This window comes from Hyperoodon ampullatus, assembly GCF_949752795.1.
Source record: "Hyperoodon ampullatus genome assembly, chromosome: 11".
NCBI lineage: Eukaryota > Metazoa > Chordata > Mammalia > Artiodactyla > Ziphiidae > Hyperoodon > Hyperoodon ampullatus.
This window is the reverse complement of record NC_136924.1, coordinates 27,965,591-28,094,976: the sequence shown is the minus strand read 5'-3', so window position 1 is coordinate 28,094,976 and position 129,386 is coordinate 27,965,591. Positions and strand designations below refer to the sequence as shown.

The 129,386-nt window shown below is 37.7% G+C and overlaps 1 protein-coding gene and 1 pseudogene across 2 annotated transcripts; one reads left to right on the top strand and one right to left on the bottom strand.

Annotated features, from left to right (window-relative positions):
- Positions 1-20,345: 20,345 nt before the first annotated feature.
- On the top strand, positions 20,346-127,916 carry SLC41A2 (solute carrier family 41 member 2; the record flags this gene model as incomplete). The annotated part of the gene is made up of 10 exons (XM_079714386.1): positions 20,346-20,957; positions 40,438-40,545; positions 55,201-55,272; positions 58,751-58,895; positions 62,101-62,247; positions 74,010-74,157; positions 79,279-79,358; positions 92,519-92,650; positions 93,679-93,827; positions 127,731-127,916. The coding sequence occupies exons 1-10, from the start codon at positions 20,403-20,405 to the stop codon at positions 127,914-127,916; spliced, it is 1,722 nt and encodes a 573-aa protein (XP_079570512.1). The 5' UTR covers positions 20,346-20,402.
- LOC307059949 (large ribosomal subunit protein uL23-like) lies at positions 121,450-122,404 on the bottom strand (annotated as a pseudogene). Its single transcript has 2 exons — positions 121,922-122,404; positions 121,450-121,811 (listed from the first exon to the last, which is right to left on the bottom strand). The product of its transcript is annotated as a large ribosomal subunit protein uL23-like (transcript).
- Positions 127,917-129,386: the final 1,470 nt, after the last annotated feature.

Below are 129,386 nucleotides of genomic sequence, written 5' to 3'. Positions count from 1 at the left end.
TAAACTTTGCATTCCTTGGCCCAGTGTTACGGGTATTCCAAAGTCTGGTTCTAGTCTCTTCTAAAGAATATTTCTATTTTTGGTACTGGAACTTCTCATTTCATAAAGATTCGTGGTTTGCCAAAGTGCCTTTGCACCAAGAGGGAAAGATCTATGAGAGAAGGCCTTGCTTCTGTCTTGTTCACATTGAACGTCTGGCGTTTAGCATGGTGCCCCATGCCCAGTAGGGACTAGGCAAATCTTTGCTGATAGGGTCTAAATACCCTGACTATTAGAACTGTTACATAGTAGTAGAAGTGACCTTGATGTTTCTAGCAATCCTTGCTTTTGGAAAAAGAAAAAGGTTTTTTGTTGTTGTTGTTTTAATTTTTATTAATTTTTTTTTTTTTTGGCTCTGTTGGGTCTTCGTTGCTGTGCGTGGGCTTTCTCTAGTTGCGGTGAGTGGGGGCTACTCTTCGTTGCGGTGCGCAGGCTTCTCATTGTGGTGGTTTCTCTTGTTGTGGAGCACAGGCTCTAGGCGTGCAGGCTTCAGTAGTTGTGGTACATGGGCTCAGTAGTTGTGGCTTGTGGGCTCTAGAGCGCAGGCTCAGTAGTTGTGGTGCACGGGCTTAGTTGCTCCGCGGCATGTGGGATCTTCCAGACCAGGGCTCGAACCCGTGTCCCCCACATTGGCAGGTGGATTGCTAACCACTGTGCCACCAGGGAAGCCAGAAAAAGGTTTTATTAGAAATTCTTTTTGCCCAGTTGGATTCATTAGTGATAGAACTCCATTCACTTATTTAACAAAAAGTTAATTTAACAAAAAGGACTTTTGTTATACTAAAACAGTAGTAGAGATAAGAAAAAGAACAACAGACTTTCTGACTCTGGGGTTTCTGCTTTCAAGAAGTACAGAACATTGCAGGCTGTTCACAGGAGGAGGCAGTCGGGCAACCATTTATATTTTGTTTGAACAGATAGGCATTCTCTGAGCACTCACCAAAAGGCAGTTTTATAAAGATGGCTGGGGACAAAGTGAATACATTGATTAAGATGTATCAATCATCTGCAGCCAATCCAGCCGACTGTGCTCTTTTCCCCACAGGGGCCTGGTGCGCAATGGCTGCAAACAGCAGCCTCCTCAGTAGTGTATGCAGCCTGTTGCCTGTATAGGTTGCCCTAAGGGACCTCGGAGACAGCCCTTTCCAGTGGACATTAATGACTGGCATGCTGTCCCCAATCTAGGCTCCAGACAGGTATGCGTGGTGCCTTTGGAAAGCCCCAGGGCACAGTGGTCAGGGTCCACATTGGCCACGTCATGATGTCCATCTGCACCAAGCTACAGAACAAGGAACATGTGATTGAGGCCCACAGCAGGGCCAAGTTCAAGTTCCCTGGCCGCCAGAAGATCCACATCTGCAAGAAGTGGGGATTTACTAAGTTTAATGCGGACAAATTTGAAAACATGGTGGCAGAAAAGCGGCTTATCCCGGATGGCTGTGGGGTCGAATACATCCCTCGTCGTGGCCCCCTGGACAGACGGCGGGCCCTGCGCTCGCGAGAGCCTTGGCGCTGTCCCCTCCTTACTCACGCCCACCAATAAATCCTACTTCCTTGTCCAAGAAAAAAAAAATGTATCAATCATATGAGCTTAATGGAGAGGCAACAGAGAATAGATTTTGATCTTAGAAGTAAAAATAGAACATCCATATACCCAACAGAACTTACAATTAAGAATTTAATGATGTCAGTTTGTTGCCAGAGAATGATTGTACTGTCACAGTACTGTGACTTCACAGAATTGGATCGTGAAACCCAACTGTGAAGGAAAATTGTTTCAGTGTATGGTTTTGATAAGTGGCAAGAGAAGTTATGAAAAATTCATGAAAGATAGAGAGACTTCAAGTTCTGTTTCAGATTTCCCTTTAATACATTTTTTTTTTTTTTTTTTTTTTTTTTTTTTTTGCGGTACGCGGGCCTCTCACTGTTGTGGCCTCTCCCGTTGCGGAGCACAGGCTCCGGACGCGCAGGCTCAGCGGCCATGGCTCACGGGCCCAGCCGCTCCGCGGCATATGGGATCCTCCCAGACCGGGACACGAACCCGTATCCCCTGCATCGGCAGGCGGACTCTCAACCACTGCGCCACCAGGGAGGCCCTAATACATTTTTTGAGGTATGGAAACTTTGCTAATTAGTTTTGTAAATTAGATTTTATATATCTTAAACATGCATGCTAGGATCAAATCTTGCTACTATAGGATGGCTTTTTAAATTTATTTATTTATTTATTTATGGCTGTGTTGGTTCTTGGTTGCTGCACACGGACTTTCTCTAGTTGCAGTGAGCGGGGCTACTCTTCGTTGCGGTGCTCAGGCTTCTCATTGCGGTGGCTTCTCTTGTTGCAGAGCACGGGCTCTAGGCACGCGGGCTTCAGTACTTGTGGCTCACAGGCTCTAGAGCGTAGGCTCAGTAATTGTGGCGGCCAGACTTAGTTGCTCTGCGGCATGTGGGATCTTCCCCGACCAAGGCCTGAACCTGTGTCCCCTGCATCGGCAGGTGGATTCTTAATGACTGCACCACCAGGGAAGTCCCTATGGGATGACTTTTTAAAAATACTAATTGAATTTTATACTTTTATGTTCTAGAGAGTCCTATTTTAAGCAGTGTATTATAGAACTTAAATGGAAACCATTAACTTGTATAAATTTATCCTAAGAAAATCATTCTAAATACGAGAAAGTCTTATGCACAAAGATGTTCATTTTCATTGCAATATAATTTAGTCAAGAAAATATCCTGCTATAAGGAAATGATTCATTAAAATGTGGCAATTCTCTTGAAGAAATTTAACCATTAAAAATGCTTTTTTAGATCAATGGTATCTTATTTCTTTTTAAATTAAAAAGTAAAAAGTGCTCAATATAAGCAAAAGTTCAAATAATATTAAAAAATGCAGGATTTAAAAAGTGAAAATAGTATTTCAAGTCCTTCCTTACCCTGCTCTCTCAACCTAGGCCAACCCAGTTCTCCAGAAGTCAGTGCTCTGAGCACTTTGGTATCTGTCCTTCCAGACCTTTTTCTAACCCAGTGGTTTTCAAACTGTGCTCCAAAGAGGGGCTTTGGGGGCTTCTCAATTAGGTAAGATGGGGACTGAGTGGGGCTTCAACCGGTACTGCTTTGCTTTTACCTGTTTTCTATATTGGGGTTTCGAGTAGGGTTTAATTTAAACAAAGCATTCCCCTGCATTAAAAATAAATGTTCAAAAACAGTTGGCCTAATTCAGAAAATGAAGTCCTAACCCCGCAGTCAGGAATTCCAGATCTTCCAGTTTACTGTTTTTTTGCTGCTTGGTGATACGGATCTTCTACTCAGACCTGCCTATCCATTTCCCCAGCAGTCGTTTGCCTGGTTGCCAGCCACCTCATAAGGACGTACTTCCCCTTCTTTTTCTCCATCTCTCTAAATGTTGTTATTTAAGGTTCAGCTCGTCAATGTTTCGTTCACTCCTTCTTTCAACATTTTTAGTGGACACCACCTACATTTTGACTAATACTGAGTGGGGGATATGCAGAAGTTTGTATCAAAAGCTCACAGACTAGTAAAGAGCAACCTTCATGTAAATAAGTGCAATTATGTATTATAAAACAAGAGCGTAGGGCTTCCCTGGTGGCGCAGTGGTTGAGAGTCCGCCTGCCGATGCAGGGGGCATGGGTTCGTGCCCCGGTCCGGGAAGACCCCACATGCTGCAGAGCGGCTGGGCCCGTGAGCCATGGCCGCTGAGCCTGCGCGTCCGGAGCCTGTGCTCTGCAACGGGAGAGGCCACAACAGTGAGAGGCCCACATACCACAAAAAAAAAAAAAAAAAAAAAAAAAACAAGAGCGTTTGAGGGGCAGATACTAAAGATATAAGTGATCTCTTCCTTCTACACTACCTTATATGGCACTTATAAAAAGGGCAATTTATGGTATGGTTACATTTCTGGGTCTTCAGTAAATAATTGCTCATTTATTTATTAACAGAAGATAATGCAGAAGATAATTCACCTGTGAATTAGGGGGTGAGACTTGGGAGGGAGCTGTTTTCATTCTTGAGCAATCAACTGTGTTCAAAAATAACTTGAATCCAACCTGCTAGATTCTGGTGTAGGCATGGAGTTGGGAGAGAGCACTGAAGGACTTGTTCTGTAATCCTCGTCTCTGTGGCCCCTCACACTGGTGTACAGGGAATGCCTGTCATTTCTGCTTTATCATTAACTGGTAAGAAAGTTGTGAATTTGAGTCCTGTGTCTTTATTTTACTGACTTTATAACTTGAGCATATTACTTAACCTCTCTGAGACTCAGTTTCCTGAACTGTAGTGTATGAACATGTCTACCTCCTAGGTTTTCAGAAAAGATTATACAAGTACATACAAACAAAATCTATTCTTTTTGCTTTCAGTGGTTTTGATGTTCTGTAGAATGGGTGATTGTTCTCCTTTCTTTGGGGTTTAAGTTTTTAAATATTTGGGAGGACTTAAGGATTAGACTCTAGTTCTTTTTTTTTTTTTTGGTCACACCACATGGCTTGCAGGATCTTAGTTCCCCGACCAAGTATCAAACCCATGCCCCCTGCATTGGAAGCATGGAGCCCTAACCAGTGGACCTCCAGGGAATTCCCTAGACTTCAGTTCTTTGAAGAAGTGGGTTTTTTTAATTCTGAGAGTGGCTTTTTGATAAGCTTTTCATATTCCTGGTAAGGTATGAATAAACAATATAGGAAAGTAATAAGGCCAAAGAACATTTAGTGGGGAAATAAATCTTTTTCATTATTAACCAGTGTATTCTCCTGGGATATAAAGCAGCCTGTTATATCTATGATCAAGAAAGCAAAATTAATAGGTAGGCTCAGAGTCCAAAGCCTGGCCTATTTTCTTCATTTTATCTGCCACTTTCCTCTATCTTTTACATAACAAACAGTAAAGAATTTTTATGGTAATGTTCTAGTACTCTTTGGAAAAAAAAAAAGTCAGAGAACTCTTGTCTGTCATTTCTGGATTATAGGTTTCAGAATAACCCCAGGCAAACTCATGATGGATTCTATGTAATATTTCTCGTTCTGGTTGAGCAGACTTAGTTCTCTAGTCTAGAATAAACCTTACAGTAATGGTTTAAGGTAGTCTGTTTTATTTTTAAATTGTAAAAATGTTATTTAGATATCTTTTTAAAAGTAAAAAAGTACATTATATATGATATTTAAATTTAACAACAGTATTAGAGCTACTTCCTATTCCAGCTTTCATCTTCTTTTTTCCTTTTAAAACATTGTGGTTTCCTGAAGACCTGTGTTGTTCAGTATATATAGGTACCATTTGTTCTGTGTATATACTGGTCATTATAGATATACAGTATTTTATAGCATGCTGACAGTTTAATGAAAAATAGGATGAGTTCAGTGTATACAATGTAAATATTAAACTTCAGTTTATTTTTTAAAGAAGGTAGGAACAAAACAGTTGATCTGAAAATTATAAGGTAGGGGTTTAATACAGCAATGTATAATATTTTTGTGATTCTGTGGTCTAGTCTGTTCCTTAGTAAAGGGAGAAAGAGGTGGAAAGTAGATTTTGAGCCTTTTACAAAAATGTATAATAATGAATAATGATGATGGTAACTAGCTAATATTTACTGAAGGCTCGATACACTGTTCTAAGCACCTTACATGTATTAAGTCATTTAATTCTCACAGTAACCCAATGGAGGAGATATTTTTTCATGAGGAAACTAAAGTATAGAGGCATATGTCCCATAGCTAGTGAAAGTCAGAATTTAAGCCAAAGCAGTTTGACTTTAGAACCTAGCCTCTAAACTACTGTCAATATCATTAGTGTGTTGACATTTAATTCTTTGGAAGAATTTAATTTTCACGTTTAATTCTTCTTCACATTTAATTTTTTGGAAGCAAATTGTCGCTTTTAATTGAAGTGTGGAGATTTGCTGAATAAGTCACTTGAAATTCCCCTGTAAAACCACTCAATGCAAATCATGTTATCGATTTATTCATATAATGAAAACATTGCATATATCTCGGGAAGCTTTGTACAGTTTCAAACATAGCATAAAGCATTTACCAGTGATTCCACATGAATAATACAACTTTGAACAAGCAGTTAATATTCTCCGTTTCAAAATGTGTTTGACTGAAATCTGTGTGCTCAAGTCTGGGATTTTGATTGTGCGTAGATTTTATCATCTGAGTTTAAACTCATATAATTCCTTGGAACAAAACCTATTCTTTTCTCAATCCCTGGGGGCAGTACTTAATAGACAATGTAAGCATGTGTTTGAGCATTAGCAAGGGGGCACCAAAAGAGAGAAAAAAATTTAAATAATTCAATATTTTGTAATTCTTTTCAGTTTTTTTAATATATATATTTCAGATTATTTTCCATTATGGGTTATTACAAGATATTGAATATAGTTCCCTGTGCTAAACAGTAAATCCTGTTGCTTATCTCTTTTATGTACAGTGGTTTGTACCTGTTAATCCCATACTTCTAATTTATCCCTTCCCCTCCCTCCCTTTCCCCTTTGGTAACCATAAGTTTGTTTTCTATGTCTGTGAGTCTGTTTCTGTTTTGTATATAGATTCATTTGTATTATTTTTTAAGATTCCACATATAAGTGATATAATATTTGTCTTTCTCTGTCTGACTTACTTCACTCAGTATGATAATCTCTAGGTCCGTCCATGTTGCTGCAAATGACAATATTTCATTTGTTTTTATGGCTGAGTAATATTCCATTGTGTATATATACCACTTTTTTATCCATTCATCTGTCAGTGGACATTTAGATTGTTTCCATGTCTTGGCTCTTGTAAATAGTGCTGCTGTGAACACTGAGGTGAACTAGAGTTTTCCTATTTTCTGGATATATGCTCAGGAGTGGTATTCCTGGGTCATATGGTGGTTCTGTTTTTAGGTTTTTTTTGTTTTTTTTTTTTAAAGAAGACGTTGGGGGTAGGAGTTTATTAATTAATTTATTTATTTTTGCTGTGTTGGGTCTTCGTTTCTGTGCGAGGGCTATCTCTAGTTGTGGCAAGCGGGGGCCACTCTTCATCGCGGTGCGCGGGCCTCTCACTGTCGCGGCCTCTCTTGTTGCGGAGCACAGGCTCCAGACGCGCAGGCTCAGTAGTTGTGGCTCACGGGCCCAGCCGCTCCGCGGCATATGGGATCCTCCCAGACCAGGGCTCGAACCTGTGTCCCCTGCATTGGCAGGCAGACTCTCAACCACTGCGCCACCAGGGAAGCCCGTGTTTTTAGTTTTTTAAAGGAACCTCCATAGTGTTTTCCATAGTGGCTGCACCAATTTACATTCCCACAAAAAAACACTGTAGGAGGGCTCCCTTTTCTCCACACCCTCTCCAGCCTTTATTATTTGTAGACTTTTTGGTGATGGCCGTTCTGACCAGTGTGAAATGATACCTCATTGTGGTTTTGATTTGCATTTCTCTAATATGTTGTTGAGCATCTTTTCATGTGCCTGTTGGCCATCTGTTAATGTTTTGTGACTTTTAAAGGAACAATGAAATAGTCTTTCTAGGAAAAGTTGTACCTTGCTGTGACTCTTATTTTGTTTGGAGTTATCATTTTGAATTATATGTCATGGCTCATGGGGGAGACACACTGTAGACTTGATGGCAGCCTGGCCCTGCCTTGGAACTTGGTGGCACAGATGCAGTTATTTATTCATGATCATCTAACAGTATAAAATATAAATGAAATAATTGCTGTGAATACAGCGGAATGTTAGTTTTCTGGAAGTGTTTAGGATGTATTAATTAAAGGAATGTTGCCTTTTAGTTGTGTTCCTACTAGGAAACTGTGGATGGGGAGAAGTAAGAAAGAAGAAATTTTAGAGCCCCTGGGAGTTTTAGAAAGAGGAAATTTTAAGTAGCCATTAAAAATAACTTTGTAGGATACTGATAAGACACTCTTTTTTGATATTTTATGAAACGCAAAAAGCAGGATGCCGAACTGTATGTAATATAAACCAATTTTTGTTTTAAACATAGATATAGAAAAAATATATCAACAATAGAGTTATCATATGCACTAATATATCATCAGTGATTATCTCTGGATGGTGGGTTTCCAGAATAAACAACTTTGTTTGTCCTTGGCCTTTATTTATTTGTTTATTTTGCATTGAACACATATCGCTTCTGTGAAAAATAGAAAAACAATAAAAGAGAACTCTATGCCAGTGGATGTTAGAAGCACCATTTCCAAATGAGCTGGGAAAGAAAGGTAGTCAGGATATTTTTATGAGCAAAGGCCAGTATGTGGCAACTAAGTTGTTTTGGGGTGGTTTTGAGGGTAGTTTTAGTTTGAACTTCAAGTTGGACTTAGAGCCCTTGGGCTCTTTTTTTTTTTTTTTTTTTTAAACTGGTATTTGAATTAAAAAGTACGCAGCTCTGACCAAAGGGTAGAGGAGAGACTTGATTGCAGACAGTAAAGATACTGAAAGAGTTAGATCATTGTTTCAGTTTGATGCCAAAATAGTTGAGTAACGTAACACTGTGTACCTGTGGTTCACCTAATCTAATAGAGCCTCTTGCTGTGAGTTTGTGCACTTGGCCTGCCTTCACAGCTCTGTGTACCAGGGAGCAGTATTGAGGGAAAGTACAGTTTGGGAACGGGGAAGATCGGTGTCATCTCCCTGGTGGTGCCATTGTGAAGGTGTCCCAGCGAGGGAAGGTGATGGTAGGCCACCACCTGGGGAAGACCTCACTCGGTTTGGGAGCTGTCCTGTTCCATCACCTAGTAGAAGGTAGTGTAATTCTATGTGGCCTGCTCAGCAGGGTGTAGCGTGCTGCTTCACCTCAGGGATAGGGGAGGGAGAAGGGCCCCTGGAGGGGGAGAATGGCTCTGAGTAAATATTTGGAATGGTATCACCATGAAAATTATGGGGCACTCTTGGTCTTCAGATGTAGAAGAAAAATGTTAACCTTACACGTGGCAAATCATTTTTCCCTTTTCCTTTTCTTAGAAAGAAGATTTTTACTTTGACACATGGTTATCCATTCTGCACTTTACAATTCTTTAAGATTTTATATTCAGTTTTCACTTTAATTGTACGAAGAATAAAGTGTATATTTTAAGTTGGCCCTAGAAGTGTGTTTGCGTTTTAAAAATGGAATTCTCGGGCTTCCCTGGTGGCGCAGTGGTTGAGAGTCCGCCTGCCGATGCAGGGGACACGGGTTCGTGCCCCGGTCTGGGAGGATCCCACGTGCCGCGGAGCGGCTGGGCCCGTGAGCCATGGCCACTGAGCCTGTGCTCCGGAGCCTGTGCTCCGCAAGGGGAGAGGCCACAACAGTGAGAGGCCCGCCTACCGCAAAAAAAAAAAAAAAAAAAAAAAAAAAAAAAAAAAAAATGGAATTCTCTTTAAGAGTATAAAGATGTATTAATTCTAAAAGTATGAAAGTATACTTTTTGGTGAGTTCTGGGTAATAATTTGTCTTCATTTGAAATGCTGAACTCCAGTTACCTAGTCTCTAAATTTAGTTATTTCAGATTTATAAGTGCCAGGGAAAACCAGTAAGGAAATGTATTATTTATGTTTTATTCTCATGTACACTACCTTTTACACAAAGGTGTTGAGTCACTTTATAAAAAATAACATTTACAAGAAATATTGGGTTTTAAAAAAGTTATGAAACCAGTACCAGAGAAAATAAAACTAGGAGTGTAACATTAAGATGAATAAATTGATCGTAGATGTGAATTTCAGATGTAGCTGTAAGTTTCCTTGTTGCTGAAGTAAAATAAAAGGGTGGCTCAATCTTCATTAAAGAAAAAGAAAAAGACCAGTTTTCAGTAGCAGGGCTTTCTGTAGCTATAATTTCTAAGTAAAGTTTCATGTGACTTTATCTAGGGTGATTGATAAGGTGGTGATGTTCTCAGCAGTAGTTTGCAGGAAATTAAGGAATGTCAGTTGCAAGTTAATTGCAAGAGAGTGGTTAAGTAGCTTTTTTGAATAAGGTACATGTAAGAAATGTTTTAAAATGGGAGAAATATACTTTTTTGTTGTTTAAAAGCAGTTTCTCGGCTTCAAAACAGAGTTCTCTGATTTAGCTCCTTTGCTACCAACTATTCACCGAGTTGCTTAAAACAGTAGTACTAAGTGATATTTCTGGTCATTGTTTACTACCTGTATTATCAAACTGTATTGGTATTAATCTAATCAGAATCTAGTTAAATGATTGGTTTTTTTTTTTTCACTTTTCAGTTGATTTGATAGGGGGTAAATATAATCAAAGTTCATTCTACCAACTATCAGTCAGTGCACTTGGTAGAATGAACTGTACTTTGTTTATGCAGTACACTTAGTTCTTTGGACACACACTATATTTATTCTGTCAACATTTTCTCAATAAGCAGAAATGGTTCAACTGCGGATTTTGTTTTAGTTGATTCATTGGCTTGTCTTCGGTGTATCCTTCTTCCAAATAAAGCATTCTTTTTAAAAAATTATTTTTTTAAGTGGGGTTGAGGGTTGTGATTCTGAAAATTAATCAGTTGTCTGGTTCTGGTTTTCTTTGAAACATTATTTGAGATGTATTGAGGATTTATTATACCAAAGATTTATTATACACACTGATTCTTTCTCTGGGCTCAAACAAATTCTTTACAAATGTTTGGCTGTCTTTTAGGCCTATAGAAACTTTAGGATTGATAAATTTTATGATGTTACTCTTTTCTATCAGTGGGCAGTCTTAGAAATGAGTGATTGTTTTATGGAGTCCTTTAGCTTTGGGATATCAGGAGCTGAATCATGCCCATGATTTCTCAAGCTTCTGTGTTTGTTAGAGAATATCAGGACTACCAAATCAAGAAAGCTTGACATCACTACCTGTTACCTAAATGAAACCTGTGTGAGTGCTTGAATTCAGTTTAATTAGACAGTTTCCAGTTTAAGCCAAAAAGTCAGCATTTTTTTTTTTCTAGGAGCTAACTCTATGCATTTCAACCAAAGCAAAAAAAGGAGGGGGGAGGTACGTTGATTCCACTTTAGAGGTGAGCCTTTTAATCGGGGAGGACAGTATTTGTGAGGTAGCAGGGTTTTTTTGTTGTTGTTGTTGTTGTTTTTGCGGTACGCCGGCCTCTCGCTGTTGTGGCCTCTCCCGTTGCGGAGCACAGGCTCCGGACGCGCAGGCTCAGCGGCCATGGCTCACGGGCCCAGCTGCTCCACGGCATGTGGGATCCTCCCGGACCGGGGCACGAACCTGTGTCCCCTGCATCGGCAGGCGGACTCTCAACCACTGCGCCACCAGGGAAGCCCTGAGGTAGCAGTTTTTATATTTCAGTTTCCAGGTACTTTTTTTGGCTGCCTCACATTATGTGGGATCTTAGTTCCCAGTTACCCGACCAGGAATTGAACCTGTGCCCCCTGCATTGGAAGTGCGGAGCCGTAACCACTGGGCTGCCTGGGAATTCCCTTCCAAGTACTTTTAAATGACCTGAACAATGATCAAAATCGTGGTATGTGTATTGCTATAACTCAGCTGTTGTTTGGACCAGTTTGAGACTTAACAGCATATGGAGTTTGCAGAATAGTTACTGACTGGACTCATCTTCATTCTTTAGAATTGTTGCCTTGGGATAGTTCCTTTTCCTTAGTTAACTACAGGAAATGAGCAAAAGAGGTCCATACATTTTTTTTTCTAGTTATACATTCTTAACTGGATATCGAATTATACCTCTGGCAAGCAGCAGTAGTACATTTGGAATTCTGGAGATTTCTTTTACAGTGCCATATTGATTTTTAACTTTTGAGGGTCAAGTGATGTATCAGATATCATCGGAGACACAAGATGTCATCTTTGCTGTGTAAGAACTGGCAGTGGGAGACCAAATGGACACCTTTCATTTAAAAAAAATTTTTTTTAAACTGTACCTGAGGAAGGTTGCTAACTGTTTTGGGCATTTAATTTTGACTGTTTTTTTCCTCTCTGTACCCTTAACCCTGCATTAATTTGGGTAGATTTCTTTGAGGTGGTAAGTTTTATTGTGACCTTTTGAACGAGGTGAAAGTTTCTGGACATTAGGAAGAATTTGGTAGAAAGTGTAGAGGTGGGAAAGCTGAATAAAGGAAATTTGATTGAATAGAGGAAGCTTAGAGAAGAGTAAGAGGTAGTAATTTAGCTGACTTAGGAAATCTAGTAGAAGGCAATGCGTCAGTATGAAACAATTAGGAAAAATAAACAATGTAGGCATCCCCGTGGAGAACAGTGAAATCAAAGGGTTAAAAATGAGAAATGGTTTTAGTCATAGCTGTAGGACTATCTCAAATGGGGAAGAGAGTTCTTCAGTGTGATTTAGTAGTCAAGGTCTGTGATCCCCATGAATGGGACTAGGGTGACTTCATGGTTCTGATGCATTCTCAAGGGAGAAGCGTTTGTCAGTGAGGTCATGGCAGGACAGCAGAACGTGGCGTCAAAGTGAACATGAGAAAACCAAAGGGGTGATTAGTTAAGAGCTGTTTGGGATATGTGCTGAGAAGAGTGATTTGTTGGTCAATTCTTCAGGAAAAGGGAGTTTGGGATGAGGAATGGGGAAGCTGAGGAGTTCAGATGTGAGACTGCAATCTAAAAGGCCACTGAGACTTTTAAAAATAGTTTTTGCTTAAATGGAAAGAGCTAATCATTGAAATCAGTGAGGATTTATGTTTACACAAGTTTCATTCTTTTTTTTTTTTTTTTTTTTTTTTTTTTTTTTTTTGCGGTACGCGGGCCTCTCACTGTTGTGGCCTCTCCCGTTGCGGAGCACAGGCTCTGACACGCAGGCCCAGGGGCCATGGCTCACGGGCCCAGCCGCTCTGCGGCATGTGGGATATACCCGGACCAGGGCACGAACCCATGTCCCCTGCATTGGCAGGCGGACTATCAACCACTGCGCCACCAGGGAAGCCCAAGTTTCATTCTTTAAATGAACGTAGTGGAAGAAAACTGAGCGGCCGTAAAGGCAGCCTGCGGTTTGAGTGCTGTAAAAAGCAAATTACATAGACATAATCCTTCTGTGTGAACCTGCTATTCAGTTAAACAATTAAGTACTTACTGGATATTATTAAAAACAATGTACCAAAATTTTTTATAAAACAAGAAAATAATTTGTGCAATATAGGCTAAGGTCTAGCTAGTTTTGGCTGGCATGACCACTCTGAAATCTGATTTAACTGACTGCATAACACATCCTGTTTGGTGACTATCTACATCTTCATAACAAACAGAAACAGAAGACGTATATTCAGAGGAAATGAAAGAAGCAGAATGGGGACTTCCCTGGTGGCGCAGTGGTTAAGAATCCACCTGCCAATGCAGGGGACACGGGTTGAGCCCTGGGCCGGGAGATCCCACATGCTGCGGAGCAACTAAGCCCGTGCGCCACAACTACTGAGCCTGCGCTCTAGAGCCCGTGAGCCACAACTACTGAGCCCATGTGCCACAACTACTGAAGCCCGCGCGCCTAGAGCCCATACTCCACAAGAGAAGTCACCGCAATGAGAAGCCGACGCACCGCAATGAAGAGTAGCCCCCACTCACCACAACTAGAGAAAGCCTACGTGCAGCAAAGAAGACCCAGTGCAGCCAAAAATAAATAAATTAATTTAAAAAAAGCAGAATGCACACTTGCAGAGTGGTGAAACTAAGAATACACAGTAACCATAAGCTGCCTTGACTTCTAGGTTATTTTGTGTGTGTGTGTATGTGTGTGATAGTGCTGTGGTTTTATGTGTGCTTATGCAAATGTAAAATACCCCCCCAACAAGTTTTGAGATTTTCGGCTAAATGCGATAATCTTTTTGTTGTTGTTATGGGAAGATAACAAAGTGTTAAACTTCCATTTATTGCCTCTCTTAGTAATGAGGCGTGACTTAGGCCTGCTAACTCACAGCTCTGATGAATTTTTCAAGTGTATTATTTAACCTTTGCAATGGAACAGAATGCCTCTTCCAGCACGATAGGCAGATTTTCTCCGAGATACTGATTTAGTAAATCAACACACATACAATACAATTCTTTTTCTTCTAAAAACAAGTAATTTTAGCATTAATGTTTTTTTGTTTTTGTAACTACAGTTGAATTCATCAGGATTGTTTTGTATTAGTTTGTTTTCCTTTAAGTCAGTGGTTCCCTGACACAGGTCTATAGATTAATGCTGGCCCATGACAAAGCTTTCACAGGGAGCATGAAGTGAGTTCTTGATAAATCTAAATGTGCTCAATGGAAAGGCTTTTAGTCCAAGATTTTGTCCTTTCTGCATTTTTATTTTTAAAGGAAGATCATTTTTAAATTGGTAAAATTTGGGGGGAAATTTGGTTAATGAGATCTGAATGTTTGGAAAACGCTGTTTTCAAACTCTTTAACCATAGACGGAATCCTTATGTGCTCATATATCAGAGAGATTCTCTTAAACTAAACTAGTTGGGAATCTGTGGGTCAGATTCTTCTTTAAAATATTTACTTTTTTGGTTAGCTTTTGTTAGATCATGCTGTGGAGGTAAACAATTCCGAACTCTCAGTGGCTTTCATCAGCAAAGCTTTCTTTCTCGTGTTGCATGTTGCTTGTAGGTTGCTGCAGCTCTGTGTGTTATCTTTGTCCCAGGACCCAGTCTGAAGAAGCAGCACTTCCCTAGGACATGTCATTCCCATGTCAGATGGAAAAGAAGCCATAGGTGAACTATTTCTGTTTGTAGATGTTGCTGCCATCATGAGTCAGATGCCCAAACCTGATGTCAGTGGACGTGAGGCAGTATAATCCTCCCATAGTCCCTGCAGGTAACATGGCAACAGGTGGAGAAAACAATCCTCCTATAGGAGGGGAGCAATAAATGGGAGTAAGAAAATCTGTCACAATATCACTCGTGTGACGGAAGCACTCATGTGATGTAATGAAAATGTTTAAAAAACAATAATAAACACGTATCTACTACCAAGCTTAAAAAATATAACCACTACTTCTGGAGCTCCCTGTGTGCTTTTGTACTACTTCCCCAAATGTAACCATTCTCTTGAAATTGGTGCTTGCTTATCATCCCCTTCTTCATATATTCCATTGTGTGACTCTCCCGCCATTTGTCTTTTTTCTTGAGTTAATTCCAGTTTTGTTGCTAGTGTGAAAATATTGCTAAGGATATTCTTTTATGTGTCTCCTGGTGTACAAAGCAAGAGTTGCTTCAGGGTATGTACTTAGGTGTGGAATTGCTGGAATGTGGGGCATATGCCTCTTCAGTTTTAGTAGATAATACCAAATTGTTTTCCAACATGGTTGTACAGTGTACACTTGCACTAGTGGTGTTGTATGTGTTACCAGTTCTCATGTCTTTGTTCACATTTGGAAGTCTGACAACATCTAATTTTTAGTCTAATGGGTGTAAATCAGATTCTTTTTTGACTGTTCAGGCAAGTGCTTCTCAAACTTCCATGTGTACATAAATCACTTGGAGATGCTATTAAAAGCACAGGTTGTGATTCAGTAGGTTGGGTTATGCTTGGGAGCTGAGATCCTGCATTTCTCATAACTACCCAGGTGATACCAGTGCTGCTGCACCGTGGACCATACTTTGAGTAACAAGGGTTTAAGGCACTCAAATAGACTTGCCCCTGTGTTGGCTCTTCATAACACCTAAAGAATCTTTGGAACAAAATTGCTACATAACAGCATCTGATATAGCCGCTCAATCTAGGGTTTTTGAATCATGCCTGATATTTTTACTGACCTTACATGAGCACTACAGATAATACTTTTTTTTTCAGGTAGCAATTTGGAAAAAGAAAAACCCAAGCCACAATGTTAATCACTGTACTTGTTTTACCTGCTGCAGATGCTTTTTTTTTTTTTTTTTTGGAAACTTCTGTTTTGTGCAAACATTGGCCATTAGGAAATAAAGTAGTGGATTCCTTTTTCCTAGAGATTGCTTGCTTTATAACTTACAAAGAGAATTGAGAATTTTTTTTTTTTTTTTTTTTTTTTTTTTCGCGGTACACGGGCCTCTCACTGTTGTGGCCTCTCCCGTTGCGGAGCACAGGCTCCGGATGCCCAGGCTCAGCAGCCATGGCTCACGGGCCCAGCCGCTCGGCGGCATGTGGGATCCTCCCGGACCGGGGCACGAACCAGTGTCCCCTGCATCGGCAGGCGGACTCTCAACCACTGCGCCACCAGGGAAGCCCGAGAATTGAGAATTTAAACCTAAGCAAACTTAAACTTTTAAACCTAAACTTTTAAAGACACTGTTTATTTTCAGCTATGTTGGTACTAGATTAAAATAACCTATTATGTAGCTAAAGAGTAACCCATAAATATCTCCACGGGTATTCTTTAACTTAAAGCACCTAAAACCAGGGGAAACTTTGCCCAGTTCTATTCACTTATTTTTTAAATTTTTAGTTGTTTTTACTCATTCATGGATGAATAACAATATAGAGCAACCCAACCAACTTTTTATTTAGTGACATATGTGTACATTACCTATTTTAAATCAACCACAAAGTATTTTGATTGTAACCATTATTCAATGAGTTTCTAAGTGATTTCTTTAAAGGAAGAAAATTTAAGGAGTCTTTAAGGGAGATAATAGACCTTGTCAATATGCAAGCATTAGAATAACTGATCACTCATTAACTGGATAAAATGAAGGATAAATAAAAATAAACACATTTTCCTCAGTGCAAGATGGTGGTATGTGGTCTGTGGCATGCACTGGTAGCAAGGTAATTCCTAGTACTTCCAAATTGCATTATTTAAAAAACAGATGTTAGGACAGAAACACCACTCAGACTAGCTTAAGCAGTGGAGATTTCTTGGCCCATATAATTGGGAAGAACAGGGATGGAACGGGCTTTAAATAAATGAGATAGACATTCTCATCATGATGTCAGAACCCTCTCATCATCTCCTAGCTCTGATTCTCTGTTTCTGTGGATCCTTTTCTAACATAGATGAGCTTTCCTCCAAGTGTTAGTGGTGGTGGTGGTGGTAGTGGTGGTAGAGGGAGCTTTTTGAGGAGGAAGACAGAGTGACAGCTTCAGAATTATTTCATTGCAAAAGGAAGTGAGAAAACACCCTTCCAGAGGCCTTCCCCTTTGAAGTAGCCCTGTAAGTCATTCACTCTTTGCTCTATCAACTGTTTCCTTCACTGCCTTTACCACAAATTATTTATTTATTTGCTCACCTGATTTTTGTTCCTCCCCACTACAAGGAAAAATCCTTGAAGCAAGAACAGTGCCTCTTTTGTGAATGGGGCAACCTCAGGATCTAGTAGCCATTCAGGAAATAATAAGCCAACAAATATGTGAAATTCCAGGGTAGGACTCAGGTCTGCTCCAGGCACTTGTCGTTATGTGGTCTGGATGGGAGGGGACTGTGATCACTAGGCCTACCAGAACCTCATGGAACAGGGCAAGTGTGGTTTTACGTGGGAGATGGAAATACCATGAGCTGAAAAATTGGGGAAACATGCTGAGGAAACAACAATAAAAATGTGTTTTTTTGTTTGTTTGTTTTATGCTCTTTAAGCGTAGTTTACCATTTCACCCAACTGCCCAGTCTTGTTTTATAAGGTTGTGCAGACCCTGCAGTGCCTGAGGTGCTTGGCTGAGGGGATGGAGGGGGGCTGAAATCCAGCCGGAGACTCCATTCTTGTGGCTTCCTTTTTCCAGGAGGTACTGTTTTAAATTTACCCAAAGGCTCTATCTGGTCTCTGTACACAGTGGCCGTGTGTACAGAATATCCACCTCTCCATCTAACCTTCTAAAGAAAGAATACTAGGGGCAAAAGTAAAAGCTGGATGGATGTGTCTTTGCATCTGGATCCTGCTGGCCAACTCAGTGCAGACTATGTGCTTAACCAGGTCCTGCAAATACTCTAAGAGAGATGACTTGTTTGGGGAAATTCCTCTTTTTTTAACCTTCTCCTCACTCCATTTTCCTATTTAGTGTTAGCTGGTCAATTTTCCTGAGCATGCTTTTTGAGCTGAATGGTGACTGAATGGTGATATACATACTGTCATCTTCCTTTATTGTTTATCTACATTCCGCTGCATTTCCATTTTGATTATCCCTATAATTCTGCTTCAAGGGGAAGAAGAAATTGCCTATATCCATCACTGGCCCTTCAGACTTGTCTTAAAGCTTTATCTCTTTGAAGTTTGTTCTGGTTTTTTTTTGATTAGAGATCTCTCTGGGGCAGTGAAATGCTCACTACTTAAAAAGAGGTGATGGGCTTTCCTGGTGGCGCAGTGGTTGAGGGTGCGCCTGCCGATGCAGGGGACACAGGTTCGTGCCCTGGTCCGGGAAAATCCCATGTGCCGCGGAGCGGCTGGGCCCGTGAGCCATGGCCACTGGGCCTGCGCATCCAGAGCCTGTGCTTCACAACGGGAGGGGCCACAACAGTGAGAGGCCCGCGTACCACAAAAAATAAATAAATAAATAAAATAAAAAATAAAAAGAGGTGAATTGGTTGAAGGAACAGAAACCCATTCAATCTGACTCATGTAAGGCTGCTGGCAATCTGATAAGTTCCAGACATACAGCTGAGCCCTTCTTACGTGGAAAGTTCTCAGGCAGCTGTTCTGGCTTTCTTCCTCTTTGTGGACTGCTTGGGCTCTTCTTTGCTTCACTCTGGACATTGTTTCCATTCCTTTGATTTTCTTTAAACACTGCCTTTGTCTGCATACTGATCAGCCTGCAAGTGGCAAAAATGGCAACTAGTACTTAATCTCACTGGATTCTCTGCAGGTCCACAGGATGTCTGTACTGTAATCACTTGGGGAGCTTAAAAAAAAAAAAAGGGTTTATATGCCTCAAACATATTCTGAGTCAGTAGGTCCAGAGTCCTAGAAATCTATATTTTAAGAATATTCCCCAGCAGGAATTCCCAGACCCCTCCATAATCACAAGAGGGAAGAAAGGAAAGTGAGTGAATGATGAAATAGATGAACCAGATCCTAGTATCCACTTGTCCCCAACATAGCCCCTTTTCTTTTTCCCTTTGCCATTCCTTGTTATTGATCTTCCTATCCAAGGAGAGGAGATCGATATTCTAAGAAACTGAAAACAAATATCGAAGAATAGAATGGTTTTCATTAAAAGCAGCAGTATTGTAGCAACAATTCTTAGCCTAGCTTGGTGGGTGGGCAGTCCAGTTAGGCAGTGGGCCATCTATCCCTTATCAAATCAGAGCCAATTTGTTGATCTTGGATGCTCTTACAAATGTAAGACAGGGCTGGGCATTCCTGAGAAACACCTGAGGCCTTAGACCCACCCACCCTAATAACTTTGAAAACCTACGTGGTGGCAGCTGTCCCAAGAGTCAGACTCTCTATCTGGGCAGGTGATGTAGGACCTCACAACTTCAGTGCCTGTCACTCTCAAACCAGCTTACACAATGTGTCTGTGTCTTTAGTTCAGGATCTTTAGAGAGAATCTTGTCCATAACCGGCCAATCAGGAGCATACTCTGGGATTAAGGGTCAGAGCTGACTTTGAGAAGGGCAATAAGTAATAAGTGCATTGCAAGCTTTCTTTTGGTTGGCTTGCAAAATAGGATTAAGTGAATATTTGTAATCCCTTTTCATTTTGGTTATTTCTTAGGTAACAGAGGGATTATATTCCTAAATCAACTATAATGAATTTTTTGTATGTCAGAAACTACAAATATGACATCAGCCTAATTTTACATGTGAAGTAAATGCCATGTACACTATTTAGGATATTTATCAAATAATTTCATGGCAAACATTATCATCGTTTCTTCATATTTTAATAACAAATTGTATATTATATTAAGTTGTAAATAAAGTAACACGGATTATTATTTAATATGTTTAAAATATAATGTCATATACTTTACCTTTGTTGTGCCTGCATATGTAAAGGGTTGTAGCAATTTGATTCTGAGACCTCAGTATAAGTAATGGAAGCCATTACTTTATTTAATAACTTTGTCTATTGTAGAATTTCAGAGACATTTGAAGACTTTACATGGGTATTAATTACATAAAGTATGCAAAGATAAACATTTTTAACCAAGATAGAACACACAAAAAAGCTGTATACTACATTTCTGTGTACAAAGCAGTTATGTGTTAAGCCCAAAGGTATAATGTCAGTACATTAGGGTTGGTTTAAGAACATGTGTTATTTTATACCTTTAATTATGAAGTATCAAAATAGTTAATCTGACTTTTAAAAATTGTTTTATCTTATTTTTCCAGATCCAATCCCTCTGTGGATCTTCTAAACATCTTCTGTTAGTGGAAACATTGTTTTCTACACAATGAAGTCAACATCTTAATTTAAACCAGCATTCATGTGGTTCTGATTCATCTGCTATGGTTCATGAAGCTTGAGATCTAAGGCGTACAGGGTCTTTTGCGATGACAATATGACTAATAGTAAAGGAAGATCTATTACTAACAGAACAAGTGGTGGTCCAAGTAGTGGAGGAGGTTTTGTGGACTGGACTTTAAGTTTAAATACAATTCAATCTGATAAGTTTTTAAGCTTACTGTTGAGTATGGTTCCGGTAATTTACCAGAAAAACCAGGAAGACAGGCACAAAAAAGGAAACAGCATTTGGCAAGATGGGTTATCAACTGCAGCACAAACTTTTAGTAATAGATCTGAACAACACATGGAATATCACAGTTTCTCAGAGCCATCTTTTCATGGCAACAGTGGGCACACGCCATCAAGCTGTAGCCAAAAGTATGATGACTACACCAACTACAATTATTGTGATGGAAGGGAGGCTTCAGAAACTACGGCCATGTTACAAGATGAAGATGTATCTAGAGATGGTGATGAAGATGTCATTGTGGAAGCAAACCAGAAATTACCAAAGGAGTCCAGTGGTGTCATGGCACTGCAAATACTTGTGCCATTTTTGTTAGCTGGCTTTGGAACAGTCTCAGCTGGCATGGTTTTGGATATAGTCCAGGTGAGTTTTCATCTTTGTTTAACTTCACTGTCTTTGTTGTTTAAAGTGCTTTGTGTTGGTTGCTAATCTCAAACATTATATTTAGATTTAATTTATCCCTTAGTTAAAATGAACTGATGCTGACTTTGGTGAAGAATCTGCTATTTCTGTTTTTTTGTTTGTTTTCCTTTAGAAGTTCTAAGAGAATTGTCTCATTCTGACCATAAAGTAACTTTTCATAAAATATTAAATAGTAAAGTAATCCCAAATTGGGTAAATCAGCTAAATGAATAACTCAATAAATGTTATATTTAAATACATCCTTATTTTAAAAATAAAAATTAATATATGCTCATTAAAATGAATTCAGACAATGCAGAGGATTAAATAAAAGATAAGTCTTTCCTATTCCTCATCTCCAAACCAAAACTCTCTTCACCTCCAGAGGTTACCATTGTTAAGAGTTTGCTGTATATACTTGCAGACTTTTTTCTATGCTTATATACATGCATATGTGCAGAGTCTTTTTTCAAAAATAAAAATGAAATGCTAGGGCTTCCCTGGTGGCGCAGTGGTTGAGAGTCCGCCTGCCTGATGCAGGGGACACCGGTTCGTGTCCTGGTCTGGGAAGATCCCACATGCCGCGGAGCAGCTGGGCCCGTGAGCCATGGCCGCTGAGCCTGCGCATCCGGAGCCTGTGCTCCGCAACAGGAGAGGCCGCAACAGTGAGAGGCCCACGTACCACAAAAAAAAAAAAAAGAAAAAGAAAAAAATGCTATATATATTTTTCTGCAGTTTATTTGCATTGCTTATTAATGTATCTTGGACATCTTTCCAAATTAGTAACAAAGATATTCAGCATTTTAAAAAGAGTGCTTGATATTTCCATTGTATATATATACCAAAATTTACTTATTCATTCTCCCATGCTGGTGCTATAACAAATATCCTTATAAATTTATCTATACACTCATACTAATTTTTTCATAGGATAGATTTTAAAAATGGGATTGCTGGGTATTAGGGCAGCTAATTAGGGCAGCTGTGTTTAAAATTTTATAGGTATTGTCAAATTGCCTTTCAAAAAGTTTGTACCAATTTGTAGTCCTGCCATCAGTATATAAGTATTTTTATCTATCCATACCCTTATCAACATTGGATATTCTTGATCTTTTTCATTTTTGCCAATTGATAGGAAAATGTTATCATATTTTAATTAACATTCTTTAATTATTATTAATGCCTTAGGATCTTTTCATGTGTTTAATGGCCATTCTTACCTTTTCTATGAATATTTCTTATATACTGTTTTGTATCTTTTATCCATTTAAAAAATGGGTACATTACTTATTGACTTGTAGGAGTTCTTAATGTAGTATTATATAAAATTACAAAATTACCTATTATATAATTACCTTTCTAAAGCAGTAAATTGTTAAAAGGTGGCATTCTGTTACTATCAGTTTTCATTCATCAGTCAGAGAAAGCTTGGCTCTGGAAAAGGGTTAGAAACATTATCCTCATGTGCCTTTGTCTTTCATTGTTCGCTCCCTAAAAGAAACCTCAGGTTATCTGTGACTCTAAGACACTTTTAAACAGATAACATTTTTATCTAAATGGAAAACGTACATAAATAGAAACATAATTTTTCCACCATCAGATGGAGAAAAGATATGAAAAGATATACTGTGTTAAGTATATTGAATTTTTGAATAGACTGTAATACTCTAGGGAGACCAAACCTATCTGTCCACTTGAAATATAATTGTTTCAAATTATTACCATAGCATCATAGCTGCTAAAATGAATATGCTGTTTTGGGTTGACTTTTTTTCTTCATATACCAGTTATTCTGAAGAAACACTCAACATTTAGCTATAGGATGATAACATCTATAGGAAAAATATGTTAGAGTATAGACTGTTAAGCAGAATATTTACGTAGTTCATTATGTACCTTCCTCTGGTGCATGTTCACTTATTTCTTGATGCTATTTGAGAGAAGAGCACATGTGTAATTGGGAAAAGTTCCTTTTATGATTTTATGAACTTTAATACTGCTAGCCCTAAGGACTTTATAGTGTTAAACTTCAGTGTTAAAAGTCATAAAGACATAATGTAAATGTTTTGAAAGATTTCATTTGAATGAGGTTTTTAAAACTTTTAAATTGTGAAATTTAAAACATACAGGGTGAAAACAAACAGCTCAGTGAAAACAAAAACATACAGCTCAGTGAATTTTCATGACACGAACAACCAGATAACCATCACCTGGGTCAAGAAATAGACTCTTACCTATACTTCATTAGTCTTCATTAGTGCTCCCTTCCAATAGCTTCCTTTTTTTCTCCATCACCAAAGATAATCAATAGTCTGATTTTTTTAAATAATCTGATTTTTATAAGAACTTTTTTGTCTTTATAAGCATGTATTATTAAGCACCACTGCTTGGTTTTACTTAATTCTTTTCAAAAATTATCCAGTGGAAGTATAGAGTATATATTCTTTTATGTTTGGGTTTTTTTGGTCAATATTACGTAAGTTTTAGGAAACTGTTGTTCATTTATTTTTATTGCTGTGTTGTAATCCAGTGTATAAATACATCACAATTTATCCATTCTACTATTTTTTTAAAATCCATTCTACTATTTTTTTAATCCATTCTACTGTTGATGGACATTGGGCCTAATGGTGTTTCCAGGCTCTTGCTGTACATGTGCATGCATTTCTCTTGGGTATATATGTAGAAATGGAATCTCTAGGTCTTAGAATATGCAGATATTTAAATGTAGCATTTGTCAAATGGTTTTCCAAAGTGGCTGTACCAATTTACAGACGAATATAGCAGTATATGAGAGGTCTAGTGCTCTATATTATTATTTATACAAGGTATTAGAAGTCTTTTTAATTTTAGAAATTCTGGCATATGTGGGGTGGCATCTCATGGAGGTTTTAATTGGGATATTCCTGATGACTAATGATGTTTACTGACCATTTGGATATCATTGGTGAAGTTTCTTTGCCCATTTTCTTATTTGATTGTTTATCTTTGTCTTATTGATTTATAGGAGTTATTTGCATATTCTGGATGTAAGCCTTTTAGTTATATGTATCACAAAATTTTTTCCCCTCTGTGGCCTGCTTTTTTTTTTTTTTTTTTTAAGAATGAACGTAATTTTTATCACATGTCATTTTTTTTTTAATTAATTAATTTTATTTATTTATGGCTGTGTTGGGTCTTCGTTTCTGCGCGAGGGCTTTCTCCAGTTGTGGCGAGCAGGGGCCACTCTTCATCGCGGTGCGCAGGCCTCTCACTATCGTGCCCTCTCCCGCTGCGGAGCACAGGCTCCAGACGCGCAGGCTCAGTAATTGTGGCTCACGGGCCCAGTTGCCCCGCGGCACGTGGGATCCTCCCAGACCAGGGCGCGAACCCGCATCCCCTTCATTGGCAGGCAGACTCCCAACCACTGCGCCACCAGGGAAGCCCCTGTGGCCTGCTTTTTTACTCTCAGTTATGTGTTTGGATGAGCAGAAGTTCTTAATTTTTATACAGTCTCCCTTTCCCTACTTTTCTATGGTCTGTGCTTTTTGTCTCCTGTTTAAGAAATCTTTCCATACCCTGTGAATTAAGATATTCTCTTATAATGGCTCCTTGAAGCTTTGTTTTGCCTTTTACATTTAGATCATTCCCTACCGGGAGTCAGTTTTTGTACAGAGTGTGAGTTAGAGGTTATATTTTTTCCTTTTCACATGGATTTCCAATTGTCTCTGCACTGTTATATAACCAAAATATTTGTTATAAATATAAATATTTGGCCATTTATGTGTAGGTCAACTTCTGGGCTCTCAATTCTGTTCCTTTGGTGTATTTATGTCTCTTGTCGTGAATGCCACACCATCATCATTACTCTAGTTTATAAATCTTGATATCTAGTAGAGAACGTTCTCTCTTTATTCTTCCTGAAGAGTGCTTTGGTTATTCTTTTCCCTTTGCATTTCTATGTATGTTTTAGTATAAAAGCTTGTCAGTTTTCAAAAAAAGTAGTAGCGATTGTGATTCAGATATAATAAGGGGGAGAATTGACTCTACATTGTTTAGTCTTCCAACACAGGTACATGGAATAATAGCCTCAATTTATTTAGGTCATCTTTAATTCCCCTCATTGATGTTTTACAATTTCTGAACACAGGTCTTTTACATTTTTAGTTGGGTTCGTTCTAGTTATTTTGCTTCATATATCCCAGACTCAGAGCTAAAGAAGCCGGCAACCAAGAAATGCCAACAAGGGCAGACAAAACAAAACAAAACCAACAAAAGCCTGCTCTTTGTAGCTGAAGGACTAGGAAAGGGACACCCTAGCAAGACAAAACAGTTTTAGACAATAACTGTTCTACTCTAGCCAAACACTACAGAAAAAACCGAGGCCTCACCCACATCCACATTAGCAAAGGCCCAGCAGGGAGCCTGGAGGGCATTCTGCTAAGTGAAATAAGCCAGACAGAGAAAGACAAATATTGCATTGTATCACTTACATGTGGAATCTTAAAAAAAAAAAATCAAACTCATAAACAGAGTAGAATGGTGGTTGCCAGGGCCTGAGGGGGTGAGGGGAATGGGGAGAAGTTGGTGAAAGGGTACAAACTTTCAGTTACAAGGTAAGTATGCTCTGAGAATCTAATGTACGGCATGGTGACTGTAGTTGATAATACTGTATTGTATACTCGATATTTGCTAAGAGAGTAACTCTTAAGTATTCTCACCAAAAAAAAAAAAAAAAAAAGTAACTCTGTGAGGTGATAGATATGTTAATCAACTTGTTGGTGGAATTCCTTTCATAATGTATATGTATATCAGGTCATCATACTGTACCCTTAAAATATATTACAATTCTATTTTTCAATTATACCTCAGTAAAGCTTAGAAAAAATGAGCAAAATATACCGAAAGCAAGCAGAAGAAAGGAAATAATAAATATAAAAGCAAAAATCAATGAAACTGAAAGCAGGAAAACAGTAGAAAAAAGTCAGTGGAACTAACTTCTGGTTCTTTGAAAAGATCAATAAATCTGACAATTTGTAGCAAGACTGACAATGAAAAATAAAAGAGAGAAGACATAAATTACCAAGATCAGAATGAAATAGGGGATATCACTACAGATCCTGTAGACATCAAGAGGATAGTAAAGAAGTACTACAAACAACTCTGCACATGTAAATTTTACAACTTAAAGTGGGCCACTTCCTCAAAAAGCACAATTATCACAATCCACCCGAAATGAAGTGGATAATTTGAATAGCTCTATACTTATTAAGGAAATTGAATTCATAATTTTTAAAACTCCCAAAAAAGAAATCTTCAGACACAGATAGTTGAACCTGAAAATTCTACCAAATGTTTAAAGCAGAGTTAACACTAATTCTACACAAGCTTTTCTGGAAAATAGCAGAGGAGGGAACACTTACTAATTCATTTTAAGAAGCTGGTATTACCCAGATACCAAACCAAAGACAATGCAAAAAACAAACCAAAAAAACTACAGACCAATACTTCTTCTGAATATAGACCAAAAAAATCCTTAACAAACATTGGCAAATAGAATTTAGCAACGTATAAAATGAATTATACACCATGAAAAATGAGGTTTATTCCAGGGATGCAAGTCTTGTTCACTATTTGAAAATCAATATAATTCACCATATTAACAGGCTAAAGAAAAAAATCACATGACCACATCAAATGATACAGAAAAAGCATTTGACAAAATTCAACACCCATTCATGATTTTAAAAAGTCAATTAATAGGAATAGAGTGGAACTTCCTCAACATTATACTTAATTTAATGATGAAATACCAAATGTGGTTTTCCCCTAAGATCAGGTTCAAGGCAAGGATGTCCACACTCATTACCTTTATTCAACATAGTGCAATAAGTCAAGAAAAGGAAATAAAAGACATACAGATTGGAAAGGATGAGATAAAACTGTTCCTATTTGCAGATGACATGATTGTCTACTTAGAAAATCCCAAGGAATCTACCAAAACCAAAACAAAAACAAAAAACAACTCCAAGAACTGATAAATGAGTTCAGTAAGGCCCAGGATACACAATACATACAAAAAATAAATTTTATTTCTAGCAATGAGTATGTGGACATTGAAATTAAAAATACAATAACATTTACTCAAAAAACAAACACCTAGATGTAAATCTTAGAAAACACATAAAGGATTTTTATGCTGAAAGCTACAAAACACTGATGAAAGTAATCAAGGAAGATCTAAATAAATGGAGAGACTTGCCATATTCATGGCTTAGAAGACTCAACATAATAAAGATGTCAGTTCTCCCCAAACTGATATACATGTTTAACAGAACTTTAAAAATCTCCACGAGATTTTTTAATAGAATAAATAATATTAATATGTATATGCAAAGGGAAAGAAAATAGAATTTTCTTTTTAAAAATCAAAGTGGGAAGGATCAGTCTGCTTGATTCCAAGCTTATTAAAATGACCACAGTAATCAAGACTGTGGTATTTGGTGGAGGGATAGACACGCTTAAACTTGACACCAAAAGCATGATCCATAAAATGAAAAATGGATAAATTGGACTTTATCAAATAAAAATTTTGTTCTGTGAATGACCTTGTTGAAAGGATGAAAAGCCAAGTTATAGAGAGAAAGAAATTATTTGCAAACCACACATCTGGCAAAAGGCTAGAATAAATAACTCTCAAAAACTCAACATTTTAACAAAAACAGCCCAGTTAGAAAATAGGCCAAAAAAAAAAAAAAAAAAAGCATAGAGACGTTTCACAGAAGAATATGTACAGATGGCAAATAAACTTGAAAAGATATTTAGTATCTTTAGCCATTAGAGGAACGCAAATGAAAACCACAATGAAATACCACTGTGTACCTATCAGAATGATTATAATAAAAAATAGTGGTAGTATCAAATGCTACTGAGCATGTAGACAAATGGTATCACTCATATATTGCTGTTGGGAATTTAAAATGACAGAGCCGCTCTGGAAAACACTTTCACAGTTTCTTTAAAAAAAATAAAACCTAAACATTAACTATCATACAACCTAGGTATTGCATTCCTGGGCATTTATTCCAGAGAATGAAGACTTATGCTAACACAACTCCTATATGTGAATGTTTACAGCAGCCTTATTCATAATAGCCCAGAACTGGGATACACCCCAGAAGTCCTTCAAAAGTCAAATGGTTTAACAAACTCTGATAAATCCATATGATGGAATGCCACTCAGCAACAAAAAGGAATGAACTGTTGACACATGCAACAATCTAGATGAATCTCCAGAGAATTATGCTGAGTGAAAAAAGCAAATCTCAAAAGGTTATACATATTATATTCATTTATAAAACTTCTTGAATCAACATTTTATGGAAATGGAGAACAGATTCGCAGTTGCCAGGGATTAAGAAGGGGCTGGGAGTGGAGAAAAGTAGACGTGGCTATAAAAGGGCAACAGGAGGAATCCTTGTGGTGATGGAAATGTTCTGTATCTTGACTATATCAATATCAATATCCTGGTTGTGAGATTGTCCTAGAGTTTTGCGAGATATTAGCATTGGGGGAAACTGGATAAAGGATACATGGGATCTCTCTATTATTTTTAATAACCACAAGTGAATGTATAATTATTTCAAAAAGTTTAATGAAAAACATTATGTATCTGGTAAAGCATATTTAAGCTGTATGAAACAATATATAATTGAGACAGAAGTCTCCTTTTTTTTTTTAACATCTTTACTGGAGTATAATTGCTTTACAATGGTGTGTTAGTTTCTGCTTTATAACAAAGTGAATCAGTTATACATATACATATGTTCCCATATCTCTTCCCTCTTGCATCTCCCTCCTTCCCACTCTCCCTATCCCACCCCTCTAGGTGGTCACAAAGAACCGAGCTGATATCCCTGTGCTATGTGGCTGCTTCCCACTAGCTATCTATTTTACGTTTGGTAGTGTATATATGTCCATGCCACTCTCTCACTTTGTCACAGCTTACCCTTCCCCCTCCCCTTATCCTCAAGTCCATTCTCTAGTAGGTCTGTGTCTTTATTCCCGTCCTGCCCCTAGGTTCTTCATGACCTTTTTTCTTTTTTTCTTAGAGTCGATATATATGTGTTAGCATACGGTATTTGTTTTTCTCTTTCTGACTGACTTCACTCTGTATGACAGACTCTAGGTCCATCCACCTCACTACAAATAACTCAATTTCGTTTCTTTTTATGGCTGAGTAATATTCCATTGTATATATGTGCCACATCTTCTTTATCCATTCATCTGTTGATGGACACTTACGTTGCTTCCATGTCCTGGCTACTGTAAATAGAGCTGCAATGAACATTTTGGTACATGACTCTTTTTGAATTATGGTTTTCTCAGGGTATATGCCCAGTAGTGGGATTGCTGTGTCGTATGGTAGTTCTATTTTTAGTTTTTTAGGGAACCTCCATACTGTTCTCCATAGTGGCTGTATCAATTTACATTCCCACCAACAGTGCAAGAGGGTTCCCTTTTCTCCCCACCCTCTCCAGCATTTATTGTTTGTTGATTTTTTGATGATGGCCATTCTGACCGGTGTGAGATGATATCTCATTGTAGGGTTTTTTGTTGTTGTTGTTGTTGTTGTTGTTGTTGTTTTGCTGTATGCGGGCCTCTCACTGTTGTGGCTTCTCCAGTTGCGGAGCACAGGCTCCGGACGCACAGGCTCCGGACGGACAGGCTCAGCAGCCATGACTCATGGGCCTAGCCGCTCCACGGCATGTGGGATCTTCCCGGATCAGGACACGAACCCATGTCCCCTGCATCGGCAGGCGGACTCTCAACCACTGTGCCACCAGGGAAGCCCCTCATTGTAGTTTTGATTTGCATTTCTCTAATGGTTAGTGATGTTGAGCATCCTTTCATGTGTTTGTTGGCAATCTGTATATCTTCTTTGGAGAAATGTCTATTTAGGTCTTCTGCCCATTTTTGGATTGGGTTGTTTGTTTTTTTGATATTGAACTGCATGAGCTGCTTGTAAATTTTGGAGATTAATCCATTGTCAGTTGCTTCATTTGCAAATATCTTCTCCCATTCTGAGGGTTGTCTTTTTGTCTTGTTTATGGTTTCCTTTGCTGTGCAAAAGCTTTTAAGTTTCATTAGGTCCCATTTGTTTATTTTTGTTTTTATTTCCATTTCTCTGGGAGGTGGATCAAAAGGATCTTGGTATGATTTATGTCAGAGTGTTCTGCCTATGTTTTCCTCTAAGAGTTTGATAGTGTCTGGCCTTACATTTAGGTCTTTAATCATTTTGAGTTTATTTTTGTGTATGGTGTCAGGAAGTGTTCTAATTTCATACTTTTACATGTACCTCTCCAGTTTTCCCAGCACCACTTATTGAAGAGGCTGTCTTTTCTCCATTGTGTATTCTTGCCTCCTTTATCAAATATAAGGTGACCATATGTGCGTGGGTTTATCTCTGGGCTTTCTATCCTGTTCCATTGATCTATATTTCTGTGTTTGTGCCAGTACCACGCTGTCTTGATTACTGTAGCTTTGTAGTATAGTCTGAAGTCAGGGAGCCTGATTCCTCCAGCTCCATTTTTCTTTCTCAAGATTGCTTTGGCTATTCGGGGTCTTTTGCATTTCCATACAAATTGTGAAATTTTTTGTTCTAGTTCTGTGAAAAATGCCAGTGGTAGTTTGATAGGGATTGCATTGAATCTGTAGATTGCTTTGGGCAGTATAGTCATTTTCACATTGTTGATTCTTCCAATCCAAGAACATGGTATATCTCTCCATCTATTTGTATCATCTTTAGTTTCTTTCATCAGTGTCTTATAATTTTCTGCATACAGGTCTTTTGTCTCCTTAGGTAGGTTTATTCCTAGATATTTTATTCTTTCTGTTGCAGTGGTAAATGGGAGTGTTTCCTTAATTTCACTTTCAGATTTTTCATCATTAGTGTATAGGAATGCTAGAGATTTCTGTGCATTAATTTTGTATCCTGCTGCTTTACCAAATTCATTGATTAGCTCTAGTAGTTTTCTGGTAGCATCTTTAGGATTCTCCATGTATAGTATCATGTCATCTGCAAACAGTGACAGCATTACTCTTCTTTTCCGATTTGGTCCTTTTATTTCTTTTTCTACTCTGATTGCTGTGGGTAAAACTTCCAAAACTATGTTGAATAATAGTGGTGAGAGTGGGCACCCTTGTGTTGTTCCTGATCTCAGTGGAAATGGCTTCAGTTTTTCACCATTGAGGACGATGTTGGCTGTGGGTTTGTCATATATGGCCTTTATTATGTTGAGGAAAGTTCCCTCTATGCCTACTTTCTGCAGGGTTTTTATCATAAATGGGTGTTGAATTTTTTCAAAAGCTTTCTCTGCATCGATTGAGATGATCGTATGGTTTTTCTCATTCAATTTGTTAATATGGTGTATCATATTGATTGATTTGCATATATTGAAGAATCCTTGCATTCCTGGGATAAACCCCACTTGATCATGGTGTCTGATCCTTTTAATGTGCTGTTGGATTCTGTTTGCTAGTATTTTGTTGAGGATTTTTGCATCTATGTTCATCAGTGATATTGGCCTGTAGTTTTCTCTCTTTGTGACATCTTTGTCTGGTTTTGGTATCAGGGTGATGGTGGCCTCGTCGAATGAGTTTGGGAGTGTTCCTCCCTCTGCTATATTTTGGAAGAGTTTGAGAAGGGTGGGTGTTAGCCCTACTCTAAATGTTTGATAGAATTTGCCTGTGAAGCCATCTGGTCCTGGGCTTTTGTTTTTTGGAAGATTTTTAATCAGGTTCAATTTCAGTTCTTGTGATGGGTCTGTTTATATTTTCTATTTCTTCCTGGTTCAGTCTCGGAAGGTTGTGCATTTCTAAGAATTTGTCCATTTCTTCCAGGTTGTCTATTTTATTGGCATAGAGTTGCTTGTAGTAATCTCTCATGATCCTTTGTATTTCTGCAGTGTCAGTTGTTACTTCTCCTTTTTCATTTCTAATTCTATTGATTTGAGTCTTCTCCCTTTTTTTCTTGATGAGTCTGGCTAATGGTTTATCAATTTTGTTTATCTTCTCAAAGAACCAGCTTTTAGTTTTATTGATCTTTGCCATCATTTACTTCATTTCTTTTCCCTTTATTTCTGATCTGATCTTTATGATTTCTTTCCTTCTGCTAACTTTGGGTTTTTTTTTTTCTTCTTTCTCTAATTGCTTTAGGTGTAAATTTAGGTTGTTTATTTGAGATGTTTCTTCTTTCTTAAGGTAGGATTGTATTGCTGTAAACTTCCCTCTTAGAACTGCTTTTGCTGCATCCCATAGGTTTTGGGTCATCGTGTTTTCATTGTCATTTGTTTCTAGGTATTTTTTGATTTCCTCTTTGATTTCTTCAGTGATCTCTTGGTTATTAAGTAGTGTATTGTTTAGCCTCCATGTGCTTGTATTTTTTACAGATTTTTTCCTGTAACTGATATCTAGTCTCATAGCGCTGTGGTCGGAAAAGATACTTGATACAATTTCAATTTTCTTAAATTTACCAAGGATTGATTTGTGTCCCAAGATATGATCTATCCTGGAGAATGTTTCATGAGCACTTGAGAAGAATGTGTATTCTGTTGTTTTTGGATGGAATGTCCTATAAATATCCATTAAGTCCATCTTGTTTAATGTATCATTTGAAGCTTGTGTTTCCTTATTTATTTTCATTTTAGATGATCTGTCCATTGGTGAAAGTGGGGTGTAAAGTCCCCTACCATGATTGTGTTACTGTCGATTTTCCCTTTTATGGCTGTTAGCATTTGCCTTATGTACTGAGGTGCTCCTTTGTTGGGTGCATAAATATTTACAATTATTATATTTTCTTCTTGGATTGATTCCTTGATCATTATGTAGTGTCCTTCTTTGTCTCTTGTAATAGCCTTTATTTTAAAGCCTATTTTCTCTGATATGAGAATTGCTACTCCAGCTTTCTTTTGATTTCCATTTGTGTGGAATATCTTTTTCCATCCCTTCACTTTCAGTCTGAATGTGTCCCTAGGTCTGAAGTGGGTCTCTTGTAGACAGCATATATATGGGTCGTGTTTTTGTGTCCATTCAGCCAGTCTCTGTCTTTTGGTTGGAGTATTTAATCCATTTACATTTAAGGTAATCATCAATATGTATGTTCCATTTACCATTTTCTTAATTGTTTGGGGTTTGTTATTGTAGGTCTTTTCCTGCTCTTGTGTTTCCTGGCTAGAGAAGTTCCTGTAGCATTTTTTGTAAAGCTGGTTTGGTAGTGCTGAATTCTCTTAGCTTTTGCTTGTCTGTAAAGGTTTTAATTTCTCCGTCAAATCTGAATGAGATCCTTGTTGGGTAGAGTAATCTTGTTTGCAGGTTTTTCCCTTTCATCACTTTAAATATGTCCTGCCACTCCCTTCTGGCTTGTAGAGTTTCTGCTGAAAGATCAGCTGTTAACCTTTTGGGATTTCCTTGTATGTTATTTGTTGCTTTTCCCTTGCTGCTTTTAATATGTTTTCTTTGTATTTAATTTTTGTCAGTTTGATTAATATGTGTCTTTGTGTGTTTCTCCTTGGATTTATCTTGTATGGGACTCTCTGTGCTTCCTGGACTTGATTGACTATTTCCTTTCCCATATTATGGAAGTTTTCAACTATAATCTCTTCAAATATTTTCTCAGTCCCTTTCTTTTTCTCTTCTTCTTCTGGGACCCCTATAATTCGAATGTTGGTGCATTTAATGTTGTCCTAAAGGTCTCTGAGACTGTCCTCAATTCTTTTCATTCTTTTTTCTTTATTCTGCTCTGCAGTAGTTATGTCCACTATTTTATCTTCCAGCTCACTTATCCGTTCTTCTGCCTCAGTTATTGTGCTATTGATTCCTTCCAGAGAATTTTTATTTTTATTTTTTTGCAGTACACGGGCCTCTCACTGTTGTGGCCTCTCCCGTTGTGGAGCACAGGCTCTGGACGCACAGGCTCAGAGGCCATGGCTCACGGGCCCAGCCGCTCTGCGGCATGTGGCATCCTCCTGGACCGGGGCACGAACCCGTGTCCCCTGCATTGGCAGGCGGACTCTCAACCACTGTGCTGCCAGGGAAGCCCCTAGAGAATTTTTAATTTCATTCATTGTGTTGCTCGTCATTGTTTGTTTGCTCTTTAGTTCTTCCAGGTCCTTGTTAAACGTTTCTTGTATTTTCTCCATTCTATTTCCAAGATTTTGGATCATCTTTACTATCATTACTCTGAATTCTTTTTCAGGTAGACTGCCTATTTCCTCTTCATTTGTTTGGTCTGGTGGGTTTTTACTTTGCTCCTTCATCTGCTGTGTTTCTGTCTTCTCATTTTGCTTTACTTACTACATTTGGGGTCTCGTTTTTGCAGGCTGCAGGTTAATAGTTCCCATTGTTTTTGGTGTCTGCCCCCAGTGGCTGAGGTTGGTTAGGTGGGTTGTGTAGGCTTCCTGGTGGAGGGGACTGGTGCCTATGTTCTGGAGGATGAGGCTGGATCTTGTCTTTCTGGTGGGCAGGTCTACATCCGGTAGTATGTTTTGGGGTGTCTGTGAGCTTATTATGATTTTAGGCAGCCTCTCTGCTAATGGTTGGGGTTGTGTTCCTGTCTTGCTAGTTGTTTGGCATAGGGTGTCCAGCATTGTAGCTTGCTGGTCATTGAGTGGAGCTGGGTTAGCGTTGAGATGGAGATCTCTGGGAGAGCTTTTGCCATTTGATATTATGCGGAGCTGGGAGGTCTCTGGTGGACAAATGTCCTGAACTCGGCTCTCACACCTCAGAGGCACAGGCCTGACACCTGGCCAGAGCACCAAGACCCTGTCAGCCACACGGCTCAGAAGAAAAGGGAGAAAGAAAGAAAGAAGCAAGGAAAGAAAGAAAGAAAGAAAGAGCAAGAGAGAGAGACGGGGGGGAGGAAGGAAGGAAGAAAGAAAAAATAAAGTTATTAACATAAAAAATTATTAAAGGTAAAAAAATAAAAAGTAATTAAAAAAAGAAAAAAAAAAGGAAAGAAAGAACAACCAAACCAAAAAACAAATCCACCAATGATAACAACTGCTAAAAACTATACTAAAGAAACAAACAAACAAACAAAAACGGACAGACAGAACCCAGGAAAAATGGTAAAAGCAAAGCTATACAGAAAAATCACACAAAGAAGCATACGCATACACGCTCACAAAAAGAGAAAAAGGAAAAAAATATATATGTATATCGTTGCTCCCAAAGTCCACCGCCTCAACTTTGGGATGATTCGTTGTCTGTTCGGGTATTCCACAGATGCAGGGTACATCAAGTTGATTGTGGAGATTTAATCCGCTGCTTCTGAGGCTGCTGGGAGAGATTTCCCTTTCTCTTTGTTCGCACAGCTCCCGGGGTTCAGCTTTGGATTTGGACCCGCCTCTGCATGTAGGTCGCCTGAGGGCCTCTGTTCTTCACTCAGACAGGACGGGGTTAAAGGAGCAGCTGCTTCGGGGACTCTGGCTCACTCAGGCCGGGGGGAGGGAGGGGTACGGAGTGCGGGGCGAGCCTGCGGAGGTAGAGGCCGGCCTGACGTTGCACCAGCCTGAGGTGCTCCGTGCGCTCTCCCAGGGAAGTTGTCCCTGGATCATGGGACCCTGGCAGTGGCGGGCTGCACAGGCTCCCGGGAGGGTAGGTGTGGAGAGTGACCTGTGCTTGCACACAGGATTCTTGGTGGCTGCAACAGCAGCCTTAGCATCCCAGGCCCATCTGTGGTGTCTGCGCTGATAGCCGCACCTCACGCCCGTCTCTGGAGCTCGTTTAGGCGACACTCTGAATCCCTTCTCCTCATGCACCCCGAAACAATGGTCTCTTGCCTCTTAGGCAGCTCCAGACTTTTTCCCGGACTCCCTCCCAGCTAGCTGTGGCGCACTAGCCCCCTTCAGGCTGTGTTCACGCAGCGAACCCCAGTCCTCTCCCTGGGATCCGACCTCCGAAGCCCGAGCCTCAGCTCCCAGGCCCCACCCGCCCCGGCGGGTGAGCAGACAAGCCTCTCGGGCTGCTGAGTGCCGGTCGGCACCGATCCTCTGTGTGGGAATCTCTCCGCTTTGCCCTCCGCACCCCTGTTGCTGCGCTCTCCTCCGCGGCTCTGAAGCTTCCCCCCTCCGCCAACCGCAGTCTCTGCCCGAGAAGGGGCTTCCTAGTGTGTGGAAACCTTTCCTCCTTCACAGCTCCCGCTCCGAGGTGTAAGTCCCGTCCCTATTCTTTGTCTCTGTTTTTCCTTTTTTCTTTTGCCCTACCCAGGTACGTGGGGGAGTTTCTTGCCTTTTGGTAGGTCTGAGGTCTTCTGCCAGCGTTCAGTAGGTGTTCTATAGGAGCTGTTCCACATGTAGATGTATTTCTGATGTATTTTTGGAAAGGAAGTTTATCTCCGCGTCTTACTCGTCCGCCATGTTGAAGCTACCAGAAGTCTCCTTTTCTTTGTGCCCTTCCCCTATTCCCTTCTTTAGAATTTACTGGTATTATTTTTTTCTGTCTCCTTCCACTGACATTAAATGCATGTACATTCATATATATATATATATATATATATATATATATGCTAATATATATATATGTGTGTGTGTGTATATTCACTAAAAAAACACAAGCAAAAAACATCCTATAATGCTGCTCTTCACTCTGCTCCTAATTTATCTTGGAGCTTCCTTATAGATACACACAGATTTACCAAATTCTTTTCTGGAGAGCTCTATTGTTATGTTCTATTGCAAAGATGTATCATTCTTTTTCTACCAAGTGACCTAATGAAGGAGATTTAAAGTACCTCAAATCTTTTGTGATAATGAACAGTGATGAAGTTGACTCATTATATGTATGTGTTTGAACTCACGTTCAACTTTATTTGTAGGATAAATTCCTTGACGTAGAGTTTTGAGTTGAAAATTATGTGCATTTTACATTTGATAGATATTGCTGAATTCCCTCAAAGAAGTTAAACCTTTACATTCTCACCAATAGTGTAATAGAGTGCTTATTTCCTTATACTCTTACCGACAGAGTATTATCCAACTTTTTGAACTTTACTAATCTCACAGAAGAAAATTGATCACCTTTTAATTTGTATTTTTAAAATTATGAGTGAGGTTGGTCCCTGGGTCATATGTCTAAAAGTGAATGGGTTTAGTTTTTTAAAACTAAGTTAAAATGAGAAGCAAATCTTCTCCAGCTCTGGGATATATAAGTTTTTTAAAAGTTACATAAGCTTCTTTTACCAATTAGTTATTTTTAAACTTTTTCTGTTTATTTTTAAGTTAGGACTCTATGGATGTATTCCTCAACTTGTTTATTCTTTTTTTTAATTTTAATTTTATTTATTTTTCTTTTTTTTTAAGTTTCATTTTTGTTTGTCCTTTTGGACATTAATAGATTCTTAGGTTTCGAGTATAGGACATATGTAAGCAATCTGACATTACGTTTGAGGTATGGGTGCTTGCCTAAGATTCTGGGTATTGACAGACATCTAAAATTAGGTAAGATTAGAAGTTGATTTCCTGTAGGGAGGATTCTTGTGGAGAAGTTTAGCAGTGCATAATAATCTACATAGCCTCAGAGGACATGTCTGTATTGTGGCAAAATTTATAAGTAGGTGAAATTTATTTGGGGCACTGGCTGCCTCAGCATCCCCTTTCTGGACTTTTTTTTTTTTTTTTTTTTTTGGCATTACCTCTTCCTGACAGGAAAATTAACTGATAATATATCTTGGTGTTATAGCTAATAAACCCTCAATATTGTTATTTATTACTATGTACAGGCATGGTCCTGAGCACAACCGTATGAGGTAGGTACACCTATGACCCTATTTTAGATGAATAAAGTAAAGCATAGTTTTGCTCAAGTCATACAGTAAAAGTAGTATCAGAATTGCAACTCAGATAATCTGATTCCAGAGCCCTTTTCTTTAACTAACGTGCTGTACTGTTTCTCACTATTCTCGTATTTCCCAAGCTGTGTGTCTGGACACCCCAGGGTTGCTGTGGGATATGTTAAATTTTTGAGGGAAACACAGTGACATATCTTGGACACTCTACAGACCACTGACTCGAGGTGGTTCAACATATCAGCATTAGATCACACTCCATCTGACATACCTCTGCAAAGCTACATTTTCAGCGGTGCTGGGAAAAAAAAGCAAGTGTCACACAAAAATCAATACAGAACAAGAAATGAAGGTGGTAGTTTCCAAATTCCAAGGTTTGAGACGCTGTGCAGTGCCCAACAGATACACACATCCTGTTAGTAAGTACTTGTGGTTACATGACTTAAAAATATGATTTATTCTTTCAATTTATTTGTGTTACTTCTTCAAATGGCTACCAAATTGTTAGGAAATAAATACTTATTAAATTGTTTGGACCTAGCTACTTAGTAGGACTATTAGATATTTCTTTTGGCCTAAGGTTGTCATGAAAATATTTCTGAGATACTACAGGTGCTGTGAGCTGAGAAAGTTTGAGAACTTCTGAAAGCCCACCTCTGCAGGTGTAGAGAGAAGAATGCAGAATTTATTGGGCATGAGGTTGGAAATCAATACGTGATAGTTCTTATTGTTATATCAATGCTAAGGTGTAAGTGTTTTCATAGTAATTCTCACAGGAGCATTTGATTTGAATTGAACTTGGAAAGGGTGGTAGTAACCCAAAGGAATGCATCCCAACAGATCCAAAGTGGGATGGCAGTGACTGGTAGAGAAATTTGGATATTCTGGTGTTTCTAAAATTGCGTAGGTAGGTGTCTTAATATTGTGACCTAGGTAATCCCAAATTATGTCTACTGTGATAAAAACAATACCTATCTCGTAAGTTTGTTGTGAAGATTAAATGATTAAGCTTAGAATAGTGCCTGGCACTAACAAGCAATCAGTGAATGTTGACTGTTGTTAATATTTATTATTATATTATCTGTTGCTATTCATCATCATCACCATCATCTCTGGAGGATGCATATTCCACTAGCACAGCAGAATTCTTACCTATCATAAAACATGGACAAAATTGTTTGTTAGTTTTTTGACATGTTAAGGAATCTGAGAGGCTACTGGACCCCGAGTGCTGTTTTTAGGCCCATCCTTAATTGACTTGAACCCTGGAGAGATTCTCTTGTAAAACTGTTAAACCAGGTTTTTACCAAAGACTGGTCTGATAAACATTTCCTAAAGCTTCCTTAGGGCCTAGTTCTGCACCTATTTGGAACAGCCTCTAGGGAAACTTTGGGGACAAATTGAAATTTTCTTTCATTTATCCGATGGATTTGTCTTACTTTTCTCACCTGTCTTGGTGTTAGTGACAAGACTGTATTCTTGATATTTTTTTGGCATAAATTAATATGCCTAGTCCCTAAAGTCTCCTTTGGGACAATCACCTCTTAATAACACTTGTAAAATAGCATTTTGTGCTATTCAGCCATTTGTATGGTCTTTTCAGTTTATGAAGTACTTTATTATCTGTTGTTTTCTTTATTATGGTATTTCCTCATAGGCTAGACAGGGCAGGTAGTATCTTCATTTCATGGATGAAGAAACTGAGATCAGAATGGTACATAACTCATCCAGGATCACACAGCCAGGTTATGACAGATCCGTGCCTAGAATAAGAAATTTTCTTATTTCCAATTTAGTGCTCTTTTTTGATCCTGTGCTCTGAAGCCCCTTGCCTCACACCCTAAAATGGGGAGCAGAACATGGGATGACTCAGAACTCCTGGGGTCAATTCTAGGTCCCATTTTTTGATCTTGGGAAAATCATTTTAACTTCTCTGAATGCTTATTTCTTCATTTGTGAAATGAGCTAATAATATTACTGTAATTTTCCTGTGGGTTGGTTGTAATTAGTGTTGGAAACAAGATTCAAATACAGGTTATCTGGTTCTTGAATCTGTGTTTTAAACCACTAGTTACACTGACTCTTGCCATCATAAAGAGATACAGTAGACTTTAAGAGTAACAGAGTTGTGGGCCTCCCTGGTGGCGCAGTGGTTGAGAGTCCGCCTGCCGATGCAGGGGATACGGGTTCGTGCCCCGGTCTGGGAGGATCCCATATGCCGCGGAGCGGCTGGGCCCGTGAGCCATGGCTGCTGAGCCTGTGCATCCGGAGCCTGTGCTCCGCAACGGGAGAGGCCACAACAGTGAGAGGCCCGCGTACCACAAAAAAAAAAAAAAAAAAAAAAAAAGAGTAACAGAGTTGTGTAGCAAGCTAGATGTACTATGAGATATAGTGAGTGTATCAGCTATTACTTCCAACTCTAACTGAATTTCTAAAGTAACTCAAGGTTTTAGAACTCTGGAGAATGGCTTAAGCTAAATGTTCACTGATTAAACGACCTGTGTAGTTATTCAAAATGTAGATGCAACATCGGAAAAAAGGCTGAGATTTTTAGGAATCTTTATTCTAAAGTGTTTTTTAAAGGGTGTCAGAAAATTCTATTTTTTTGTTTTCTTACAGCACTGGGAGGTGTTCAAAAAGGTAACAGAAGTTTTCATTTTAGTTCCTGCACTTCTTGGTCTCAAAGGGAACTTGGAAATGACATTGGCATCCAGATTATCCACCGCAGTAAGTTTTTTCCTATACATAAACATATACTGTTTTATCTATACATAAACATATACTGTTTCTCTCTATTGAGGAGAACTTGCATCAGGAAAGTAATTTTCTCTTCTGTCTACTGGTAAATTTCTGAACCTCAGGGCTATGCTAAGTAGTTATGCCTGTTAATCATGCCCTGAAAGCTCCTTGGGTTGTCTAATCTGGGGATTATAGGCTTTCCTTTATCCTGAGAAGAAGTAGCATTCTTGCCCCCTTTCATTCCGGGGAGTTCTGGCAATTATCATCAGTGTTTAAAACATGGGGCAAGTCAGATATTGAGATTCTTTATGGTTCGATGGTTGGTAAATCGTTATTTAAACTTTTTGTGATTGTAAAAGTAATACATGTTTATTATACAAACTGCAGGAAAGGGAAAAAAGTATCAAGAAGAAAATTTAAAACTACCCCCAATTATTTACCTAGACATAATCACTATCAATATTTTGATATATATCCTTGTATACTTGGATATCTCTACCTATGCATAGGTATATCATAATGTAGATACATACTGTATATTCTTTTTTTTTTTTTTTTTTTTTTGCGGTATGCGGGCCTCTCACTGCTGTGGCCTCTCCCGTCGCGGAGCACAGGCTCTGGACGCGCAGGCCCAGCGGCCATGGCTCACGGGCCCTGCCGCTCCGCGGCATGTGGGATCCTCGCGGACCGGGGCACGAACCCGTGTCCCCTGCATCGGCAGGCGGACTCTCAACCACTGCGCCACCAGGGAAGCGCCATACTGTATATTCTAAAAGAACTGGAATTCTCTTTTATAATCTGTGATATCCATTTGTAGATACATCATGATCATCTTTCCATATCAATAAATGTAGACCTATCTCATTTTTATTGGCGGTGTGTTTTTCTGTTGTATAGTTCTACCACGGTTTAATCCATCATCTGTTATTGAATATATAGGTTCTTTTTAATGTTTTGCTGTTATAAACAATGTTGTAATGAATATTCTTATACATACAGTTTTACATTCTTTTCTTATTTCTTTTGGGCAAATTCTAGGATTGTAATTACTGTACAGGAAAAAAAAAGTATACTTTTAAGGCTTTAGCCCCATATTGCAGAATTGTCATCCATAAAGGTTAAACACTTTTGAAAATACTGCCACGAGCAGGGTTCTGAGATTTTTTAGTAGCCGAAAAGGACATTGTTTTCTCACTATAACATTCTTTGGGGGTTCACCATTGTGGAGCCAAGTTATCATTAAAACCATGTAGATAGTGAGGTTCACTTCAGTGAGCCATCAGCCCACGGAATGTTAGCCAAAAATTAACTAAGCCATCATTACTAATTGCAGTGCTGTTAGTATATGAAGTTTGTTTCTTTCCTTAAAGAAGGTACAACAAATGAATCTATGAACTAGGAAAGAACATTTGTGTATCTAAAGGTAACCAAGATGTGGAAGCTGAACGACCATGTTGTTGATGGGAGCCCTCTTTCACTCCTCGTCCCCTCTCCCCATTTTTCCCCAGGCAGCTGTGAGTTCCCTAAGGTTTCTTGAGTGAAGCAGATGCTTGGAAAGGAAAGGCATTAAATAATGTTTTATTAACATTATTATTGGCTTGCTCAGTTAAGAGAAAATGCTACATATGCCCTATGGAAATTTCTAAGCCCTTTCCTTACATATAAAAGGTCATACAGCCATACTCTGCCCAGGCAATAATGAAGTATTGGGTGTTAGTGAGCTCTCATAATGTGCCAGCACTGTGCTAACTGCTTAACAAGGATGTCTCTTAACAACCCTATGAGAGAAACACTATTCCTGTTTTACAGAGGAGGAACTGAGGCTTTGAACAGTTGAGTGATGAAGGGTGAATCCTGAGAGCTATTTTATATTAGGTGGTTAGGGAAGACTTCTCTGAGAGGTGGTGTGTAAGCTGGAGCCTGAATAATAAAAGTGAGTCAGCCATATCAAAATCTTGGAAACGACCATTCCAGGTTACATTGTATCTAATCAGTGTAATGATGTCAGTGTAATAATGTCAAATATTTATAAGCGTTCTGTACAGATTCACTTTCACAGTTGAGCCTGTGTAACTGTATGTCTGTGTAGTAAACAGAGGCCCATGTAACCGTATGTCTATGTAGCTTAAAATTAAACAACAAGCTTACAAATTAAAAAAAAATTCTAGGGACTTTCTTTTCCTGGTGGCGCAGTGGTTAGGAATCCACCTGTCAATGCAGGGGACACGGGTTCAAGCCCTTGTCTGGAAGATCCCACATGCCGCAGAGAAACTAAGCCCATGCACCACATCTACTGAGCCTGAGCTCTAGAGCCTGCGAGCCACGACTACTGAGCCCCCATGCCACAACTACTGAAGCCCGTGTACCTAGAGCCCATGCTCCATAACAAAGAGAAGCCACCGCAATGAGAAGTCCGTGCACTGCAACGAAGGGTAGCCCCCGCTCGCCACAACTAGGGAGAAAGCCTGCACGCAGCAACAGAGACCCAATGCAGCCCAAAATAAATAAATTTTTTTTTTTTAAAAAATCTCTATCTTTCTGCCTTGGCAAATACAGTATATCCTTTGATGATCTGGAAGTCCAAGATCAAATTTAGAATTCTTGGACTTCTTGGGTTCTATTTTGGAACATAGTGATATGGAGAGAGCCAGCCCCTGGTCTGACACATGGCCCCTTCCTTCTCCACCCTTGGCCCTATGTCCTGTACTTTGAAAGACCTCACACATACCTCACACCTCACATTCATCCATACCCCCAACAAACAGTCAGCCCTTGAGCGCTCCTTGGCTTGGGCGTGCACCAGTGGTGGCATGGTCTGCCTTCAGGAAGATTGGCTTCAGGAAGAGGCCATTGGGCTCTAGGCCATTTAGTCAGGGAGCTTTATGATCCCAGGTATCTGGAGTGTGGCCTAGAAGAGGATGAGACACAGGCTTCGAGTGGGCACACTGCTTGGGCCCTATGCACTCTTCATCCTAAGGAATGGGGCATAGCTAAAGGAGGGCCAAAGTGGGGCCTTCTAAGCCATGGGTCTCAGAGCTGAAGTCCTTCTTACAGAATTAGAGAACTACCGATTCTAGATTCCAGGAGTGAAAACTTCTCTTAGCCTAAGGAAAATTATATGACATAGAAGAGATTTAGAAGCTTCCTTGTGATGTACTTCTGCAAGATATTAAAACAGGATGGAAAAGTTATATATTAAGAAGGGTTGCTTGAGCGAAATAGCTGTAATATTATACTCTGAAGGTAGCAGTCACAGGACTTACTAATAACCAGTGGTTGCCTACAGAGAAAGCAGTTCTTTTATTGGAACCTTCTTAAGTAACCAAATGGCTGTACCTTGAAGTATACAAGTATCTCTTACATGATATCTGTCCTATCATTCTACTCTTGAGAAGATACTGAAATTGGCGTGAATGCAATAAAAGCTGAGATATAAATGGAAATTTACTACTTTCTGGTGTCTTGGAAGCCAGTCACATGGCTCCATTGTTACACTTTTAGATCCAAGGTTTAAATGCAAATTTTTCTCAAGTGATCATGGGAAGCAGTAAGTACGTGTAAAAACGTTAAAATTTTAAAATGTGTTAGGACAACACCCTTTGACTCATCTGAAAATATTTAGAAAGCATCATCATCAAGCAATATACAAAATTTCAGTTTATGCAATTATTTCAATGAAATTGCATCATGACTATTAACCAAAATGTCAAACCTGGGAATTAAAGAGGATATAAGTCCTTTATCAATTATATTTATTTCCTAATATAATATTTAGGAAAGAAAGCCTAATAATTTGATAACACCATCATTCTCAGCAGTATCTAGACTGGCAAAAGTAGCCAAAAACATTCTTGATTGTTTAATGACTTCATTTGAAAGTGGGCATCTATATAGTATTACAAATATGAAGTATAGTGACCACAGGATCAATCTAGCAGCCCTCAGTGCTAAGAACTTATTTCTCAAAAATTTACTAATAAGGTGGTAATAAGATTTTTAAAATTTGATTAAATTTCACATGTGTTCTAATCTCCTAGAAGTTCATCATATAATGGTGACATTTGGTGTCAGCTAAATATTGATTTTAACACTTGGCCATTTGGCATCCAACTGGAATGTGTGTCTAGTATACCTCTAGCTTTTGTCTTCAAAAACAAAACAAAAACTTTTATGTAGTTTTACTAAGGTTTTCAAAGTTAGTGAAATTACATGCATGTGTTCCATCTGCCATCTTTTCCCAGTGATCTACCCTTGCATTATGTTTTAAGAGCTGATGGGTTACCTAGATAGAACTCAATCCAAGAGGCTTTTTGACAGGAGAGGAGAATAAAGAAGAGGTCTTGAAAAACAAGAGTGGCAACATTTAAGGGAGAAGAAAGTTATTAGAATGAGAGTTAAAAGGTGGCTTTAGTTACATTTTGTTAGAAAATGAACTTTGTTCTGATACATATAGTTAGGCATACCAACATTTAAGCAACTTGATAACTTTGCCAGGAAAACTGAAATTTTGGCTAACTTACCTCAAAGAAAATATTTCTAAAAGCAACATTCTTCAGCATTACCCAGCATTTGTTTAGATTCAAATAACAGATTAAACATGCCAATCCATTTTGAAATAAGCCATGCCGTAGGGAATCTGGTTAAAAAAGAATATGCTGCAAATTAAATTGTTTAATTTGATTACGTATTACCATTAAAGCTGAATTTAATCTTAATCTTTTTATTTGAACTTGATTTGTTGTGGTGCCTATATTTTATATTAGATATTTTTATCAAATGTCTGATTATATTTATTTGTCTGTTCATATTTAAGACAGGAGAACTCCAAAGCTGATTAGAAACTCGGCTCATGGTGTTCACTGCAGGGTCATCTAGCTGGACATTTCTTTGGGGAGATGGGATGGAGTCGCTATTTTCCATAGGTCAAGAATTGGGTCACTGATTATAAGATATCTGAGCCGTAAACTAAAGGAATTACTCAGTTCTCTAAACAATTAAAACACCATAAACTAGATAAATATACCATGTTATCATGGCTTGATGCCACGAGTTACTACTTTTCCATCTCCTAATTTGTTTACTTTTATTTTTTGAGGCTATTTGAGATAAGAATGTCCCTTTTATTGCCAGGGCCAGAGACAGGACTGTTGTTGATTTGTTATATTAGTGGTTCTCAATATGTGTCCTTCTGAACAGCGGCATCAGCAACTTGTTAGAAATGCAAGGTCCCAGCCCCACTCCAAGGCTACTGAATCAGAAACTCTGGGGTGTGGCTCAACATCTGTATTTTAACCATCTTTCCAGACGATTCTGACACACATCAAAGTTTGAGAACCACTGTGTTACATGAACAGCATGGAGGCCGATAGCGCTGGGACCAAGTGAGAGAGGGGGAACATCACAGGGTGTGAGATCCCCTGTGGGTCATTGTGAGGACGTGGGTTATTGTGTGAAATGGGAAGCCTTTGGAAGGTTTTGAACAGTTGAGTGATGTGATTTGATAGATATTTTTAACAGATTATTTTGACTGTTGTGTTGAGACAGAGCTGTAAGAGGCCAAAGACCAAAGCAGGGAGGCAAGTTGAGAGTCTGTTGGAATAATACTGCAGGCCAGAGATGAGGTTGGCTTGGATCAGAGTGGGGTCGTAACAGGGGATGTAGCGAGACATAGTTGAAGTCCAGAACTCATTTTCAAAGAGAGTTGTCAGAATTGGCTTATTGACTAGCTGAAATTAAAGACCAGGAGTTGTCACTTGAAATTTTCTCTGGATCTGAGGGGGGTAAAAGTAACCAAATTAGAAGATGGAAAGCTAGTAACTTGTGGCATCAAGCGAAAATGACATGGTATATTCATCTAGTTTGTGGTGTTTTAATTGCTTAGAGAATTTGATCTCAAGTTTCCTAGGCAGAGTACTACCATTCTGATAGAGTGCTGGAGAATCATTGTCAGCTGTATTCCAGCTCTGATGCTCTATTTGCTATTAAAGCAATTCTGGGTTAATGACTTCTCAACAACAAAAACCCCAAAGCCTCACCTTCTCTGGCTGTTCTCTACTTGAAATTTTTATTACCCTTGACTTTGAGACCCCACACTCTCCTCACTCACCTCTTTCATGGTTTCTTCTTAGTTTACTTTTTTCTTTGCTCATCCTCTTGATTTGAGGTTTTCTTGAAGTTTCAGTACCTTTGTCTTACATGTTCTCCATCAGTAATTTCGTGTAGCCCACCACTCCTGGCACATTGCTGACTCTCAGATTTGTATCTCCGGTCTCTTTCCTGTCTTCCGGAGCTGATTGCACCACTCACTACCTTCAAAATTAAACTCATTATCTTCTCTCACTCTAACTGTGCTTTCTATCATTTTTGTCAGTTTATTAATGTTACCAATCACCTCCCCTCTCTCTATCTAGTTACTCTCTAGACTGTCAGTTCCACCTGTGAAATCCTCGTCCCTTTCCCTTATGCCCCACCTGCCACCACCTTAATTTAGTTGCCTATTGTCTCTAATTGGGATGCTGTAGCAGATTTCTAACTGTACTCCCTTGTGCCAGGGAGAAAGATGGATGAGTATAATTTTTTTAAAAACTTAAAACAAGCACAATTTGAACGTCAGCTCTTTCATCTATGGTCAAAATATAATTCTTTTAAAAATTTTACAAATTTTTTTTCATTTGTGAAAGTAGGAGTAAAAATCATTATAGCTATAGAAGGCCAGTCTATGATTACTTTAATCTTTTTGCTCCATTAAAGTCTTTTCTCATTTTTATGACTGTCTGCAGTAGAATCAGGTTAAACAAGCTTATAGGATTTTAAGGAAGGCCTAGATAGAGAACTTAAGACATAAGATATCAGATACAGCCTACTTACCCAATCTGTTGGTCAGTTGTATTTCAAATTTGTTTTTCTATGAAGCTAAAGATTAGATGTTCACAGATAAAAAAGATATTCCAATAAAGTATGTTTCCTGTTTTAACAAGGGAGATTTAATAATGATGAATCCAAATCAACTTTATCTCTCCCTCTTTTACTTCAGTCAGAATTTATTTCTAAAGGTATAATGATTAACTTGAATAATTTTTCCTAGATTTTTATCTTTTCAACAGTAGATATATGTTATAGTAGTATGTTATCTACTATGTTATAGTCGATATTCTTACAGATATATAACAGTAGTATATAATTGAAAAATAAACCAAGTACAGTGATTCTATAAATTGCTGGGTTTAAGTTCTGTTATCTGAGGTCTAAAATTTTCTGCTTCTGAATGCTAGATCTAAAAGAGTCAGGAATGATACTCACTGTCCTAATGACAGGATTTTTTTTTAAAGTCTTTAAAACTATTTTCCAGGAGTAAATTGCCTAGCACTTTTCCACTCTAGGCAAAAGTGATTTTTGTTGCCTCAAACCTTTATTCTCTGAAATTACTTTGAAACATTCTACCTTTTTAATTCATTAATTGAAAAAATATTTTTGAGCCCTTTCTATATGCCAAGCACTACTCTGTGTGCTAGGGACTCTGCAATAAACAAACCAGAAAATGTTCCTGCCTTCATTGAGCTCACATTCCAGTGGAGGCATGCGAAGTTGGAAAAAACCTCTTTCCCTAATAATTTTACATTAGACTTCCCATTCACACTGTGAAACTTCTAAAATAAAGAAAAAAATAGAGCCATAATAACTATGGCATAATTTATGTACCATCACAGTCTCAGTATTATTTCTTAAATTTGGCATAATTCTAAATTATATGTGTTCTTGTCATATCCTGATTATTAAATACAAATGAGATTGCATATTTCTATTGTTCTTAATTTTGAGGTATGTTTCTTAAGTTATGAATACCAACCCATAGTCATAGCTTTGTGGAGTGGAACTGCTTAAGTTTAATCTAGAACTGTTTCAATCAACTAGATGTTTAGGTCTCTCCCTTCTTTGAAGCTTTATTGAGGTATAATTGACATACAAGAAACCACACAAATTCAGTCTTAATTTGATGAGTTTCAGTACACAGTATGTACCTGTGAAACCATCACCACAATCAAGACTGTGAACAGATGCATCACCCCTGTACATTCAGAAAGATATTAGGGTGTGTGTGTGTGTGTGTGTGTGTGCGTGCGTGCATGTTTTAGTATATTGTTTTATTATCAAATATTTCAAGCGTGTAAAATTCTAATAGCGTTCCCAATCCAGTTAATGGCAGAATAAAGTGGTTGAGTGAAACTTCCCAGAGAACAACATTTACAAAATCTGGATAATAAATTATTTGCAGGCAATGGAAAGTGATCAAAAGCAGGTAGAAACTAGAGTTTACCCTTAAAAGACCATAACTGCAGTGGGTAAGAGTTGCAAAGTTTGTGGCTTTTTTTGCTTGATGGAATTCCCCAATCCTTGGGTCTCATGTGGTAGAAAACCCACAGTCTTACCAGCTTGAGGTGGCAAAGGTCAGGGAGTCTGGCAAATGAAAAAAGAAGAAGAAGAATAGGCAGAGATGTGAGAGGGTCCCATACTTGAAAGACAAACACACTGGCTAAAATTTATGAGTTTTTGCATTTTTGACTAAGTGCCTTCTGTTACTATGCACAGCTATAGTGGCCGAAAATTGAAGTTTTGTTGGCTTGAATTATCAGTAAACAGAGCTTGGAGGTGACAGAGCAGGTGGAAATTTATGGGGAAATCCCAGCAGCAGAGAACTGCAGAGACGATGAGCCCCAAAATCTGAGTATTAATTCTCTCCAAATCTTTGGCTGACCATTAAACTACACAGGTGCAGGGGAGATCCCCAAAAGGCTGGACTAAAAGTTGGTAGCTGAAGGAACCAAGCAGAGATATGAGCTGCTCCACATTGTGGAAGAGACAACAGTTTTGCAGTTTGAGTCTAGGCAAATTAACTGACTATTAGAAGGAAAATCCAGTTATCCTCAGAAGAACATAGCATTATCCAGAGTTATTATAACATTATTACACTGTCTAGTTTTCTACTGAAATCACTAGATGTGGAAAGAAACACAAAAGTGTGATTCATATTCAGTCAATGGAAAGTGACTCAAAGTGGGCCTGGATGTTGCATTTAACAAAATCTTCCAAAACAACTAGTAGAAATATGTTCAAAGAACTAAAGGGAAAAAATGTTCAAAGAATTAAACAAACGTGTCTTAATGAGTGAATGTATCAGATTGGTGATAGCAGAAGAAAGAGTTCATGAACTTGATAGATCAATAGAAATTATTCAATATGAAAAACTGAGGGGAAAAAATTGAATAAATATAAATAAAGCCTTGGATATCTGACAATATAATGATGTTAAACATATATGTGATATATTGGTATACTAAATTTGGTAAAATTTTAGTATTTGACAAAACCAGATAGTGGGAATATAAATGTTATTTTTTAAAAGCATAAAAGCAATTACTGCTGAATGAAATTATCTTTTTAAAATTAAACTTTATTGAAGTATAATTTACATGTAATAATATATGCCCATATTAAGCATACAGTTTGATGAGTTTTGACAAATATATTAAATGTGTAACTATCACCACAAACAAGATATAGACTATTTCCCTCACCCCAAAAAGTTCCCTTATCCTCCTTTGCTGTTAATCCCACTGCCAGGTAATCCCTCTGGTCTCAGGTAATCACTGCCCTTTCATTCACTAGTTTAGGATTTCATATAAATAGTATCATAATTTTTCTCATTGATTATTTGAATAACAGTGTTTGCCAGATTTCTTCATTATAAAGTTACATTTTACCTCTTGATATATTACTAAATAACCTGTAGGAAGGTACTTTGAGACTGCAGACATATCCTGTTACTTAACAAACTTTAGCCAATTATCTTAGCATATGTTAATGATTTTTGTCTGAATCCATTTTTACATTGAAGGCTGCTGAATTGTCATTTTCTAACTGTTATTCCTTCTACATTTATACTTAGCATTCTACTAAGGAAAAGATCTCCCTGTCTTTCTTATCTCCCTCTCTCCCTCTCTTCCTCCCTCCCTCTCTTCCTCCCTCCCTCTCTCTCTCCCTCCTCTCCCTTACCCCTATCTATCTACCTACCTATCTATCTATCTATCCACCCACCCACCCACTCTCAGTATGGACTCAATAGACTCTTATTTTATTCAATGGGTCATAATCCATTACTGCTATTATTCATTTTGATGCCCAGATTGTCTCAGATTTGGCTAGGGGGAAGCCCTTTCAAACTGGTTCCTGTGTTGTTTTGACATGCCCTTGTTATGTTTTGAGCACTTTGTTACTTTCTGGCACAAGATATTCCAGGCTCATCTTATACTTTCCCTGTCCCAGCCCTGGAACCAGCCATTTCTCTAAGGAGCCTGGTTTTAGTGGGGAATAGTATTTAGAGATTTTAGGCTTTTTAAGCTGAGTAGTTCCTTACTACTTCTGGATTCCACGTTTATGGTATTTTCTTCTATCATTTTAACTGATATTTTTAAAGGACTTTATGCTTATTTATTTTATGTAATAAAGTTTAACATCATAACTACCCAAGAAGTACCCTTTTCACTAACACTAATATTTTACAGGACTGTTTGCATATTTCTAAATTTGATTTGTGGTCTTCATGAGAGAGGTCATTTAGTCAAATCTTCATACCTTGTGCAAGACTGCCAGTGTGTCCTTCTAGATAGATGAGAATCAACCTGTTTTAAAACTTCAGAAGAGCAGATTTTACAGCCTCTGGGGAAAACGTACCAGTAATCAGTGGCTAACACTCAAGGATTATATGCATTTTATGCTCACTTCTCTAAAGGGAAAGATTTTTTTCCTAAAAGCCTTTCCTCACTTTCTTCCCATTTCTTTGTTTTCCTTCTACTCCTTCCACTTTTTTATTCTTCCTATTATTCTCTTCCAAATGTTTCATGTCTTACTGGATATAGGCCATTTTTTAGCTACCCTCCAGCTCCTTATATTTTTAAAGTGGTCTTAGTTTATATCATGATTTTCATCTTAATACTCTTTGAATTTTAATGTTATTTATGTTGTAGGACCTACATTTAGACAAAAAGCTGAGATTATTTCTTTTCTAGTTGCCAGTATTTTAATTCACCAATTAATGTTTTTAAATAAAATTTCTCATTATACCAGTATTATTTTTTTAGTGATGAAAATTTGAAAAATTCTCTAAGTAAATAAAAATCATCCATAGACTCATCACCCAGAAATAACAATAGTTTTTTTTTTAATATACCTATATTTTGAGCTCAGACGTAGAGAATGGACTTGAGGACATGGGGAGGGGGAAGGGTAAGCTGGGATGAAGCGAGAGAATAGCATTGACATACATACACTACCAAATGTAAAATAGATAGCTAGTGGGAAGTAGCTGCACAGCCCAGGGAGATCAGCTTGGTGCTTTGTGACCACCTAGAGGGGTGGGATAGGGAGGGTGGGAGGGAGGCACAAGAGGGAGGGGATATGGGGATACATGTATACGTACAGCTGATTCACTTTGTTACAAAGCAGAAACTAACACACCATTGTAAAGCAATTATACTCCAATAAAGATGTTTTAAAATTTTTTTTAATTTAAAAATAAAGACTAATACTCCAATGGAGACTTTCAGTACCCTTGTTTCAAGTATTTACAAATTAAATGTACCTTTTCTAGTATCAATTATAGTAACTATATTTGTATATGTATAACTATATTTGTGTATATATAACAATGATAATAACTATATTTGTATTTATATTTCAAGGTCATCTCAACCCACTTTTACCTTTAGCCCCAATAAATCTTGGGTCCTACCCATAACTCATATACTTGAGGGTCAGACAAATAACATACACATTTATGGAGGGGAAGGGTGTAGGGATTATAAAAAGTAGAGACTGCAGACTCCACCTAAAGGCATTCCGATTCAGAAAGTTAAAACCACTGTGTTGGCCCAACAGAGCACATCTTCAGGCTGTTGGCTATCTCACCTCTACTCTTTCCTAAAAGACTAGTTAGTATATCTGCAGAAATAGTGGCCTGTTTTTCTGGTACTTTAAGATAGATGTAATTTAAATAAATCTGGATTACACAAAAGTCTTTATCAGATCTTGCTCTAATGTGCTTTATCACCTTCCAAGTTCTTAGTTTCTCTAGCTGAGCACCATCAGGTCAACTAATCTAATAATAGATCCAGCAAAGGCCTTTAGATAGAACATTCATGCTTCTCCCTCTCTACTCTGAAAAAATATAGATAGTTCACATTAATCCTAGGCGCTGGACAATAGGGTGGGTTAGCCTGCGTCTTGGTACAGTTTTTACAAGTTGGAGGCAACTAGGGTCAATTTTCTGTGTCTTGCCATACCCCACCCTAATGCCCATACTGTAACTGTTCTTCCTAACTATGGAAATGGGTCAACACTTCTCTAGTTTTATTTTCTTTTTTAAATTCTTCTAAAAGTCTTTTCTTTGTAAAATAAAGTTATTGTTTGTGAATATATTCTACTTTTTAAATTTTACATCATAAATTATATTTCATAAATATGAAATATATTTTATTTCACATCATACATCAACTTGCTGTTTATTATTTATCTTACACTAAAAGGATTACAGGTTCAGAGACTTCTAGACTGGAAGGGACTTAGAGATTGTGATCATCATCATTTATAATACAATTAACTGAATAGTGTGAAGTTGCTCTGTCAGTTGGGTTTGGTCAGGGAAACAGAGCCATGTTATGTATTGTGGCAATAAGGAGTTTAATACACAAATCTGGGCTTACACAAATGTGGGAGAAGTTGAAGTAGGAGGATCAGAGAAACAACCTGAAACACTGGAGTAGGGGAAGAAAGCCATGGGTGCATTGTAGTGAAGAGGTCTGGATGCTACTGTATCTGACCAATGAGACCTTCCAAAAATAATGGCCTCTCCTGCACTTCTGCCTTTCAAATCTTAGGCAAGTTCTTCTCACTGGCAGACTGTAAGCTGAAGCTCTAGAGAAGGGGATTTTGAGGCATGTCACTGCAGCCATCACTGGTAGTGATGATACCAAGTGAATCTGGCACAGTTGCTTACCTAATTCATGGTGCTCATTCATTCTGTCACCTTCACCTTTCTTAATCTTTTCCTAGACCATGATGAATGTGTGTCTCCATTGATCATCAAGCAGTCGTGGAGTCTTGACATCTTGTGCTTTTTCACAGAATCATTTTAGATTGCTTCCTATACCTACAGACATCTTTCTAAAAGTTATAAAAAAATAACTAATTTCTCTCATACCTATTTCTTGAACACTAAACCCGAGATAGGTTCACTCTTTAAACGTTGCTTGTACCTTGTTCACTAGAGCAGAGACTCAGGTTGCTAGAGCTGCAAACGCAAATTTTTTCAATAATTTAGACTTTCAGGCTTAGGAAGGAAATAATACAAGTAAAGACAGCAGGAATAATTATTCAGAAACACTGAGAAACCTTAATATGTGCATTTGCTTGATACTTTGAGACTACAGTCGAGAGTGAAGTTAGAGAATAGAATCTGTTTTCCACATTGATACAGGAAGTGTTGATGTAGCACTTAACCTGTTGGTTTGAAGCCAGTGAACTAAACTCTAGTTTGTCCATGGTTAACTACCCATAAATAATTACCCTTATATATCTCCCACTTTACCCATTCCTCTGTCTTCAGTGAACAACCATATAATGAATAATTGAAACCTGGCTTAGTATATTTTTAATGATGATTGCTTTGCTTTCCAAATGACTGCATTAGAAAAACTTATCTGTTTTGGATATACAGTTTTTGAATCCTAAGTGGTTGAGAAGTATGATTTAGCTTACAGAGCAATTGAATATGTGAATAATAATATTATTTTTTGGAGGCTATTCTTTGATTTAGCCAACAGATGTATACATTTTAATAGTGAAGTACATTATCAAAATTCATATGTGAGGGCTTCCCTGGTGGCGCAGTGGTTGAGAGTCCGCCTGCCGATGCAGGGGACACGGGTCCGTGCCCCGGTCCGGGAGGATCCCACATGCCGCGGAGCGGCTGGGCCCGTGAGCCATGGCCGCTGGGCCTGCGCGTCCGGAGCCTGCGCTCCGCAATGGGAGAGGCCACAGCAGTGAGAGGCCCGCATTCCGCAGGGAAAAAAAAAAAAATTCATATGTGAACTGAATGAATTTTTTATTGATAACAATTTTAGTTATGACTCAAATATAAATTATGTAATATGAATGATTTATTTATATCTGGGTTTTTTGGTCAATAATTCTTGAAATTACATAAGTTTCATGATGTGGAATTAAACGCTAGCAGCTAAAAATTATGTAATTATTTATGTTAGGCCTCAGTAGACAAAATTTGACATGTTAGTATGACACTTGATGTTAGTTGTAAAATAACATCAGAGGGCAGATAGATAGTACTAACTGGCCCACTAGTTCTTATGAGCTAGTAATTAAGTTAAAAAAAAATTTTTTTCTAAACCTCCCAGGCAAGCTGAGTGTGAGGTGCAAGACTTGTAGTGAATTTAAAATTATATTTAACATGCAATGTGAGCTCATCGAGTATACTAAAGGATTATTTTTGGCTTTAAGACTTCATACGCTGTTTAAACAGAGTACAGAGCATGTGGATTATTCAGTGATACATGAAACTATCCATCTTAACAGGTAAATATTGGGAAGATGGATTCACCCATTGAAAAGTGGAACTTAATAATTGGCAACTTGGCTTTAAAACAGGTAAGTGATGCATATATTTGTTTACAGATCTTGAGTTTTACCTGTAAGAATGGAATAAATTTTAGTGCTCTTAAGTCTACCATTTAATTGTTTCAGGGGACCTAAAATAATAATTGGGTACTATGAACAAGTGATAGAATAAATGGATACCCATGGCTTCTGAAAGTTTTCTTTTTCTAGAAACTGATCAGATTCTTCTAAATATGAAAAATGTATAATGTGCAAAATATAGAATAAATATATGAAATCTCTTCTACCATAATTATATAATAGAGCCAGAATTTGAGTTAATATCTGTACAAATAAATATTTAGCACTTCATGGCTTAGGTGCTGTTTTTCTACTTTGATTTTTCTAAAAGTAAATCCTCTATTTAATTAAACTCAACTTTTTAAATATATTATGGTAAGATGTTTGTTTAAGCTGAATTTTCCTTAATTTGTTAATGTTATCAGTGTTAATAAAAATGAGCACATTAAATTGTCAATTACATATACATGAATGATATATAGATTACCTACAGTTCTTTCTAATCTCAGGGGACTATCTCTGTCTCTCCCACCACCCTCCCCTATCCCCAAGACACAAGACTGCAGCCCCCTAGCACCTCTTTAGCACGTGCAAGCTTAGGAAATGCTCACTAATTTTAATGTTAGTTCAACTAGGACATAGTGTTGAGAACATGTGGCAAACAATTTATTTCATGTAATGTTCAAAGACAAAGAAATAAAGGAAGTTTTGGAATATAGGCTTTAAAAAAATATCTGTGCAACTGCTTCTAAGATCACAGGGTTAGAAATAAGAAAATCTGGTATCTAATCTCAGCTCTAACATTAACTAGCTATATAACCTTTGTTAACTTAACCTTTCTGTGCTTAATTTTCCTCTTCTTTTCCACAGTATTGCACTAGAGACGTGCATGATCCTTTTCAGCTCAAAACTGTAGGAATCTATGCCGGAGTAATAACCAAAATATCTAACAACCAGTAGACAACTATAAATTAATATATATATTAAAATTTGAAAATATATTCCATTTTTTTCTTTAAATACCCTAAACTCTTACTAAGTTATATGAATTGTACTATAAATTATTCATCAAATTATTCTAATAATTTTCCATCTCTGCTTTTAATTTTTCCTTTCACTCTTAGTCTCTACCCTTCCCTTGTCATCCTCTCTCCCCACAACTGTTGGTCAGGATGGGAGCCAGTGATGGCCGGGGATTCACTGATCCTAGTTGTCACAGCCTGAAGTCTGTGTCTTTGTCTCACTCCACCAAGGATGCATGAGAAACAGGGAACCCCACACAGGCCCATCAGGACATAGTCGGTGCCAGCCAGTGAGGCGGCAACTGGTTGGAGCCCAGTTACCTGTGGACAGAAGCAGAGGGGAGAAGAAAACAAGGTCAGGTGGGGGGTGGCGGTTGTGCTATCTCTGAAGCTTTATCCGCTAAAGCTCGTGAGGGAGTAGATGGCGTGGAGAGGGGCGTGGGATGGGTTAGCAGTGTTCCTTCGACTAGAGGCTAGTTATGGAGGGTAGAGGTGGGGAGCGATGGAAAGGACAGAGGAGGCTCATGCTGGCATTAGCTGGGGTGTGTTCTTCTGACTATTAAGTGGGACACTAAGCAGATGATCTGTCACAGATTTCTCCACAGTTGTACACAGTGGCCGCCTCAACCTGTCCATAAATTGTCAAATAAAGCAAAGCTCCCAATCCCACTGAAGAATCATTACCTCACCAGGAGGAATGTGCCCTGCGCTCCCATGTATTTATGGCTCCTGTTAACCTCCCCAGCTACTCCTTAACCCAGACTCTGCTCTTCTCTTGGGTACAACGGGGCATTTCCTTTGCAGGTTTACAGAATAGGACTTATTTATCTCAGGGGTGTGTGTGTGTGTGTGTGTGCGTGCGCATATGCTGTAAGTCTTACATAGGCTCTCTAGCTCTGTATTTCATTTCCAAGAAGTAAAAGCACTATATTTTATTTCTAAGAAAAACCTTGGAATCACGGTGCTAGAATTTAAATTATTAATTAATTTTATTTCTTTTACATACCATATTATTTACTCACGAGTAAGAGAATGCTGAAGTATCTTAGCAACTGGTACAACCATAATGGTGCTTATAGCTTGACTCTCAGCTCTGAATCTGCTGTAATGAAAGATGTGGGGCTGGAATCTAGGATATCTGGACTTGCTGGCCCAGGCTTTTCCATTAATTTACTCTATGACAAGATCAGACTACTTGGGTTTTTCACCTGGAGCCCTGGATTCCAGTACATGGATTGGCTTCAGAGAGTCTAAGCACCCAGAAGTTCTACTCAAAATATTGAATGCATCTGTGTTTTCGTGGAGGGAAGAATCTATAAAATTTTTACCAAATTGTCGAAGGAGTCTATGACACAAACACAGTTAAGAATCAGTGAACTGGAGATTCCTTCAGGGTTTCTTTTAGTTCTAGCATTCGACTAATAGGATTCTAAGAGTAATTGCATTTTTTTCTTTTCTCCTGAGGGTTGCTTTGTGCCACCACTGTGGGAAGTACTTTATATATTTATGTAATTCATTTAAATATCAAAATAACCCTTTCATGTTCGATATTATCATTATCATTTTTCAGATTAGGAGCTAAGGTTTTTTTTTTTTTTTTTCGGTACGCGGGCCTCTCACTGTTGTGGCCTCTCCCGTTGCGGAGCACAGGCTCCAGAAGCGCAGGCTCAGCGGCCATGGCTCACGGGCCTAGCCGCTCCACGGCATGTGGGATCTTCCCAGACCGGGGCACGAACCCGTGTCCCCTGCATCGGCAGGCGGACTCTCAACCACTGCGCCACCAGGGAAGCCCTGGAGCTAAGGTTTTTATAGCACTAATCACAATGGTGACTATTTGTGAGGTTATTTTTTTAATGTCTGTCCCTCCCATTGACCAAGAGCTCTGTGAGGGCGGGAAATAAATCTATTTTGACCACCATTGTAGCCCAACACTAAGCATAGCACCTTGTACATAGTAGATCCTAAATTAATGCTTGTTGGATGAATAAATTTAAATAGCTTACCACAAGGTTAAGTGGTATAGCTAGGAATCAAACTCTTATCATTTGATTGTAGAATCCAATCTTTTGCCAATACTGTGTCTAGAGTCAGACTTCAGTTATGTGGATTGGGTACTTTTCAGTCTTCAGGTTGGTATTTTTTAGGTGATCTGTGGGCTACACCATCAAAGTCACTTAGGGTGCTTGTTAAAAATAGATTCCTAGATCCCATTCCATACCTACTGCTGCCAGATCAGGGCACTTTAAGAACCCATCACCTTAGGGAATAGTAAAATAAAATACAGTAGCTTCTTCAAAAGGTAAGGCAGCTCAATTACCATATATAATACTTTCTTCTGACTCCTTGTATGCATATTTACATCATAAAATAAAAAATGCATTTTCAAAATGAATAATTCTGTTGGATTTTATTAAAACTTTTTTAAGGTTCAAGCAACAGTAGTTGGCTTTCTAGCAGCTGTGGCAGCCATTATATTGGGCTGGATTCCAGAGGGAAAATACTATCTTGATCATTCCATACTTTTGTGCTCTAGCAGTGTAGCAACTGCCTTCATTGCATCTCTTCTGCAGGGTAAGTACATTTATAAATGTCTACTCTATAATATTTTACTTTCTAATTATTTATTTTCCATGTTAACTATTTTTATTTAAATGGTACTTGTTCATGATAAAAAACAGAGAAAAGTTATCTACAAACTTTTAAAATAGATTATTTCAGATATATTTATATATATTATACATAAGCCTTAGTATAGAGCAAGCTTTCTGAGGTTGTGTCCCAGCTTTAGGTCCCCTGGTGCATCTCCCAGACAAGATCAGGAAAATAGTCTAGATATTCATTTGTTTCTGTAATTTAAATTAATTGAGAATCTCCTGTCTGGAAATCGTGCAGAGGATTTACCAGCTTGTCATCTGAGTACCAAGTATTCCAGGAATTCTGAGTTTTAAAAGCAGTCCCTCTGGGTTTCCCTGGTGGCGCAGTGGTTAAGAATCCACCTGCCAATGAGGGGGACACTGGTTCGAGCCCTGGTCCTGGAAGATCCCACATGTTGCGGAGCAACTAAGCCCGTGTGCCACAACTACTGAGCCTGCGCTCTAGAGCCCACGCGCCACAGCTACTGAAGCCCGCGCGCCTAGAGCCCATGCTCTGCAACAAGAGAAGCCACCTCAGTGAGAAGCCCACGCACCACAACGAAGAGTAGCCCCGCTCATGGCAACTAGAGGAAGCCCATGCGCAGCAACAAAGACCCAACACAGCCAAAAATAAATAAATTAATTAATTTTTTTAAAAAAAGCAGTCCCTCTGTTGAAATTTTTTTAAGTTTCAGATTTCAAAAAAATTACTGTTTCTGTGGCAATACAAGTATAACCATATGCTTAACACAGCATATTGTTGGCTATGGAACGTTAACGAGCCAGAAGGTTTTAACGTTTAACTACATTATAATGTTTTTAGTTGGGATATCATTCTTTATATTGATTTATTAATATCAACTTTACACTAGAGAACTAGCTTATTATGGAACAGTAATCATAAAGACTTAGTAATTTTTATTTTATTATTACCGTCTTCTCATTTTAGATCATCAGCAAGGTTAAAAATCGAACACTCTACTGTCAGGTGATCATACAACAAAGCTAACTTTTTCGGCTAGGTTCTGGTAATTTAGAAACTCTTAAAATTAAGACCTGACTACCAAAATATTTTCAAGCATTTTATTTTAGTACTTAAATTGTACCAGGGGTAGTTTCTTGTCTTTATATAGAATTACTAGAATTGAATGGTGTTAACACTGGTGAAAGCATAGTGAAGTTATGCTATTGGGAAACTAATTTCTGGTAAAAAAAAAAAACAAGTGTTAAAGCATTAGCACTCTGTTTCTTTAGGCTCATTTGCTTCTGTTTTCTCTCTAATATTGTTTCATTTAGAAAAAATTGTTTAAAACTTTTCAGACTAACAAGTATTTGTATTGCCTGGGATTTTTAAAACCATAAAAATTCAGATTTTTAAAATATATTTGTTAGCCTTCTTACTTTTAATAATGTGTGTTCTAATTTTATGATAACTTGACCTTTATATATGTAGAGCAGATACTATTGACGACCTTTTGTAAGTGAGAAAACTGACTTAGGTAAGGTGACTTGTCCAATTTCATCAGCTTGTTCACAGAAAAATCATAATTAAAACCCATTTCCTGCCTCCCAGCTCTTTCCACTGGTCCATGATGGCAAAATATTTGTTTTCAGCTGAAAAGTTATAGACAGCATTCTTTCATAGGAGAACTTTCCACATTGATCTTTAAATGTGCTGATTTTGAAAAAATAATTTATGTGATCACATCTTGACTGATTATTGTATAATGTTTAAGTTTTTTTCCTGCTATTGTTTTTTTCTGTTTACAATGATATTATGGGAAAGGTAAGTCCATAGATTGAAAAAGCCTCCAGAATATAAGACGTGAGACATTGAACAAAAATTCTACTTTCAATAATTTGGCTTTACGGGGTAGTAGAAAAAACACTGTTACTTACAAGCTATGGGACCTTATGCAAGAATTTAAACCTACTCCTAGGGCCTCAATTTTATAATCTATAAAGTGAGTATGTTAGAATAAAATCATTTAGAGTCATTTTCAGTCTAAAAATGCAGTGAGATTCTGGTTTTTGTCTATAGCCATATTTAGGCTTCCATATTGATTTATGGTTAAGACATAAATGAACTAATCTTAAATTTTCTCTGCCCTGCATCCTCTTAAATGTGTTGGCATGAGAAAATCTATACAATTGGGTATGGCTGTTATGCTATCATTTTTCTCCCATTTCTATATTCAAGAATATAAGGATTTAAAAGTATAAGTACACAGTCACATTTTCATCTTCTGTTGTTATAGGTTCATAGACAGAAACTTGGGGTTTAAAGAATATCCTTTACAAAGACTGCTTCTTGTATTCTGGCCTGCAGTGTTAAATTTAATTACTTCCCTCTTCTTAATACTTCAACACTTTTTAATAATAAAATGAAGCAAGCATTTCTGGCTACCACTATGTAAACAAATCTGGTTTTGTTGGCCTTCTTCCCAATTGCTATGTGTATAAATATGACTCACCTTTTTATTTATTTATTTATTTATTTTAAATGTATTTATTATTTATTTATTTTTGGCTGTGTTGGGTCTTCGTTGCGGTGCACAGGCTTTTCATTGTGGTGGCTTCTCTTGCTGCGGAGCATGGGCTCTAGGTGTGCGAGCTTCAGTAGTTGTCACTCGCAGGCTCAGTAGTTGTGGCACACGGGCTTCGTTGCTCCGTGGCATGTGGGATCTTCCCGGACCAGGGCTCGAACCCGTGTCTCCTGCATTGGCAGGCGGATTCTTAACCACTCTGCCACCAGGGAAGTCCTTAAATATGACTCACCTTTCTTTGACATACTTTATTTGAGGGTTAAAATAAAATCTTTGGCTTTGATACACATGAATACATTACATCTAAGACATGCATGTTACTAAATTTGGAACTTTAATGTTATTTTACAGTAGCTCTTCAGGTCTCTAAATGGAACATTGAACTTCTCAGATCTTTTGTGATCCCCACTTGGAATTTGTTGAAAAACATTTTGCCAAAGCATTCAAGTAAAATGTTTTGTTTGCTTTAGTCAGCTTATCTAAGCAGTCTAACCGGAAGTGATACACTGTTTGTCTAGCCTATGTATTTCAATATTTCGGGGGATTGATTTTCTTTAAATTATAGCAGAAAAAGTAATGAGCTTTATTTTTTTCTAGGAATAATAATGGTTGGGGTTATCGTTGGTTCAAAGAAGACTGGGATAAATCCCGATAATGTTGCTACACCCATTGCTGCTAGTTTTGGCGACCTTATAACTCTTGCCATATTAGCTTGGATAAGTCAGGGTTTGTACTCCTGTCTTGGTAAGTTGACTTGAAATTAACTATAATGCATTATTCAGAGTCTCTTTAAATAAATATTGTTGCAGCAATGTCATGACTCCGTGGTGGCCTTCATCTGTGTTAGAACTGTAGTTGAGGCTGATTAGAACAATAACTATTACTTGTTGTACACCTACTATGTGTTGTGGTTCTCGCATATTTTTCTCTTCTTAAAGAGTTTAAAACTCAAAAGATAAGGATTATCGTTTCTAATTTCAGATGAGAAAACTGAGGATCATAAAGGTTATGTGTGTTACCCACTGTTGGTAGGAAGGTTGAACACAGATCTGTCATAGTCTGTGAATTCTGCCCTTTCCTCTGAATGTGTAGCCACTGATGGGTCAACCCACAGGATTCTGATATATGTGTTGCACTGTTATCTCAAAACATAAGTTAAGGTGGAGTTTGAAATTTAGTGATTTTTCCACCTTTCAGAAACCAACGTGGCAATTAATACTAACAACCAAAAATCACCATGAAAATGAGCCTGAATGCTGTGTGAATTTGGAGTCATCTTATATATGTGATTCCTGATAATAGTAATATGGTATTTATAGAATGTAATGGATTGTTTTAATGCAAATTTATACTGTGTGGCTGTTGTCAATGTAGATGTATATGATTTGTGAGCATAGGTTTAGTGCTAAAAGTTGGTTGTAGTTTCATTTTTTTTGATGCCAAATTTTTAAAAAATTAAAAGAAAATAGAAACCCACAGTAATACAAAAAAAAAAAAAAAAAAACAGTGAGAGAGACAGAGAGAAAGAGAGAGAGTTTATAAGCCAAGCCAGAAGCAAACATTTAATCACATATCCTCATATATATTCATGGATTCTAGACAGATTTATGGTATACTTTAGAATAAATCTAAAGTATATTTGGTTTGTAGAAGTAAGAGTCTCAGATAAATGTTTTTGAACTAAAGAGAGGGCTTTAACCTGTCAAAGGCAGTCATTTTCTACTACTTTTGGAGATATCAAGAGAAGTTTCATGTAGTATATAAAATTACCATAAATTATTTAATGACATAAAAACAATACTCATTAAGACTTGATATGTATGTTAAAGGAAAATTCTCATATAGAAGATAAGATGTGTCTAGTTGAAGTAAGGTAGAAGACAGTAAATGATCAATGGCCCAAATGTAAGATCTTGTTCCCATAAAAAAGAAAAGTATATTATTTGCAGACTTGGGTACTTAAATTACCATGATATCAGCTGCCTGCCAAATACCAGGGTGTCTCCACCAGTTGAAGCCACCGAAGAATGTTACCATAATAAATATGACAGTTGTTACAATGATACAGACTATTACGATATTCCATAAGATAAATCAACTTCTGTGGAATTTATTTTTAAAAATTATTCAAGTGATAAACTCCTTATAAAAGACTTAACATAATGTGTTATTCTCTAAATCTTTCAATATTTTGAGTGTTATAGATGATATATTAGTAGTTTAACTAGATCAGGAAATTTAAAAAGTGAAATGTAATGAGACCATAATTTTGTAAAATAATTTTATTATTAAATATTGCTTAGCCTTTTCTAGGCCTTTACTTGTCTTCTGAAAGTTGGCTGAAAGTAATTCAAGATGAACTAATTAAAACAGGATCTTTTACATTTCATCTGTATCATTTGTTTCTCTAAAATTATATTTTTTAATGGGCTACTGATTGATTCCACAGTTCATTTAAAGGTGTTTTGGATTTCTACAATAAAGTGTTTGCATTTTGAGCACTAGGGGGCCTCATAGGACCAGCAGTTGGAAGCCTCTTATTGGAGGTGTTCTGAACACAGAGATTAGGAATGGGCATATTTAAATTCCAAGATCCCATTCATCCTGCTGAGTGGGATGCCTAGCTCTTGGAGACAGAGTTCAATTCCTGAACTATACTGGAAATACTTAGCTGTCTTTAGAGATAAAAAGAGGATTTCATGGCAGCCATATGCTTTGGTTATAAATAGAGGCCGTGAATTATGTGGCTCTCAAAGAATTGGACATTGAGAAAAGTCTCACTTAACTCCTTACTTAGAGCTTTGGATATTCAGAAATGACTTTGAACAGCTCCCCTGGCATTCTGTTAGCTTCGGTACAAGTACTGAGGCTCACTCTACATTCATTCAGTGTGCTACCTTTCTTTCACTCCTGATAAAACGTGCTGATTTCTGATATCTGAAGTAAATATGGAATTTCCCCCTTCTCACCTCTCCAGTTCTCCAAAAAAGGACAAAAGAAACAAAGCTTTGTTTACTGTTACTGACTTTATTTTTGTAGTCACCCTGAGGAAGTCTTTATTGCTTAGTGAACAGGGTTGAAGTTTTAACTTGGTGTTCAGGCCTCCTGGAGTCTTACCGTCTCAAGCTCCTGCCTGCCCCTCCCTTTCTTGTACCTCTTGCCTTTCTTGTACTCCAGCCAAACTCAGCCATTTACTGATTCTCGTACGCCACCTGTGATTTTTGTCTTTTCTTTCTTATGTCGTTCCCCTCCTCCATGAAGGCCAGTCAGAATCCTCATTTTTCAAAACTAAATTCATAAATTTCCCTAATCTTAGGTGATCTTTTTCTCCTCTGAATTCCTATAGCACTTTATTGACACTTCTCTTAAGTCATTCTTTATATTTAGCCAGTCATTATAGCTTTTTCAGTAAATGTAGTATCTTCCCTTATGATGGTATAAGCCTCTTGAGGACAAAACTGTGTCTTTATTTTATTTATTTGTTTTGTTGATCCCATAGTGCCATGTACATAGTGGATGTTAAATAAATAGCACTTCACCAAATGTTTTATTCCTTTTGAAAGCCATCCAATTAATGTGAATAGAAATTATTCAGGAAGTGGTATATGTATGGAAAATGAAGGAGAGTTATCCCTCTAAATGACTTTGCCACAGTACCTGTCCAATAACATAATAGATTGTAATGAAAAAACGATCCTTTCAATGAGGACATAGTATTAGGAAAATAGTGTATACTGCCTTAGCAGAAAGTATCTAGACATTAGTATCACCATAAAAAAATAAAAATGGCAACACGTGGCTAGAAAAAATCTATTTCAAATGAAAATAGAAGAGGAGGGACTTCGTTGGTAGTCCAGTGGTTAAGACTTCACCTTCCAATGCAGGGGACACAGGTTCAATCCCTGGTTGGGAGCTAAGATCCCACATGACTCACAGCCAAAAAACCAAAACACAAAGCAGAAGCAATATTCTAACAAATTCAATAAAGACTTTAAAGAAAAAAATGGTCCATATCAAAAAAAAATCTTAAAAAAAAAGAAAATAGAAGAGGAAATAGAAAGTCAGTTTAGAGAGTAATCTAAGCTCTAGATTATGATACGCTTAGGTATGACTTGCAGAAAAAGTATAAAGGCATTTATTCATCCATATGGTAATCTTTAAACATGTAGTAATTTTTAAAAACTATTAAAAGGATCTAATGTTGGGCCAGTAACTGAAATACCTGTACACAATGATTGTTGCCTTTTCTTTTTCTTGTATGCATAATTTTAAGAGGATTTTAAAGACTCTTTTTCAATTTTTTATAACTACATGGCTATGTAATTCTTGTATGTACATGATATATACTGATTTGAAAAATTATCAGCTTTTCTCTCTTTAGGCAAGATCTGAGAAGCAAAATGTTGATTCATTTCTCATTCCTCAAGGTTAACTTTAAAAAGATGGCCTAAGAAGCAATAAGCTCTAAGAGCAATAACAGTCCACCTCAGATTGTTACTTGGGTCCTGTGGAGACTAACAGGGATGCCATCTGGTTATTTACAAAACATTCTAGAGTATCACTGCCTTGATGTGGTGATGTAAGTAGAATGTAAAATTATTGTGCATGTCACTCTTCTGCAGAGTTCTGTAGCACCGTCTGATCTCAGTTTAGAGTGATTCCTAGAAGGTCAGTCTAGTGAGGAAATTCTAATGGTTATTATAAAGGGCATTTTAAAAAGTGTTTACAACTTTCCATGCCCATTGCTTTCTTGTTTGCACACAAACAGCTATTATATAAAAATGTCACTCATAGCAGCCACATATTTCAGAAGAATTTAGGGTGAAAATAATGAATGCTATTAATGAAATTATGTAACAGCAGTTACAAAATGCCACCAACAATCTAGATAAATGTGAAAGCCATGAATCAAAAAGATGGCAGTTATGTTTCGCAGTTAAGTTGAATCATAGCAATTTGAACCACTTTAGCTGTGTTAATCCTTACCTTTCTGTAGTTTACCTATATCATGGAATCAGTACCGAGGTACACAGACATTTATTAGGCTTAAAATTCTACAGTTTTATCTATAGTCCTGTATTCATTTCCATTGCTGCTGTAACAAATTACCACAACCTTGTGGCTTAAAACAACAGTAATTAATTTTCGTACAGTTCTGGAGGTCAAAGTCCAAAATGAGTTTGTTATTCAAGGCTAAAATGAAGGTGTCGGCGGGGCTTGTTCCTTCTGGAGGTTTCAGGGGGAATCGTTCCTTAATTTGTTTCATTTTCTGGTAGCGCTAGCATTCCTTGGCTTGCAGCCACATTACTGATCTCTGCTTCTGTGGTCACATTATTTAGTCTTCTGTAGTCAAATTCCTGTCTACTTCCTGCCTATAAGTACACACCTGTGATTACTTTAGGGTTTACTAAAATAATCCAGGATAATCTCCCTATTTCAAAATCCTTGACTTAATCACATCTGCAAAGCCCCTTTTTGCCATATAAGGTAACATTCCCTGGTTCTGGAGATTAGGATGTGGATGTCTTTGAGGACCATTATTCAGCCTACCACATTACACAAGATGGTATACCCAGAAATTAATACAAAATATTATTTTGACTAGGGTCATTTAAGTGTATTTGATTTAGAAGGCAGACACTTTTAGGTTTTGATATTAATGCAGAAGTTCACGGTTGGCTTTTAGTCAACCAGTTTCTCTTACTGATTGTGTCATTAGTGGTTTTCTAAAAGTAATTCTTTAATTATCTATAAAACACCAATATATCCTAAAAAGAGGAATATTTTAGCACCTTTCCCTTTTTGTATATTTGTAATTTCCACCTAACTCTTGGATTAGAATTTAGCCAGGGAAAAGGTAAGAGGGTCCTATACAATTAAACATATGATTTAATTTAGTGGGAGTGGGCATGTTAGATTTGCAGGAAATTGAAATAGAATACATTTGCAGTAAATCATTTTAGATATTTTGATTTTACCATGGTTTTCCCACTTTTTTTAATGTTAAAAAATTTTATTTGGAGATAATTTTAAACTTATAGAATAGTTGCAAAAATAAAATAGTACAAAAAAACCCTGTATACCCTGTATCCATGTTCACCAAATGTTAACATTTTACTCCATTTACTTTATCTTTTATTCTGTCCATCTGTCTGTATGAATATATGTATGTTCTTTATCTTTTATAACGTTGACATTTTTAAAGAATATAGTACCCCCTCCTTTTTTTTCATTGTTGGAATTTTTAAAAATTGAGATATAATTCAATTGCATCATACAATTCACCTTTTAAAAAGTGCACAATTCAGTAGTTTGGGCATAGTTAAAAGATTGTGAAACCTATTATCTCATTCCAGAATATTTTCATCACCCCAAAAAGAAACTTTAGCAGTCACTCCCCATCCCACCCTCCCCCCAGCACTGGCAACCACTAATCTAGTTTCTGTCTTTATGGATTTGCCTATTTTAGACATTTCAAAAAATGGAATTATACAATATGTGACCTTTTATATCCGGTTTCCTTCAATTAGTACGTTTTCAAGGTTCATGCTTTAGCATAAATCAGTTCTGAATACCATGCAGTACTGAATAATATTTCATTGTATGGGTTAATAATATGGCTGAATAATATTCCATTGTATGGATATATCACATTTTGTTTATCCATTTACCATTAGTTGAACATTTGGGTTGCACCCACTTTTTGGCTATTATGAATAATGCCATTTGAACATTGTCATACATGTTTTTGTGTGAACATATGTTTTCAATTCTATTGGTATATACCTAGGAGTGGAATTTCTAGATCATATGATAACTCTAACTTTTTGAGGAACTGCCCACTCATAATTTTTTATTTCTTTCCTGAGAAAATTTTCCCCCTCTTTGACAATTCAGGGCAATGATTCTGGAGTTAGGATGGTGAATGTTTTCTTCAACTTAAGATGTCCTTCCAGAGATGTGATGTTGAGAATAAATTAAAAGCCTGGCATGGTGCTCCTCTCTTTACCTGAAGATGAAATACTAAGACAATCTAGCAGAATAGTTCTTTTCAGTTGTGTTTAGCGGAGTTTAATGCTTTTAGTTTGCTGTTTGAGTCTATAAAGAGATTTTTGGTAACCTTAGTTGTTTTAGGAGGTAAGAATGCTTCCTAATTGGAATGTTATTTATCCCTATCTAATGGTTTAGCAAGGAGAACTGGAAATCCATCCAATAAAAGTTTTTTCATCTTTTAAAAAGCTATGGAGAAAATGACTGTATATGTAGCACTAGTCATGTCCCTTTAAATGGAAGGAAATATTTAAATGAATTTTGTTAGCATAATTATTTTGAAGATGTGATGGCAAATCCAGCTAAAGCCATGAGTGTAAAATTTGTTTGGGTATTATTTTAATATTTATAGTAATTGTTCCTACCTGATTTGAAAAAAATTGAGTTTCTATTTAATTTAAACATCTTAATCATAGGTGAGGAGATCTTTAAATATGTTAAAATGATAAAATATAAAATTCAGTCCAAGAGAAGGGTGTGAATAACAGTTGAAGAATTTTGTGACATGTCAGAAAAATTTAGTAACATTTAACTTAAATCTAAGGCTGTAGGCTACAAAGACTGTGAGATCAATTCTGTGTTTAAGTTATGAATTCCCTACCATACAAAATATGTATTAGAGTCCTTGAGAAAAACGCAGGAATGTCCTGGCTGAGATGTCTGACAATAATAAAAGCTCGATCAGCTAAAATGATATTACCAAAAATGTCTTGGGATGATGCAACTGTTTCAAGAATGGGTAGGCAACTTTTAACCCTAGGGAGACTTAGAACTAAGTATAAAAATATTTGAGAATCAAATTTATGGTATGAATGATTTTATGGTAAAGAGACAGTACACATTTTTAAATATACTTGTTACTTAGCCCATTACAGTAACATGTCAGTCTTCTGATTCCACTTTAAAAGTAATAATTATGTAATTAATTTATCCTTGTGATTGTTAAATAGAAATCTTACCAAATTTATATACATTGCATGAATATTTATGAAAACATAAGACTCACTGTATTTGTACATATAATTTATTAGATTTAGAAAGGTTACTTTAAGTACTAGGAAACTTTTGTGAGATAAGTGAAATGTCTAAAGTAAATAGAATATTTCAGGGTATTTAACTAGGTTTATAAATGCAACCAAATATAATTTCAAACTCTTAAAAATAATTTTTGGTTGGATGTTAGACATTGTGAATGTAATGTTAAGTGCTTGACTGTTTTTTCCTTACAGAGTATTTTTTCTCCTTTTTGCTTTTTTAAAAGATTGAAGTATAGTTAATTTACAGTGTTGTGTTAGTTTCAAGTGTACAGCAAAGTGATTCAGTTATACATATACATACACACATATATATATATATATATACTCTTTTTCAGATTCTTTTCCATTATAGGTTATTACGAGACATTGAGTATAGTTTCCAGTGCTATACAGTAGCTCTTCGTTGTTTACCTGTTTTATATGTAATAGTGTGTATATGTTAATCCCAAACTCCTAATTTATCTCTCCCCCCCGTCCCCCCCACCCCTCCTCCCTCCATCCCCTTTGGTAACCATAAGTTTGTTTCCTGTGTCTGTGAGTCTATTTATGTTTTATAAATAAGTTCATTTGTATCATTTTTTTAGATTCCACATATAAGTGATGTAGTATGATATTTGTCTTTCTCTGACTTACTTCACTTAGTATGATAATCTCTAGATCCATCCATGTTGCTGCAAACGACATTGTTTCATTCTTTTTTATGGTTGAGTAATATTCCATTGCATATCTTCTTTATCCATTCATCTGTTGATGGACATTTAGGTTGATTCTATGTCTTGGCTATTGTAAATACTGCTGCAATGAACATTGAGGGTGCATGTGCCTGTTCGAATTATGGTTTTCTCCGGATTTATGCCCAGGAGTGGGATTGCTGGGTCATGTGGTAACTCTATTTTTAGTTTTTTAAGGAACCTCCATACTATTCTCCGTAGTGGCTGTACCAATTTACATTCCCACCAACAGTGTAGGAGGGTTCCTTTTTCTCCACACCCTCTCCAGCATTTATTATTTGTAGACTTTTTAATGATGGCCATTCTGACTGGTGTGAGGTGATAACTCATTGTAGTTTTGATTTGCATTTCTCTAATAATTAGCAATGTTGGGCATCTTTTCATGTGCCTGTTGACCATTTGTATGTCTTCTTTGGAGAAATGTTTATTTAGGTCTTCTAACCATATTTTGATTGGGTTGTTTGTTTTTTGGATATTAAGCTATACGAGCTGTTTGTATATTTTGGAAATTAATCCCTTGTCAGTCACATCATTTGCAAATATTTTCTCCCATTCTGTGGGTTGTCTTTTTGTTTTGTTTATGGTGTCCTTTGCTGTGCAAAACCTTTTAAGTTTAATAGGTCCCATTTGTTTATTTTTGTTTTTGTTTCCATTACTCTAGGAGACAGATCCAAAAAAATATTGCTGCAATTTATGTCAAAGAGTGTTCTGCCTACACTTTCCTCTAGGAGATTTATAGTATCCAGTCTTACATTTAGGTCTTTAATCCATTTGAGTTTGTTTTTGTATGTGGTATTAGAGAATGTTCTAATTTCATTCTTTTACATGTAGCTGTCCAGTTTTCCCAGCACCACTTATTGAAGAGACTGTCTCCTCTCTATTGTATATTCTTGCCTCCTTTGTTGTAAATTAATTGACCATAAGTGTGTGGTTTTATTTCTGGGCTTTCTATTCTGTTCCATTGATCTATAAGTCTGTTTTTGTGCTGGAACCATACTTTTTTTGATTACTGTAGCTTTGTAGTATAGTCTGAAGTCAGGGAGTGTGATTTTTCCAGCTTTGTTCTTCTTTCTCAGGATTCCTTTGGCTATTTGGGGTCTTTTGTGTTTCCATACAAATTAAAAAAATTTTTGTTCTAGTTTTGTGGAAAATGCTATTGGTAATTTGATAGGGATTGTGTTGAATCTGTAGATTGCCTTGGGTGGCATGGTCATTTTAACAATATTGATTCTTCCAATCCAAGAACACAGTATATCTTTCCGTCTGTTTGTGTCGTCTTCAGTTTCTTTCATCAGCATCTTATAGTTTTCATGGACTTTGTTCTTGTAGGCAGCTGTTTGTGGATTAGTTTGAGCCTTACAGGGCTTGGTTTTTTTGGGTTTTTTTTTTTGCGATACGCGGGCCTGTCACTGTTGTGGCCTCTCCTGTTGCAGAGCACAGGCTCCGGATGCGCAGGCTCAGCGGCCATGGCCCACGGGCCCAGCCGCTCCGCGGCATGTGGGATCCTCCTGGATCGGGGCACGAACCCATGTCCCCTGCATCGGCAGGTGGACTCTCAACCACTGCGCCACCAGGGAAACCCCAGGGCTTGGTTTTAAGCTTCACTGGACTAGATCTTGCTGTGATCATATAGTGGCTAGTACTTTGCATTGTGGAATAGATCTAGAGTAGACATTACACTAGGGCTAGCCCTACTACTAAGAAGTGTCCCTTCTCTGGTCTCCACTGAATGTTCTCAGTTTTCAAAGAGGGCTAGCCCTACTACTAAGAAGTGTCCCTTCTCTGGTCTCCACTGAATGTTCTCAGTTTTGAAAGAGACGCTCCTATCTAGGGGGTTAGATCTCAAATGACTTCTAGCCCTTTGTACACTCTGGGAATTTTTTTAGTTTACAACTCCCCAATTGTCTTGGCTTAGCCTTGTGGAATTCACCCTATGCATGCATGGCTTGGTATTCAGTTTGCAAGCTCCCTCTCAAATAGCTTCCTCTTCTCCAGTATTCTTCCCTGTAAATTCCTGCTGCGTTAGACTCACTCTGCTGAAATTCTCCCTTCCTGAGCTGTGGTCTGGAATGTGCGTTTAGTCAGAAAGCTCAGGCTATTGTAGGGCTTATCTCATTTCTTTCCCCTCTCTCAGGGATCACAGTCCTGCAATACCACTTGTCAGTGTCTGAAAACAGTTTATTATCTATCTATCTACATATATTTATAAATCTTCCAGTAATTTCCAAAAGCACATTTCAGATTTGTCTCAGAGATGGCATACGTCATGTCTACAAAGCTAGACAAATAGCCAAGCCCAAAGTCAATAAGCTTTCCTAAAATCTCTTTATAGGAAAGCATTAACAAGAATGGGGAGAGAATGAATAATTGTGATCAAGTAAGACAATCTACCACAGAGAGGTATAAAAAAAAATCCTGGCAATCTGTTATCTGAGTATGTCACAAATAGAAAGATGTTAATAACAATGGCAATGATGATTATGATGCTAGTAAGTGTTCAGTAAATGTTAACTATGTGCCTGGGTGCTATTCTAGTTAAATTACATGTGTTAATTCTCTTAAGACTCACAATAACCCCATGAAATAGTTATAATAATTTTTACCATTTTATAGATAAGGAAATTTAAATTTATAGAAGTTAAATTTCTTTTTTTTTAATTTAATTTATTTTTTATACAGCAGTTTCTTATTAATTATCTATTTTATACATATTAGTGTATATGTGTCAATCCCAATCTCCCAATTCATCCCGTACCACCACCCCCCGCCACTTTCCCCGCTTGGTGTCCATACGTTTGTTCTCTACATCTGTGTCTCTATTTCTGCCCTGCAAACTGGTTCATCTGTACCATTTTTCTAGGTTCCACATATATGCGTTAATATACGATATTTGTTTTTCTTTTTAGAAGTTAAATTTCTCATCCAAGGTAAGTTGTAACATCAGATGTAAAACTAAGTAGTCTGGCCAAACTCTGGTTCATATAGTATACTGTATTCTGTCTTTGCATATTAAAGGTTCTGAGTAATTTTGCAGTGAAGAAATCTGTTTATTAAACCTAGTATTTCAATTTCATTTTGGATATTGGAACACTATTCAGAATTAGGAGGATATCTATTATCAATCCATCGGCCAATATTCCATGGAATGCTTGTGCTATAAGATCCTGATGGGTAAAAACAATGTCCTATTAGACTTTATAGTTTGGAGTTAAGAGCACTAACTTCAGTGTCAGACAGATGTCATTTTCTCCCAGTTCTTTCTATTTCTTAGTGGTGCTCTTAAGCTCCTAAGCCTCAGTTTCTTCATAAGGTAGGAATGAGTTTCTACCTCATACCTGTGAGGACACTTAAGTGAGACAACGAACATAAAGCATTTAGCACAATATTTGGCAAATGATACGAGCCAAGTAATGTTAGATTTTTTACTGTTGTTATTCTTGTTATTATTACTGTTGTTGTTCACATCTAGGTCACATAACTATTTCAATAAATGTTGAATTAATGTATTAGCTTTCAGTTACATTATTTAACATTTTTACCTTATCTATAGTTTTCAATTTTGTTTGAAATTTATAGAAAGTATATAGCATGAGTATGTTTGATAACATATCTTCGGTAAACTTTTAATACTTACATTTGCTACATGGTTATAAGAGAGATTGAAATGTTGTCTCTTTTTGAATTTTAGAGACCTATTACTACATTCCTCCATTAGTTGGTGTCTTTTTCTTGGCTCTAACTCCTATCTGGATTATAATAGCTGCCAAACATCCAGCCACAAGGACGGTTCTCCACTCAGGCTGGGAGCCTGTGATAACAGCTATGGTTATAAGTAGGTTAGTATTAAAGTGTGTGTTTGTGTGTGCATGGGGGGGGCAGTTATTCTATATGCATGTACCTATGTATATATTAAAACAAACCAATTGCCTGTTTTTATTTCTTAGGTCAATCATTTTATACAGTCAGTTCTTTATTATCCCAAGTAATAGGGATATAGTGACAAGAGTTATTGAAATCAGTGGATGTATGGAACCTCATTTGCTACCAGTTTCAAACTTTTCCCCAACCAAATCCTTACCAGATTGATGATTAAAATTTAGTGGTGTTTGTCTTTGTCTGTGTGAGTTTTAACCTGACAAGGACATTACTTATTTTGAACAGTAAGTTCTCAGATAAGTATCAGAAAAACTTAGAAATGTACATACCATTTGACTACGCCACTTCTAGGACTCCGACAGGACCTAAAGATATAATTATGGCTCTATGCAAGTGATTAAGTTGTAAGGATCTTCATCACAGTGGAATTTTTAATAACAAAAAAGAGAGAGAACACCTTAGATGTCTAGCAATCAGATGTTGATTGAATAAATTGTGACATAGTCACAAAATGGAATATTAGTCAGCCATCAAGAGTAACATTGTAACATTCCTTTGATGTGGAAAGGTGTTCCTTATACATTTGGTGAAAGGAGAAAGCTAGAAAAGCATACGAATTTCCTATTAAAGATGGTAGATTGACATGTTTATCTTCTTCCTTATTGAAGCTATTAAAATGACAGTAAAAGAATAAAAAAGCTATACAACCACAAAAACAGAAGGGGAGCAGAGAGGACAGTAGGTGAAAGATTTAACAAAATCAGTAAGATAGGAATCAGTTCTATGGTTAACTGAACTATCAGAACGAAAAAAGCTAAAACCTAACTTCCTGCAGGACAAGGGGACACTGATAAGAAGCAAGCTGAACTGAGCCTTAGACACCCCAAAAGGTGGAGGATTTAGAGGCACTAAGAACTTCTGAAAGCTGAAATGAAGGAGATTGGTTGAAAGTTAAAGTAAGAAGCAATTAGAACCTAAAAGCCCTTTGCTAGCTTGACCACCCAGGTGACTACCCCCTCCCATTCTACAGAAGACAAGAATTAACCCTGGAGAGGCTAAATCATAGAGCCTCTAGATTTAGAATCACCTGCACCAGTGAGGCTGTGGATTAAACACTGTATAAAAAACAAGAATTAAGGAAAAGTCTACGTGCTGAACAATGAAAACCTGATCCCACTTCCTTTTCTTTTCTCATAGAATGCTGGCACTCTGGGTTTTACCCCCAGGCAAAAAATTAGATAATTCCTTTCTGGGGAAACTCATCAGCTCAAAAGAAAAACCCACAAAAACTGACCCTGTGGATCCTTTAGTGAAAGAGCTACCTGCCCATCTGATCATTCTTCAGTGAGGCCCGCCTGCTGACAAGTTCTTCCCTTGTGCACAGAGAGCTCCAGATATGCTCTGCAGTATCCCTTAAGGAGGAGCAGACAGTAAACGGTCACCAGACATTTGATTAAGGCTTTTAACATGACAGAGACAAAAAAAAAAGGTTCCCCAAAAATTGCAGGCATAGTTGAAAAGTCTCAAAAAACGATCACCAGTATCCTCAGAGAAATTATAGAAGTTATGGCATCTATAATCTAAGAACAGAATGCTCTAATAAGGAGGATTTGAAAAATTGGAAGAGCTCTTGGGAATTTAAAAATGTATAAATAGTAGAAACAAAAAAATCAGAAGAAAAATCTTGAGGGTAGAGTTGAGGAACTATCCTGGAAAGTAGACCAGAAAGCAAAGAGGTGGACAATTGGAGCAAACAATAAGGAGAGGAAATTATCAAAGAAATAATACAAGAAAATTCCCCAGAATTGAAGAACATGGGCTTCCAGATTTAAAAGGCCCCCTGAATACCTCGCACAATGAGTAGGAGGGACCCCAAGCAAAGTACATTATCATAAATCCCAAAAGCTTCCAGAGAGAAAAGTCCAGTTGCATATAAGGGATTGGGAATTGGAATGATGTCCAGCTGCAACACCAAGTGATTCCCTCAAAATTCTGAGGGAAAATTGTTTTGAACATAAAACGTGCTCACTGTATCAAGCAAACATAAGGGTAGACTCAAGTAGCTTTCAGACGTGCAGGATCTCAAAAAATTTATTTCCCATATACCCTCTCATATAAAAGCTGAGAGAAGATGTCTATCAAAATGAGGAAATAATCAAGAAGGAAGATGACACGAGAATGAGGAAACCTGTGACAGCATGTGGTTCATTTTTCTATGATGTAGATTGTGTTTTCCTGGAGGATTTGGGCAACAGGATCCCATGAAATGTTGGGACCTGGTCATAGTACATAAACCAAGACCCATCGTGGGGAGGTGAAGGGAAGGTACAGAATGACAGCTGAGCATCAGACCTACAGAGCAACTGTCCAGGTTGGCAAGACAGTGACCTTAAGAAGGAATGTCTCTAAGGAAAAAAAAGGGGGAACTGATTGGTTACCTGATGAGTATGTATTCAGAGACCATTTATTAACTTTGTTCCAAATTTGATTCTGAATTAGTAATAAGTACCTTAAAAAATTAGGAAACCCACGTGCCGCGGAGCGGCTGGGCCCGTGAGCGATGGCCGCTGAGCCTGCGCGTCCGGAGCCTGTGCTCCGCAACGGGAAAGGCCAAAACAGTGAGAGGCCCACATACCACAAAAAAAAAAAAAAAAAAAAAATTAGGAAAAATATGAAACAAGGCAAAACAGTACAAATGGGGAGATCTCATAACACACTTTGTGGCCCAGTTGTGAATAATGATTTCATTGTTAAAATAAAGTAAAACCTAAATATTTCACCAAAAATTATAATATAACCAGATTGGCAGGATAGAGGAAGGAAGGGAATTGTGAAGGGACTAAAGTGGGGAGGGAAGGGGAAGAGAGACTAAATGCTCACCTGCCATAGTGGACATCATTAGGTAAATGTCTAAAATTAAAAAGCAAGAAATAGCAGTATAAACATGCTGTTTAGAAATAGAGGATTAAATGCCAGAAGAAACAGTTAAAGAAGTTAAAAAGAATTGCTAGTGGAGAGCAGGATGTGTTGTTAGGGCTAGGGGCTATTTTATAAGCTTTGTGGTACTTTCGCCTTTTAAATGATGCACGTATATTTGATAAAAATAAAATTTAATAAAAGTGAAGAAAACTACTTTTACAATTTGAGTTTTTATTTTTAAAAATATACATGTTTTGGACTTCCCTGGTGGTGCAATGGTTAAGAATCTGCCTGCCAATGCAGGGGACACAAGTTCGAGCCCTGGTCTGGGAAGATCCCACATGCCACAGAGCAACTAAGCCCGTACGCCACAACTACTGAGCCTGCGCTCTAGAGCCCGCAAGCCACAACTACTGAGCCCACGTTCCACAACTACTGAAGCTCGTGAACCTGGAGCCCGTGCTCCACAGCAAGAGAAGCCACCACAATGAGAAGCCGGCACACCGCAAAGAAGAGTAGCCCCCGCTCACCTCAACTGGAGAAAGCCAGCGTGCAGCAACAAAGACCCAACACAGCCAAAAATAAATAAATTTATTTAAAAAAAAAATATATATATATATACACATGTTTAAAAATGTCTGGGAGGCTATATATCAACATGGTAACAGTATATATAACCCTGAATGATGTAACTATGGTTGTTGTTTTTTGTTTTTTTTTTTTGCGGTACACGGGCCTCTCACTGTTGCGGCCTCTCCCGTTGTGGAGCACAGGCTCCGGACATGCAGGCTCAGCGGCCATGGCTCACGGGCCCAGCCGCTTCGCGGCATGTGGGATCTTCCCGGCCCGGGGCACGAACCCATGTCCCCTGCATTGGTAGGCGGACTCTCAACCACTGCGCCACCAGGAAAGCCCTATGGTTGATTTTTATTTTCTTCTTTTTGTTTGTATTTTCTAATTTTTCTATGATAAGTTTTTATCACCTGGGTAATAAAAATATTTAAAAATGTATTTTAGCAAGTGGTCATGTTATATACACAGCATGATCTGTGTGTTTTGGCAAGGAGATTTATTCTTTGACACATAACTAGTTTATTCTATGAAATACGTATTTTTTAAAAATTACATAGTAAAATATTTCTAAGGATGACTGTTTTTAGACTTTATAGTATACCTTTTAATGGGAACTCCTAGCAGTTTAGGCATATTTAGCCATTCATTTATATTATTAAAGAATTAAAATAGTAAAGATTTAATAATTTCCTAATATTAACTATCAGGTAGTGGTAAGAACATTTGATCTGATACTTTGACCATCAACCCTGTTCTCTGACAGCATATAGTTCATTTTTCTGTAATGTGAATTGTGTTTTCCTGGAAGATTTGGCAACAGGATCCCATGAAATACTGGGACTGACACTGTTTTATAGTATGTAGACCAACAGACTGAAGTTAACCAATTGATAATGGTTTTGGAAACAAACAAACAAAAAATCTCCAAGCTCCATTGAGACACTGAGAGTGTATATCTTGCCACTGTATAGCTGTATGTTATTTTTCCAGACCTCTGTTCTTCAGATCAGCTCTTTCTATGGCTGCAACTCATTGTTTTAATTTACCAATGGTCAGACACTGTAATCTACTGTATCTAGTTTTAACACAATAAAAGTCATCTCTTTAATGGCTTGCTTACTTCAAATATGAAAAAATACTCTTTCAACATTTTTTTAAATTATGAGGGTAATAATAAATGCACATGGTTTTTAAAAAACTAATAAGTACAGAAGGTTATAAAATGACCATGAGTCTCCTGTCAGTGTCACCCCTAGGGGTGGACATTGTTAATAATTTCTTACATGTCCTTCCAGATATTTTAATGCACTTAAAGTATATGCTTTTTTCCTTTTTACATGTAACGTATGTAAACATGTAGACCAGAAGGAGAGCCCTGAAACGTGGGGCTACAGCTTATGCCATGTTTTGTTTTCAACATTTTGCTTTTGACAGTGATTTTTACTTTGAATATTTTTTCTTTTTATTCAACTTTTTAAATGTCTAAATATTTTATGTTTAAAAGTAGGGGTGTTTGTATATAAAGAACAACTTCAAATTAGTACATTTCCTTTCCTCTTCCCTAAATTATATGCTTTTGTTTCTTTCAGCATTGGGGGCCTTATTCTGGACACAACTGTATCTGATCCAAACTTGGCTGGGATTGTTGTTTACACACCAGTTATTAATGGTAAGAATTAGATATACTGTTTCATAATGATATCCTATATCTCTATATTCTTAGGTACAAACAGGAACCTTTGAGTTCAGATTTTAAGAGGTCTACCTTCCCATTCTATTCATTTGATTTTCAATCCCAGGTTGTTGCTCATGGTGGAAACTACACTGTATGTTCTCAGTATGCAGAACACATTTTTGAAAAGAACTCTCACTTAATCTTATCTCTAGATATTAGTTTGAGAATCAGACATACCTGATTTTTAAGATTCCTGTGGCAAAATAGGATATTCCAATTCTATATTATCATTAACTTTGGGCTTACCTGCTTTCTTGTGCTGCTGTGTTGCTGTCTCTGTCAATATTTGTGGATAAACTAGAGTTAGCTAGGTTTAAGCATTGCTGGAGTCAATTCACTCCATTAAAATCTATCACTCCTCTACTGATCCCTTTCAAATCTGCCTTATATTTTTTCTTATTTATAAAATGGGAATTATAATACTTAAATTCACAGGGGTTTTTATATAAATTCCATTTAAAAAGACAAATTTAATCCAGTCCTACTGGCTTTTGGGCTGGCAGTCATTAAACTGGATTTCGGTATAGCCTAAGCCAATATAATTTAAAATAATGCTACCTGGGGAAAACCATATCACAGGATATATGACACATTTAATATATATTACTTTTGTATATTTATGGATAAGGAAATATGTTCTACAAAGGCAACTTCTCTAAAATCTAATTTCATATCTAAAATTTTTACTGAACATTTTAATTTTGGGGTACCTAAACAGATTTCCCCTAGAGATGCCCCTCCCAGTTTTCCTGGTAGCACCATTCTCCCCATCACCTGCCCTTAACATCATGGACCCATTTGATTCAACCTGGCTCTTTCATCCTCTTTGAATAGATAATGACCAAATCTTGTCTATTTGTACATTAACATAATTCACTTGTTCATTTATTTATATAACAAGTATGTCTTAGTACTGTAGTCTACTAATGTCTCAGTTCAACCATCATTCAAGTAATAAAGTAGGCTTCCTGACTCACTCCCTATTCGATGCAAATTGAACGTCACTAGTAGATGGGTCTACCTTAAACATTGTTTTTATTACATTAGTTTTAAGATGATGAACTTGACAGTGGTTTCCTCCTGCCTGTCAAATCAAATTAGAACTCTTCTGCCTAGCTCTCAAGGCCCTCTCTATATGCTCTTGGACGCACACAACTTTATCCTTTATCATTGTGACTTGCTTCTTGCATTGTGGCCATACAGAGGTCTAATTTTCACTGCCTGGAATAACTATCACTTTCTTTCCCCCTGTCCGAATCCTCTTCAGTGACTATTACTTGATGAATTCACTAGCATGAATATTACCCAACAATGACTGTTAGAACTGTATTGCCCAGCATCTCAGTGAGAAATTTAACTTAAATTACAACCCCGTTATTAGTAAGATTTTAGTGAGTATCTCTGTTATTTTTCCTTTTACAAGAAACAGTTTGCTAAAGTGCCCTCATTGGAAGTCTGTGCATGGCATGGCATAGTGGTAAAATCTTTTTTCTATCTCAGTAAGTAAACCTCTTAGTTGGGTATCACAGTGAACACATCTATGTTACATTATGCTCTTTAAAAACATTGATTGAGAAGATTCACTCCATGCTTCTCAAAAAAGGTGTAACTTCTGAGAATTGAATTTCGTTTTAAGTGTGCTGAGATGTACTATTTAAAAGACCCCTCCCTGTTTTATCACCATCATCTGCTATTTTTTCATAGTTATTTACTTATTTATTATTTATTAACTTATTTTGGCTGCACTGGGTCTTCGTTGCGGCGTGCGGGATCTTTAGTTGCAGCATGCGGACTTTCAGTTGTGGCATGCATGCGGGATCTAGTTCCCCACCAGGGATCGAACCCAGGCCCCCTGCATTGGGAGCACAGAGTCTTACCCATTGTACCACCAGGGAAGTCCCCATCATTTGCTATTTAGTGAGTACCTACTCTGTGGCAGATTACTTTTAGTTCTTTTATGCATGTTATGTTATTTAATCCTCAAATTAAGATAAGATCTCATATCTAGCAAATGGTGGTTTAAACCCAGATCTGCTTGATATCCCAAAGCCTGTGACTTTTTTCCTTCAAAATGAACAGCTACTAATTTATCTGTTATATTAGATACAGGAATACACACTTTGTTTAAAGTAAGGCATATCTGTGTTGATACTGTGATGAGGGTATCTTTTAACGCTTATTAACATCTCTCAGAACCAGTAACATTTTAAAAAAATATATTTCATGTAACAATAGTTCTTGAGGTGTTGAAAAGTGAGTTCTGTGGTCAGCTAAGTTTTGGAAACATTAGGTTGAAAAGATTTCTTTTCCACAGGATGATGTGAGTCTCCCCTTCTGGTACTTTTGTTAGAGAGGGGTTGGAATTTCTGGATCTAATCTTCTTTCTAAACCCTAGACCATACTTTGAGAACTACTGATCTAGGTCTTATTATATCTTTATCACTGTCTACTTTCAAATAATAATATATCACTTTACATAAAGGATAAGAACCTTATATTAGTATACTTGGATTTCCACTCTTATGGGCTCTTTTTGTCATATGTTTTACTTTGTTATAAATCCTATAACATTATTTTTGCTTTAAACAAGTATTTTTTAAAAAGACAAAAAATGAGGGGGTAGTATCTTGTACATTTCCCCACATTTTTAACATTTTCAGCACTCTTCTTTCCTTTGTGTAGATGCAGATTTCCATCTGGCATTGCTTTCCATCTTCCAGAAGAAGCACCTTTAATGTTTCTTATAGGGCAGCTCTGCAGAGAAAACAGAGGCTTTAGGCAGGTGTCTCCCAGCTTCCTTCTCCTTCCTTTCCCTTCAGCTCTAACAGTGTCTACTCTTAACCTTTTTCACTCCATCTCAGAAGAAGAGCAGACTCTTTTATCTAAGACCATTACACCTCCAATGGGATCCTTACTCCCAGTTATCTTAACTTTTCCTGTATCTTCCATACCTTCCTCTCTTCCATCTTTCCTCTTTAGTTTACAATTGTGCTCGACTCTTTCGTTCTAAATCACCTTTCCCACAGTGTTCTGCCTTCTCAAGCTTCTATTTTCTCCCTTCTACTCTTTACAACCAAACTTTTCAAAGTGTAGCCTGTACTTGTAAAATTTCTTGCAATGTTTTCCATCCCTCTCACTCTACATAACTTTTTTTACTGAGCTCCACAGTGACCTCCTCATTACTTTATCCAGTAACTTGTTTTCAGTCTTCATTCTGTTCAGCTGTTTGATACTACTTAATCTGCCCTTTTGCACCTCTCCCAATTCTCATCCCATTCTCTGAAAATTCTTCTTCATTTTCCTTCACTAACTCCTCCTTTCTATCTGTCTCTTTAAGTATTTGTATTCTTCCAGACTCTGTTCTTGATCATCTTCTATTGTCACTTTTCACCTTCTTTATGAGGGATATTGTCTAGTTCAGAGGTTTTCAAAGTGTGGTCCCCAGACTAGCAGCATCACCTGGGATCTTGTTAGAAATGCAGATTCTCAGGCCTCAGCCCAGACCTCCCATGTCAGAAACTCTAGTGTAGATTGACTCTGACACATGCAAATTGATTCTGACACATGCAAATGTTTGAGAACCATTTGTCTTAGTTATGTGACTTCAGCTCTCTCTTCCCAGTCTTGACCTTCATTCACTTCCAGATCCATACTTTAAACAGATATTTCCACATGGAAGATCCAAAGCTCCAAATTGAACTCATTATCTTCCCCCCAAACCTGCTCTTCCTTCTGGGTTTCCTGTCAGTTAGTGATATTATTACCTACCCAAACAAAACATCCCAAAGCCACATACTCCCTTTCTCTAAATGCTCTCTCTTTTTATCTGCTCTTGAAATACCTTCTGAGTTAGTCTCAACCCTTTGTCTCCCCGTGCTCCCTGGCTTTGTTCATTCATCTTCCCTGGGTACATCTGCATAAATTGTCTCCCTGCCTCTACTATCACCCAGTGTAACCTATCCATCCTCCATACTGCTGTTAGAGTTAGCTTCCCAATCAACAAAGCTGATCCTGTCCCTTGCTTACTTAAAGATCACAGTTAAGTTTCCTGGAGATAAAGTACAAATTATCTAGCCTAATATACTCAGTAAGCCCAATCTGCCCTCAAATCACCCTCTCTAATCTCATTTCTCCACTGCTCCACCAATTCTTAAAATTCTCATCTTGGTGAATTTTTGTTGCTTTCTCAAAAAGATCATGTCATTTCTCTACACCATTCCTTTGTACCTGATGTTCCCTCTGTCTCACTTCCCTTCTTTTACTTACCAAGTTCTGCTCATTCATTCAGACCCAATTAAAATGTCGCCTCTTCTGCCAAATAGTTCCCTTTGGGAATTCCCTGCCAGTCCAGTGGTTAGGACTCTGCACTTTCACTGCTGAGAGCATGGGTTTGATCCCCAGTTGGGGACCTAAGATCCCGCAAGCCATGCGGCATGGCCAAAAAAAAAAAAGTTCTCTTTTCTATGCTTCCACAGCATACTTTTTTTTTTTTTTTTTTTTTTTTGCAGTATGTGGGCCTCTCACTGTTGTGGCCTCTCCCGTTGCGGAGCACAGGCTCCGGACGCACAGGCCCAGCGGCCATGGCTCACGGGCCCAGCCGCTCCGCGGCATGTGGGATCTTCCCAGACCGGGGCACGAACCCGTTTCCCCTGCATCGGCAGGCGGACTCTCAACCTCTGCGCCACCAGGGAAGCCCCCACAGCATACTTTTAACATACATAATTATTTTGTATGATGATTCTTTTTTGTATGACTCTCTAGTGCCTAGAGATAGTGCCTAGCATGTTAAGATTTGGTAATTGCTGGATGAATAAATGCATGAGTTAAGGAACATGCTTTGTTTTGCTGCAAAGTACATGTCACCGAATTTGAAGTTATCTTATTAAATAACACAAATTAGATTATACCCGAAACATTTCATATACTTAGGAACTGGTGAAGTGCATTAAAAAAAAGGCAATAAATAAATAAATAAATAAATAAATAAATAAATAAATAAATAAATAAATAAATCGGAAAATGGTTCTTACTGTTTGTATAAAAAACTAGCAGTGATGGCAACGTTTATTACTTTCCTTAACAACTTCTCCTGCGTGTAACCATAGAAATTGGTTTCTCAGCATTTCCTCCTCTTTGGTATATTCTACAAGCTTTTTAGATAGGAGTGAATATTTATAAATTTATTTATTTATTTTTGGCTACATTGGGTCTTTGTTGCTGCACGCGGGCTTTCTCTAGTTGCATTGAGTGGGTGCTACTCTTTGTTGTGGTGCGCGGGCTTCTCATTGCAGTGGCTTCTCTTGTTGAGGAGCACGGGCTCTAGGCACGTGGGCTTCAGTAGTTGTGGCTCGCAGGCTCAGTAGTTGCAGCTTGCGGGCTCAGTAGCTGTGGCACACGGGCTCAGTAGTTGTGGCTCACGGGCTCTAGAGAGCAGGCTCAGTAGTTGTGGCATACGGGCTTAGTTGCTCCGCAGCATGTGGGATCTTCCTGGACCAGGGATCGAACCGTTGTCCCCTGCATTGGCAGGTGGATTCTTAACCACTGTGCCACCAGGAAAGCCCGGAGTGAATATTTAGATAGGAGCTCTTTAGATACTGAAAGAAGTTAGCAATCCCAGGAGTGAATGTTTTGTGGACAGAAAGAGTTGAGCTAGAGATCAATTGGTTAGAAGAGGGATGGGCTCAGTTAGTGTAGCCAGAAATGATTCAGAAGGAACCATTTCTTCAGTGGCTTGAAAGTCATTTGAGAGTTCAGTTTTTGTTGAGTAGAAGCAATGGCTAAATAAATGAAGGTATAGCCTTAGATAGAATGTTATGAACAATCAAAATTAAAGAATTACATTTCACATAACAACAAGGATGAATTTTAGGAACTTAATATATGTGAATTATCCCATTTCTATAAAGTTCAAAAGCATGTTTAGGAATACACATATATGTGGTCATAACATAGAAAACAAGAGAATGAAAAACAATTCAGGATAGTTACTCTGATTGACGAGGAAGGGCATGGGATTGGGGAGGGCACATAGGGTACTTCAAATGTAAAAGTCATGCTGTATTCCTTTTCTTAAACCGGGTGATGGGTACATGGGTGTTTTTGCAATATGGTTATTTATAGCTTATATGTATTTTATAAATACTATTTCTGTATCTATTAAATATTTAGTACAAAATAAAAATCCTGGAAGTAGCACTTTTAGATTTCTTATTAAATGGTTGACTATGAAAAGAAAAGAATTAGAATAACAGCTAGGTGTCCAAATGAAGAATTTCCAAGGTAGGAGGGATATAGGTATGTTTATTGACAAGGAGGCAAAGGAGTAATAGAAAAGGAAAGATGGAGGATGCATGAGAGATGGTGAAGAAGGGAGGGGCGAAGTCCACAGAATGATGGGCTACAAAGTAGCCTTGGAAAAAAAGGATACCCCTTATTACTTCAATGTGGTAAGAAAAGGAGTCCTGAAGAGAGACTAAGGTGAAGGGCCTTACCTATAATGACATTCTCAGTTGTCCCAAGAAGGTAGATAGATTTCCCAACCTGTTTAATGTCATGACACACACAGAAAATTGTAATATTAGGCGGCACACTAGGGAGAAGAAGGAGGCCACTTGGAACCAGAGGCAACCAGCCTGCCCCTGCAGAGCTTCGAAGGTCAGTATCTTGACACAGCTGTAAACTATTCAAGGCATCCTGGTTTGGGAAGTTCCAATTGAGGCAGTGTTTCTCAACCTTTTTTTCATTATGACCCTCTGAGGGAGCCATTTAAAACTTTTTTTTCCGGGCTTCCCTGGTGGCGCAGTGGTTGAGAGTCCGCCTGCCGATGCAGGGGACACGGGTTCGTGCCCCGGTTCGGGAAGATCCCACATGCCGCGGAGCGGCTGGGCCCGTAAGCCATGGCCGCTGAGCCTGCGCCTCTGGAGCCCATGCTCCGCCACGGGAGAGGCCACAACAGTGAGAAGCCCACGTACCGCAAAAAAAACAAACAAAAACAAAAACGTTTTTTCCCCTAAATGTTCCCACCCATGAAATTTTAATATCACAGATATCCAATTTATCCATTTCTATACTGTATGTATATCCGTGCTTTATACATAAAATGAGTGAAAAATTTTTTTCTCCCCCCAAGAACAAATTTTTGTCCCCACTAAGAATGCATGATCTAGGGTAAGGGAAGCAGAAAATTTGGAGACCTTGTAAGTCACTCATCAGGTTGCCGACACGTACATTGGAAGGAAGTGGTAGAGGTGAATGTACCTGCCTTCATTTAGAGGTCTTGAAACTAAAAGAGCAGTTCCTGTGTGTGAGTTCTGATAAAGAGTCATGAAAGGAGGAGAGGTGAAAATGCAGAGATGTGTGGAGACGGCCAAAATATGTAGGTATATATGGAAGATACTAGATCTGCTGTGCTGTTGATTGTAAGGCTTTGCTTTCGAACAAAATGAACTTTTACTTCAGGTTCCCTTAGGAATGCCCAAAAGAATTATTGACATAATTTGAAATATATTCTATGGTGTGAAATCTATTCTGTGCTAAACATTTGCTGGAAACATATATTTCTAAATTTAATAAAACATGAAGTTGGATTTTAAAGCAGTCCTTTGATGAACCTTCTGAATTTGTTCATACTATCAAACTTTCTATTATCAGTGGAGCTCATTCTAGCAATAAGGCACTTAGAAATTAGGTCTTCTGGATACTGAAAGCTCTCACTAATTATTTAGTATGTTGGAAATCTGTTTTTTATTAATGTTATTAATTTATGTGACAATATTTAAATGCTCTCCGCTAGCTCTAGTAGTGCAGTTAGTCTGTGAGAAATTTAAGTAATTTAAAAGAAATGCTGATAGACTTGCTCTTAATAGAAGTGTAGATAGGGTATGTCGTGATAGCGAGAAAGCATTTCTGACATTAAGGGAAGCTATTCCAATGTAATCATTCTGCTGTAGTTTAAAAATATAACCAGTTGGGCCTCCCTGGTGGCGCAGTGGTTGAGAGTCCGCCTGCCGATGCAGGGGACACGGGTTCGTGCCCCGGTCTGGGAGGATCCCACATGCCGCGGAGCGGCTGGGCCTGTGAGCCATGGCCACTGAGCCTGTGCGTCCGGAGCCTGTGCTCCACAGCGGGAGAGGCCACAACAGTGAGAGGCCCGCGTACCGCAAAAAAAAAAAAAAAAAAAAAATATAACCAGTGATCATGATGAGTTAAAACTTTAATAAGTCTCTACACTAATTATGTTAATTATTTTGCCTTTCACATGATGCCTTTAATCTACTTGGAACTGATTTTTGTGTATAGTATGAGAATAGGGGTCCAATTTCATGGGTTTTTTGGGCATATTAATAACTGTCTTGGTACTATTTATTGAAAAATCTATACCACTCTTTATTGATCTGCAATACCTCTTTTGTATATCACAGATTTCACGTGTATGAGTGCGTGTGTGCATGTGTAGTTATCAGATTTAAAAAGTACCCCTCAGGGGCTTTCCTGGTGGCGCAGTGGTTGGGAGTCCGCCTGCCGATGCAGGGGACATGGGTTTGTGCCCCGGTCTGGGAGGATCCCGCGTGCCGCGGAGCGGCTGGGCCCGTGAGCCATGGCCGCTGAGCCTGCGCGTCCGGAGCCTGTGCTCCGCAACGGGAGAGGCCACAACAGTGAGAGGCCCGTGTACCGCAAAAAAAAAAAAAAAAAAGTACCCCTCAATTCCTGGTTTGCTAAGAGTTTTTAATAATGAATAATAAAATGATGAATTTTATCAACTTTTCTGCATTTATTCATATAATCATATTATTTTTTCCTTCATTTATTTGTTAATGTACCGTATTATATTATTTTCAATGATTAAATCAGCCTTATATTCCTAGCATAAATGCAGTTTTGTTGTGATATATTACACATTTAACATTTTGCTGGATTTGGCTTGCCAACAGTTTGATATCTTTTTTACATTTATTTTTATTCATAAGATTGGCTTATAATTTTCCTTTTTCATATTGTCATTGTTGGATTTTGAACTCAGAGTTATGCTAGTCTCATTATGTGAGTTAGATATACTTACTCATGCACTTTATACTGGAAAGTAATGTAAGATTTTGTAATTTATTCTTTTTATTATTATTTGGTACTTAAATATTTGGTAGAACTCACTTGAAAAAGACAACAACAACAAAGCAAACAACTTATGTGGACCTGGTGATTTTTTGAAGAAGATTTAAAATTTTAGATTTAATTTCTTTAGTCATAGAATGATTCAGATTTTGTATTTCTTCTTGAATTAATTTTTTTAAGTTATATATATTTTAGAATATTTTCCCATTTAAATTTTCAAGTTTAATGGCATAAAGTTGTTCATAATCTTATTTTTAAAATATTGGTAGTAATTGGAATTATGACTTCCTTTTTTTTCCTATTGTTTGTCCCTACTCTTTTTCTCTTTTCAGATAACTGATATTTAGCTTTATTGATCTTCTTACTTTTTTCTCTTTCATTACTTTTCTTATTCTAGTTTGTGTTTATATTTCTATCTTTTCCAACTTCTTGAGATGGATGCTTAGGTCAGTAAGTCTTCCTTCTTTTTTAAGTATATGCGTTTAAGACTTTAAGTGTGCTTCTCATTACTGCTTAAGCTGCACCCCACTTGCTTTTGTATGTAATATTTAATTTCCATTCAAATACAAATGTTTAAAATTTTCTATTATGATTTCTTCTTTAATTCACAAGTTATTTAAAGGCATGTTCTCTCAGTTTCCAGATAGTGAAGGCATCAGGCCCTGAAGGGTTTTTTTCGTGAATAAGTTTTTAACTATGAATTCAATTTCCTCAATATAGGGTTTCTCAATCCTGACACTTGTGATATTTGAGGCCAGATAATTTCATATTGTGGGGGGGGCATCCTGTGCACTGTGGGTTGTTTAGGAACATCTCAGGCCTCTGCCCACTTGATGCCAATGAAACATCCCAAATTACAACAACCAAAAATGTCTCCAGGTATTGCCAAATCTCGTTTTTTTGGATTGGGGTTCAATTATTGGTGGCAAAATCACCCCCAGCTGAGAACTACTGCTTCATAGGTATAGGGCTATTCATGTTATGTATTTCTTGCCAAGTGAGTTTTTATAGTTTGTGTATTTCAAAGAATTTTAAAATTTCACCCAAGCTATTATTTTCTGTCATAAAGCTGGAACATGGTATAACCATATTATTCTTTTAATCCTGCATAGTCTGTAGTGATGACTCCTCTTTCATTCTTAATATTGAAATTTGTATCTTCTTTTATTCTTGATCTATTCAAAGAAGCAGCTTTTGGTTTCATTTCTTTTCTCTATTGTTTCTGTTTTCTATTTCATTGACTTATGCTCTTATACTTCTTATTCCTTCTTTATGCTTTCTTTCAGTTTAATTTTTTTTCCCTAGGTTCTTAAGATGGGAACCTTAGATCATTGATAATAGATCATTCTTCTTTTCTAATATAAGATTTAATGCTGTGAATTTCTAAGGACTGCTTTATGTGCAGTACTTATCTCAATATGATGTTGTGTGCACAAATCTCAATATGTTGTGTTTCATTTTCATTAAATTCAGAATATTTTAAAATTTCCTTTGTGATTTCTTTTTTGACCTGTGGGTTATTTAGAAGTATATTGTTTGCTTTCCAACACTTGGGGGAATTCTCAAATATCTATCTTTTCTGTTGTAGCCAGAAAACATACTTTATCTGTTCCAGTTTTTTCAAATTTATTGAGACTTGTTTTATGGCTCATAGTATGGTCTATCTGCGTGAATGTTCCATGTGTATATTTGTAAAGAATATGTATTCTGCTTTTGTTGGGTGTTGTGTTCTATAAGCGTCCTGTAGATCAAGTTGGTTGTTATTATTGTTAAAATCTCCTGTATAGTTTTTGTTTGTTTGTTTGTTTGTTTTGCGGTATGCGGGCCTCTCACTGTTGTGGCCTCTCCCGTTGCGGAGCACAGGCTCCGGACGCGCAGGCTCAGCGGCCATGGCTCACGGGCCTAGCCGCTCCACGGCATGTGGGATCTTCCCGGACTGGGTCACGAATCCCTGTCTCCTGCATCAGCAGGCGGACTCTCATCCACTGCGCCACCAGGGAAGCCCTCCTGTATAGTTTTGATTTTTTTAAAATCTATGTATTCTACCAGTTAATAAGAGAAGAGTGATAAAGTCTCCAAGTATAAATACCAACTTGTCTGGTTTTTTTTGTTTTTTTTTTCAGTTTCATCAATTTTTCCTGTGGGTATTCTGAAGATCTATTTTTTAGGTGCAACTACATTTAGGTTGTTATGTCTTTTTCATGAGTTGACCTCCTCAGCCATTATTCAGTGTTTGTTTTTCTCTCTGGTAACATCCCCTGTTATAAAGTCTTTTTTTTCATCTTTCTGATATTGATATAGCCACTCTAGCTTTCTTTCCCCTAGTGTTTATATGGTATATCTTTTTCCGTACCTTTACTTTTAACCTATTTATGTTCCCATCTTTTAATAATGCATATTGTAACCTCTTTCCCACTAGATCCTTTAACATATTAATCATAGTAATTTTAAAGTTCTTGTCAGATAGTTTCAACACCTGAGTCCTGAGTCTGGTCCTATTGACTTCTTAACTCCTGACAATAGTCTGTTTTCTTTATTGCTTTTTACTGTCTCAGAAATTTTTTATCAAATGCTGGACATTGTGTATAAAAGAACATTGGAGATTGAGATAAATATTATTTACGCCTTAAAGGCAGGCTTTTTCTTCTATTAGGTCATTAGTATGGAGGACTGTGTGAGTCTCATCAGTAGTTGAGCTGGGTCTGGTTTTTGTGGTTGTTATAGTTACCTTCAGTGCACCACTGACTTAGATTTATCAATGAGCTCCTGCTACCTTATGCTCAGTGTGAAGCTTGGAGCGCTGTATGCCTGGAGCATGAAAGGCTTAACTATCTGTGCTCTTGCTTGTCTTCTCACGGTAGGTTGTTGTTGCTTGTTACATGGTGCAAGGCATGAGATGGGATTTGGGATTCTCTTGCACTAGTCTCAATCTTAGGCTGTTCCTATGCACTTGGTCCACAGAGGTGAGGCCTTCTCAGTGTTTCTTAAGACCAATGAATTACTCAGATTGGTCTTAAGCAGGAATATTTCCTTCCACTTCTCCAGCAGCAGACAGCTTTTGCTTCTACTCTTCCTCTAGTGGCAGTTGATCTTTGCCTGGGGTCGGGTAGCTGGAGTGTTTCCTTCATCACCTCAAGCAGCTTTTGTTTCATATGAGAGAGGGAGTCAGAAATGGGTGTGATTTCTTGCTGTGTGCCACCAAGGTCGGCTCTCTCAAGTGTTCTGTCCTACCTCAGTCTGTCTCACAAGTGCCCAGGGGAGGCTTGCAGAAATAGTTGACCCGTGAATGTAGACTCCCCTTGTGTCTAGGGTTCCCAGGTGTTCTAAATGGTTATGTTAGCCCACACTCAGCATTAAAGAATTTGAAATTTTCAGTTGTTTCCTTCCTACTTGCTTTTATGACTACTACCTCTTCCTCCCATAATCTGTCAAAGGAGAAAGAGTTTGGGTGTCCCAACTTACCTTGGGGGCACTTACCACCCTTTGGAATTCATTTCACTTCTAGGCATCAACTCCCCTTCCTCTGAGTATATGAGAAGATAATCTAGGTTAAAAGATGACTTTCTTGAGTAATTTTTTCAGTGTCTTATACCCATTTCTTTAGTAACCTGAGAGACGTGTATCAAGCCTTGTCTATTTGAATAAATCTAGCTTGTTTTCCCTGTCATTAAGATGATAAACATGAAATATCTTGTTACCTAGTTTTATATCTTGGTTGTGATAGTAATTTTTAAAAATTACTTACTCTGCTTTCAGACCAAACAGTGAGTTAGATTTGAAAAAATAATGAATGAGTCTTTCACAGCAGTGATTTTATGTCTTTGGAATATCTACCTCAACATTTAATAAATCAACATTTCAGAAGAATTCTTTGTTTGTTTTCTTGGCCCAGGATGTGACATAAAGAGGCTTGTATTCTGTTGAATGTATGCACATTATTTAAAATATGAAGATAACTACCTTGTTTGTTTTTCCTTATGTTTCAGGTATTGGTGGTAATTTGGTAGCCATTCAGGCTAGCAGGATTTCTACTTACCTCCATTTACACAGCATTCCAGGAGAACTGCCCGATGAACCCAAAGGTGGTTACTACCCATTTAGAACTTTTTTTGGTCCAGGTAGGTGCTTGTGGATTTTTGCATATTTTATTTCAGGAACTGTTGCTCTCTATGAGTATAGGCAGGCAACATTTGTTGAATACATATTTTGTTTGTGAATATTGCATAGTTTTCCATTTCTGAGAGCTAAATAGATTTTAAATACTAGAATAGATTTTGTTCACTAAATCTCAGTGAACAACAGCAAAAAAACAATTTGGATCAATTCTGCAGTTGCTGAGGAGCTTTATATAGTTTTTCTCTTTTCTCTTTCTCTGGGATATCTTGTTTTAGGAGTCAGGAAAGAGGAACCTTGTGCATATAAGAAAGCACTGTTAGGTGATTTAGGGAGACAGATATACCATCTGTCTTTTGTATATTAATCTTTTGGACCTTTCTAAATGTAAGCATTTGATCCCAAACAAGCAGAATGAGAGGGGATAACCTCAGTTACAAGGACATTATTATGTCGCAGGCATATGATGTCCAAAAAACTAAACCACAATTTTAAATTCTTGACAAATTTTTTTCTGATGAAAATAAATGTAATGTAATAAATGTAACTTTTGAATGAGGATCAGAAATGCCCAGTCTTTTAATTGCAGTGAAAGAATTCTAAAAGAAAAATAAAATTTAAACATTTCATAACCAAAGGTCCGCTATTAGAAGATCATGAGATGTCATTTAGTCATTAAAATGGTCAATAAAAAGGAATTAAATGATGTAGGGAAAAAAACACATTTCAGTACTTTAAGAACTTCATATTTTTTCTTTTGTCTTCCCTCTGTTTTTATAATAGATATTATAGTTTGACCAGTGTTCTTCATAGCAAGTTTTTATCAACCACCTTTTATTTAATTAATATATAACATATAGGGAGAATTTTTAAAAATTAAGTAAATTGTAAATAGTTAAAATTTATTTTTAGCAATTGAATTTTATGTGATTCTATGCAATATAGTAACTAGAAGTAATCCTCAGACTTTAACAACTGTGACCTATTATTCACCACAATATGATTTTAACAACTTTTGCATTTTATATTACAGGAGTAAATAATAAGTCTGCTCAAGTTCTACTGCTTTTAGTGATACCTGGGCATTTAATTTTCCTCTACACTATTCATTTGATGAAAAGTGGTCACACTTCTTTAACTGTAATCTTCGTAGTAGTATACTTATTTGCTGCTGTGTTACAGGTAAGAGTTGAAACCTCTTGCAATCTCTTTTATGCTCAGATTGATGTAAAGTGTAACTGTAAATCTAAAGGCATAAGAAATATTTTAACATTTCAAAAATCAGCTGAATGCCTTCATATTGATTTGATTTTCTTAAAACCAATAACTTTTAATATGATTTGATCAATAGAACCGTTGAATTTCCTGTTTCCTAGATTCTGTGTCTTCCCTTTTATTTGTTCTCTTCTTTTGTATGAACACATCTTCAGATAAATTCCTGAGAAAGACTGCTGCATAGGAGAAAAATGTTTGAGTCTTTGCATTTTGTAAAATGCTTTTACATGAATAGCTTGACTGGATATAGAATTGTTTCTTTTAGAATTTTGAAGGCATTGCTTCCTTGCTTTTTAACTTCTCCTACTACCATTGGAAAGAACAACACATGCCATTCTCACTGCTGATCTCATGGTACAGATCTACTTTTATCTTTCTAGAAGCTTCTAGAAAGAAAATCTCTTTTTCCCTATTGTTCTTAAATTTCTTCTGGTATTTATCTATAAGTTTTAAAGAAATATGCCTAAATTTCTAGTTCATGATTAATCTCCTTTAGACTTTTGCTAATAAAAGTTGAGGATTTGGGGGCTGTTATAATGCCACATCTTTCCCATATGGTTATATAACAGTTTTTGGTTAAATTCGTAGTCAATGTTTCTATTATTGGGTCTATCTAAACATTGTTTACTATAGAGCCAGATAATGTATTATATTTCCTTTTCGTGTATTTTACTTTTCTTTGGGTTAATAATCACATGTTTTTCCATTTGCCTCATTTTCCATAAACCCATCCTAAATTTTTTTCTAACTGTTCCAGCTTTATTTTGGCTTCTTAGCCATGGCTTCTTGCTAAGCTCTGTAGAATTTTGTAGCTCCTACAGTGAGAAATCCTAACTTAAGAGATGCATTCAAATAGTTCTTTGAAAAGATAAGATAACCCCCCCCCCCTTCAGGGGGTTTGTAGGAGTGGAGCTGGAGGATAAGTATGTGGAAAGAAACTGCATTGATGATAATGATGTTAATGAAATTAACTGACATTTACTGTGTTTCCTGTATGACCAGCATTGTTCTAAGTGCTTTACATGTACAGATTTACTTCATTCTCACAAATACTCTCTGAGATTTGTCCTTCTGATATAAATCAGTGATTTTTAAAGTGAAGTACGTGCAAAACAATGCATTGTGTACAGAAAGAGAAGGTTAAAACTTCTATTTATATATGTCTACCTCATTTGTTTAAAATGTCTATTTTCTCCTATTTTTTTGACTGCTTTACAGTAAACATTAGCACAGTGTTACGTAAGTATACTCATTTATATTGAAAGGGCTGCATAAGCTAAAACTTTTGGAGGTTACTGAGTAAAAGCATAGAGATGAGAAAGCACAGAGCTTATGCCAGAAAGAGCAAGTAATTCATACAGAGGATTTAACTAAAAGAAGAGAAGATGAGGTTAAGAAGGTAGATTAGGGCCAATGTAGAAAGGCCTTAAATGCCAGGCAGAGGAGACAAGAATCCGCTCATAAAATAACAAAAACCCTTATGACTTAATGGATATTTTAAACTTTTCTATAATGCTTTATAGCACCCAAGATTTTGTTAAAAGTCACTTATCAAATCATTCATTCATTTATTCATTCAATAAACCTTCATTCTACTAGGTGTCGGGATGGGTTTTAAATCCCAGGATGAATAAATTCAGACCCTATCCTCAAGGACTCATAGCCTGGAGGGAAGACTACTACATGAACAAATAACTATATTATATTGTAATAGAATATAAATGCTGGGAATAGCTACACATAATTTGCTGTCAGAGCTTGGAAGAAAAAGCAACTAATTCCACCTCGGGAGTATTATTTTTCTACTATTCAGTAGGGACAACAGTTACTTCAAATGCATTTTTACTACTGGCTATCTTTATTGCTACATATGATATGGTCATTTATTATAATTTATGTTCTCCATGTGTGTAAGTATTATGAAAAAGATGCATTCCTCAATCCTATGGGAAATATTTAAGAGACTATTCTTTGGTCTGTTTGTAAACATGCCATTTTTAGAGCAAGTTCCTATTTGTAACTTTACCTCTTCACTTCATGGATGGATTTGATGTTTATGTTTATGGTTCTGTGCCAACATACTATCATGCATCATTTCTCTTAAGTTCATGAAGGATATAAGAAATTTTTCTGAATTCATAAAAATATCAGATTTCAACCTTATGCTCACAGTATTCCTATATGTCTTTTGTTAACCTCTGACCTAAATTCTGACCAGTAAAGTTTGAAAAACTAGAGTTGAGGAGAGTAATTATTAATCTCTCTGTGTCTCAGTTACCTCCTCTGTAAAGTGGGAGGGATACAGACAGTTCGACCTAACGATTTTTCAACTTTATGATGTGCAAAAGCGATAACGCATTCAGTAGGAGCCGTACTTCGAATTTTGAATTTTGATCGTTTCCTGGGCTAGTGATATTCGGTATGACGCTCTCTTATGCTGCTGGGCAGTGGCAGCAAGCCACAGCTCCCAGTCAGCCACGTGCTCATGAGGGCAACCAACCGATAAACCGATCCACTTAAGACCATTCTGTACCCAACCATTCTGTTTTTAACTTTCAGTACAGGATTCAGTAAACTACATGAGCTATTCAGCACTTTATTATAAAATAGGTTTTGTGTTAGATGGTTTTGCCCATCTATCTGTAGGATAATGTTAGTGTTCTGAGCATGTTTAAGGCAGGCTAGGCTGAGCTACAATATTCAGTAGGGTAGTTGTATTAAGTGCATTTTCGACTTACAGTATTTTCAGCTATCATGGTTTTTTGGGATGTAACCTCATCATAAGTCAAGGAAGATCTATAGTATTACCTACCTCATAGTCACTTTTGAGGATTAAATGAATTAATTACATAAAGCTTGCTTCATAGTAGATGCTATATGCGTGTTAGCTGACACTACTGTTGTTATCGTTATTAACATGGAATTGTAAATGGTGAGCCATTAATCTCTGAATAACAGTTGGATTTTTTAAAAATTTTATAGTATTGACTGAATTTTCTTATGTGTCTTTTACAACTTTCATTTTTATGGGTTTTAGTTTTTACTTTCTCCCTAAGAATCAGATAATCTGCCAGAGTAGATCTTTGTTTTTGCACCTGACATTGTGCATTATTTCAATGCAATAGCTTAGAATCAGATTGTAAATTGTCAAATCAAATCTTCATGCTCTGACACTGACATATATAACACATACATGAGCACACACATTCACACATCTCTTTAGAGACTGAGGTTGAGATAAAAAATCTTGACCTTTCCCTGCCTACTTCACTCAGTCCAAAGATGGACAGAATAAATAAGTACTTTTTTTTAAAGATTTTTTCTTTTTGATGTGGACCATTTTTTAAAGTCTTTACTGAATTTGTTACAATATTGCTTCTGTTCTATGTTTTTTTTGGGTTTTTTTGGCCATGAGGCATGTGGGATCTTAGTTCCCCGACAAGGGATCGACTCACACCCTCAGCATTGGAAGGCGAAGTCTCAACCACTGGACTGCCAGGGAAGTCCCTAAATATGTACTTTTTAAAGACAAAGACTCCTTCACCACTTAAGACTCATCTTTTAATATCCTTTACTTGACTGACTTCCTTTTTGGATCTGGATTAAATTTATATTCAAAACCTTGGTTTAAGTCCCAGCCCTTATTCAAATATTTCAGTCCACACCAGTCTTCCCATCACTAGACTCTATATTTTGATTGAATATTATATAGTAAAATTTTCTAATGCCTGTTTAATTTCTCTCTGCCTAGATTCCTACCTCCTTGAGGAGACTTTTTTCTTTTGGTATCCTCCATGAGACATGATAGAGTCGTTGTTTTTTGAATTCTTGATATTTCACTCTCTTCCCAGACTAACGTTCTTTAAGGAAATTTCCCCACACCACCTAATTTCCCCAACCAACTGAATGAAGGAAATCCACTTGAAAGAAGCTTTATATTGGATTTATTATAATGACATCATGACAGTTCTTTGCAGTATTTTTGCATTTACTCAGATGTCATCTTCCTGGAAGTCTTTCTTGAATACCTAATTTGGTGCCTTTATTCTCTGTTCCCATGGTACCTTGTGAATACCATTATCCTAGCTTTTCTACTTCACATTGACATAACCTGTTCCTGTGTCTGTCTCACCCATTCTAGAGAAAGGGCCTTTGTTTTACACATTTTTTTTAATCTCTAGCACCCAGCCCCATTCCTAGTGCTCAATTAGTATTTGTTATACTGAATGACTGTATCTTGCTAGCACTGTCACCCCCTTCAGGAAGAAGAAAGTTTACAACTGAATTTAGGTACTAGAAATTCCAGAAAAACTGAAAAATCTAAATTTTCTTCTCCTTGCTCAAATTTTCTCTTTCACTGACCTAGGTATTTAAAATTTTTTTAAATAAGAAATAAAATAAAATGCAATGAAAAATAAAACAGAAAATACCACAGATTCTATCAGAATTCAGTCAAAATTATAAGGATTTACTGAAATGTTTAGAGATGACATCCTTGATATCCAGGGCAAGTGCAAGGTTGGCTTTAGATAAAGGGAATTGGAAGTGAGTTGAAAATTGATTAAGCTGAAGGATGGAATGTGAGACTGCTGTGGGGATAATGTGTAGTATTCTGTGTACTTTTGTGTATGTTTGAATTTTTACATAGTAAGGAGTTTTTTAAATTAAGGTTTTTCAGAGCTTTTTTTTTTTTTTTTTTTTTTTTTGCGGTACACGGGCCTCTCACTGTTGTGGCCTCTCCCGTTGCGGAGTACAGGCTCCGGACACACAGGCTCAGCGGCCATGGCTCACGGGCCCAGCCGCTCCGCGGCATGTGGGATCTTCCCGGACCGGGGCACGAACCCGTGTCACCTGCATCGGCAGGCGGACTCTCAACCACTGCGCCACCAGGGAAGCCCTGACTCCATTTTTTTTTTTTTTTTTTTTTTTTTTTTTTTTTTTTTTTTTGCGTTATGTGGGCCTCTCACTGTTGTGGCCTCTCCCGTTGCGGAGCACAGGCTCCGGACGCACAGGCCCAGCGGCCATGGCTCACGGGCCCAGCCGCTCCGCGGCATGTGGGATCTTCCCAGACCGGGGCACGAACCCGTGTCCCCTGCATCGGCAGGCGGACTCTCAACCACTGCGCCACCAGGGAAGCCCTGACTCCATTTTTTGAAACTATTTTTTAAATTTAAAAATCTACTTACATGTCACACATTTCATTGTTTAGGTATTTACTATGTGTCTTGAAATTAGAAGGAACCTAACAAATGTGTTTTTGTTATATGTCATTAAGGCCACTGAACCACAGTCAGTAGGTGTGATGGATTATACTCTTACTCATGTTCCCGCCCGGTGCCCAAGAGCGATCATAGTAGTTGGAATATGTCAAGGCTGGAGTAATGTGCAAAAGGCATCCATATTTAGTACACCACCAACCACACTGCATTTTAACCATGCTGATTACCCATTCTTCCTTCCGTGCCATCAGTCAGCATTTGTGAGACTGCTAGCTGTGGCTAAGGGTACAGTCACTGGCTTTAGAGCAGAATTTTTCATCTGTGTCAACAAATTAGCCCACTGAACCCACAACTTTGATTTCATAGAACCAGAGTATACTTTCTTCTACAAACTTAGAGATGATTGGGTTCTTTCTCTCTAAGCAGTCATTTCCTCTGCCTTCACATCTTTCTTATTCAGATGCTCCATTGACTGCTCAAAACCTGTTAATTTGTGATATCAAAAGCGTAATAAGGAATTCCAGGCTGTGATGGACCTTGTTGGCCTTCCGTCTAAGATGTACAGAAGGGGCTTCCCTGGTGGCGCAGTGGTTGAGAGTCCGCCTGCCGATGCAGGGGACACGGGTTCGTGCCCCGGTCCGGGAAGATCCCACATGCCGCGGAGCGGCTGGGCCCATGAGCCATGGCCACTGAGCCTGCGCGTCCGGAGCCTGTACTCCGCAACGGGAGAGGCCACAACAGTGAGAGGCCCACATACCGGAAAAAAAGTAAGATGTACAGAAGGGAATTTTGATATCTTCCTCAGGGTTTTCTGTCTCTAATTCTTTTATTTGCCTTATTCCCTGCAGTTTTTTTTCAAGGACATAGTACCTGGACAGCATAATAAACCTGAGAAGGTACAATGATAACTATCAATCAAATAAGCAGACGGATGATCTCTTGAGCAAAGAAGGAACAGCAGCACATTGTAGTTCATTTCCCTACTTAATTTAAAGCCTCTACTAGTTCTCCTTTGTGTTTGAATTCCTAAATATGCTTCCTTTGTCTGTGAAGAGATAAAAGCTTAAACTTTGGATGACAAAAGGCAAAAAGATAGACACATGGAGTATGTTAGTATTTTTTCTGCTATAAAATATTTCAGTGGGAAAGAAAAATGAGACTTTTCTAGCCCTAGAGCCCTACTAAATTCCACCAAAGTGTTTGTTAATATAATTCATAAAGAATGACTCAAAAACACTTCTAAATGAAAATTTTAATTCCCTCTTTTAGGCACTGATTGTTTCATATAGAAAATTAGGTTACTAAGAACTTTTCTAAACTTCTAGCAGCACCAAATTCCATGGGAAATTCATGTGAAAGCTTGTGGAAAACCTGGCTGTATCTGTTTTTTAATTGGGAGAGACAAAATGGTTCCCTTAAATGGTGGAATGACAAATTCTCATTTCGTAAAGTTAAAAATATAAATATCGGGATTTTGTCAACTGTATAGTGCACATTATCTTCCAAGCACATTATCTTCAACTATATAGTGCACATTATCTTGCTAGTCAATGTACAAAAGAAATAGAAGATATTGTCCCTGCCCTTTAGGATCTTCTCTTAGCTGTGGGAGATGAGGCTTAAATGCAAAAAATAATTAGAGAGGAGCCTAAGACTTACCTCCTTATAACAGTAAGTTATAAGCATCTTCCTGTGTAACTTAAGAATAACACTTTGTGCTTATGCCTGGATTTCATTGTTTAAAAGTGCTTTAATAGGTTTTTTTTTTTTTTTTTGGAGGAGAGGATCAGAATATATACTGTAGCTGATGAGAAACTTGAATTAATATCAATAAATATGAAACTACTCTTAGCAAAATAGTAATACTTATACTTCTTATTAATATAATTTTGAAAGCAGAAGTCTCCTTAGTTTTTATTACTGCCTTTCAGTAGGCAGTGTTTGTTTTTTCATTTTATACTTATGTGCAAATTGCACCATCTTACATTTCCCAACAAGTTCGTGTTCTTAAGAAAAATTATTGTCAACAAAGCCCAAGCCAAACTTAAATGAGCAAATGAGTGACCCTCATAATAAAATTAATAATCTGGATAATGAATTATGAATTTTCTAAAAAGTGTTTCTGTTTTATAAATAATAGTTCGTGGTTGTTTTGAAACCTATGCTTGTACCATGAACACACCCACAGCACAAATAGTGCAAATTAAGAGCAAGCAGCTTCCATTTCTCATCTAGTAGAACATGCTTGGGGCAGAAATATGGTCCACGTACTTGCTAACAGAAGCATTGGCAACATCTTAGTTCTGACGTCACATTCACATGACTCAGTGTCATTATGTTAACTACAAAGACATACAAATAAATGTTTTCACAGAAGAAAAATATAAGCCTTATAAATCATCACGTACAAAGGACAAAGTGGAAAAGAGGGAAGATAAGATCCAATATTTAGAACATTGTAGAAAGATCACAGAGCTCTTTAGAGGAAGAGCTGAGTCTGAATTTCTGCTCTGCTGCTTATTTTGTGACTTCAGTCAAGCTTCCTAACATCTCTGGCCTTATTTTTTTCCCTACCTCAGAGGATAGTAATGAGAACTAAGCTAATGTATATAAAGTACTTGGTAGAGTTGCTGGAACGTAAAGAGTTTCCAGTAATGGTAGTAGCTACAGTTTATCATCATTATTGTTGTAGACATTATTTTTGTTTTCCTCTCATTTTTGGAGCTGGTTATTCAGTGCGCTAAGGCCTTTTTCATCTCCTCACCATTCACCTTCCTTTTGACCCCTGTTCTTTACTGCAGAACTCTTTCCTGCTCCTCTGATGAGTGCCCTAAGCTTCAGATACCACCCTTTCACTGCTAACTCCCAAACTGATATCTCCAGTCTGGCTTCCTATTCTACATCTCTAGTTAAATGTTGAAATGTTGTTTCAAATTTAACATGTCCAAAACTAATTTATTTCTCTCATAATCTTTGCCACATCAGTAGGGGTGGTGGACAAGAAGCCACAAGTGCACAGAGAACTAGGCCAGGCTTAGGTACACAAAGATCCCCTAAATCTCTCAGCCCTCAGCTCCTGACCCTGTAAAGTTCCTCCAGGATGGGGAGAGCCTTGCTTGCATAGACTTTATATCTCACGCGTATGGCTGGTGTCCAAATCCTGCCCATCTCAGTCACTGCCATCACCTTGTTACTGGTGAGTCCAGGCAGTGTAATAGGAAGACTCCTAGATATTTCTGAGTTCTAAGTCCGGTCCCTTCCTAAGTCCATAACTTTGTCTAAGTCACAGCCCTGCTCTGTGGCTTGGTTTCCTTACTTGTAACACAAGGGTGAAGATACTAACACTAAGGTAACCATATAATTTTAGTCCAAACCAGGACACTTTCGAGAATGAAAGGGAGCTGTTAATAATTATGATTAGAGTCACAAGCATACCATGACATTCCGGGGCCAACCACGAAGTAGAGTAGCCCTAGTGATCACTCAGATCCCTTCCTACATTTCTAATAGTTGACTTTGTGAATTCCCACTCCTACAGTAAAGGTGATTTGTTACAAAGCATTGTTGTACATAATTAATAATGTATATGCTAATATTAACATTATTTGGCAACTAAAACAGTCTTTAATATTAAAATCTATAATTGCTGCTAAGGTAATATTAAGTTAAATTGGCTTTTATGGGTTAGCCAGAGAACCCAGGCAATACATAACATGTTGTTTTCCTTAAAAATTGTATTCCAAGTCCAAATAGCTAATTTTGAATTGGTCTTTTTAAGTTAGAAGCTATCTATTTTTACATTTGTTCAGCCTAAAACAGTCTCTTTCAGGTTCCTGGGTGCACTCTGTGTTCTCATATCTCTGTATTTTACCTAGAAGTCTGTATTTGCCTCTTTCTGCCATAATTTGACTTTTGTTATTTTATAGTATTCAGCTTTATCTCCTCTTGATCTGCAACTTTTGAGAGGAAAAGAGTACTGGCTCTCTTATATTAAAAGCCGGCTTATCTCCTTATCACCTAAATTGTTCATTCTGAAAATGTTCCATCTCTGACAGATCCCTTCTTGAGGTTTGGTGGTCTGAGCCACTTTTTCAATATATATATTTAAGAGTTTCCAAAATGGTAATAGCAAATATTTATATAGCATTTATTCTGAGCCATGCGCTGTTCTAGGTACTTTACATGTATGAACTCACTGAGTACTTAACACAGCCCAATGAGGTAAGTTATACTTTTAGTTCCTGCTTACACATGAGGCACTCGACCTGGAGAGAAGTTGAGTAGCTGGTCCAAGTCCACTCAGCAAGGCAGAGTCCAGATCCAGTCTACAATCCTAACCACTGTGTTTTACAAGAATAAGTTTGACATTTTGTTTTGCTCTTAGTGAGGGTCATAGTTTTCAGGATGGCAGTTCTTGGAGGCTTAAAGCTGCCTCTTCTCCCTGGTTTCATTAGATCTTCATATTTCTTCCAGCCAGGTGTTTTGCCTCCAAATTGCATTCGTTCCACAGAGTTTATATGGAATCTGTGTCTACTGAAGTCAAGTAGGAATCCAGTCAAGGATGTGAATAGGTCCTGAGAGAAGGACTAAGTGCTGTGGAAGTTCAGTAGTGGGAGAGTATATTTCTAGGTAGGGAGGGAACCTTTATAATGGATAAAATTTTGTTTTGTGGAATCCACAGAAAATGCCACTTCAGCAAAAAGGAAGTAGCATTAAGTAAATGAGAAGACTCAGGGTATTTACAGAAATACTAAGAAAATTTCTTGAGCATAGGGTTTATGAAAGGGAGTGATGGAAAATAAGGTTGAAAACTACATATTGTGACAAGATCATGAAGGGTCTTGCAGACCAGACTGAAGAGTTCATTTTATTCTATAGAATGATGATTTCCAACATTTTTCCCACTCCCAACAAACTTGAGAGATCTGACACATTCCTCTGATGCAGTGTCATATAATGTGGAAGGGCTTGAGCTTTGATTTCCACCACCCACTGCCTGTGTCACCTTGATCAAGGTAATCTCTCGTCTGTTTTCTCAGCTGTAAAAAGAGGCTAAGAATAGACCTGCTTTGTGGGTTGTTATAAGGATGAAATGAGATAATGCATGTAAGGTGCTATTATTGTCTTATCATTTTAATATCATCATCTCTAATAGCTGTGGATTACTGGGGCAGTGAGTCTCTTAGGGTATCACTGAGTGGATCAGATCCTGTGGAATCTAGCATTGAGTCTCTACCATGATTCTAATACCCGACTCATTCCTTGGAGTCATTCTTCTAAGTAAGGAAAATGTAGCCATATGGTGGTAACGTGGCCATAATTGGAATCCCAGGATACCCACCCAATAGCTGAGCAAGTTAATTGGCTTAGCCTTGGGCAAGTTACTTAATTCCTTGGGGGGTCTTATTGTTCTTGCCTGTAAAATGAGGATAATGATTCCTCTTTGCACAGCAGGTATAATACCTGGCACATAGTAGGCCCCTATTAAATGATGTGGTTGTGTCTTTTCTTTTATTACAACATTGAGTCAAATCCTATTCCCAGATGGCATCTCAAATGAAAGAGCTAAGCAACCAGGAGATTTTAACAGGTTGCCTGACTTCACTCATTCCTCAGGATTTAAGTCCACCAGATTCCAACGGGAAAGTAAGGATCTCTTTATTCTTTCTGTGACTGTTCTGCCTCTGTCTCTTAAGTGGTTTCTGTCTGTCAGCTTGGGTTGAATGGAAAGTGTGAAGAGAATGATAAAGGAAATGTAAAGGGAGGACCTACAGTTCCAATAATTTTTTTATAGTTGCAAAAATAGCTACTTTACCTTTGGGAGTTGATTAATACGGTGAAGGAAGGAAGTTGAAACAGGTGATTTTTTGAGATTCCTTTTTAGCCCTGGGATTGCCTTTTTGTGATACAATAGTGTGTTATGCTATTATAGCTTAGGTTGTAGGGTCTTAAAATTGATACACTTTCCTAAATCCATATTTATGATAAATTCTCTGGACAGGTATGCTTGGGCTCCAGGCCAGTAAGCACAGAAGATGAAATGACTACCTGCCTCATTGGAGGCACGGCATGCCAGAGCCCTGTGGAGCAAGGCATTCAGAAAGGGAGCTTTTTTCCATCCTGTCAAGCCTGATGAGGATGCAGTTAGGACCAGGGAAGCTGAGTCCTCTTTTTCTAGTGTGCTGGTTAGGATGTTACTGCCTGTGCTCCGAGTTCTGCTGCAATTGCAGGCATGACTTAGAGGAATTTTCACATCATCTGAAAAAAAAAAAAACAACTTACAGCTATGTGAAGGCACTTACTTGGAAAGCATAAAAACTATTTTTAAAGAAATTTGCCAGAATAAAATCTTGGTTGGGGCTTCCCAGGTGGCCCAGTGGTTGAGAGTCCGCCTGCCGATGCAGGGGACACGGATTCATGCCCCGGTCCGGGAAGATCCCACATGCCGCGGAGCGGCTGGGCCCGTGAGCCATGGCCGCTGAGCCTGCGCGTCCGGAGCCTGTGCTCCGCAACGGGAGAGGCCACAACAGTGAGAGGCCCGCGTACCGCAGGGGGAAAAAAAAAAATCTTGGTTGATTGTGACCCCAGAATATTCAGCCAGAAAATACTGACTTGAATGATTCGATCATTTAAATTTTTTTTCTATTTAAAAAAATAGATGTTTAGCACCATACTTCTTTTTTATTTTAAAGCTAAATGTCTGTGTTAGTTCTGCATAACAAGGCTAATCTAAGTTGTGGTTTTTTTGTACCATCTAGGGAAATGTGTAAAAGCAAAGGTCTCTAAAGATTTTCGCATTTATTAAAAGGGGTGTTTAAAGGGTGTCAAAAGATGATGAGACCATCATTCAATATCCAAAGTAAAAAAACAAAATTGAATTTATTGCTCACTGTTGTAAAGGATCAGGGGAAATCTCTCCAAGCAGAGCAAATTACTGATCTTTTATAGGGTTTTAGGGATGCCTGGAGTTCAGGGATGGGCAGATATTCAAAAGCTTGAGTAGGCCTATGTCAACTGTAGAGATATGGATACTTGGGTGTGACTTCTGTTGTTAGTTGGTCCTCAGAGGTATATTTATTGGACCGGATTTGTTCCTAATTGCCTACTTCAGAAGCAAGGACTATCATTGATCGGCTGCCTTCTAAATGCATTCAGTAAGGCAAGTTGTTTATTGATCGAATGAATTTAAAAGCAGTTCTGGTGGCTTCTTGTTACCATGGCTAAAGATCAGTCTTTTCCTGGGAGTGTGGGAACTTCTTACTTTCTCAGTCTCCACTCTTGTTCCTCACTCAGTCAAAGCTGCAGGATTTCATTAAGGATTGTCCAGACCTTCACCTCTGTTGTTGATTCTTCTTGAAGATGAGGCATCTGGTTTTCAGTTTGAGTCCATCAGCGTAATTCCTTTTGGGAGGAGGGGTCTTTGAATTATTTATTGAAACATATGATGGGACAGTGGCTGGGTTGAAACATTTGAGACACTGGACAATAAACATTAAGTGTGAGATAAACAAGAATAATTAGAAGTATTGTAAGAAGGGAGTGGAATATATTTCACTACCATAACCTAAGATTTTTCAGGCCTGACCAAGAAAACACGTCCTAATGATTCCCTAGGTAGCCATACTGCCTTTTCTTTTAGCTTAGATACAGATTGTTTTATTTCATCTGTAACATTAATTCAGGTATAATATGAAGTGTTGGCAATGGTTCTGGTTGGCCAAAAGAAAGTCCAAAACCATTCTTTTATCTGTAACCATAACTGTTACTTTGCTGGTCTTAGGTGGAAGCTGTCTACTTTGTGTGCTCATCTCTTTGCTCTGAGAATCTTCGGTTAATAATCAGCCTCCGTGAGTCATCTGCTTTGGGAAGTGCTCTGGAGAACTTCAGTTTAGGTTCCCTATGGTGTTACTTTCCAGCTCTGCTAAAGGTCTCTTCCATTTTTTCCCCAGAGGACAGCAGTCTGTGTTGCCAGTTCAGGCTCATTCAGGGATTATGTTTTATTCATCATCTTAGACTCAGCGTTCAGCCCCTGCCTGGTACAGTAAATATTTATAAAATGAATATTCAGCTGTATGTTATTCTTGGATTATTTTTGGCATTTCAATTATATTTTTTCATTTAGATTCTGATCTCACTGAAAGCAATAACCGTGTCTTATTCTTCTCTAAATGCTCCAGAAAGCTTATCACAGTGTTCTCTGTTAGATAAAAATAAATATTTGTTAAATTGGATTCCAGATATATTGAGTGTACTTTGTTTGGGTGATAGGGCAAATATTTGACAAGATTTCTCATCTAAAATAGAGAATAAATCTGATGGAGAGGTGAAACATATACATAAAACAATTTGAAGATGATGCTTTTTTAAAACGTAATATTACGTGTTAACAAGTACAAACAAAATATTCTATAAATGACTACTTAAGTGTTATAACAGTAGGTTTTTTAAACATCTTAACCACTTAAACAGAATGCTAAACTTTATTATTTTTAATGGATTAAAAAAATTTTTGATTTTGGAGTATACTTGATTTACAATATTATGTTAGTTTCAGGTGTACAACAAAGTGATTCAATTATACATAAACATATATCTATTCTTTTTCAGACTTTTTCCCCATAGATGTTATTAGAATATTGAGTAGAGTTCCCTGTGCTATACAGTAGTCCTTGTTGATTATCTATTTTATATATAGTAGTGTGTATATGTTAATCCCAACCTCCTAATTTGTCCTTCCCCTTTGGTAACCATAACTTTATTTTCTGATTCTGTGAGTCTGTTTCTACTTTTTGAAAATAAGTTCATTTGTATCATTTTTTAAGATTCCACATATTAGTGATATCATATATTTTTCTTTCTCTGTTTGTCTTATTTCACTTAGTATGATAATCTCTAGGTCCATCCATGTTGCTGCAAATGGCATTATTTCATTCTTTTTTATGACTGAGTAATATTCCATTGTATATATATACCACATCTTTACCATTCATCTGTCGATGGACATTTAGGTTGTTTCTATTGTAAATAGTGCTGCAGCGAACATTGGGTGCTTGTATCTGATTGGATTATGTTTTTCTCTAGATATATGCCCAGGAGTGGGATTGCTGGATCATATGGTAGCTCTATTTTTAGTTTTTAAAGGAACCTCCATACTGTTCTCCATAGTGGCTGTACCAATTTACATTCTCACCAACAGTGTAGGAGGGTTCCTTTTTCTCCACATCCTCTCCAGCATTTATTGTTTGTAGACTTTTTGATGATGGCCATTCTGACTGGTGTGAGGTGATACCTCATTGTAGTTTTGATTCGCATTTCTCTAATAATTAGTGATGTTGAGCATCTTTTCATGTGCTTCTTGGAGAAGCACATGTGTCTTCTTTGGAGAAATGTGTATTTAGATCTTCTCCCCATTTTCTGATTGGGTTGTTTGCTTCTTGATATTGAGCTGCATGGCTGTTTGTATATTTTGGAGACTAATCCCTTATAAGTTGCATGACTGCAAATATTTTCTCCCATTCTATGGGTTGTCTTTTCATTTTGTTTATGGTCTCCTTTGCTGTGCAAAAGCTTTTCAGTTTAATTAGGTTCCATTTGTTTATTTTGTTTTTATTTCCATTCCTGTAGGAGACGGATCCAAAAAACTATTGCTACAATTTATGTCAAAGAGTGTTCTGCTTATGTTTTCCTCTAGGAGTTTTGTAGTATCTGGCCTTATATTTAGGTCTTTAATCCATTTTGAGTTTGTTTTTGTGTATGGTGTTAGAAAATGTTCTAATTTCATTCTTTTACATGCATCTGTCCAGTTTTCCGAGCACTATTTATTGAAGAGACTGTTTTTTCTCCATTGTATATTTGTACCTCCTTTGTTTAGGTTAATTGACCATAGGTGCATGGGTTTATTTCTGGGCTTTCTATACTGTTCCATTGATCTAAATATCTGTTTTTGTGCCAGTACCATATTGTTTTGATGACTGTAGCTCTGTAGTATAGTCTGAAGTCAGGAAACCTGATTCCTCCAGCTCCATTTTTCTTTCTCAAGATTGCTTTGTCTATTCGGGGTCTTTTATATGTCCATAAGAGTTTAAAATTTTTTTGTTCCAGCTCTGTGAATAATGCCATTGGTAGTTTGATAGGGATTGCATTGAATCTGAAGGTTGCCTTGGGTAGTATAGTCACTTTGACAATATTGATTCCTCTAATCAATCCAAGAACATCATATATCTTTCCTTCTGTTTGTGTCATCTTCAATTTCTTTCATCAGCATCTTATAGTTTTCAGAGTACAGGTCTTTTGCCTCCTGAGGTAGGTTTATTCCTAGGTATTTTATTCTTTTTGATCAGAATGCTAAACTTTAAAGTTATTTTAAAAAGTAAAGTTTCAGGGCTTCCCTGGTGGCGCAGTGGTTGAGAGTCTGCCTGCCAATGCAGGGGACACGGGTTCGAGCCCTGGTCTGGGAAGATCCCACATGCTGCAGAGCAACTGGGCCCGTGAGTCACAACTGCTGAGCCTGCGCGTCTGGAGCCTGTGCTCCGCAGCAAGAAAGGCCGAGATGGTGAGAGGCCCGTGCATCGCGATGAGGAGTGGCCCCCGCTCGCCGCAACTAGAGAAAGCCCTCACACAGAAACAAAGACCCAACACAGCCAAAAATAAATAAGTAAATAAATTAAAAAAAAAAAAAAAAGTAAAGTTTCACAATGAAATAAAATGTATTTCACAATGAATAGGGCAAGGGTAATGAATAATCTACACCTTTATGCAACAGCATATTCACAACAATATTGTGAATCCCACAAACATAAGGTTGAAGCCAGACACAAAAAGAGCACATAATATGTGATTGCATTTATATTAAGTATAGAAATAGGCATTAACAGCTAAAAAAAAAAAATGTAAAGGGAGGTTGATAACTAACTTCTACCAGAGTAGAACTGAGGCAAAGTAGGGAACAATAACTTTTGGTGGGTGATCAGATTCTTTCTCTTCCTCTGCCCCATTTGACAAGCCACTGTTCTTAAATGGCTCATTTAGAAGGAGACTATGAACTAATATTTATGATGTCTATTAACTGCCAGACAATATGTATTTTATTCACATTATATCGTATAATCCTTTGAGCAATCCTCTGAGATATGTATTGTCTTCCCTACTTCTCAAGTGACAAATATAAAAACTGAAAGTGTTAAAAATTTGCCCAAGTAATAGAAGTAGTTAAGTAGTAGATAAAATTTGAACTTAGATTTGTATTACTTCAAAGGCTTTGTTATGTCTACTCCATCACAGGATAAGTAAAAGGGTCAAGAACTTAACCTGGTAATTTCATTAGTGGAGGATGATGGAAAGAGGCTCTATACTAGGGCAGGGATCAACAAACTTTTTCTGTAATGGGCCAGGTAATCAACATTTTAGGCCTTGCGGGCCCTATGGTCTCTGTCACAAGTACTCAAATCTGCCAAGACAGCACAAAAGCAGCCATAAACAATATGTAAATAAATGAACATGGCTGTGTCCCCAAAAAACTTTACTTATGGACACTGAAAATTGGATTTTGTATCATGTTCACAGGCTACAAAATACTATTCTTCCTTTGATTTTTTTCAGCCATTTAAAAATGTAAAAATCGTTCTTAGCTTATGGGCCATGCAGGTCATGGGCCAAATTTGGCCTACAGGCTGTAGTTTGCTGACTCCTGCTCTAGGCTGTTGCTGGGAAGAAAACTCTACCAGAGTCCTTGTATATATTTAGGCATTCCCTTTCTAAACAGGTTCAAAAGCTCAACAGATATTTGTCAAACCTCTCCTGTGTGCTCCACTGCTACTTGACATACAAAGATGACCTCTCCAACCTACGAAAGCAATTAAAGGAAAATAACATTAAGATATAATTTACATACAGTAAAATACACCCATGTAAAGTGTGGAGTTTGATGAGTCTTGACATATGTGTACAGCCATATAACCACCACCACAGTCAATGTATAGAACGTTACCTTCACCCCCAAAAAGCTCCCTCCTGCTTCTCTGCAGTCAGTTCCCATCCATCCCTGGCTCTAGGCAGCCGCTGATCAGTTCTCTGTCACCATAAATTAGGTTTCCCTTTTCTAGAATTTCATATAAATGAAAAAGTATGTACTCTTTGTTGTTTCCTTGTTTTACTCAGCATATATTTTTGGAATTTATCCATATTGTTACATGTATTAGTAATTTGTTTCATTTTTGCTCCTCAGCATTCTATTGGATGAGTATATCACAGCTGGTTTATCCATTCACCTGCTGATGAACATTTGATTTGTGTCCAGTTTGGGCTATTATGAATGAAGCCACTATTAACATTCATGTACAAGTCTCTGTATAGACATATGTTTTTATTTTCCTTGGGTAAATACCCAGGAGTAGAATTACTGGATCATGTGGAAGATGCATGTTTAACTTTATAAGAAACTGCCAAGCTGTTTTCCAAAGTGATTATACCATTCTGCCTTACCATTAGCTTGAGAGTTTCATATGCCTCACATCCTCACCTCCCATTAGTATTGTCAGTCTTTTTACCTTTACCCATTCCCATGGGTGTATTGGTGGTAATCTCATGGTGATCATAATTTCCAGTTACCTGATGACTAATAGTATGGATTATCTTTTCATGGATTTATTTGCCATTCATGCTTTCTTCTGTGAAGTTCAAATCTTAGGTCCATTTTTTTAATTGGTATTGAGTTGTAAGAGTTCTTTATATATTCTGGATACAAGTCCTTTGTCAGATATAGCCATTGGAAATACTTTCTCCCAATCTGTGCACTGTCTTTTCATTTTCTTAATCATATATTTTAATAGCAGAAGTTTCAGTTTTAATGAAGTTCAGTTTATCAATTTTTTCTTTATGGTTAGTGCTTTTTGTGTCCTAAGAAATGTTTGCCGATCCTTAGAGTTTTAGGGATATTCTCTTTTAGAAATTTTCTGGTTTTAGCTTTTATTTGGATCTCTGATCCATTTTGAGTTAATTTTTGTATATGGCGTGAAATACAGATTGAGGTTCATATTTTTCCATGTGAATATCCAGCTGTTGCAGCACCATTTGTTGGGAAAACTGTCCTCCTCACCTTCAGTGACCTTAGTATGTTTGTCAAAAACCAATTTACTATATGTGGGTCTATTTCTAAATTGTATTCTTTTCCATTGATTTATATGTCTATTCTTTTGCTGCTGTTCTCTTTTAAGCCTTAACTTTTCTAAAACATTTTAAATTGCAAACTCTCTTCTTTATGTAGATCTCAGCTCACTTTCATGAGTATTTGTACTTTTACAGGTATAAATATGCCAAACAATCAAATCTAATGTAGATGTGTTTCTCTCTGTGATTCCAAATCAACATCCTTTTATTCTCTACACTTAGCATAGAGTTCTTAGTGTGCTAGCATTTCAACAGCAGCAGTAATTATATTTCGGAATCCTTGTCTGATACTGTATCTCAAACCTTACAGAAGTCCAGGTTGATCATATCTGGGTTTTCACCCTTGTCACTTCTCATAGCTGCTTCTAAAATGTTAACTAGTTAAGCATGCTCCTTGCCTTTGTACATCCAGTTCTATTCTCTGCTCTTCTCCATATTCTGTCTCTAACTAATGACTTTAGACCCTTCTAGTATCAAGAAAAGATTGATTTTCTAGGTTTCAAATATCTCAGTTATTTCTTTTCCCCTTACTTTTATCCCCTCCCATAAAAATGAGTTGTCTTCTTTTCAGGGTTTGTTTACTTATGTCAAAGAAGTTCAGAGCTGTATTTCTGACTCTTTTGCTTTTACGTGCAATTAAAATTTTTTTCAGGTAGTTTCATTTTCTAGCAATATCCATTACTAAATTCCTATAGATTTCAAAGTTATCCTTTTAAATCTGTTCTCTGAGATGATATCTCACCTAGTAAAGGGAAAAAACAGATCTCCATACTGAGCTTAGGCAAGGAAGTGGTTTTTGGTCTTGTTTTATGGGGATTTTTTTAGTTTATTGAGTTTTGTTTCTTATAAAGCAACACATGTTCATCATTGTAAAATTGTCCATAATCCCCATACTCAAGACCACCACCACAAATATTTTGTTGTGCTACTTCAAAAAATTATTTCTCAAACTTGAGTAATAAATTAGAAAGGCATTCAATAAATAGTTTTAAATGAATGAATATTCCCTTTTCCAGTGAAATGTTTTGCTGGGCAACAAAGTCTTCCTACTTGAAAAGGGATGGTATTAGAAGCAGAGCCATCTTTGGGCTACAGGCAGAGGGTGAAGAGGGAACACCTAAGTTGTTCAGAGCCTGATCTCTGCTGATTGCATCTTTCCTTAATATTCTATGGATATTAACAGCATTAAAGTAATTTTATTTAGCATGTAAGAGACAGTCAATAAATGTTAGTTCCCTCTAGCAGTTTGTATATGTTTTATTTCCATCTTTTTTGCTTATTATTACTAAACTAAGAAACATCTTTAGTTTGACTTTCTTCTTGATTTTCAGGTTGTCATTTCATAATATTAAGTGACATTGGCCATCACTGGTTCTTTGCATGATTGGAACAGAATGACATGGTCACATGAGGGAGGATCACTAGGCCAGGGTTAACGAACTCCCAGCCAAAAATTATTGTATTAAAAAAAAAATTTTTTTTTTGGCCACGCCACACGGCTTGCAGGATCTTAGTCCCCTGACCAGGGATCGAACCTGTGCCCCCTGCAGAGGAAGTGCGGAGTTCTAACCACTGGACCACCAGGGAATTCCCTTTAAAATTTTTTAATTGCATGTTAAATATTGAATAGATAAACAATAATGATGTGTACAAGGTATAAGAGTAATAATACAGTGACCACCAGGACACTCACCAGTCAGCATAAGAATTATAACACTACCAATACCCTAGTACCTATACCTTCTAAAGCTACCTGTCTGCTCCTCCCTCCTCCCCAAAGCAAACTATTGATTCAGAATTGTATGGCTAAAAAGTTTTTGCTCTTCCCTATGATTATACATTTATTTGGATACCTAAAAATATATGGTTTTAGTTTTGTGTGGTTTTGAAACTTATAAATGGAATCAATGAATTTGTGTTTAAGTGACTTTCTTCTTTTGCTCAGCATTGTATGTGAGATTCATTCATATGGGTAACTGTTGTTCATCTATTTTAGTTATACAGTATTCCATTGTATAAATATTCCATGATTTTTTCATCTGTTCTTCTTTTAATGGACTTTTAGGTTGTTTGTAGTTTTTTGCTATTAAAAATCAAGGCTGTGAATATTGTTATATTGTCTCCTGAACACATTCTGAGGGTTTCTTTTGGACAGAAAGTCTTAACCATTTTTGTGCCATGGATTCCTTGGGAAGTTTGGTGATTATTAGGGACTCCTCAAAATAAGGTTTGTTTGTTTCCTACTTTCCCCCACCTGCCACCTCACAAAAATAATTCAGGCCAAAGAAAAGACATTTTATCTGTATATCAGGAGTAGATTGAATTCCTGTTGACTGATAATCCTAAATTCTTAGCCGACATTTAAATATTAGATTTTAATGAGTAGCATTAGCAGTCTGGAAACTGGATTAGGGAAACATATTTTTATAGGGAAAATGAATTCAGCTTTTGTAAGGCTTAGGAAGAAATGTACTAATTTGCTATTCCTGGTGTTTATTTGTATCATATTTCTAAGCACTCCTCTCCCAAAGAAATCATCTTTCGTCACATGATACACAAGGCTGTTACTGGCAGTGGGGCATTGAAGGGATGCTAGTGGATGGGAATGTTGATTCTAGCTCAGAGAAGGAGCTGGCCGAGAGAATCAATCATCCAAAGCAAATATATATTCGTGTGTTCTATATATTTATTTAAATTCCAAGTAATACATCTAGAACATGCATAATTAGCTGGAGCAACAAAGTTGCCTTTTCAGGAGGTATATTTACTCAAAGAAGTTGTGCATATTTCATAAAAAACAAACAGACCATGTAAAATACAGTCTACGCTTGGTTAGATTTTTGATGTGTTTTCCCAGTAAAAAAACATACATTCCTTAAATAATCATTTAGTTTGAAAATAAAGCATGTTTCATTAAGAAGTATCTGATACTTATTGTGCTTTTAATAATTCATTTATACACAGTGTTCCAAGGAAACACTGATATCCTTGTTAACTTGTAAAAAAATTAATAAATTTAAACCTGCTTGACCTTTAAGTCATCACAATACCTTTAAAAAGAAATTGCATGGGAAGGGAACTTAAATTCAGTTATGAGACTAAGAATGTGGGAGGGATGGAGGAAGAAATGCAGAGATAAGGAGAGCAATCACTATGTGGTTTATGACCACAGATTTCTTACCCTTGTACTTTAGAGCTAAAACAGACTGTGGAGACATCAATTCATCCTTTTTTTTTTTTAGCATCTTTATTGGAGTATAATTGCTTTACAATGGTGCGTTCGTCTCTGCTTTATAACAAAGTGAATCAGCTATACATATACATATATCCCCATATCTCCTCCCTCTTGCTTCTCCCTCCCACCCTCCCTATCCCACCCCTCTAGGTGGTCACAAAGCACCGAGCTGATCTTCCTGTGCTATGCGGATGCTTCCCACTAGCTATCTATTTTACATTTGTAGTGTATATATGTCCATGCCACTCTCTCACTTCGTCCCAGCTTACCCTTCCCCCTCCCCATGTCCTCAAGTTCATTCTCTACGTCTGCATCTTTATTCCTGTCCTGCCCCTAGGTTCTTCAGAACCCTTTTTTTTTCTTTCTTAGATTCCATGTATATGTGTTAGCATACGATATTTGTTTATTACTTCGTGACTTACTTCACTCTGTATGACAGACTCTAGGTCCATCCACCTCACTACAAATAATTCAATTCCGTTTCTTTTTATGGCCGAGTAATATTCCATTGTATATATGTGCCACATCTTTATCCATTCATCTGTCGATGGACACTTAGGTTGCTTCCATGTCCTGGCTATTGTAAATAGTACTGCAAAGAACGTTGTGGTACCTGACTCTTTTTGAATTATGCTTTTCTCAGGGGATGTGCCCAGTAGTGGTTTTGCTGGGTCGTATGGTAGTTCTATTTTTTTAAGGAACCTCCGTACTGTTCTCCATAGCGGCTGTATCAGTTTACATTCCCACCAACAGTGCAAGAGTGTTCCCTTTCTCCACACCCTCTCTAGCATTTATTGTTTGTAGATTTTTTTGATGATGACCCTTCTAACAGGTGTGAGGTGATACCTCATTGTAGTTTTGGTTTGCATTTCTCTAATGATTAGTGATGTTGAGCATCGTTTCATGTGTTTGTTGGCAATCTGTATATCTTCTTTGGGGAAATGTCTATTTAGGTCTTCTGCCCATTTTTGGATTGGATTGTTTGTTTTTTTTTGATATTGAGCTGAATGAGCTGCTTGAAATTTTGGAGATCAATCCTTTGTCAGTTGCTTCACTTGAAAATATTTTCTCCCATTCTGAGGGTTTTCTTTTCATCTTGTTTATAGTTTCCTTTGCTGTGCAAAAGCTTTTAAGTTTGATTAGGTCCCATTTGTTTATTTTTGTTTTTATTTCCATTTCTCTAGGCGGTGGGTCAAAAAGGATCTTGCTGTGATGTATGTCATGGAGTGTTCTGCCTATGTTTTCCTCTAAGAGTTTTATAGTGTCTGGCCTTACATTTAGGTCTTTAATCCATTTTGAGTTTATTTTTGTGTATGGTGTTAGGGAGTGTTCTAATTTCATTCTTTTACATGTAGCTGTCCAGTCTTCCCAGCACCACTTATTGAAGAGGCTTTCTTTTCTCCATTGTATGTTCTTGCCTCCTTTATCAGAGATAAGGTGACCATATGTGTGTGGGTTTATTTCTGGGCTTTCTATCCTGTTCCATTGATCTATATTTCTTTTTTTTGTGCCAGTACCATACTGTCTTGATTACTGTAGCTTTGAGTATAGTCTGAAGTCAGGGAGCCTGATTCCTCCAGCTCTGTTGTTCTTTCTCAAGATAGCTTTGGCTATTCGGGGTCTTTTGTGTTTCCATACAAATTGTGAAATTTTTGGTTCTAGTTCTGTGAAAAATGCCATTGGTAGTTTGATAGGGATTGCACTGAATCTATAGATTGCTTTGGGTAGTATAGTCATTTTCACAATGTTGATTTTTCCAATCCAAGAACATGGTATATCTCTCCATCTGTTTCTATCATCTTTAATTTCTTCACTAAGTGTCTGATAGTTTTCTGCATGCAGGTCTTTTCTCTCCTTAGGTAGGTTTATTCCTAGGTATTATTCTTTTTGTTGCAATGGTAAATGGGAGTGTTTCCTTAATTTCACTTTCAGATTTTTCCTCATTAGTGTATAGGAATGCAAGAGATTTCTGAGCATTAACTTTGTATCCTGCTACTTTACCAAATTCATTGATTAGCTTTAGTAGTTTTCTGGTAGAGTCTTTAGAATTCTCTATGTATAGTACCATGTCATCTGCAAACAGTGACAGCTTTACTTCTTCTTTTCTGATTTGGATTCCTTTATTTCCTTTTTACTCTGATTGCTGTGGCTAAAACTTCCAAAACTCTGTTGAATAATAATGGTGAGAGTGGGCAACCATGTCTTGTTCCTGTTCTTCGTGGAAATGGCTTCAGTTTTTCACCACTAAGAATGATGTTGGCGGGCCTCTCTGGTGGCGCAGTGGTTGAGAGTCCACCTGCCAATGCAGGGGACACGGGTTCGTGCCCCGGTCCGGGAGGATCCCACATGCCGCGGAGCGGCTGGGCCTGTGAGCCATGGCCGCTGAGCCTGTGCATTCGGAGCCTGTGCTCCGCAACAGGAGAGGCCACAACAGTGAGAGGCCCGCGTACAGAAAAAAAAAAAAAAGAATGATGTTGGCTGTGGGCTTGTCATATATGGCCTTTATTATGTTGAGGTAAGTTCCCTCTGTGCCTACTTCCTGGAGGGTTTTTATCATAAATGGGTATTGAATTTTGTCAAAAGCTTTTTCTGCATCTATTAAGATGATCATATGGTTTTTCTCCTTCAATTTGTTAATATGGTGTATCACATTGATTGATTTGCATATACTGAAGAATCCTTGCATTCCTGGGATAAACCCCACTTGATCATGATGTATGATCCTTTTAATGTGCTGTTGAATTCTGTTTGCTAGTATTTTGTTGAGGATTTTTGCATCTGTGTTCATCAGTGATATTGGCCTGTAGTTTTCTTTCTTTGTGACATCTTTGTCTGGCTTTGGTATCAGGGTGATGTTGGTCTCGTAGAATGAGTTTGGGAGTGTTCTTCCCTGTGCCATATTTTGGAAGAGTTTGAGAAGAATAGGTGTTAGCTCTTCTCTAAATGTTTGATAGAATTCACCTGTGAAGCCATCTGGTCCAGGGCTTTTATTTGTTGGAAAATTTTTAATCACAGTCTCAATTTCAGTGCTTGTGATGCTCTGTTTATATTTTCTTTCTTCCTGATTCAGTCTCAGAAGGTTGTGCTTCTCTAAGAATTTGTCCATTTCTTCCAGGTTGTCCATTTTATTGGCATATAGTTGCTTGTAGTAATCCCTCATGATCCTTTGTATTTCTGCAGTGTCAGTTGTTACTTCTGCTTTTTCATTTCTAATTCTATTGATTTGAGTCTTCCTGTTTTTTCTTGATGAGTCTGGCTAATGGTTTATCAATTTTGTTTATCTTCTCAAAGAACCAGCTTTTAGTTTTATCATTCTTTGCTATTGTTTCTTCATTTCTTTTTCATTTATTTCTGAACTGATCTTTATGATTTCTTTCCTTCTGCTAACTTTGGGGGTTTTTTGGTTCTTCCTTCTCTAATTGCTTTAGGTGTGAGGTTAGGTTGTTTATTTGAGATGTTTCTTGTTTCTTGAGGTAGGCTTGTATTGCTATAAACTTCCCTCTTCGAACTGCTTTTGCTGCATGCCATAGGTTTTGGGTCATCATGTTTTTATTGACATTTGTTTCTAGGTATTTTTTGATTCCCTCTTTGATTTCTTCAGTAATCTCTTGGTTATTAAGTAGTGTATTGTTTAGCCCCCATGTGTTTGTATTTTTTACAGATATTTTTCCTGTAATTGATATCTAGTCTCATAGCATTGTGGTCAGAAAAGATACTTGATACTATTTCATACTTCTTAAATTTACCAAGGCTTGATTTGTGACCCAAGATATGATCGATCCTGGTGAATGTTCCATGAGCACTTGAGAGGAAAGTGTAATCTGCTGTTTTTGGATGGAATGTCCTATAAATATCAGTTAAGTCCATCTTGTTTAATGTACCATTTGAAGCTTGTGTTTCCTTATTTATTTTCATTTTGGATGATCTGTCCATTGGTGAAAGTGGAGTGTTAAAGCCCCCTACTATGATTGTGTTACTGTCGATTTCCCCTTTTATGACTGTTAGCATTCACCTTATGTATTGAGGTGCTCCTATGTTGGGTGCATAAATATTTACAATTGTTATATCTTCTTCTTGGATTGACCCCTTGATCATTATGTAGTGTCCTTCTTTGTGTCTTGTTATAGTCTTTATTTTAAAGTCTATTTTGTCTGATATGAGAATTGCTACTCCAGCTTCCTTTTGATTTCCATTTGCATGGAATATCTTTTTCCATCCCCTCACTTTCAGTCTGTATGTGTCCCTAGGTCTGAAGTGGGTCTCTTGTAGACAGCATATATATGGGTCGTGTCTCTGTGTCCATTCAGCCAGTCTCTGTCTTTTGGTTGGAGCATTTAATCCATTTACATGTAAGGTAATCATCGATATGTATGTTCCATTTACCATTTTCTTAATTGTTTGGGGTTTGTTATTGTAGGTCTTTTCCTGCTCTTGTGTTTCCTGGCTAGAGAAGTTCCTGTAGCATTTGTTGTAAAGCTGGTATGGTGGTGCTGAATTCTCTTAGCTTTTGCTTGTCTGTAAAGGTTTTAATTTCTCTATCAAATCTAAATGAGATCCTTGTTGGGTAGAGTAATCTTGTTTGCAGGTTTTTCCCTTTCATCACTTTAAATATGTCCTGCCACTCCCTTCTGGCTTGTAGAGTTTCTGCTGAAAGATCAGCTGTTAACCTTTTGGGGATTTCCTTGTATGTTATTTGTTGCTTTTCCCTTGCTGCTTTTAATATGTTTTCTTTGTATTTAATTTTTGTTAGTTTGATTAATATGTGTCTTTGTGTGTTTCTCCTTGGATTTATCTTGTATGGGACTCTCTGTGCTTCCTGGACTTGATTGACTATTTCCTTTCCCATATTATGGAAGTTTTCAACTATAACCTCTTCAAATATTTTCTCAGTCCCTTTCTTTTTCTCTTCTTCTTCTGGGACCCCTATAATTCGAATATTGGTGCATTTAATGTTGTCCCAGAGGTCTCAGAGACTGTCCTCAATTCTTTTCATTCTTTTTTCTTTATCCTGCTCTGCAGTAGTTATACCCACTATTTTATTTTCCAGCTCACTTATCCGTTCTTCTGCCTCAGTTATTCTGCTGTTGATTCCTTCCAGAGAATTTTTTGTTTGTTTGTTTGTTTTTGCAGTACACGGGCCTCTCACTGTTGTGGCCTCTCCTGTGGCGGAGCACAGACTCCGCACACACCGGCTCAGCGGCCATGGCTCACGGGCCCAGCTGCTCCGCGGCATGTGGCATCTTCCCAGACTGGAGCACGAACCCGTGTCCCCTGCATTGGCAGGCGGACTCTCAACCACTGCGCCACCAGGGAAGCCCCATCCTTGATTTTTTTCAAGTGTTCCATCACAACTATCACCCACCTATAATTAGTTCCTTCCCCCAACTCTGTTATATCAGATAATTTACCAATTTGCCTTTATCCTGGGACTTCATTTCCAGAGCAGTCCACCCTCCAGCTCTGTCTGGAGTCTGTCGCCAGCCCACTGCACAGCTCTTCCCCTGGAGGTTTCCCTCACTCTCTCTTAGGTTGGCACTTCTATTTTCTGGATCTCAGGTCTTTCTCTTTCTTGGTTCTCTCCCTCATTTTGCATCAAAACATTTTCAAGAAAGTTCCAAAGAGAACATGGGAGAATTTTTCTGAGTGCCTGCATGTCTTAAGATGACTATAGTTTACCCTCAACACTCAGTTGATAAATTGGGCACAGACTTATAGACTGGAAATACTCTTCTCTCAGGATTTTGCAGGTATTGCTCCCTTTTCTACTAGTGCAGCTGTTGAAAAGTCAGATTCTTGTTACTCATATATGACCTGGTTTCTTTTAATTCATAGCAAATAGTTGTTATGTTCTTTCTATGTGTCCAGCACTGTTCTAAGTGCTCTGTCCTGTTTAATGCTCATCTCATCATCTCTATGAGAGAGGGATTGTTTTCCCTATTGTACAGGAAGGCAACTGAGGCATGGAGAGGTTAAGTAGCTTGGAGGTGGGAGAAGTCTGTTGACTGGGCACTTTACTGTTGGAGGATCGGGGGTAGTTGGCCATTTCACGGGGAGCCCTCCAAGTTTGAACATCTAAGCCTCCTCTCTGGGGAGTTATACTTCCGCCTGCCTCTGTTCTTGGAACAAAATAAAGGTCTGAAAGAATCCCACTGTTAACTGTGCAGACTTCCAGTTCATCCTCGTCCTCTGCCAATACCTCATAATGTCTGGTATCCTTGAGACCTGAGTCATTCCCATTCAGTTTCTCTAGAATACATCCCTTTATTCTCCCACCTGGGCAGGACAGTTGAAAGAATGACAAGAGATTGCAGACATTTGCTTACTCCATTCACAGACTTTTATTTTTTTTATAGTCAAAACTTTTATATTTAGAATTAGCCAACTGGACACAGTTTGGATGATCCCAGTTTTGTTGGCAACATCCAAAGCATTGTAGTCAGAAGCCAGTCAAACATATGCCTTCTTCTCTCTGTCAGGCATGATCAGGGTGTTGACCTCAGCCATGTCAGTGTCACAGAGCTTCTTCACAGCCTGTTTAATTTGGTGCTTGTTGGCCTTGACATCCACAGTGAACCCCAGTGTGTTATTGTCTTCTGTTTTCTTTATGGCTGACTCAGTGATGAGGGGGAACTTGGTGATGGCATAGTGGTCAAGCTTGTTTCTCCTAGGGGCGCTCTTCTGAGGATATTTGGGCTGCTTCCTGAGCCACAGTGTTTTGGGCCATCAGAAGGCAGATGACATCCAGATCTTTTTTTTGTTGCTGTGGATGCCTTTCAACACTGCTTTCTTGACCTTCAAAGGCTTTGTTTTGGCTTCGTCTTTGGGAGGTCAAGGGCTTCCTTCTTCCACTGCGGCGCCATCTTCGTGAAAAGTCATTCACAGACTTTACAATAATCCTTTGGTGTTAGCCTCAGCACTACTTGGTCCTTACAAGTCCAAACTTGTCATGGATTCTACAGGGCATACTTACTGCCTTCCTTTCTCAGGCATCCTCCTGGGTAGGTATTTAAGTAGTGGCCCAGGCAGCCCTGGTCAGTGAGTTGCTGCTGCCCAAGCTGCTTACACTTTGTATTACGAAACACAAATGTCCAGGAAATTATAGGAAATAAGATAACCATGTAATTACCACCCAGCTTTATCAACCATTAGCAAATTATTTAAGCAACTATTTCAAAATGCTCAATAAAAATACATCATACCTATGGTTGGTGCCTCCTAGATATCCCTTCCTGGTCTTATTTCATTCTCTTCCTAGCAGTTATTAGCATTCTAAATTGGTATGTATCGTTGCCATGCATGTTTTTATACTATTGCTACAGATGTGTGTATCTATAACATATTGTATTGTTTTTCATATTTATAAACCTTATTAGAATCATTTATTTATACTGCTTTTTTCATTCAGCCTTATGCTTTTGAGACATACTCATATTGATTCATGTAGCTCTTTTTCATTCATTTTATTTTTTTATTTTTCAAGTATTTATTTATTTGGTTGCACTGGGTCTTAGTTGCAGCAGGCAGGCTCCTTAGTGGTGGCTTGCCAGCTCCTTAGTTGCAGCACACGGGCTCCTTAGTTGCAGCAGGCAGGCTCCTTAGTTGAAGCTCCAGGGCTCCTTAGTTGTGGCATGAGAACTCTTAGTTGCGGCATGCATGCGGGATCCAGTTCCGTGACCAGGGGTCGAACCCGTGCCCCCTGCATTGGGAGCGCAGAGTCTTATCCACTATGCCACCAGGGAAGTCCCTCTTTTTCATTCATTTTAGCTTCTATGTAAGTATTCAGTTGTATGACCTAAGAGTTAACTTAGCCCTTCTTGTTTCAATAGACATTTCAGGTTATTTCCAATTTTCGGCTTTTACAACAGTGATGCAGTGAATATCCTTGCACATTTCTCTTAGTATGCATGCATACAGTACACCAAGATATTGGTCTTTCTGGTCCTTGGGTAGCCACATGGGATCTGGGCCCAGCAGAGCCCCTCAGGCTAGCCTTCTTTAGCCTACATAGTTTTATCCTTTTAGGGTTGCAAGAGGGGAAAAAATCATTGTTTCTAGTGGAATTGCTGAACTAAGGAGCTGCACATCTTCACACTTAACATGCAGTGCCACATTGCTCTCCAAAGTATTAATAATTGTGCATGTTGCCAATGTGGAGTTCTTTTTTACCAAGACAATGTACTTCACTGATGGATGAGAACTTGGGCTTTAGTGTTAGACTAAACTTGAGTGGATGAGTTTGAGCCTGACTCCCTATGAGCTGTGTGATCTTGGGCAGACTTCTTATACTCTATAAATGCCTTTGTTTCCTCATAGCTCAAATAGGGATAGTAAAAATCGATAGCATTTTACAGAGATGTTTTGAAAATTAAATCAGTTCATACACGTTAACCTCTTTGAATACCGCATGGCCCCATAAACAGCCATTTTAAAAACAATGTTCACTATTATTGTTGTTTAAAAGGTGATTTCTGTCAGTCAGATGGTTATGAAACAGAGTTCAGTGTGGTTTTAATTTACGTCCCCATATTATTAGTGAGGTTGGGCATCTTTTCACATGTTTATTAGAGCTTTAGGTTTCTTCTTCTATTCTGTTGGATTGTTTCTTTTTCTAATGAACTGTAGGAGTTCTCTGGATATTCTCTTAGTATTTGAATACTAATTTTTTTGTCAGTTATGTGTAGTGCAGAGATTTTTTTCCAAGCCTGGGGCATGATTTTTAACTTTATTTATGGTATTTATTGAACCACAGGAATCTTTAATGTAAGTTATAAACAGTTCCTTTAATATATTATGCATTTTATTTATGAAATCATTCCCTACATCCAGGTCTTAAAGACCTTCTCTTACATTTTCTTATAAAACTTTTTTTTTTTTTGCGGTACGCGGGCCTCTCACTGTTGTGGCCTCTCTGGTTGCGGAGCACAGGCTCCGGACGCGCAGGCTCAGCGGCCATGGCTCACGGGCCCAGCCGCTCTGTGGCATGTGGGATCTTCCCAGACCGGGGCACGAACCTGTGTCCCCTGCATCGGCAGGCAGACTCTCAACCACTGCGCCACCAGGGAAGCCCTAAAACTTTTTGAGTATTGCTTTTTTTTTTGGTAAGATATGCCTAGGCAGATATTGCTTTTTTTAAAAATAAATTTATTTATTTATCTATTTTTGGCTGCATTGAGTCTTCATTGCTGCACGCGGGCTTTCTCTAGTTGCGGCGAGTGGGGGCTACTCTTCATTCCATTGCGCGGGCTTCTCATTGCGGTGGCTTCTCTTACTGCGGAGCCCGGGCTTTAGGTGCGCCGGCTCAGTAGTTGTGGCTTGTGGGCTCTAGAGCACAGGCTCAGTAGGTGTGGTGCATGGGCTTAGTTGCTCCATGGCATGTGGGATCTTCCCAGACCAGGGCTCAAACCCGTGTCCCCTGCATTAGCAGGTGGATTCTTAACCACTGTGCCACAAGGGAAGTCCAAGTATTGCTTTTTATATTTGTCTTTACCTGGAATTTATTGGGAGTATGAGGTAAGGGTGCCATTTTAGTTCTATTTTGTGTTTGTGGACCATATGGTCTCTGTCCCAACTACATAATTCTGTCATCGTAGTACTAAAACAGGTTTCTTACCCTCTCTGACTCACCTTCTCCAAGTGAACATTAGAGATGATAACAGTACCTACTTAATAAGAAGGTTGTGAGGATTAAATAATACACTAAATACACAATAAGTAAGCAAATAGGTAGAGTTGTGTTCCAATAAAATTTTATTTACAAAAAACAGGCAGCAGGTTGAATTTGGCCCATGGGCTATAGTTTGCCAACCCCCGTTCTAGACAAATCTCCCATTCAGTGTAAATGTTATACCACGAATTAGTAAATTATATATCACATATGTATGATGTATGTTATATAAATTTATATAAATATACTCATTATTAATATATAAATACATAATGTTATTAAAAATATACAATATGGATTTATTTGTTTGTATTTCCTGCCAATCCCGGAGAAAATAGCTACCCTCATTCTCTTTAAAAATTTTGTTTCCTCCAGCACGTATTACTCACACAATCAACAAATTTCTTTATTGAACCTTCATATACTCCAGTATTACAGAGTTTACTACATAATTTGTTACATTTATAGACAGCCCAAATTGGTTTTTTTTTTAAGTTGTTTTGATAACTTTTGGTAACTTTTACCCTTTACCCTAAAACTCTACCCTCTGACACTGTGTGTTATAAACTAGTGTCTCCTGACCCAATAACCTTCTTAAGTTTACACCTCCTGTCCTCCTTGCCCAGGACAAACAGTTCTTGTTCTCATAGGAGTCTCTTATATGAAAGACCTTGTCTCCCGCTGATTTTTATGCCCTCAATCAGATATCAAGGGTCTACTTTGTGAGCTAGTCACTCTGCTAGGTGCTGGAAGCACAGGGGTGAACAAGTTCCTAACACACTGCCGAGTTGTGGCCTGACCCATCCAGGGTCCAGTAGGTGACACTCTCTCGGTCTGTACACTATGCTTTTATTAATGTAACTTGAGACTGTGCTGCCTTTTTACCTTTCTCTTCATCTTCCTAAACTGAGGCTCTTATTAATTATCTCAAAGTAAGTATGGCAGGTATCAGGCCCATTTTGGTTTTGTTCTCCTCAAATGAGGAGATTGAGGGTTAATGGTAAGAAGCTTGCCCAGAGTCATATAGCTGATAAATGGCCAAAGTGGAAATCAAATCCAGATCTTATGACTTCCAAATCCAGGATTATTTCTAACATTCCATGCTTCCTCCACATGCAAAACAGATTGTCCTGAAGAATAGGACAATATGATTCCAAAACAGTCTTTGCCATGAAACACTAAGGAAGAATCAGCCTCATACAAAAGAAAACAGGACTTAAAGTACAACCTCTCTCTCTGACTGATGTCCAAAGACATGTGAAATTCCCTCCTTTGGATTAAGTATATGGCTCTCAGCTTGGACAAGCCACCATCCTTCCTGGTAAAGGTGTCAGAGCTAAACCACAGCACAGAAGTTTGGAACCCAAGGCAGACACCCCACCTTCATGGCCTACTTGTCAGAGTAGTGAAAGGTCACAGACCCTGGACTCGGCTAGACCTAGGCGGGCTTCCTCGTATACGTACCAGTGTTCTCACTACCACAAATAGCAAAGTAATAGCAGTGACACTGTTAAAATCAACTAATAGCAGACGTCTGTTGAAAGTGTATTGTGTGCCAGACACTGAATTACTCAGTCTGTTGTTTAATCCTCACAACATGCTCATGAGAGTAGATGCCATTATCATCTCTAATGTTCATTTAGAGACATAGAGAGGTTAAGTAACTTGCCTATAGTTAGCCAGCAGGTATAGAGGTATGCTCTTAACCAGTATCCTGTACTTGCCAACTTGTCCTAAACCAGTGAATATTAACCTCTCTAATCCCAAATCCCTTTTAATACTTTAGGTGTTTGAAAATTAGAGAATCCTCTTACTCTAAATGGATGAAAGAAAAAAATCATTTATCTGATCCCTAAATTCAAAGCATTCAAAGCATTAATATTCCTGATATCCTAGAAGATACTTATATCACCTTAGTATATGAATAGCCCTTTGAAATATTTTGACCCTGTTTATCTATAAATATATCTGTATCTGTATCAACAAGTCATTCCTCAGTGCACTTACCTTCTGGTGACTGTTCTTACCATTGAACCAAAGTTTTCCTTGACAAGCCACCAGTGGCCTTATAATTAGTAAGTAAATGGTCAGTTCTCCATTTTTATTTTATTTGATTGTACCTGCAATAGGAGAATGTTATTCCTTATTTTAATTTTTATTTCCTTCTTCATATGTCTTCTTCCTTCTTCACAGATTTATCATATAGGAAGAAGGTGAAACAACAGTGGTTTGGCAAAATGTACAATATTATTAAATATAAGGAACATGGTGGTTTGGGGAAGGCTAGAAGAAAATGAGAAGATATATGTGACAAGTTGAAGAAAAACTTTATTAATTGCAGCAATACATAGTATTTTTCTTGTGAAAAGAACATGTTACTGTCAATTAACTCTTTCTTCTTTTCCAGTGAGGTTCTTGACTTAGACGCATGCTGTTCCCTTCAGAGAGCAGTGGCTTAGGCTTACGGCCGTGTTTACTGGGCCAGGACTGTCCAGGCGACAGGAGTAATCTTTGGTGCTCTTTTCTAGGTGTTTACCTTGCTGTGGATTGCTGACTGGATGGTCCGTCATTTCTGGAGGAAAGGAAAGGACCCGGATAGCTTCTCCATCCCCTATCTGACGGCACTGGGTGACCTGCTTGGCACAGCCTTGTTAGCCTTAAGTTTTCATTTTCTTTGGCTTATCGGAGATCGAGATGGAGATGTTGGAGACTAATAAATCCTACAAACCGCTCTCAAGTTACCAAGAAGGAAAACACAAAGACAACCACTTATGGCTCTTTTTCAAAAATTTTAATTCAGTAGTTTGACTTCTGCGAGGGTAATCTTCAGTTGGCCCTGGTTCCATTAAATGGCCTTAACATTTTATTTTTAAAGAATTTGTGCTGAAACCAGAATGAACAGTATTTGTGCTGCTTTTCATAGAATAAATGATAATTTGACATAGACATAGACACAATCTCAAGCTCTGAAATAAATAGGAAAGAATATAGGATGTTTACAATGAATAATTTTAAAACCACAGACGTAGCAGAAATGTAATGTATTACTGTTTAACTCATAATGCCACGTTAAAGGAAACAGAGTTCTGGTTTAGCCTTTCTTGTCTCACAGATGTGTTGTACTGCAAGGCAGACTTTAAAATGAAAGGGGCCCAACCAAGCTTGTAATAGTTCTAACTAAGCCCACCTCTCTGCCAGCTGAGGATCCATTTACCAATTACTTTGCTCCTAACCTGACCTCAATATGTTCTGCTGAGTATGAGATAAACTCACTTTTACCTGTTTGTATGAATTTCCCTGTGCTGATGCTAATTTAATTTCAACTCTGCAAGTTCTCGGCAGGCTACCCTTTAAACACAGAACGGCCTTTAATGAAAGCAATGGGTCTTTTTTTTTTCTTTTCTTTTTTGGCTGTGCCATGTGGCATGCGGGCTCTTAGTTGCCCGACCAAGGATCGAACCCGTGCCCCCTGCATTGGGAGCTCAGAGTGCTAACCACTGGACCGCCAGGGACGTCCCACCAGTGGGCCATTTTTGATCATTGATTTGTTGAAAGAATGTTGATCTTTTTCTGAAGACTTAATAGTCCAAAATGAGATAACCTGAGCTGTGTTTGTAGAAACAAGATGATGTGAGAAATCGTGCGTGTGTGTGTGTATGTGTATGTGTGTGTGTGTGTGTGTGTGTGTGGTGTGTGAAAGAGAGAGACAGAAGCTTTTGATGGAGAGCTAAATCTTTGCTAAAAATTGTTGATAGCAAAGATCATAGTGGGATATTAGCATTCTGTGGTTATTCTTTAGCACATTTTATTGGTATGCTTTTGTCATGCGGTGCAAAAATTTTGCTTCTGGCCAGAATTTAGTATTTGTTACCTACCTTATAATTAATACTTTCTTTTCATTAAAAAAAACTGTACCATTTAATATAACCAAGCTATCATAAGATTTAGAATGAGCAAATGATTCACTCGCTCCTCTTAAGAACTCTATTGAAACTTGTAGGTTTACCATTTTAAAGGAAAAATTGGTGGGGTTACTTCGGTTATTGCTCATGCCTGTGCACATCATCTGTTTGCACAGGCTGACTTCTACGTGGGAGACTATCAGGTACATTGCTATGTTTCTCAAATATTTTTCTAAAACTCTGATTGTATTCTGAACACTTGACCAACACCTTAGTTATTCA